Source organism: Notolepis coatsorum (assembly GCF_963971535.1).
Source record: "Notolepis coatsorum genome assembly, chromosome: 7".
In the NCBI taxonomy this organism is placed as follows: Eukaryota; Metazoa; Chordata; class Actinopteri; order Aulopiformes; family Paralepididae; genus Notolepis; species Notolepis coatsorum.
Genome location: NC_140171.1, coordinates 442,437 through 586,615, shown reverse-complemented (window position 1 = coordinate 586,615; position 144,179 = coordinate 442,437). Strand labels below are relative to the sequence as shown.

General features: G+C 43.5%; 3 protein-coding genes across 7 annotated transcripts in view; all 3 read right to left on the bottom strand.

Moving 5' to 3' along the window:
• Positions 1 to 27,722: 27,722 nt before the first annotated feature.
• Positions 27,723 to 48,920, bottom strand: cdc6 (cell division cycle 6 homolog). Of its 4 annotated transcripts, none has more exons than XM_084318151.1 (12): positions 48,837 to 48,920; positions 47,124 to 47,341; positions 43,017 to 43,262; positions 42,717 to 42,916; positions 41,110 to 41,264; positions 38,925 to 39,031; positions 38,069 to 38,208; positions 36,408 to 36,508; positions 33,451 to 33,518; positions 32,162 to 32,346; positions 30,041 to 30,181; positions 27,723 to 27,965 (listed from the first exon to the last, which is right to left on the bottom strand). In XM_084318151.1, exons 2-12 carry the CDS (start codon positions 47,320 to 47,322, stop codon positions 27,876 to 27,878), a joined length of 1,632 nt encoding a protein of 543 aa, XP_084174277.1. In that variant the 5' UTR covers positions 47,323 to 47,341; positions 48,837 to 48,920; the 3' UTR covers positions 27,723 to 27,875. The 4 variants fall into 4 exon arrangements, with proteins under 4 accessions (XP_084174277.1, XP_084174280.1, XP_084174279.1 ...); XM_084318154.1 differs by having other exon boundaries at positions 32,162 to 32,337; XM_084318153.1 differs by having other exon boundaries at positions 47,124 to 47,334; positions 48,837 to 48,894.
• A 5,159-nt stretch (positions 48,921 to 54,079) lies between these two features.
• On the bottom strand, positions 54,080 to 126,377 carry LOC311232422 (WAS/WASL-interacting protein family member 2-like). 2 transcript variants are annotated; one of them, XM_084319212.1, is made up of 8 exons: positions 126,157 to 126,377; positions 91,244 to 91,342; positions 80,598 to 80,730; positions 78,050 to 78,142; positions 76,412 to 77,170; positions 64,976 to 65,218; positions 61,648 to 61,749; positions 54,080 to 60,486 (listed from the first exon to the last, which is right to left on the bottom strand). In XM_084319212.1, exons 2-8 carry the CDS (start codon positions 91,298 to 91,300, stop codon positions 60,443 to 60,445), a joined length of 1,431 nt encoding a protein of 476 aa, XP_084175338.1. In that variant the 5' UTR covers positions 91,301 to 91,342; positions 126,157 to 126,377; the 3' UTR covers positions 54,080 to 60,442. The 2 variants fall into 2 exon arrangements, with proteins under 2 accessions (XP_084175338.1, XP_084175339.1); XM_084319213.1 differs by lacking the exons at positions 80,598 to 80,730; positions 126,157 to 126,377 and having other exon boundaries at positions 91,244 to 91,266.
• A 16,257-nt stretch (positions 126,378 to 142,634) lies between these two features.
• The window catches only part of cUnh6orf120 (chromosome Un C6orf120 homolog), a 13,625-nt gene continuing 12,080 nt past the window's right edge, over positions 142,635 to 144,179 (bottom strand). Inside the window, exon 3 of the mRNA XM_084318145.1 lies at positions 142,635 to 144,179. This exon is cut by the window's right edge and continues 1,719 nt beyond it. The gene's annotated coding sequence lies outside the window, so the exon portion shown is untranslated.

The following is a 144,179-nucleotide window of genomic DNA, read 5'->3' as shown; positions in this document are numbered from 1 at the left end:
CTTCCATCATCGAAAACGAGGGGAAAAGGTCGGCTCGCGACCCTGAAAATGTCGCGTGATTTTAAAAACGCTGTATTAAGTGAGCCTATTATGGGATCCACGCGAGCTTTCTATCGTGGAAACATCTGGGCGTCCCGCAACTTTTACTCATTCACATGTAGCCCCGAAAATGCTTAGAAAAGGAAAGCCGCAAGCGTGGAATAAACTCGCCGAAACGGAAAAGTGTCCCACGGGCGCGCCGTGATTCCGATCCGCGTGAAAATATTCACGGCCATAGAGGAGACCGTGGGACACCTTTTTGCAACCGAATATGTGTCTCGAATTTCCTCCCACGCGGCGCGAAAAATCTGACCAAAAATGAACCAATGCTCCAGCAGTATTAATGACCCTGATGTAAACAAGACAAACGTCTTTCTCTGGTCTGCATCCCCTTGTACAATTGTGTGTATTGAGCCGTACTGTATTGTACCCATTCTGCAATCTGTTAAATAAATAAAAAGAAAGTTTGACTGGCCGCCGAGCCATACTGTAGTGTACATGGTGACTGCTTGACTAAAAAAAAGAAAAAGAAAAAAAAATATTAATAAAAATATTTAATAAATTTTTTTTTAATAGTTTTTTTTTGGCTTCCCCTGTTATTTGACCCACGCGACGCCACTGCATCCAGGCTCGATTGCTTTTCCTGTCTGGGTAGCCCGGATGATGTTTTTTTACATCGAATTCTATACACCGCAATTATGCATCGCATTTTTTACATTGAATTTTAAACACTGAATTTTTATTTCACATAGGTAAATTCGGAGCAAAAAAATTCAGATACATGTTTTCAAAGTAATTATTTTCAATGCTATAAATTCGGTGTCTGATCAAATTCAAATACTTCTGTCACTAATTTGCTTCCATACAAGTCAATATACAATATACAATACAGAGTAAAATGAGTAACAGTGAGGTAGAATGCAGAGGTACAAAACTTGGGGTAGGGTGCAAATGAGGTATGAATGTTGTGCAAATCTCTTTGATAATAGATAAATATAAAGTGTGTTAAAGTGTCTAAAGTGAATAAAGTGAGTGGTAAGGTGAGTGTTTCTTTAAAGTGAGTGTGTGTACATGTGGATGTGTGTGCAGTGAGTGTAGACCAGTGGTTCCCAAAGTCGGGGTTGCGACCCAAAGGTGGGCCACGAGCAGCCACGGGTGGGCCGCGAGATGATTTAAAAAAAAATATATATATATATATTTATTTTTTATTTTTTTTTTATTTTTATTTTTTTATTTTATTTACATTTTTTTGTCAGGCCACTGAACTTAGAAGCAGGCCAGGACAGTGTTTCTAGTTGTATTCTAAAATTCTATTCTATTGTATTCTAAAATGTGACTATATGGTTTTATATTAACTTAATAAATAAACAAAAACGAAAAATCTACTTATTTCAACGAACATTTCAAACTAAATAACAGATTATGCACATAAAACGCTGAAAACAACCGAAGCAACAATAGTATTTTAATGAGGCTATTATTATTATCATTATTATTTTGCAACAAGTTAGCCCTCTCATAAATAGCACATATAAATGAATAACTAACTTGAACTAACTTAATAGGATTGAAGTGATATTTGGCTTAAAAAATCGGTCGCCTGGCAAACAAAAAAAAAAAAAAAGCCAGACGATGTGCATTGGGCCGCGGCTCTCTGACGCCTTATTTTCTGGGTCCTGGCCTGAAAAGTTTGGGAACCTTTAGACGATGGGTTGTAGACGATGGGTTGTTACATAGTGTCATTGTCATTGAGCGTCCTGATGGCCTGGGCCCAGGAGTTCAACACTTTTAATCCCTATCTGATTGGATCAGATTTGGATTTTGGGTAGTTCAAAACCAAAAAACAGGATTAGGATCACTTTGATATCCGATCAGATCAGGAAATCAAATCCAAGCTTTAATCATCTGGATCAAATCTTCAAAACGGGTAGTTCTAAAACCGACAACACAGGATTGGGATCAGTTTGATCCCAAAAAACTGGATTATCTTGATCCCACCAGAGGGGTGGATTTCCAGTGGATTACCAGAGCAAAATGTACTATACAATTTATTTAAAAATATGTTTCAATATAAATAAGATGGCAAAGTTTGTTAACTGAAATAATACAACATTTTAGCCTTCATGACAAATCAATTTAATTTTGGTCACATTAAAAACTTTATTAACAGATTGCAGAATGGGTACAATACAGTACAGCTCAATACACACAATTGTTAAGGGGATGCAGACCAGAGAAAGACTTTCGTCTTGTTTACATCAGGGTCCCCCATTTTCAATTCATCAGGACATACATGACATACAGATAGTCAGTTCTGCTACATCTATACATTTATGACATATCAGATTTGCAAATACAGTACTGTTTGTGATACAGAAGGAGTCAAGAAAAGGGAGTATATACATTTGACGTAGAAACTGTACATTGGAGGAGGTTGGGTGGGGTTGTGTGGGGGGGGTTGGGTACATTGGGATATTGACAACCATACTGGGTAATCTACACTGGAGGTGGTTGGGGGGGGGGCGGGAGAGACACTGTATAAACAAGCAAAACTGTACATTGAGGGGGGGAGAGACACTGTACAAACAAGCAAAATTGTACATTGGACTATTGACAAAACCATACTAGGTAAATGACTGTACATTGGAGGGGGTTGGGTTAGGACATTTACAGGGGCCAGTTTTGAATTGCAGTCTCCCGTAGGTGTCCCTTGAGAGTGTTTTTGAAAGTGGGTAGTGATTCACATTCCTTTACAGCTTTGGGTAGGGCGTTCCACATTGATGTGGCATAATTGCGAAACGTGTTTAGTCCCTAATAAAGTCCCAACACTATACAAATATACAAACTAAAGTACAACCTACATACAATGAAAGTACAATGAAGTACAAAAAGCAAACAATGAGGTAGAAAAATGCAAACTTAAAAAAATAAGCTAAAATTAGGTATGGATGGTAGTGCAAATCTTTTCAATAAATAGATAAAATGTGGTGTAGTCGTGTTAAAAGTCAGTTCGTTTTTACTGCACTGGGAGATGGATTTAGCTAGTTTCAAGACACTGTACTTATCATGAGATAATTTAAAGATATTTCACCTTCAAACAAACTACAGTTCGTATGCGGGAGCAGCTACTGAAGAACCTAACTTGACCTCGCTCTGACCTGACAAGGCTTCCCAGCGGGCATTGCGTTCTGTCACGTTACAGTACCTACAGTCTTTTAAAGAGGACATATGTGTCTTTTAACCTCAACGGCACGGGCCCTCTTGAGAACGATTTGCCCACTGGCGCGATGCGCCACTTTGCCGACCTCTAGCGGCTCGGGTGTGCATATTTATCTTATTTATTTTTATTATTATATATATCGAATTAAAGCCCTATGTGTTGCCTGTTGATTGCCGTTTCAGGCGACAAAATCCGTTCAGCGGTTCTCGAGTTATTTACATGCCGATATGTGAGTACACAGCAGACTTTTCTTTTTTCAAATACTACCCGCAAGGCTCTACCTCCGTCAATCATTTGGCGATCTCGAAAAATTATTGGACAGGGTTGTAACCAATGAGTCTGGCTTTCCAATGATAGCCCACGTGGGAATGAGCGAATCAGGGATCTAGGTGAAAGGTCACGAGCGCAAACAGGAAGAGAAATTTCCACGGAATGCATTGGAGTCAATGAGGAAATCGCTTTCTGTAGCCTTTTTTCTTTTCTCACTTTTTACCAGAATCGCTCCTAATAACTCATTTCTGAACGGATTTTTATGAAATCTGGACATGTACTACACAAGACTTCAGGCTATGGACCCAGTGTGTCTTTTCAGCCTATCCAATTTATTTGGAAATACTACTTCTGGACTACTAACTACTACAGAAAAACGTGAGTAACACGTTTTTCTACAACTCAAGTTCAGACCTATGTTACTCTATTTCATTAGCACTGAAAGTGAATTTTCCTTATTGTATCAGAAATGTCAGAATGTCATCTTTCAAAAGAGACCAGGCTCATGCATGATGTGCTATAAGTATAAAGTATAGGATTTTGGTTTGCAAAAAAAGTATGCAGTCCTCAAATTCAAGTAAAGAAATTACCACTTTTGGGACATATTATGTATATTTTAAATAGGGTTAGGGTTAGGGGTTAGGGTTAAAAGGGTTATATTTTAAAGAGTACATGTGTGTATTTTAAAGAATATTTTAAAAAAATATTAAAAAAAGAATTACACCTACACCTGTTTCATAGACACAGATTAAGCATATCTCTGTCTCTCTCTCTCTCTCTCTCTCTCTCTCTCTCTCTCTATCTCTCTCTCTCTCTCTGTTTGCTGTACTGAGTTAATATGTCATTGTGGTTTGGCTTCCTAGAGATACAGGAGATAGTAACCATGGTGATATACAGTAAGAGAGTCATGGGGGGGGGGGTGAGTACAGGCCTTTTCTATCACAGTTAGAAAGGACATATTATGTCTCTTTTAAAGAGGACATGTGTATATTTTAAAGAGGACATATTATGTATATTTTAACCCTTTCACTGCCACACGGCAGAAGGTTAACCCTTTACTATCACACAACCGACGGTTGTGATGTTCCCAGTCAGAATGCTCTCCACAGCCCCAGAGTAGAAGGACTGGAGTATCTTCCCCGATACTCTGAATGTCCTGAGTTGTCTCAGGTGGTAGAGGCGCTGCTTCGCCTTTTTGAACACAGTGTCTATGTGTGTTGTCCATGTCGGGTCCTCTGAGATGTGGACCCCCAGGTACTTAAAGCTGCTCACCCTGTCCACGGTAGCCCCGTTTATCCTCAGTGGTGTGTGTGTCCCCTGCTGTATTCTCCTAAAATCCACGATCAGCTCCTTGGTTTTACCAATGTTCAGGAGCAGGCTGTTATCCCGGCCGGCACCAGCGTGCCAGGACCTCAACCTCCTCCCAGTAGGCCTTCTCGTCGTTGTTAGAGATCAGCCCCACCACCACTGTGTGGTCCACAAACTTCACTATGGAGTTGGAGCTGAACCTGGCCACACAGTCATGTGTGTACAGTGAATACAGAAGGAGGCGGAGGTACAGGGATTATAGTGGACACCTTGAAGCAGGCAGGGACCACAGACTTGGCCAGGGATAGGTTAAATATAGTGGTGAACACTGGGGCTAGGTTTGGTCATTTACAGGGGCCAGTTTCTAATTGCAGCCACCCGTAGGTGCTCTTTGAAAGCGGTTTTGAAGGAGGGTAGGAATTCACATTATTTTACGGCTGTGGGTAGGGCGTTCCACATTATTGTGGAATAATAAGAGGACATGTGTGTCTTTTAAAGAGGACATATTATATATATTTTAAAGAGGACATAATTATGTATATTTTAAAGGGAACATATTATGTATATTTTAAAAGGGACATATTGTGTATATTTTAAAGTACATATTATTTATATTTCAAAAGTGAACATATGTATCGTATAAAGGGGATATATTATGTATATTTTAACGGTGATATATATCTTTTAAAGAGGACATATTATACATATTTTAAAGGGGACATATAATTGTGTATATTTCATATTATGTCAGTCAGTCAGTCAGTGTACCAAAAAGGAACAGTGTGGTTTGAAAGTAGTTTGTTACATTTCCCAGTATTGATCTACATTTCCCAGTATTGATCTACATTTACCAGTAATAGGCTAATCTCTTAATCTTGTTTCTTTGTAGATACATCCAATCAACAGGATGAAGTTATGTATGCAACCGGTACTGCTACTGGGAGGAGAGACATACAGGTTGGTAATATTCATATTTTTTTAATGAATGAATGAAAACTTTATTTAACAGATTGCAGAATGGGTACAATACAGTACGGCTCAATACACACAATTGTTAAGGGGATGCAGACCAGAGAAAGACGTTTGTCTTGTTTACATCAGGGTCCCCCATTTTCATTTCATATTGACATTTAAGACATACTCAACATGACATTTATGGCATAGGGACATATAGGTATTTAGTACTGATACATTTGTGACATATACGGTATTCAAATATACAGTACTGTTACTCATAGATCCTGACAGAGTATATACATATGATGGGGAGGGAACTGTACATTAGGAGGGGGTGGGTGGGTGGGAGAGAAATATACATATACGGCGGGGAGAGAATATACATGCGGTGGGGAGGAGACTGTCTATTAGGAGGGGGTGGGGGTGGGGGGTTTGGACATTTACGGTGGCCAGTTTCGAATTGCAGCCTCCCGTAGGTGCTCTTTAAGAGCGGTTTTGAATGTGGGTAGGGATTCACATTCCTTTACAGCTTTGGGTAGGGCGTTCCACATTGATGTGGCATAATTGCTAAACGTGTTTAGTCCCTTGTTTGAGCCGAATCTGGGTTTAACATGATTTGTTGAGCTTCCTCTGGTGTTGTGGTCGTGGTATTCACTGACCTTTGGGAAGTATTTTGACATGTACATGGGTACCTTAGTCATATAGTGTATCTTGTAGACCAGGCCCATTGCAAGTTGCTGTACTCTGTCGTCTACTCTAAGCCATCCTAGGTTGTCAAAGTGTGCAGGGGTGAGGTGGGTTCTAGGAGTCAGGTCAAGTAGTAGTCTGACTAGTTTGTTTTGTGATGTTTGTAATCTTGTTTTTAGCGCCTTTGAGGTGCTTTGGTACCATGAGGTGCAAGCATATCGTAGTACCCTTGAATGAGTCTGCCAGAGTCTTCAGGGTATTCTTGTTTACCAGAGAGGAGATCCGGTACAAGAATCTTGTTGGTTGGTTGACTTTTTTTTTATTACATTGGATGCCATTTTGTCACAGGAAAGATTAGCCTCTAGGATGGAACCCAGGTAGGTAATTTCATCTTTCCTTGTGACAATATTGTCACCCACTGTAACTGAGAAGCCGTCGGTCTTGCTGAGTTTGTTATTTGAACCGAAGAGAATGGACTCTGTTTTGCCCATGTGTAATGATAGTTTGTTATCAGCGAGCCATATGCAGATTTTGCCTAGTTCCGAGCTGAGGGTTTTTTCAACCTGTAACTTGTTCTTGTCAGAGACCAGCAGGGCTGAGCCGTCCGCAAACAGGAACAAGTTGCAGTCACAAGCTGACGACATGTCATTTGCATAAATTAGGAACAGTAGCGGTCCTAGTATGCTTCCTTGTGGAACACTGTGAGGGTACCGTTCGTTTACCTCCACCATCTGTTCCCTCCCCTCAAGGTAGGATTGCATCCAGCTCACTGATAGACTATCAAAATCAATTGCTTTTAGCTTGTCAATCAGAATGGAGTGATTGACAGTGTCGAAGGCCTTTTGTAGGTCCAGCATGACCATGCCGCAGTATTTGCCCGCGTCCACCTCTTGTTTGATGTGGTCGTTCAAATAGAGAAGGCATGTGTCAGTGGAGTGGGATGTTCTGAAGCCAGATTGGAATTCGTAGATTAGATTTTTTTCCGCTAGGTACTTTTCGACCTGTTCGTAGACAATTTTTTCCATGACTTTCGAGATGGAGGTGAGAATAAAAACAGGGCGGTAGTTGCCTGGGTCTAATTTGCTGCCCTTTTTGTGCAGAGGGGTCACCCTCGCAATTTTGAAGTCCTTGGGGACGTGTCCCTGTTTTATGGAGAGGTTTATTATGTGTGTGATGACTGGGGTGATGGCGGCTGCTGAGTCTCTGAGGAATTTGGAGGGGATGTTGTCATGGCCAATGGCCTTGTTAGGTTGGAGGGTGCTCAGTTTTTTGAGTACCTCATCTGTTGTTACCATTTCCAGCTTGAAGTCGTCCTTGCGGACCCCTAGGTTTTTGTAGTAAGCTACTATGTGTTCTACCCCATAATGCCCTGAGTGGGAGGGTAGTTTGTTTACCAGTGTTGTGGCTATGTTTGTGAAGAAAATGTTTAAGTAATTGGCTAAATCCAGCTTGTCTGTGATGAGCGTGTTGTCCGTTTTTATGTTTATGTTTGAGAATCTGGTTTTAAGTTTTTTACTGCAGCCTAGTTGATTATTGAGTAATTTCCAAAGTTCACGTGGTTTGTTTTTGTTTTCCTCAGTTTTGTCATTGATGAAATTCTTTTTTGCAGTTTTAATCATGGAGTTTACATCGTTTCTTAGTCTGTTTCTTTCCAGTTTGAGTTCAGTCACGTGGGCTTGGAGTTCACTGCTCGTGCTTTTGGTAAGCTTTGACTGACTTTTACGATGACCGTAATGTTTTTGGGGGCACAACATAGTATATAAACAATGGAATATCTTCCTGATACGACCTTTAACCTTTCCCCCACACACCATATTTTGTCATCCCACACCTTCCCTCCACTTGCTGATTTTACTTTAACCCTCGAGTCAACCTTCAAAGAACCCACTACCTGTCTCCCTAGTGACCGAAACTGCGATCTCAGTAAAACATATCTTTTTCATGTATTGTTCCAATTTTCTTTCATGAATATCATTATTAACTTCAGCCCTCACCTTACATATCGAATATTTATTCATTTTCATTTAAACCATTTCTTAAATTAGGGTTGGGGTTAGGGGTCCAGTTCTGCGACTAGGGTGAAAGGTGTGACACTTAATAGTGATTGTTTAAATTTTTTTTATTGTATAATAATATATATATATATATAATATATTATTGTAATGTGAGTCCAAGATGTGATACTGAGCTACTTTTTTGGCACATACATCAAATCTAGCCAACACTATTCACAAACACACGTGAAAAAAGGGCTTTTTGACCAGAACTGCGACGAGGGTGACTAATAATAATAATAATAATAATGGATTGGATTTATATAGCGCTCTTCATGACACCCCAGTGACCCCAGAGCGCTTCACAGAGTCCATTATTCGTTCTTACACAGTCATACCGGTGGTGGTAAGCTACAATTGCAGCCAGAGCTGCCCTGAGGCAGACTCACGGAAGCGTGGCGAATAATCATCGCCTACGGCCCCTCCGACCACCACCAACATTCATTCACATGCATACACATTCATACGAGGCAAGTAGGTTAAGTGTCTTGCCCAAGGACACAACGGCAGTGGGATGGACATGGGCTTGAGCGGGATTCGAACCACCAACCCTTCGATCATTGGACGACCCGCTCTACCCCTGAGCCACGCCGCCCCACATGGAGGGTTGGGTTTAACGCATGTATTTTGTTCTCCCAGCAGGAAGCGGGCCCACCAGGCTCAGCTGACGGTCACAGTCTGACAAGAGTCTACGCCTGTCTGGAGATCCATCGCATTACTCGGCCACACGAGCGCTGGATTTAATGTAACCATGATTGTATGTGCGCAGTTGCACTGTTCGGCCACACACAACCGGGGTTTTGCTACACTGCAACCGCGGTCTTTGAAAACCGGAGTCCAGGGTGAAGTTTTGCGCACATCCCGGTTGCAGTGGGTGCGTGTGGGCATAGCAACCGAGGTTATTCCCAGTGTTTACAGCAGAGATGTCGCAAATATTTCCCATGCTCACGGCAGACTGTCGCAAACAATAGAAAGTTAGCAACCGAGCACGGGGTTAGAGTGATTAGAGCAGAGCCAGCTACACCAGTGTTTACAGCAGAGCTGTCCCAAGTAGCGTTATATGAAAATGATTGTAACAAACTTTTGTTCGAAACGTATTGTTGAAGAGTGTTGTGATCGACTGATGTCTGTTGTCGCATTCCTGACCCGACCAGAGTAAAACCTGTAGCTGCGGCTAAACTAAACTCATGTGTTGTCAAGTTATTGTGGAACCCAGTCCAGACTGCATCCCCTTAACAATTGTTTGTATTGAGCCGTATTGTATTGTACCCATTCTGCAATGTGTTAAATAACGTTTGCATCCATTCATTATACTAGCGTTAACGTTACCAGATTATTGCGTTAGCATGTAAGCTATATATTATACATAGAGAATGCCATTCACATTAGCATGTAGCTAACAACACCGGAGATATTTTTGTGAGACTAAACTAGCCGCTCTTGGTGGTAAATTGTGTCGCTGTTGGTTTTGTTTCATCAACAAATGAGCGGCAGAACACACAGTGAATGTATCCGTTTGTTTATTGCACTTTTTTTTTTTTAAACTTTGACCAGTCAGCTGGTTCTTTTCGCGTTTATCGTTTTTTTTTTTTTTTTTTTTTTCTGGTCAAGTATGACCGACAGAAACAGGTTGAATGGGCCAATGGGGGTATAGATGGGGGGAAAGACACTCTGAGAAAGTACGGCTTGTCCGGGAGTCGAACTCGCTACCCCAGATCCGTGACGCGCACGGTTGTCCCCAACGCCGAGATAGCGTTCGAGGTACGCGGTGAGCTACTGGAGCTCCCCTGTTTATTGCACTTTTATTGCACTTTCTTTCTTTGCTGAAAAATATATGCTCGATTGGCTAAATGAGGTATTTAAAGATGGTGGCTGTGCTGTTTTTAAGCAGGAAGTGTAGTGAGCGTTCAACCTTTTCTGATTGGTTGAAATGGCCTTCATGTCTGAACAACATCGCCGCCTACTGCTTTGGCATTGTACTACATGTATCGTTGCTGGTTTTCCAGCCGCCGTGAGTACGCGGTTATACACGGTTATTCAACTGTGTGGACAGAGGTTTATTTTTTTCAAAACTTCGGTGTCATTAATACCTGTTTTTTATCCACTTTTTCTCCCATTTTTCTATTTTTCTCCCATCCCAATTTCGTATCATCCAATTCAACCCTCCCCTGTCTCGAACGCTGTTTCATGCCTCCCACAAGCCGGCTGTAATGTGGACGAAGCCATACATTGCACGAGTCCCCTCCGGTACTCGAGGTAGCAGCCGTCGCATCTTTCCACCTGCGCAGCGCGATCTTTCAGCGTCAGGGGTCTGCGCTTTGGAGGGACGCCGCCCCCGTCGCTTCCTGATTCTACTGCGCAGGCGCACCAACCGACCTGTAAGAGTCGCTGTCCACAACGTCAGATCCCCACCCATCAGTTTTCCCTCCCCCTAATACGGCCAATGTGTATTAGTACGGACGACCAGCTAAACTGAAAGCAATGTGGAGCGCTGGGATCGAACCCAGCGTCTCCAGCATTGGAGGTGAGCACCTTGCCCACTGCACCACCTAGCCGCCCCCTGAGTCAAGTGTTTCAAAGACTATTCCAGCTCTGCTTGGACTCAGCAGTGGTTCCTGATCTCTGGAGGAACTCTATCATCATTCCAATTCCAAAGATCAGCAGACCCAAAATCCTCAACGACCTGCGGCCTAATAGCCCTAACATCATTAGTAATGAAAAGTCTGGAGAAAATTGTGAAATCTGAAATTGTTGATGCAATTCTTTCGCTGCCCTAACATGGATAGGGTTGACTGCACCTGTTGTATTTAATGTCCTGTTCATATATTGTATATGTTGTTGTATAATTATGTTTTATACTGTTCCAGAAGGTTCCAGAAGGTAGCCAGGGCACACGCTTGTCGTCGTAGGGAAAATGCACTGGCTGTGTCTTGAATAAATATGACAATAAACCCGAAACTTCAACTTAATTTTCTCCTAAAAAGTTACCAAAAGTTAACTTTTTGGTGGAATACCCCTTTAAGCTTGTCCCACTGAAGTCGCCAACTTTCCACCTACAAACAACTCTCCAACTCCTGCCTCTCTGGACTTCTTCATCATCACACTCCTGTCTGGAATCAAAGGTCTACTGATGCCACCCAGCTAACCCTCTGCCCCCTCCCTCTGTATGTGTCTCTCTATTTCACCCACCCCTCTGTACCTGATGCCACCCAGCTAACCCTCTCCCTCCTCCCTCTGTATGTGTCTCTCTATTTCACCCACCCCTCTGTACCTGATGCCACCCAGCTAACCCTCAAGCACTGAGCTCTCTCTCTGCCCCCTCCCTCTGTACCTGTCTATCTCTATTTCATCCACCCCTCGTCTGTACTGTATGTGTGCGTCTCTGCCCCCCCTCCCTCTGTACATGTCTCTCTCTCCCCCCTCCCTCTGTACATGTCTCTCTCTCTTCCCCTCCCTCTGTACGTGTCTCTCTCTCCCCCCTCCCTCTGTACATGTCTCTCTCTCCCCCCTCCCTCTGTACGTGTCTCTCTCTCCCCCCTCCCTCTGTACATGTCTCTCTCTCCCCCCTCCCTCTGTACATGTCTCTCTCTCCCCCCTCCCTCTGTACATGTCTCTCTCTCCCCCCTCCCTCTGTACATGTCTCTCTCTCCCCCTCCCTCTGTACATGTCTCTCTCTCCCCCCTCCCTCTGTACATGTCTCTCTCTCCCCCCTCCCTCTGTACATGTCTCTCTCTCCCCCCTCCCTCTGTACATGTCTCTCTCTCCCCCCTCCCTCTGTACATGTCTCTCTCTCCCCCCTCCCTCTGTACATGTCTCTCTCTCCCCCCCCTCCCTCTGTACATGTCTCTCTCTCTCCCCCCTCCCTCTGTACATGTCTCTCTCTCCCCCCTCCCTCTGTACATGTCTCTCTCTCCCCCCTCCCTCTGTACATGTCTCTCTCTCCCCTCCCTCTGTACGTGTCTCTCTCTCCCCCCTCCCTCTGTACATGTCTCTCTCTCTCCCCCTCCCTCTGTACATGTCTCTCTCTCTCCCCCCTCCCTCTGTACATGTCTCTCTCTCCCCCCTCCCTCTGTACATGTCTCTCTCTCTCCCCCTCCCTCTGTACATGTCTCTCTCTCTCCCCCCTCCCTCTGTACATGTCTCTCTCTCTCCCCCTCCCTCTGTACATGTCTCTCTCTCTCCCCCCTCCCTCTGTACGTGTCTCTCTCTCCCCCCTCCCTCTGTACATGTCTCTCTCTCTCCCCCCTCCCTCTGTACATGTCTCTCTCTCTCCCCCTCCCTCTGTACATGTCTCTCTCTCTCCCCCTCCCTCTGTACATGTCTCTCTCTCCCCCCTCCCTCTGTACATGTCTCTCTCTCCCCCCTCCCTCTGTACGTCTCTCTCTCTCCCCCCTCCCTCTGTACATGTCTCTCTCTCTCCCCCCTCCCTCTGTACATGTCTCTCTCTCCCCCCTCCCTCTGTACATGTCTCTCTCTCCCCTCCCTCTGTACATGTCTCTCTCTCTCCCCCCTCCCTCTGTACGTCTCTCTCTCTCCCCCCTCCCTCTGTACATGTCTCTCTCTCTCCCCTCCCTCTGTACATGTCTCTCTCTCCCCCCTCCCTCTGTACATGTCTCTCTCTCTCCCCCTCCCTCTGTACATGTCTCTCTCTCTCCCCCCTCCCTCTGTACATGTCTCTCTCTCCCCTCCCTCTGTACATGTCTCTCTCCCCCCTCCCTCTGTACATGTCTCTCTCTCTCCCCCCTCCCTCTGTACATGTCTCTCTCTCTCCCCCCTCCCTCTGTACGTCTCTCTCTCTCCCCCCTCCCTCTGTACATGTCTCTCTCTCTCCCCCCTCCCTCTGTACATGTCTCTCTCTCCCCCCTCCCTCTGTACATGTCTCTCTCTCTCCCCTCCCTCTGTACATGTCTCTCTCTCCCCCCTCCCTCTGTACATGTCTCTCTCTCTCCCCCTCCCTCTGTACATGTCTCTCTCTCTCCCCCTCCCTCTGTACATGTCTCTCTCTCTCCCCCCTCCCTCTGTACGTCTCTCTCTCTCCCCCCTCCCTCTGTACATGTCTCTCTCTCTCCCCCCTCCCTCTGTACATGTCTCTCTCTCTCCCCTCCCTCTGTACATGTCTCTCTCTCTCCCCCCTCCCTCTGTACATGTCTCTCTCTCCCCCCTCCCTCTGTACATGTCTCTCTCTCTCCCCCCTCCCTCTGTACATGTCTCTCTCTCCCCCCTCCCTCTGTACATGTCTCTCTCTCCCCCCTCCCTCTGTACATGTCTCTCTCTCTCCCCCCTCCCTCTGTACATGTCTCTCTCTCCCCTCCCTCTGTACATGTCTCTCTCTCTCCCCCTCCCTCTGTACATGTCTCTCTCTCTCCCCCCTCCCTCTGTACATGTCTCTCTCTCCCCCCTCCCTCTGTACATGTCTCTCTCTCTCCCCCCTCCCTCTGTACATGTCTCTCTCTCTCCCCTCCCTCTGTACATGTCTCTCTCTCTCCCCCTCCCTCTGTACATGTCTCTCTCTCCCCCCTCCCTCTGTACATGTCTCTCTCTCTCCCCCTCCCTCTGTACATGTCTCTCTCTCTCCCCCCTCCCTCTGTACATGTCTCTCTCTCCCCTCCCTCTGTACATGTCTCTCTCTCTCCCCTCCCTCTGTACATGTCTCTCTCCCCCCCCTCCCTCTGTACATGTCTCTCTCTCCCCCCCTCCCTCTGTACATGTCTCTCTCTCTTCCCCTCCCTCTGTACATGTCTCTCTCTCTCCCCCCTCCCTCTGTACATGTCTCTCTCTCTCCCCCTCCCTCTGTACATGTCTCTCTCTCCCCCCTCCCTCTGTACATGTCTCTCTCTCTCCCCCTCCCTCTGTACATGTCTCTCTCTCCCCCCTCCCTCTGTACGTGTCTCTCTCTCTCCCCTCCCTCTGTACATGTCTCTCTCTCCCCCCTCCCTCTGTACATGTCTCTCTCTCTCCCCCCTCCCTCTGTACGTCTCTCTCTCTCCCCCCTCCCTCTGTACATGTCTCTCTCTCCCCCCTCCCTCTGTACGTCTCTCTCTCTCCCCCCTCCCTCTGTACATGTCTCTCTCTCTCCCCCCTCCCTCTGTACATGTCTCTCTCTCTCCCCTCCCTCTGTACATGTCTCTCTCTCCCCCTCCCTCTGTACATGTCTCTCTCTCCCCCTCCCTCTGTACATGTCTCTCTCTCCCCCCTCCCTCTGTACATGTCTCTCTCTCCCCCTCCCTCTGTACATGTCTCTCTCTCTCCCCCCTCCCTCTGTACATGTCTCTCTCTCCCCCTCCCTCTGTACATGTCTCTCTCTCCCCCTCCCTCTGTACATGTCTCTCTCTCTCCCCCCTCCCTCTGTACATGTCTCTCTCTCTCCCCCCTCCCTCTGTACATCTCTCTCTCTCTCCCCTCCCTCTGTACATGTCTCTCTCTCCCCCCTCCCTCTGTACATGTCTCTCTCCCCCCCTCCCTCTGTACATGTCTCTCTCTCCCCCCTCCCTCTGTACATGTCTCTCTCTCTCCCCCCTCCCTCTGTACATGTCTCTCTCTCCCCCCCTCCCTCTGTACATGTCTCTCTCTCCCCCCTCCCTCTGTACATGTCTCTCTCCCCCCTCCCTCTGTACATGTCTCTCTCTCCCCCCTCCCTCTGTACATGTCTCTCTCTCTCCCCCCTCCCTCTGTACATGTCTCTCTCTCCCCCTCCCTCTGTACCTGTCTCTCTCTCCCCCCTCCCTCTGTACATGTCTCTCTCTCCCCCCTCCCTCTGTACATGTCTCTCTCTCTCCCCCCTCCCTCTGTACATGTCTCTCTCTCCCCCTCCCTCTGTACATGTCTCTCTCTCTCCCCCCTCCCTCTGTACATGTCTCTCCCCCCTCCCTCTGTCACGTTTCTCTCTCCCCCCTCCCTCTGTACATGTCTCTCTCTCTCCCCTCCCTCTGTACATGTCTCTCTCTCTCCCCCTCCCTCTGTACATGTCTCTCTCTCTCCCCCTCCTCTGTACATGTCTCTCTCTCCCCTCCCTCTGTACATGTCTCTCTCTCCCCCCTCCCTCTGTACATGTCTCTCTCTCTCCCCTCCCTCTGTACATGTCTCTCTCTCTCCCCTCCCTCTGTACATGTCTCTCTCTCTCTCCCCCTCTGTACATGTCTCTCTCTCCCCCCTCTGTACATGTCTCTCTCTCCCCCCCTCCCTCTGTACGTGTCTCTCTCTCTCTCCCCCTCTGTACATGTCTCTCTCTCCCCCTCTGTACATGTCTCTCTCTCTCCCCTCCCTCTGTACATGTCTCTCTTCCCCCTCCCTCTGTACATGTCTCTCTCCCCCCTCCCTCTGTACATGTCTCTCTCTCTCCCCTCTGTACATGTCTCTCTCTCCCCCTCCCTCTGTACATGTCTCTCTCTCCCCCCTCCCTCTGTACATGTCTCTCTCTCCCCCCTCCCTCTGTACATGTCTCTCTCTCCCCCTCCCTCTGTACATGTCTCTCTCTCTCCCCTCCCTCTGTACATGTCTCTCTCTCTCTCCCCCTCTGTACATGTCTCTTCTCCCCCCTCCCTCTGTACATGTCTCTCTCTCCCCCCTCCCTCTGTACATGTCTCTCTCTCCCCCTCCCTCTGTACATGTCTCTCTCTCCCCCCTCCCTCTGTACATGTCTCTCTCTCCCCCCTCCCTCTGTACATGTCTCTCTCTCCCCCCTCCCTCTGTACATGTCTCTCTCTCTCCCCCCTCCCTCTGTACATGTCTCTCTCTCTCTCCCCTCTGTACATGTCTCTCTCTCCCCCCTCTGTACATGTCTCTCTCTCCCCCTCCCTCTGTACATGTCTCTCTCTCCCCCTCCCTCTGTACGTGTCTCTCTCTCTCTCCCCCTCTGTACATGTCTCTCTCTCCCCCCTCTGTACATGTCTCTCTCTCCCCCTCCCTCTGTACATGTCTCTCTCTCCCCCCTCCCTCTGTACATGTCTCTCTCTCCCCCTCCCTCTGTACATGTCTCTCTCTCCCCTCCCTCTGTACATGTCTCTCTCTCCCCCTCCCTCTGTACATGTCTCTCTCTCCCCTCCCTCTGTACATGTCTCTCTCTCCCCCCTCCCTCTGTACATGTCTCTCTCTCTCCCCCTCCCTCTGTACATGTCTCTCTCTCCCCCTCCCTCTGTACATGTCTCTCTCTCCCCCCTCCCTCTGTACATGTCTCTCTCTCCCCCCTCCCTCTGTACATGCTCTCTCTCTCTCCCCCTCCCTCTGTACATGTCTCTCTCTCCCCCTCCCTCTGTACTTGCTCTCTCTCCCCCCTCCCTCTGTACATGTCTCTCTCTCCCCCTCTGTACATGTCTCTCTCTCCCCCTCCCTCTGTACATGTCTCTCTCTCCCCTCCCTCTGTACATGTCTCTCTCTCCCCCTCCCTCTGTACATGTCTCTCTCTCTCCCCCCTCCCTCTGTACATGTCTCTCTCTCCCCCCTCCCTCTGTACATGTCTCTCTCTCCCCCCTCCCTCTGTACATGTCTCTCTCTCCCCCTCCCTCTGTACATGTCTCTCTCTCCCCCCTCCCTCTGTACATGTCTCTCTCTCCCCCTCCCTCTGTACATGTCTCTCTCTCCCCCCTCCCTCTGTACATGTCTCTCTCCCCCCTCCCTCTGTACATGTCTCTCTCTCCCCCCTCCCTCTGTACATGTCTCTCTCTCCCCTCTCTTGTAGTTCTCTCTCTCTCTCCCCCTCCCTCTGTACATGTCTCTCTCTCTCCCCTCCCTCTGTACATGTCTCTTCTCCCCCTCCTCTGTACATGTCTCTCTCTCCCCCTCCTCTGTACATGTCTCTCTCTCCCCCCTCCCTCTGTACATGTCTCTCTCTCCCCCTCCCTCTGTACATGTCTCTCTCTCCCCCTCCCTCTGTACATGTCTCTCTCTCTCCCCTCCCTCTGTACATGTCTCTCTCTCTCCCCCTCCCTCTGTACATGTCTCTCTCTCTCCCCCTCCCTCTGTACATGTCTCTCTCTCTCCCCTCCCTCTGTACATGTCTCTCTCTCCCCCTCCCTCTGTACATGTCTCTCTCTCCCCCCTCCCTCTGTACATGTCTCTCTCTCTCCCCCTCCCTCTGTACATGTCTCTCTCTCCCCTCCCTCTGTACATGCTCTCTCTCCCCCCTCCCTCTGTACATGCTCTCTCTCTCCCCCTCCCTCTGTACATGTCTCTCTCTCCCCCTCCCTCTGTACATGTCTCTCTCTCCCCCTCCCTCTGTACATGTCTCTCTCTCCCCCTCCCTCTGTACATGTCTCTCTCTCCCCCCTCCCTCTGTACATGTCTCTCTCTCCCCCCTCCCTCTGTACATGTCTCTCTCTCCCCCCCTCCCTCTGTACATGTCTCTCTCTCCCCCTCCCTCTGTACATGTCTCTCTCTCTCCCCCCCTCCCTCTGTACATGTCTCTCTCTCTCCCCCCTCCCTCTGTACATGTCTCTCTCTCCCCCCTCCCTCTGTACATGTCTCTCTCTCCCCCCTCCCTCTGTACATGTCTCTCTCTCCCCCCTCCCTCTGTACATGTCTCTCTCTCTCCCCCTCCCTCTGTACATGTCTCTCTCTCCCTCCCTCTGTACATGTCTCTCTCTCTCCCCTCCCTCTGTACATGTCTCTTCTCTCCCCTCCCTCTGTACATGTCTCTCTCTCCCCTCCTCTGTACATGTCTCTCTCTCCCCCCTCCCTCTGTACATGTCTCTCTCTCCCCCCTCCCTCTGTACATGTCTCTCTCTCCCCCCTCCCTCTGTACATGTCTCTCTCTCCCCCCTCCCTCTGTACATGTCTCTCTCTCTCCCCCCTCCCTCTGTACATGTCTCTCTCTCTCCCCCCTCCCTCTGTACATGTCTCTCTCCCCCCTCCCTCTGTACATGTCTCTCTCTCCCCCCTCCCTCTGTACATGTCTCTCTCTCCCCCCTCCCTCTGTACATGTCTCTCTCTCTCCCCCTCCCTCTGTACATGTCTCTCTCTCCCCCTCCCTCTGTACATGTCTCTCTCTCCCCCCTCCCTCTGTACATGTCTCTCTCTCCCCCTCCCTCTGTACATGTCTCTCTCTCCCCCCTCCCTCTGTACATGTCTCTCTCTCCCCCTCCCTCTGTACATGTCTCTCTCTCTCCCCCCTCCCTCTGTACATGTCTCTCTCTCTCCCCCTCCCTCTGTACATGTCTCTCTCTCCCCCCCTCCCTCTGTACATGTCTCTCTCTCCCCCTCCCTCTGTACATGTCTCTCTCTCCCCCCTCCCTCTGTACATGTCTCTCTCTCTCCCCTCCCTCTGTACATGTCTCTCTCTCTCCCCTCCCTCTGTACATGTCTCTCTCCTCCCCCTCCCTCTGTACATGTCTCTCTCTCCCCCCTCCCTCTGTACATGTCTCTCTCCCCCTCCCTCTGTACATGTCTCTCTCTCTCCCCTCCCTCTGTACATGTCTCTCTCTCCCCCCTCCCTCTGTACATGTCTCTCTCTCCCCCTCCCTCTGTACATGTCTCTCTCTCCCCCCTCCCTCTGTACATGTCTCTCTCTCTCCCCCCTCCCTCTGTACATGTCTCTCTCTCCCCCTCCCTCTGTACATGTCTCTCTCTCCCCCTCCCTCTGTACATGTCTCTCTCTCCCCCCTCCCTCTGTACATGTCTCTCTCTCTCCCCCCTCCCTCTGTACATGTCTCTCTCTCCCCCCTCCCTCTGTACATGTCTCTCTCTCTCCCCCTCCCTCTGTACATGTCTCTCTCTCCCCCTCCCTCTGTACATGTCTCTCTCTCCCCTCCCTCTGTACATGTCTCTCTCTCCCCCCTCCCTCTGTACATGTCTCTCTCTCCCCCTCCCTCTGTACATGTCTCTCTCTCCCCCTCCCTCTGTACATGTCTCTCTCTCCCCCCTCCCCTCTGTACATGTCTCTCTCTCCCCCTCCCTCTGTACATGTCTCTCTCCCCCCTCCCTCTGTACATGTCTCTCTCTCCCCCCTCCCTCTGTACATGTCTCTCTCCCCCTCCCTCTGTACATGTCTCTCTCTCTCCCCCCTCTGTACATGTCTCTCTCTCCCCCCTCCCTCTGTACATGTCTCTCTCTCCCCCCCTCCCTCTGTACATGTCTCTCTCCCCCCTCCCTCTGTACATGTCTCTCTCCCCCTCCCTCTGTACATGTCTCTCTCTCCCCCTCCCTCTGTACATGTCTCTCTCTCCCCCCTCCCTCTGTACATGTCTCTCTCCCCCCTCCCTCTGTACATGTCTCTCTCTCCCCCCTCCCTCTGTACATGTCTCTCTCTCCCCCCTCCCTCTGTACATGTCTCTCTCTCTCCCCCCTCCCTCTGTACATGTCTCTCTCTCCCCCCTCCCTCTGTACATGTCTCTCTCCCCCCTCCCTCTGTACATGTCTCTCTCCTCCCTCCCTCTGTACATGTCTCTCTCTCCCCCCCTCCCTCTGTACATGTCTCTCTCCCCCTCCCTCTGTACATGTCTCTCTCTCCCCCCCTCCCTCTGTACATGTCTCTCTCCCCCCTCCCTCTGTACATGTCTCTCTCTCTCCCCCCTCCCTCTGTACATGTCTCTCTCTCCCCCCCTCCCTCTGTACATGTCTCTCTCTCTCCCCCCTCCCTCTGTACATGTCTCTCTCTCTCTCCCCCTCCCTCTGTACATGTCTCTCTCTCCCCCCTCCCTCTGTACATGTCTCTCTCTCTCCCCCCTCCCTCTGTACATGTCTCTCTCTCCCCCCTCCCTCTGTACATGTCTCTCTCTCTCCCCCCTCCCTCTGTACATGTCTCTCTCTCCCCCTCCCTCTGTACATGTCTCTCTCTCCCCCCTCCCTCTGTACATGTCTCTCTCTCCCCCCCCTCCCTCTGTACATGTCTCTCTCTCCCCTCCCTCTGTACATGTCTCTCTCTCTCCCCCCTCCCTCTGTACATGTCTCTCTCTCTCCCCCCTCCCTCTGTACATGTCTCTCTCTCTCTCCCCCTCCCTCTGTACATGTCTCTCTCTCCCCCCTCCCTCTGTACATGTCTCTCTCTCCCCCCTCCCTCTGTACATGTCTCTCTCTCCCCCCTCCCTCTGTACATGTCTCTCTCTCCCCCCTCCCTCTGTACATGTCTCTCTCCCCCCTCCCTCTGTATGTCTCTCTATTTCATCCACCCCTAGTCTGTACTGTATGTGTGTGTCTCTCTCTCTCTCCCCCCTCCCTCTGTATGTGTCTCTCTCTCTCTCTCTATTTCATCCACCCCTAGTCTGTACTGTATGTGTGTGTCTCTCTCTCTCTCCCCCCTCCCTCTGTATGTGTCTCTCTCTCTCTCTCTATTTCATCCACCCCTCACCTGTACTGCATGTGTGCATCTCTCTCTCCCCGGCCCCTCCCTCTGTACGTCTCTCTCTCTCTCTCTCTCCCCCTCCCTCTGTATGTCTCTCTCTATTTCATCTGTACTGTATGTGTGTGTCTCTCTCTCCCCCCCTCCCTCTGTATGTGTCTGTCTCTATTTTCATCTGTACTGTATGTGTGTGTCTCTCTCTCCCCCCTCCCTCTGTATGTGTCTGTCTCTATTTTCATCTGTACTGTATGTGTGTGTCTCTCTCTCCCCCCCCTCCCTCTGTATGTGTGTCTCTCATCTGTACTGTATGTGTGTGTCTCTCTCTCCCCCCCCTCCCTCTGTATGTGTGTCTCTCATCTGTACTGTATGTGTGTGTCTCTCTCTCCCCCCCCTCCCTCTGTATGTGTGTCTCTCATCTGTACTGTATGTGTGTGTCTCTCTCTCCCCCCCCTCCCTCTGTATGTGTGTCTCTCATCTGTACTGTATGTGTGTGTCTCTCTCTCCCCCCCCTCCCTCTGTATGTGTGTCTCTCATCTGTACTGTATGTGTGTGTCTCTCTCTCCCCCCCCTCCCTCTGTATGTGTGTCTCTCATCTGTACTGTATGTGTGTGTCTCTCTCTCCCCCCCCTCCCTCTGTATGTGTGTCTCTCATCTGTACTGTATGTGTGTGTCTCTCTCTCCCCCCCCTCCCTCTGTATGTGTGTCTCTCATCTGTACTGTATGTGTGTCTCTCTCGCTCCCCCTCCCTCTGTATGTGTCTGTCTCTATTTTCATCTGTACTGTATGTGTGCGTCTCTCTCTTTCCCTCTCTCTGTCACTCTTGTTGAACTGAGTAAGTGTGTGTGTGTCTCTCTCTCCCCCTCTCTCTCTCTCTCTCTCTCTCTCTCTCTCTCTCTCTCTCTCTCTATTTGTACGGTTATGGCCTTTACTACAGTCGTTTTGGACTTTACTACATCGATGGACTTTGTGCTTATGGGCTGTGTGTGTATCCTAGGCCACTGGGACACTTTGTATTGCGCTTCGTTTACTTTTTTGTTTTGGTCTGACGTGTGGGTTTGAGTTGAGTAATACTGTGAATTTCTCCAGGCCTCTCTTGGCCGAGCCTGAGGTGTGGCCAGCAGTGACACTATAGGGATATTAGGCTATTGTCACAGTCAATTATCATTAAGGATGCACCACTATTACGCAGTATAACCAGTGAATAATAACCACCACCACACAAAGAGGATATCCTGTGTGCTGGCTGGGCAGTTGGTTTATGGTGTGTAGCAAGTGTCTTGTACCGTTACTCCACAGCAGACGTCTCGTTTCCTCTGTGCCAACAGCTTTTTACAATAGGCTACCTGCAGGCAGGTGCAAGATAAGATGAAATAAGATTTTCCTTTAGAGTTAAACGCTTGACGCCTTTTGCCATTTTTTTTGTTGTGTTTTGTTTGAAAGAATACCATCGGTTTTACAGTCCTAGATGGTTTGGAAGTCACGGATGGAACCTTTTAGTTTCTTATCAGATCAGTGTGTGGAAAAGGCTTCAGTGTTCTCCCTCCAGATACCATGAAAATGTTAACAAGTTGAATAAAATGTACTTTGTCAATACATAATACATACAGTACATGCATACATACATGTATGTACGACTAAAGACGCACTTCTTCAAACATTATCTGAAATAATGAAAAAAAAAAAAAAAAAACATATATAAAAACTCTAACCCTAACTAACCTTACTGTCATGCACTTGTCCTAATAAACTAACCTACACTGTAGCACTCAACACTTTGATGAACATTGTTGCTCAGCTGATAGAGTTGTGCCCTTCTTGATGACCTGTCGTACAGAACTTGTAAGTCGCTTTGGATAAAAGCGTTTCAGCTAAATGACTAAATGTAAATGTAAACATACATACATACATACATACATTATACATACATACATACATACATACATACATACATACAGAATGCACATGTCGTCAGCTTGTGACTGCAACTTGTTCCTGTTTGCGGACGACTCAGCCCTGCTGGTCTCTGACAAGAACAAGTTACAGGTTGAAAAAACCCTCAGCTCAGAACTAAGCAAAATCTGCATATGGCTCGCTGATAACAAACTATCATTACACATGGGCAAAACAGAGTCCATTCTCTTCGGTTCAAATAACAAACTCAGCAAGACCGACGGCTTCTCAGTTACAGTGGGTGACAATATTGTCACAAGGAAAGAAGATATTACCTACCTGGGTTCCATCCTAGAGGCAAATCTTTCCTGTGACAAAATGGCATCCAATGTAATAAAAAAAGTCAACCAACGAACTCGTTTCTTGTACCGGATCTCCTCACTGGTAAACAAGAATACCCTGAAGACTCTAGTAGGAGCACTCATTCAAGGGTACTACGACTATGCTTGCACCTCATGGTACCAAAGCACCTCAAAGGCGCTAAAAACAAAATTACAAACATCTCAAAACAAACTGGTCAGACTACTGCTTGACCTTACTCCTAGAACCCACCTCACCCCTGCCCACTTTGACAACCTAGGATGGCTTAGAGTAGACGACAGAGTACAGCAACTTGCAATGGGCCTGGTCTACAAGATACACTACACGACCAAGGTACCCATGTACATGACTAAATACTTCCCAAAGGTCAGTGAATACCACGATCACAACACCAGAGGGAGCTCCACAAATCATGTTAAACCCAGATTCGGCTCAAACAAGGGACTAAACACGTTTCGCAATTATGCCACATCAATGTGGAACGCCCTACCCAAAGCTGTAAAGGAATGTGAATCACTACCCACTTTCAAAAACACTCTCAAAAAACACCTAAGGGAGACTGCAACTCGAAACTGGCCCCTGTAAATGTCCGAACACAACCCCCTCCAATGTACAGTAAATTACCAAGTATGGTCTTGTCAATAATCCAATGTACAGTGTTGTTTGTACAGTTGTACAGTGTCCCCCACCCACCCCTCCTACCCACCCACCCCTCCTACCCCCCCCCCCACCCCCCCCCCCACCCACCCAACCACCTCCAATGTACAGTCCCCACCCACCCCTCCTACCCAACCCCCCCCCCCCCCCCACTCCTACCCAACCCCCCCCCCCCCCCCCCCCCCAACCACCTCCAATGTACAGTCCCCCCCCCACCTACCCAATCCAATGTACAGTTTCTACGCCTAATGTATATACTCTTTTCTTTCTGGACTCTTTTTGTATCACAAATACAGTACTGTAATTGCAAATCTGGTATGTCATAAATGTATAGATGTAGCAGTACTGTCTATCTGTATGTCATGTATGTCATATATGTTACGATGAATTGAAAATGGGGGACCCTGATGTAAACAAGACGAAAGTCTTTCTCTGGTCTGCATCCCCTTAACAATTGTATGTATTGAGCTGTACTGCACTGTACCCATTCTGCAATCTGTTAATAAAGTTTTCATTCATTCATTCATTCATTCATTCATTCATTCATTCATTCATTCACATACATACATACATACATACATACATACATACATACATACATACATACATACATACATACATAAACCCCTACAGTGTTTATTTTTATTTTACTGCAGTTGTTTTTCTTACTTTAAATGTAATGTTGGTTTCTGCTTTTATTGTATTGTTAATATTGTTTTTATTTAAAATTGAGCTTTGCCTTATTTTGTTTTTATTACAATTTTGTATGTTACATTTGTATTACTCTCAATTCAAGTTTTTTGTAGGGAATGTGCTCTATAAATAAACGTGATTGATTGAATGACTGATTCATAATGCTTAATTCCAACCTGAAAGTCAATGTTGGTGAAATTCCTCTTTAAAGCAATAATGTGTAATTGTGGCCCCTGCTGGCAGTGAGCGGTACTGCCTCAGTGCTCACAATAAATGGTAAATGGTGCATTTATATAACCGCTTTTATCCAAAGCGCGTTACAATTCGTTCCTCACATTTTACCCATTCACTCACACATTCACACACCGACGGCAGGTTTCTTCCGCTTCGGATGTATATATTTTTTTATTATCTCTTTTTCTTACAAACAAGACATACAAATATACGGTACTGTGTGTCATAAATGTCTTGATGAATTGAAAATGGGGGACCCCGATGTAAACAAGACGAAAGTCTTTCCCTGGTCTGCATCCTCTTAACAATTGTATGTATTGAGCCGTACTGTACCCATTCTGCAATCTGTTAAATAAAGTCTTCAATGAATCAATCAGACCCTGTGACGCAGAAGTGCAGTGTCGATCCAATCAATCAATCAAATTTATTTATATAGCACATTTAGACATGACACTTGTCAACCAAAGTGCTTCACATAGCTAAGAACAAAATCCAGCCTCAGATCCATTAATACTAATTGAAATTCTATGAATGGATCTGCTACAAATATATATTTTTAAATATATGATCAAAATTGTGATTCTGAATTCAAAGAGAACAACCATAGGAAAATATTTTCAAAGCAATTCTGTTGCTAGGGAACAGCTTGAGCCCATGTTTACTTCCTGTCAGCTACTGTACACTCACTGCAACAGGAAATACACTCTGTCCCGTTTAGAATGTTTACGTTTGTTTTGACGTCAACATTCTGTTTTGGCCCCCGTGTGTTTAACTCTTTCACTGACACACTACGTAAGGGATAATGTATAGCTACGAGGTCATTGTCGCAAATAATTGACCGACACGTAGTTTAAAATACCGAGCCGCCTCGGTCAGTACTGAAGGTCAATTATTTTGCGATGATGACAGAGTATTTAAAGCTATACATTATCCCGCTTATTACATGGCTAACTTACTAACAATATACCTAATTCATTTGACAAATCGCAGTTGTTCTGTGGGCCACTGTGGCTCTCTTCAATCTCTGTCAGCCCAAATAAAGTGATTATTATTATCGCGGGCAGCCCGGCAGGTGTGTCTGATTGCACTGAAACAGTGTGTGTCAGTGGGGCTTGATTACTCCAGCTGCGAAAAACAATAATCACCGGTGGTTATCGAAAAATAATTCACCGCTGTCGGGGGGCTATTGACCAATCACAAGCAAGCATTTCGGCGAATGTGAAAACGCCATGTAATAAAGAAGGTTAACCCTTTACTGTCTATCACACTACCGAGGTAGTGTGATAGTAAAGGGTTAACCTTCTGTAGTGTGGCAGTGAAAGGGTTAACCTGCTGTTGTGGGGCAGTGAAAGGGTTAACCGTTTGGTAGTGCTGCAGTGAAAGGGTTAAAATGCAAACACGTGCCTTTGACTCAGAATTGTCTTGTTTTATTAAAAGCTGCACAATAGTATTGACTTTTACACACCACACTGCTTCTACTTACACTGTAGAATGTTTTTCTTTTTAATTTATCCACTGTAAAAAAAGAAAAACTTGTATTGTATAGCAGCTTGTACAGATAGAATATATGTTCTGTATTATGTTTAGTTTATAGTTTATATAGACAGAATATAGGCTGAATATACATGTTTACATATGGTTTAGGATTAGGAGCTGGAAAAAAACAAGCATTTAAAAATGTTTCTGAATGTATACACTTAAAAAGAAAAATAATAATAATCTGAATATTTAGATTAAGATTAAACTGGATTTTGAAGAAGTGCACACATTGACAATAATGACTAGTAATGACTTTACATAAAAGGTAAGACTGCTAGTTTACTATTAGTAGATGTCTTTACATAGAGGTAAGACTGCTAGTTTACTACTAGTAGATGTCTTTACATAGAGGTAAGACTGCTAGTTTACTAGTAGATGACTTTACATAGAGGTAAGACTGCTAGTTTACTAGTAGATGACTTTACATAGAGGTAAGACTGCTAGTTTACTAGTAGATGACTTTACATAGAGGTAAGACTGCTAGTTTACTACTAGTAGATGTCTTTACATAGAGGTAAGACTGCTAGTTTACTAGATGACTTTACATAGAGGTAAGACTGCTAGTTTACTAGATGACTTTACATAGAGGTAAGACCGCTAGTTTACTAGTAGATGACTTTAAATAGAGGTAAGACTGCTAGTTTACTAGTAGATTACTTTACAGAGGTAAGACTGCTAGTTTACTAATAGATGACTTTACATAGAGGTAAGACTGCTAGTTTACTAGAGGATTTATATATACTTATTAACCATTATAGGACTTAATAACCATTATAAAACCAAGTGAAAAACAGCCGATACACAAGACAAAAACATTAAAATGTCTGTACATTCATTTATTACAAAAAACATGGATATTAACAAATTCACAAGTTAAGCGTTTGATACCAAAACCAACGTGAGTCAAATGCTGCCGGCTTCATGCTCTTCACCTGCCCATGTTAATTAAGAACAGAAACGCTAAAAAGGAGTTAAAAAAAAAGGTGAATATTTCCATCGTTTTTGGGGGGGAAAAAAAGATTCTGTACAAACCCCACGCAAGTGGGAATAAGATAATTGTAACAAAATCAAAAAAAATAAAACACAAATAAATAATGTCGTCGTGTTGGGAGGCAGAAACTACTTCCTTTTAGGCGGACCGGCGTTCATTCTAGTCTACAGAAAGACTGACCAGTGTAACTGTTCCACTCGGCGCGGGAGGCTAAATCTTAATCTTAACCCTTTCACTGCCACACTACAGAAGGTTAACGCTTTACCATCACACTACCGGCGGTTATGTGTATTGTCGCAGTGAACGGGTTAACATCATCACTCTCAAGTCTTATTAGCCCAGCCCCCCCCCCCCCGCCCCCCCACACACACACAAGAATTCTTCCATTAGATTTCATGAACGGAGAGAGAGACTGGTACAACTGTTCTCGTGTTGGGATGATAAGACCCATGCGATCAAGTGTGGGACGAGGACGTCCTTCAGCGGTCACCAGGTGAACCCGGTCCTCAGCGCCGGAGCGAGAGGGAACATCGGGACCACGTGGACTAAATCCCGTGCTTATTCAAAGTAAAAACACCCCGCCCCGCCCCACCCCACCCTGGTTCCGACACGGAAGAAGACGCCATGAACCAAGCGAACAGAGTCAAGGGTGAAGATGACGCAGGTGCAGAGGTCAGGGGTCAGCGGTCAGGGAAGGCCCGCCTCCAGGATGCTGCCCAGCAGCGTTCGGTCCCTCAGAGCGTTTTCGACATCCTTCTCCTCGATCTTCAGGAACACCTGGGAGGACAGAAGATAACTAACCATCAACAGTCAGGCTGGGAAATATAAAAGATTATTACAGGTCTGTATGATAAAACATTCATAGCGGCTACGTGGCGTAGTGGGCAAGGCGCTCGCCACGAATGCGGAGACGCTGGGATCGCCTGTTCGAGCCCAGCGCTCCACATTGCTTTCAGTTTAGCTGGTCGTCCGTACTAATACACATTGGCCGTATTAGGGGGTGGGAAACTGGTGGGTGGGGATCGGGCGTTGTGGACAGCGACTCCTACAGGTCGGTTGGTGCGCCTGCGCAGTAGAATCAGGAAGTGTCGGGGGCAGCGTGAGCCTCCCACGCGTTACTCCTCGCCACTGAGAGATCGAGCTGCGCAGGTGAAAAGATGCGACTGCTGTTACCTCAAGTACCGGAGGGGACTTGTGCTATGTATGACTTAGTCCACATTGCAGCCGGCTTGTGGGAGGCAAGAAACAGCGTCCGTGACAGGGGAGGGTTGAATTGGATGATACGAAATTGAGATGGGAGAAAATATAGAAAAATGGGAGAAAAAGTGGATTAAAAAAAAAACCAAAAAAAAACATTCATAGCATGATACAGTAAAAATTACACATCAAACGTCACATATCGGTCAAATTTCCCACCAAATTATTTAAAAAAATAACGGCAAACAACCGACCGAACCAGCCTGCGTTTACAGAACTAGGAGTGCTTTTAAATAAAGCTTCTAGGTGAGAGAGAGAATGTTCTGGAACACTTAAATAAAGTGTCTATTTTACCGAACCCAATCATAAAACATGCCTTTACCCAGCGTCAGAAAACGCTGGGTAAGTATAGAGTATACATATTTCCTTTCAAACGAGACACACTATTGTCTCCATAGCTATAATATAGAATATATATGATGGGTCTGCAAACATCGTGCAAATTGTCAAAAGAAACGCTATCGTGCCAGGGAGTACAGTACACAAATGTAACAGTACTATATACCTGTATGTCATGTATGTCCCCATGTCATGATGTCCTGTATGTTGTGTATGTCATAAATGTCACTATGAATTGAAAATGGGGGACCCTGATGTAAACAAGACAAACGTCTTTCTCTGGTCTGCATCCCCTTTGAATGCCCATCACGAGAATTCTCATTTTATTTTTTTTATTAGCGATCTGAATTCATATTTCATCAACCGAGTCTACCGTTGGTACAGCAGCCCCGCTGTCGTCTCCCTGTCGTCTCCCAGATGGTAATGCACCCTTTTGGATTGGACTCAATGAAAATGCATGAGCAAAAAAAAAAAATCCAGAATCCACATTTTACTTCTTACGCATGTAACCGGAGCCGATCAGCTTCATTCTGGACCCTCAGCACAGCGTGTAATATGTGTTTTACAGTATACGCGTGGGATCAATAAAAGGATTGATTTTTGGAATGGCGATCAGGAATTGGAATAATCCATTTGGATACCATCTGATCTCAGGTAAGGAATCTATTTGACCAGTCTTAGGATAATCATACCCGTTTTCACGGAGATATAAGCTTTTCCCCTATAATGTGATATGGCTGTTTGACTGTAAGAGCGATCAGGAACTGAGAGAATCGATTTTCAGCACGCGGCACGAGCGTGCACACATACACATATACTATCGATAATCTAGCGTTTATTTGAAAACGATTCATAAATAGGCAGAAAAATGACAACGTTCTAGAATATTACAGTACAGGGCGATTATCATGGAATCTTTATTTTTTTCATGAAAACGAGGGCTTTTCAAAATGCTATAAAACGGAAATAAACAGATAAAAAAAACAATCCGCTTCGACAATGTTGACTGGAAATGAGTCATTGATAATGCGACGGGCAGATTAGACACATAGCCATTTTATTAATGCTAACATTGAAGTGGATGGTGGGCATTCAAGCACTAAATGTGCGCCCCCTGCTGGGCACTGAAAGTGTTAACAATTGTGTGTATTGAGCCGTACTGTATTGTACCCCATTCTGCAATCTGTTAAATAAAGTTTTCATTCATTCACACAGCGTGGCAGTCAAAGAGTTAAAGCTAAAGCGTCAGGACGTACCTTGGTGAGACGGGCCTCCTTGGCCTTCTTCAGGGAGAAGATGCCGCGGCTCTCCAGCAGGCCACAGAGGGAGAGGCACTCGCCCTGCCCCACGCCCCCCACCTGCCGCCGGGCACACAGCCGGCTGTACACCTCGTGGAGCTGGAGGAGGAACCAGAGGACCACACAGTGAGCAGCAGACAGGAGTTGATTGGCTGTTTTAAAATAAGTCAGAGTATCTGGCTAAAAACACACTTGAGTAAAAGTCAAAACGTTTCTACTTTTTAAATGTACTCAACCTCTTCCACGCGTGCGGTCCGGTACATTCTCTAGAGACCGTCTGACATAATTATCGTATAATTATCGTATTTCTTTCTTAAACGTATTAAACCATGTCACAACAGCAGTCATAGTGTATATTTTCAGCAATACATTTGTTTACCAATAGGTTAAAGTGATTCTACTGCGCAGGCGCACCAACCGACCTGTAGGAGTCGCTGTCCACAACGCCCGATCCCCACCCATCAGTTTCCCACCCCCTAATACGGCCAATGTGTATTAGTACGGACGACCAGCTAAACTGAAAGCAAATGTGGAGCGCTGGGCTCGAACAGGCGAGCCCAGCGTCTCCAGTATTCGTGGCGAGCGCCTTGCCCACTATGCGATGTAGCCGCCCGTCGTGTATGAATCTTTTTAATTTCTCTTATTTCTCTGGATTGTATACCACAAAACTGAACGTTATTGGCATATATTGGAGCGCAGTTAGTTCGTCTTGTTTTACAGGTTGACAATTCCCTTCTCATACACAACACAGCTGCCTACCTGCTAATACGCTAGCTTCATAGCAACAACGTAACATGCGGTCCGTCCTCCCATATCTCCCGGGGGGAAACAACACCCCCCGCTGCATAACAGTGGTTCCCCTAAGACCATGCAACTAGAGCGACACACACACCCACGGAACCATGTGTTGGGGGATAAGGGTTCCGCACGGGCAATTATGTTTGTTACTTTCCTGTCGGCAAACGAGTTCCTGTTAGCTAGCAAGTAGCAAGTACAATTTAAGTTGATGTTGAATAAACTTTTAGCAAGATTATATTTAGCAAACTACATTTTGTGTCGTCGTTTTTAGTCAACGACATTGCATGAATAATTTCATGATCTCCATTAACGTGACGTCTCGTTGTAGTCAGGGGAAAAGCTTCGTTGACGACCATAATTATGTATGAAAGTGCAACAAACACTGGTATTTATTGGTTTTTAAAGCCCTTATTGGTAAATATTGGAACCTATTCAACTCGATCGAATGACCGGATGGTTCTTATGGTCCCTCAAGTTTGTTCTGATCTAGGGAAGTCAGCCTTTGTCCTTTGATGCCTCTAACAACTCATGGAATGTCCTTCAACGCTCTCTGAAATTGGAGGTTCTCCCTTCCCTTGGTATGTCTAAAGTAGTGCTGTCAATGGATTAAAAAAAACTAACTAATTAATCGCACAATTTTCTGTAATTAATCTAGATTAAAAATAGCATTTTTCTACTTAAGACCGAAGCCTGTAACAGATAAGAGTAAAATCATGGAATTAATGTAAAATCAACACAAAGAAAGTATATTTAGATTCAAATACTATTTTAATAGCTTTCTTTGAATAGTTTCTCTCCTGTGAAATACAAATGTTCAACAAAACCATCAACATCTGCAGCGCTAAAATTGAGGATTTTTCACTCCATAGATTAATCTAGATTAATTTATTTTAATGCTTTAAATCATTTAAATTAATCTCCAAAGTTAAAGCATTCATTTTGACAGCCCTAGCTTAAACGTATGATTTCAGACCATGTGACTACCTGTAACTGTTTTAGCGGATCTTTTTTATTATTATTTTTAAAGTTTTTTATCTTTACTCGTGTTTAATTTTCTGTGAATATTGTTTGTATTATGTACCGTTTACATTTTGTTACAATCGTCGTTTCTGTAAATGAGGGAAACCTCCGAAGCTTACGATTTTAAATAAAAGGTGGAAATGAAATAAAAAATACTTAGTCATCATTTTCGTTAACCTGCTGCTGTGTGGCAGTGAAAGGGTTAACGCTGCGTGTGACATCATCATGCTGCCTGTGACATCATCATCATCATCATCATACCTTGCCCAGAGGCACCTCCTTGCTCTTGCCCTTCCGCGTGACGAGCAGCAGACAGCAGACCAGGAGCTTCTGCTGCAGAGGGAAGCTCTCGCCCCCGCCGGCCCCCGAGGACGCCATGCGGTCCCCGTACACCTCCGAGAGGACGCGCGCCACCTGGGGGACGCTCACGCGAGACACTGGAAACACTGGAGACACGAGAGGGACCAGGTTATTAGGAATAGACTACAATACCCATTACTAATAGACTACAATACCCATTAGGCCTAACAAAAAAAATTGTTTGGTTCCTGCTGGTTGTCAGTTAAGGCCATGGGTAGGTAGGGAATTTATTTAATTTAATTTCTTCCCATGATAGGAATAGGAAATTTTTTTTTATTGATGCCATGTTTAATATCCATATATTGTTGCTTTTATACGGAATGTACATGTACTAAAAGGTTAAAATACAAAGACACTGTACTACAAAAGTACAATGTACAAAAGGTATTATATATATTATATAGCTGTGCAAATGGATGCACTTTTTGACTAAGATTTAATTAAACTTTATAAAAATAAAAAATGTATAATTCTTTTTCTTTTTATAAGCTCATACAATATATTTGGGTCGCACATAAATCAGCAGGGTCGGTCGGCAACCGGAACCAAACCTTTTTTTTGTTAGGCCTTATTACGAATGAATGATTTTTATTTCGGTCTTCTCTTACAAAGCATAGAACATTTATAATAAAAAAATAAAATAAAAAAAAAGGTGTATGCTGAAGCCGAGGCTTATAATGGCCTACCCTTTTTACATTTCATTATTTACACACAAAAAATAAACATAATTCAGTACATCATTTAGCAAAGGTTACAAACGTTTCATAGTTTTATGTACAAAACGTATACACATTTATTTATATTATAGATCAAATAGAATTAGGATAATAATGAGGTTTTATATTTATGAGTCACCTTATATTCAAGTAATTTCTTAAATGTAGCAAACTACACATTTTTACTTTGTCAAAGTTATTCCATAGTTTTGCCCCTTTAACAGATATCGACTTTTTATATTTGTCCTTGCCTTTGCGATATTGAATACACAAGTTCCCCTATATAGTATGGAACCCCCCTCTCCCATAGGCTGGACTCCTATATAGTATGGAACCCCCCTCTCCCATAGGCTGGACTCCTATAGTATGGAACCCCCCTCTCCCATAGGCTGGACTCCTATATAGTATGGAACCCCCCTCTCCCATAGGCCAGACGCCTATGGAACACGTGGCGGAACACGTGGCGGAACACACCTTTAGTTTCTGCCGTGTGATTGGCTGCTTTCTTCCGGTCATCTGATTCCACGATCTCAACAGCCCTCCTGCAGAGGAGGAGTTATGATTCAGTCTCAAGTTCACAACAGTGTGATGTACTTTTATGTGAATGATAATTACATTTATATAGATCATTACAGTTATATAGCGCTTTTCTAGACACTCACAAAAAAAAATAATTGCCTCCATCGTGTAGCACTAGAGATGTCCCATATTATCGGCCGATATTGGCATTCAAATGTAATATCGGAATATATTTTTTTATTTAACCTTTTATTTACCCAGGCAAGCAAGCAAGCAAGAACAAAATCTTATTTTATTTATTGTAAAAAGTATGCATAATGTTGTGTTAATTCCTCAACAAGATATATGTAATGTTAATTACCTGAAATTGTTCTGTTTTTTGGGGGGGGGGGGGGGGACCCTGCATATATCGGTATCGGAAATTAAGATATTGGACAATATCGGTATATCAGTAAAAAAAAGTCAATATCGAACATCCCTATGTAGGACCCAACCTTGGGCTATGCAGGCTCAATGGCTGCCATACACACTGGCACCAGGCACACATCACACCGACTACCATACACTGGCACCAGGCACACATCACACTACACACCGACTACCATACACTGGCACCAGGCACACATCACACTACACACCGACTACCATACACTGGCACCAGGCACACATCACACTACACACCGACTACCATACACTGGCACCAGGCACACATCACACTACACACCGACTACCATACACTGGCACCAGGCACACATCACACTACACACTGACTACCATACACTGGCACCAGGCACACATCACACTACACACTGACTACCATACACTGGCACCAGGCACACATCACACTGACTACACACTGACTACCATACACTGGCACCAGGCACACATCACACTACACACCGACTACCATACACTGGCACCAGGCACACATCACACTACACACCGACTACCATACACTGGCACCAGGCACACATCACACTACACACCGACTACCATACACTGGCACCAGGCACACATCACACTGACTACACACTGACTACCATACACTGGCACCAGGCACACATCACACTACACACCGACTACCATACACTGGCACCAGGCACACATCACACTACACACCGACTACCATACACTGGCACCAGGCACACATCACACTACACACCGACTACCATACACTGGCACCAGGCACACATCACACTACACACCGACTACCATACACTGGCACCAGGCACACATCACACTACACACTGACTACCATACACTGGCACCAGGCACACATCACACTGACTACACACTGACTACCATACACTGGCACCAGGCACACATCACACTACACACCGACTACCATACACTGGCACCAGGCACACATCACACTACACACCGACTACCATACACTGGCACCAGGCACACATCACACTACACACCGACTACCATACACTGGCACCAGGCACACATCACACTGACTACACACTGACTACCATACACTGGCACCAGGCACACATCACACTACACACTGACTACCATACACTGGCACCAGGCACACATCACACTACACACTGACTACCATACACTGGCACCAGGCACACATCACACTACTACACACTGACTACCATACACTGGCACCAGGCACACATCACACTACACACTGACTACCATACACTGGCACCAGGTACACATCACACTACACACTGACTACCATACACTGGCACCAGGCACACATCACACTACACACTGACTACCATACACTGGCACCAGGCACACATCACACTACACACTGACTACCATACACTGGCACCAGGCACACATCACACTACACACCGACTACCATACACTGGCACCAGGCACACATCACACTACACACTGACTACCATACACTGGCACCAGGCACACATCACACTACACACTGACTACCATACACTGGCACACGTCACACTACACACTGACTACCATACACTGGCACCAGACACACATCACACTACACACTGACTACCATACACTGGCACCTGGCACACATCACACTACACACCGACTACCATACACTGGCACCAGGCACACATCACACTACACACTGACTACCATACACTGGCACCAGGCACACTACACACTGACTACCATACACTGGCACCAGGCACACATCACACTACACACTGACTACCATACACTGGCACCAGGCACACATCACACTGACTACCATACACTGGCACCAGGCACACATCACACTACACACTGACTACCATACACTGACACCAGACACACATCACACTACACACTGACTACCATACACTGGCACCAGGCACACATCACACTACACACTGACTACCATACACTGGCACCAGGCACACTACACACTGACTACCATACACTGGCACCAGGCACACATCACACTACACACTGACTACCATACACTGGCACCAGGCACACATCACACTGACTACCATACACTGACACCAGACACACATCACACTACACACTGACTACCATACACTGGCACCAGGCACACATCACACTACACACTGACTACCATACACTGGCACCAGGCACACATCACACTACACACTGACTACCATACACTGGCACCAGGCACACATCACACTACACACTGACTACCATACACTGGCACCAGGCACACATCACACTACACACTGGCTGAACGGCTCAGGAGACGGGGATTGGCATCAGCCAAATAAGGGGGGGGGGGGGGGGGGTGATTAGGTGGCCTTGATGTCAGAGACCTGATTGGGGATTTGGCCAGGTACGTCGGGGGAACCCCCTACTCTTTGCGACAGGCGTCCTGGGTTCTTTAACGACCAAATTCAGTCAGGACCTCGGTTTAGCGTCTCATCCGAAGGACGGCACTCGCAGCTATATATATATATATATAAATCATTTTATTTGGCAGATTTTCTATTTACCTGCAAATATCCAGAGCCTTCCTGGCGTCTCCAGACACGGCCGACACCTTCCTGGCACAGAACTGCACCGCTGCGGCGTCCAGCAGACCATCGCCTGAGGCCTGGAGAGAAGAAGAAGATGACGTGAGTTAAACTGAAGGTCCAGCAGACCATCGCCTGAGGCCTGGAGAGAAGAAGAAGATGACGTGAGTTAAACTGAAGGTCCAGCAGACCATCGCCTGAGGCCTGGAGAGAAGAAGAAGATGACGTGAGTTAAACTGAAGGTCCAGCAGACCATCGCCTGAGGCCTGGAGAGAAGAAGAAGATGACGTGAGTTAAACTGAAGGTCCAGCAGACCATCGCCTGGAGAGAAGACATGAGTTAAACTGAAGGTCCAGCAGACCATCGCCTGGAGAGAAGACATGAGTTAAACTGAAGGTCCAGCAGACCATCGCCTGGAGAGAAGACATGAGTTAAACTGAAGGTCCAGCAGACCATCGCCTGGAGAGAAGACATGAGTTAAACTGAAGGTCCAGCAGACCATCGCCTGGAGAGAAGACATGAGTTAAACTGAAGGTCCAGGAGACCATCGCCTGAGGCCTGGAGAGAAGAAGAAGATGACGTGAGTTAAACTGAAGGTCCAGCAGACCTTCTGTACGATGCAGAATGTATTGATTACATGGTGACGCTGTACCTGTACGATGCAGAATGTATTGATGACATGGTGACTCTGTACGATGCAGAATGTATTGATTACATGGTGACGCTGTACCTGTACGATGCAGAATGTATTGATGACATGGTGACTCTGTACGATGCAGAATGTATTGATTACATGGTGACGCTGTACCTGTACGATGCAGAATGTATTGATGACATGGTGACTCTGTACGATGCAGAATGTATTGATTACATGGTGACGCTGTACCTGTACGATGCAGAATGTATTGATTACATGGTGACGCTGTACGATGCAGAATGTATTGATTACAGTGATCCTGTACGATGCAGAATGTATTGATTACATGGCGACGCTGTACCTGTACGATGCAGAATGTATTGATTACATGGTGACGCTGTACCTGTACGATGCAGAATGTATTGATTACAGTGATCCTGTACGATGCAGAATGTATTGATTACATGGTGACGCTGTACCTGTACGATGCAGAATGTATTGATTACATGGTGACGCTGTACCTGTACGATGCAGAATGTATCGATTACATGGTGACGCTGTACCTGTACGATGCAGAATGTATTGATTACATGGTGACGCTGTACGATGCAGAATGTATTGATTACATGGCGACCCTGTACGATGCAGAATGTATTGATTACACGGTGATCCTGTACGATGCAGAATGTATTGATGACACGGTGACTCTGTACGATGCAGAATGTATTGATTACATGGCGACTCTGTACGATGCAGAATGTATTGATTACATGGTGACCTGTACGATGCAGAATGTATTGATTACATGGCGACTCTGTACAATGCAGAATGTATTGATTACATGGTGACCTGTATGATGCAGAATGTATTGATTACATGGTGACGCTGTACAATGCAGAATGTATTGATTACATGGCGACTTGTACCTGTACGATGCAGAATGTATTGATTACATGGTGACGCTGTACGATGCAGAATGTATTGATTACACGGCGACCTGTACCTGTGCCAGGCGGTCCTGTACGATGGCGCAGAGCTCCTGGCGGCTGTAGGGCGGGAAGTGGAGCAGCTGAGGACGACAGCGAGGCAGAGCCTGGAGCCGGGGGAGGATACGGTCCGTCAGGTCCAGGGCGTTAGCAATACCTACAACACAGAACAGATCAATACCTATAACACAGAACAGATCAATACCTATAACACAGAACAGATCAATACCTATAACACAGAACAGATCAATACCTATAACACAGAACAGATCAATACCTATAAACACAGAACAGATCAATACCTACAACACAGAACGGATCAATACCTACAACTAGAGATGTCAGATATTATCGGCCGATATTGGCATTCAAATTTTATATTGAAAATGATTTTTTTTTACATTTATTTAACCTTTATTTACCCAGGCAAGCAAGTAAAAACTCATTCTTATTTTATTTATGGTCAAAGGTATGCATAATGTTGTGTTGTGTTAATTCCACAACAAGAGATATGTAATGTTAATTACCTGAAATTATTCAGTTTTTGGGGGGGGGGGGGGCCCTGCATATATCGGTATCGGAAATTAAGAGTTGGACAATATCGGTATAAAAGCCAATATCGAACATCCCTACCTACAACACATCAATACCTACAACACATAAATAACAATATCTACACCACCAACCATAATGACGGTTGTTAAGTATTACAGCTGTGTGTCACAGAGGCATCATTCACTGGGTTTGGGAACATCCGCACTAGCTAGCCGACATCTCAGCATCTTTATCACAAAGTCCAGCCACAAGGAAATTAAGGAGACAATGGCGGAAGTGGGCGGGGCATGGGGTGAATAACGAGCAGGGGGCTCCTACCAATGAGACAGAGGCGAGACTTGGTCAGGTAGGGCCACTCGAAGATGGTGTACAGGACGTCCTGAGCCTTGCTGTCCAGCTGGTCCATCTCGTCCAGAACCAGAAGCCTAAACATGGAGAGAGAGAGAAGAGTGAGCACCAGCCGGGCCTCGCTCCCCCATCCGGACACTGCACTCAACCGGCCGACAAGAGTAGTAAACTAGCCAAGTAGGGCTGAGCCCAAACGTTCAAACCTTCGTTCGTTACGCTGGCATTCTAAATCAACATTCGAATTTTTTTTATAAAAAAAAGTTTTATTTTTTTTATGCGTCTATTCATTCTGTTTAAACCAATGGGGTTTTTCTTCACAGTTGCAGATAAAGATTAGGCTACACTAATATTATAGTATTAAAAACTGATGAGTTATATTCATTAAATAAAGTTGATTTAATAAAAAAGAAAGACTCATTTAATCAGATTAATCACTTTATTCAAATTGAGGATATTTATTAAGATTTTTTTTTTTTACCTTTTTTTTTATTAAAAACTTAGGTTTGAACTTTTTCACCTGTTTTATTGCAACACTACTATCACCCCCCCCTTGAATGGCCCTTCTAAGGTTTCTCTCCTCCACATTGCCTGTGGTGCATTTTTATCCTATCATTATGTATTATGTTTGTGAGTTTTTCCTTACCTTCGCGTGGGGTATTGTCTGAGAGTGTTGCATTTATTTTAAATTGTTTGGACTTTATGGTGTTTTTGTTTTGTTCTTGATTTATTGTGATGTTTCTTCTTGACTTGTTTAATTAAAGAAGACGTGTATGGCCCATGGGGACATTAACATGTCGGTAGGGATGTCGGATATTATCGGCCGATATCGGCATTAAAATGTGATAACGAAAAATATCGGTATCGGTTTTCAAAATATATATATATTTTTTTACATTTCTATAACCTTTATTTACCCAGGCAAGCAAGTAAGAACAAATTCTGATTTTATTTATTGTCAAAAGTATGCATAATCTTGTGTTAATTCCACAACAAGAGATATGTAATGTTAATTACCTGAAATTATTCCGTTTTTTGGGGGGGGATCCCGGGGAAACCCTGCATATATCTGCATCGGTTGATATCGGTATCGGAAATTAAGAGTTGGACAATATCGGTATCGGTAAAAAAGCCAATATCGAGCATCCCTAGTTGTCGGGAATTTGTATTTGATTTACTTGTATGGTTGTTACGGACTCTGTCCTTATTTCATTCCTTATTTCATTATGTATGCATGTAATATTATATTGTATGGGTTATTATGTATATATATAATATGTGTTATGTATGTAGGCAGGTTGTAGTGTTTTCTTGTCTCCCTCCTATATAATCTATCTACCTCTCAGGGTCAATCACCATTCCACTCCAACCAACAGAAGAAGCAGCAGCAACCACAGCTGAGGCTCATCAGCCTAATTGGCCTCCACATCCCTTCATATAATCCCTGTGTATGCATTGTTAGCTAGAGCCCGGTCGGTGTATGGTAACTATCTGGTTGTGTTGTAAAAGGGGCTCTCATTTGTTTTGTGTGTAGACTCATATTTGGTTCATAGGCCAGGTAAAGCTCTGTTGGGCTGGTGGTATTGAGAGAGCTAGTTAAAGCTCTGTGGGGCTCATGTCTGTTACATGAGCCACTTACAGCTCTGTTGAGCTACAGATGGTGTGAGAGCTGGTGAACGCTCTGGTTGCCTATAATTTGTATTGTATAGTTGTATCTTGTGTGTTCCTACATATTATACATTTTGTCTGTAACCCATAACCTGTATTGTGTATCCAATTATCACCCTGTTTGTGATAATTGTTTCTTTTCCCATTTCTAACCTTTTGTTTCGCACACAGGGACATTGAGGGCAGAAAGATACCCTGGGGTCTACATCTGCATCACGTAGGAGAACTACTGTTAAAGACACCAGCTTAGAGTGAGCACCACCTCCTGTACTTTGGGGCGTCCGCGCCTGTAAGGGGGGGGGGGGGGCTTTTGTTTCATTTTGATATTATTTGGTGCTCACTGGTAGGTCCTCTTTGCTCTGTGTTGCTGATCTCATTTGTGTAAAAATCTGTCTATGGTGTTTTGTGTCACTGCATCCTCACCCATCCTGTCTGTGGCCTAGTGTTGCGTCTCCCCACGGGGGCACGTAACAATGGTTAAGGTACATACACAGCAGGGCCGGGGCTGGTGAGTAGTTTCTGCAGCTTGGCGTCCGTGTGGCTCCCAGAGGCCCCCAGCTTGGCGGCCAGGAGGGGGAAGATGGCGTGGGAGCTCCTCAGGGTCATGCAGTTAATCACCACGGTCTGCACAGACTTCAGCTCGTCCTGAAGGGGGAGAGACACACCATGTAGCAACAAGTCACAACCAGGGCTGGGTGCCGTTCACATTTCAACCGATACCGGTACCTTTTTTCCCCCTGTACTTTAGTCTCTAAACATGTAATCTACCTACCTCAGGTGTACAAAAGAAATGTCAGCTTATTTATTATATTATTATACTGAGAGGGTTGACCTTCTGTAGTGTGGTAGTGAAAGGGCTAACCCTTTGTCGTGTGGCAGTGAAAGGGTTGGGTAACGTTCTGTATCGTCAGTGAAAGGGTTAACAATTTGGTAGTGTGGTCGTGAAAGGGCTAACCCTTTGTCGTGTGGCAGTGAAAGGGTTAACCGTATGTATTGTCACAGTGAAAGGGTTAACCATTTGGTAGTGTGGTAGTGAAAGGTTAACCTTCTGTAGTGTGGTCGTGAAAGGGTTAACCATTTGGTAGTGAAAGGGTTAACCTTCTGTAGTGTGGTCGTGAAAGGGTTAACCATTTGGTAGTGTGGTAGTGAAAGGGTTAACCTTCTGTAGTGTGGTAGTGAAAGGGTTAACCGTCTGTATTACCACAGTGAAAGGGTTAACCGTCTGTAGTGTGGTAGTGAAAGGGCTAACCTTCTGTATTGTCACGGTGAAAGGGTTAACCATTTGGTAGTGTGGGAGTGAAAAGTGTTAACCTGTATTGTCACAGTGAAAGGGTTAACCATTTGGTAGTGTGTGGTAGTGAAAGGGCTAACTTTCTGTATCGTCAGTGAAAGGGTTAACCATTCTGTATTGTGGCAGTGAAAAGGTTAACCATCTGTATTGTCACGGTGAAAGGGTTAACCTTCTGTAGTGTGGTAGTGAAAGGTTAACCTTTCCTTAACCTATCTAAAGGTACAGTCCAGAACACCCTACTCCTAGGGCTGGGCGATATGACGATATTATATAAATATCGGGTACAGTTCATTAACGATACACTTTTTAAACGTATCGTGGATATCGTGATGTTTTGCCCAAGAGGATTGTGTCGCGTCAATCTGGTCCACATTGAAACTTTTGAACAGCGCCGCCCCACACACACACTACTGCATCCAAGTTACTACTTATGATAACAAAGGCATTCGTTTTGTGGCATTAACGTTATATAGTTACACGTTCAATAACATCAGCGTATTTACATAGCAACGTCCGAGGTCGACCTAGATATAGCAAGCATTAGTCGTTCATATCTCAGCCCGTGCTGACTCAGTTGTGCCCATTCTGCGGTCTGTTAATAAAGTTTTCAATCAGACAGATGTATGGAAAGGCTTTTATTATAACATCCGTTGCAGTAAAATCATTATGCCTCCAGTCGTTTAGTCGTCCTGCGGAGCTAAAAGCTAAACGTCGGCCGCGGGGAGCTACCGCTACCATTGTTGTTGTCATTGAGCTCTCCAATGGCGGAAGTAAATAATGAATACGCGCTTGCCGAGAACACCCACCCTCCTCTCCTGCAGGACACAGTTCAGGCAGGCAGTCTTGCCCGTACCGGGCGCCCCGGAGATGTAGAGGCTGGCGGGACGGCGCTGCAGGACCTGCTCCTCCAGGAAGGAGCCGATGGCCGCCCGCTCCGCCTCGCGGGACAACAGGCGCTCCGGGATGGCCGTGTGGAGGGCCTGCTTCACGCCGTGATACCTGGACTCTGGAGAGATGGAGAGGAGAGGGGGAGGGGGGGGTCAGACTCAACCACCAAAGAGAACAGGGTCGAGGAAGCGCGGTGAAGTGCGTCAAAGAAGTCTTACTTTCAGCAAAGAGTCGAACGGCGGGTGACTTCTTGGGGCTTCCGTCGAGCGCCGCCCCCTGCCGCCCGGCGGGAGAGAGGGGGGGCCGCGCGGGGGAGAGGGGGCCCAGCCCTCTGCGGGCGACGGCGGGGGAGTTCTCGTCGAAGCCCAGCCGGCGGGGGAGGGCGACCAGAGGCGACGGTCTGCTCTGCTTGGGGGGGGAGCCCAGCAGGCCCGCCGCGCCGAGGTTGCAGCCGTTTTCGTCGCCTTGGAGGATAAAACACAGAACACACTTTAGCACAGATCCTGTATCACATGGAAAACTAACCTTAATTAAAAAGGTGCTAGAGAACACTCAGCCACTAGATGTTAAAGGTGCTTTATACAACGGCATGCAAATTTCTCGATTCCGATTGGCTGAAAGTCATTTTACACGTGTTTATTCTTCACAATTCCACGCTTCTGGTCCTAGGATCACAAGATGGCGGACAATAATCTTTAACAAATGGATATTGATAGCGTCAAAACGACTAAATATCAAGCGATTCTGTCAAGGCGAATGTCTTAGTCTCTTACACAATATTGGATTGTGTAATCGATGGGTCATGAATCATTGTGTAACAAAAGAAAAATCGCGGATTGATTGATTGATTAATTTGCATTTTTTTTCAATTTATTTTTCCTTCCCTCTGACTGCAGCGCTGAGCGCTCACTCTCAGGCTATGGTTAGACTAGTGTATTCCTGGCGTTTTTTTATACGTTTTTGACGACGTTTGATGTCCTATCTACACAGAAATGCGTTTTTTGGCGTTTTTTTTTGGATACGGCTGAAACGCAAAATTGTGTTTGCGTTTGGAGATACGCAAAAAAAACGCTTCGACAACAGCGTGTAGTCAGCACGGAGCAGTTGTTGCGAAAACGCCCATGCGCAGTAGATACCATCTGCGTGCCCTTCCGGTGACAACAGTGTGTGACGTTTGGGACAGAGCTCCGTGTCCCAAATAGCTTCAGCTACCATGTGTTGTCAAGTTATTGTTATAAGGACCCCAGTCCAAGCTACAACAGTCTGCATTCCCTTAACAATTGTTTGTATTGAGCCGTATTGTATTGTACCCATATGCAATATGTTAAATAAAGTTTACAACCATTCATTCTGCTAGTATTACTGATTGCATGAGCAGCTGGCTAACGTGAGCTATCAGGATTCAGACCCTGTTAGCTCAGAGTTCCTCTTTCAACTTAACAAGCATTAAACAAAATGGCCCAGTCATCTATTCACCTTTGTTTAATACACACAGCGTTGTCTCTAATGTTATCTAACTACTGATAGCTCGCGATATCATCAGTTTTGGAGCTGGCTAAGTAGCGTGAGCTAACGTTAGCTTCTAGCCACAATGCTATATTGTTATAATGGCATACTCCATTGACGTTAGCATGCAGCTAACAATGCTACCGATCGTTTTTTAGACTAAACTATCCGCTCTTGGTGGTCACTTGTGTTGATGTTAGTTTTGTTTCATCAACAAATGACAGGCAGAACACAGTGAATGTATCCGTTTTGTTTATTGCACTTTTATTAGGCTTTGCTGAAAAATTATTGCTGCATTGAGTAAGATGCAGCAAGATGGTGGCGCGGCATAGGCGCCTGCCTTATTGACATTTTCTTTGCTGGAGCTTCCACCAGGAAGTGTATTGGCACATTCGTTCTGATTGGTTGAAATTGCCTTCATGTTTGCCACCTACTGCCACCTACTGCTTTGGCAGTGTACTACATCAGTGTGCTCGGCTGACAAAAACGGAAAAAAAACGAAAGTGTGACTCGAGGCGCATGACGTCGCGGCGATACGTATAAGAAAACAATACGAAATGATACGAAAGGTGTAACCTCAGCCTCACACTGTCCGACGCTGGCTCTAGTCTCCACCCACCCCCACACACACACTCCTGTCTGAAACAGCGGGGGAAAGTCAGACTGAGAGAGGAGCAGCTGAGTGCTGCGCTGTTTTAAGTGAGCATGGTCTATTGAATTGATTGATTGGTTGATTGCTAATTTTATTACTGTACGCCTGGTTTCCAACTGGTTAAGTTTAGGCTAAAAAAAATAAATAAAAAAATAGGGCGAAGAAAACTTTTTTTCCTATAGGGCAAAGAAAACTTTTTAATTTGTTTTACCTACTTTCTATAGAAGCATCTAAGAATGAAGTTCTATAGAAAGTAGGTCTGCATCCCCTTAACAATTGTGTGTATTGAGCCGTACTGTATTGTACCCATTCTGCATCTGGTAATACAATTTTCAATCAATCATTCCAATAACCACTAACTTCATAATTAAAAACTAAAGAAAAGTTGGATGTGTTAGTTGGTTGGATGTCTTAGTTGAAAGGCAGTTGGATGTGTTAGTTGGTTCGATGTCTTAGTTGAAAGGCAGTTGGATGTGTTAGTTGGATGCCTTAGTTGAAAGGCAGTTGGATGCAATAACACACAGTTGGATGTGTTAGTTGGTTGGATGCACTTCAAGCTGCTTCCACATGGAGGCAACTTGTCTTTTTTGTAGTTGTGGGAACTACTTTTTCTGGCGGATGGTTCTCAATAAATCTTCGATTAATGTGTTTATCGTATAGCAATAAGGTTGGATGAATGTGGCAGTTGTATAAAAGCATTACACCACTTGCAGTCGTGATTTGTGAACAATAAACCATGCCTAGGGGGGTCTAACGACCACCCCTAGGCATGGTTTATTGTTCACAAACCACTCCTGCGCGTGATGTAATGCTTAAATAGAGAACACTCAGCCACTAAATGTTAATTAAGCATTACATCACGCGCAGGAGTGGTTTGTGAACAATAAACCATGCCTAGGGGTGGTCGTTAGACCCCCCTAGGCATGGTTTATTGTTCACAAATCACGACTGCAAGTGGTGTAAAGCTTTTATACAACTGCCAGATTCATCCAACCTTATTTCTATACAATTAACACATAAATCGAAGATTTATTGAAAAAACCATCCGCCAGAAAAAGTAGTTCCCACAACTACAAAAAAGACAAGTTGCCTCCATGTGCAAGCAGCTTGAAGTGCATCCAACCAAACTAACACATCCAACTGTGTATTATTGGAATGATTGAGAGAAGTTGCCTCATGTGGAAGCAGCTTGAAGTGCATCCAACCAACTAACACATCCAACTGTGTATTATATATATTACTGGGTACAATACAGTACGGCTCAATACACACAATTGTTAAGGGAATGCAGACCTACTTTCCATAGAACTTCATTCTTAGATGCTTCTATATAAAGTAGGTAAAACAAATTAAAAAGTTTTCTTTGCCCTATAGGAAAAAAAAGTTTTCTTCGCCCTATTTTTTTATTTATTTCTTTTAGCCTAAACTTAACCAGTTGGAAACCAGGGGTACAGTAATAAAATTAGCAATCAACCAATCAATCAATTCAATAGACCATGCTCACTTAAAACAGCGCTGCTTCTCTCTCAGTCTGACTCCCCCGCTGTTGCAGACAGGAGTGTGTGTGTGTGCGTGTGTCACAGTGTGTGTGTGTGTGTATGTGTGTGTGTATGTGTGTGTGTGTGTTTGTGGGTACGCCAGCGTCGGACAGTGTGAGAGTGAACGCTGCAGTCAGTGGGAAGGAAGTAGAAATTTAAATCAATCAATTAATCAATCAATCAATCCACGATCTTTCTTTTGTTCTAGATTGACTCAAGACCCATCAATTACATCATCCAACATTGTTTAAAGGACTAACACATTCCCCTTGACAGAATCGCTTCATATTTAGTCGTTATGGCGCTATCAACATATCCATTTGTTGTCCGCGATCTTGTTCTCCCGGAGTGAGCCGGGGAGTGATATGTGATTCGGTTGTGGGCGGGTCCTGAGCCCAGGACCGTGGATTGTTGCCAATAAAGACGTGTAAATGGACTGTTTCAGCCAATCAGAATCGAGAAATTTGCATGCCGTTGTATAAAGGTGCTATAGACAACATTCAGCCACTAGATGTTAAAGGTGCTGTAGATAACGTTCATTCATACGCTACATAAAATTATATATATAGCACCTTTAACGATAACAGGTCAAATCACCTACACGCATACGTTTGAGAGGTCAGTCTCACCTGTTCGCTTGCGAGGACTGAGGGGAAGTCTGGGCGTCAGTCTCGGGGAGAGGGGGGAGGGCTTGACGAGGGGGAGAGCTTTGGGAGAGGGGGGTTGCTCCACCGGCAAGGGGGCGCCCTTCGCCCGGGAGTCCGCTCGACATGACCTGCGTCTGGGGAAGGGCAGGGTGGGCTGGAGCTTGGAGCGCGTGCCGGGCATGTTGACTTCCTGCTGCAACCTGAGCACAGAAACACCACGGCTCGTCAGTGATCGAAAACTTTGCAGACCAGAGAAAGACTTTCGTCTCGTTTACATCGGGGTCCCCCCATTTTCAATTCATCAGGACATTTATGACATACAAGACAGATATACAGAACTGTGTGCGGTAAATATCAATCACATCAATGCAAAACTCTTTCGAAGCAGAGGTCCATTTTGAAGGCTGGTTTTAACCCTTTCACTGCCACACTACAGAAGGTTAACCCTTTACTATCACGTGACTAGACTATTAACCTGTGTGATAGTAAAGGGTTAACCTTCTGTAGTGTGGCAGTGAAGGGGTTAAGAGGCAAGGAGACACGTCTCCTAAACAACACCGTGTCTTATAGGGAATGTATCTCATAACAGTACTGTATATTTGCATATCTTGTATGTCACAAATGTAACAGTACTGTATGTCATGATTAGATTAGAAGTTTAGATTTTTATACCTGTATGTTGTGTATGTCATAAATGTCACTATGAATTGAAAATGGGGGACCCTGATGTAAACAAGACGAAAGTCTTTCTCTGGTCTGCATCCCCTTAACAATTGTGTGTATTGAGCTGTACTGTATTGTACCCATTCTGTTCATTAAAGTTTTCAATCAATCAATCGTTTCATTTAGCTGTAATTAACACGACACAGGGATTCAATGTCCCCGGTGACATCGCTGGTGGCCACGTTCAAACTAATTTACTTGAGTCTGAATAGATGTCAAAGTAAATGAATGTGTGCAAAATGGGTTAGCGTTTGGATGTGTGCGAGATTAAGATTGTTGGCGAAGTGCCCCTTTAAATTCGTCAATCAGCCACTATTGTAGATACAATAAGTCATGTTAGTACATAAGAGTGTCTCGTTTCATTTGGAGCCATCCTACTATGGAGCTGTACTGTATTGTACCCATTCTGCAATCTGTTAAATACAGTTTTTCATTCATTCTAGGTAGAAAAACCACAAATTTGCTGCAAAAAAAAAAAAAAGTAAATATCCCATTTGTAGTGTTTGAGTTCTAACTGGTAAAAGCTAAAGAGAGGTGGGTCATCTACTTGATCACTTCTGCAGCTAGTAGTATCAGTACATTAGAATCGACGAGTAGTACATTAGGTGCAAAACAGGGAACAATAACTAACCAACAGTTGTGTCGGTGGCGCCAAGACTGCGATTCACACGATTCATGACGTTTCAACTAAATCAACACAAGTTGCAATGAGAAACCCCTCATCTAGAAATATAGGAGGCATCTTAAACAAAGCTGTAACGTTAAATAAGACAACTATACACGACTTAATGTAGACGACAAGCACATTATTAAACGCTAAGGTGACTGTATTATACTTCCTGTAGTTTACACAGCTGCTTCCAACACCACAGACCCAGCAGCAACACATCGCGGTTAAACCGTCCTCTAGAAGATCGATTCAATGTGTTTGTAAAAACTAGTTAAGTCGTGAAAAATGTTAACAAATCTTACCTTATGTGAAGATAAGAAGAAGAAGACGGGGGCTCTGCTCAGGACGTGGGGACTGCTGTTCTTCTTCCAAACCGCACTAAGAACCAAACTAGCGCCAAATGTTTGTGTGAATCGTCTGAAGCTCCTCCCCCCTGATCAGCTGGCCTTCCCGCCGCCGGAGTGCGATTGGTCCTTTAGACGTCACGTGCCCACTCCCCGCGCTCTCATTGGCGTTGGTGCGTCACTGACGTTACGTCGACGTCGACGTGTCGACAGTGTGTCACGGATACGAGTGGCGGGAGTTTTCAACGCTGCAGTGTTTTTGGCGGAATATAAATTTTCCCGGGAATTTCCATCACCCCGGTCTTTCTTTCGCCAGAGTGAAATTGGTTTTCTATTTTTTTTTTTTTTGGGATGTTAGATATTCTCAGTGGATATTGTTTATCTAACTTCAATAGCTAATGGAATTGATTTATTGATTGAAAACTTTATTAACAGATTGCAGAATGGGTACAATACAGTACAGCTCAATACACACAATTGTTAAGGGGATGCAGACCAGAGAAAGACTTGTATGTGGTCTGATGGTGTTAGGACACTTGTATGTGGTCTTGTTGAATGTCGGCTATTGCGTATTGGCTAGACTAGACATCATAACACATATAGAAAGAAGGACTAAAACGCTGACAAACAGGATCCGTGTATCAAGGAAGCAACCAGGGCCGAACCTAGCACATTTGGCGGTCTAGGCAAGCTTCACACACTGCCTTAGTTACTGGTTTGGTAAACACATCAGCCACCATTTGATCTGTGGGACAGTATCGCAAACATATCTGTCCATTTAGTACTGTAGATCTGACAAAATGGTACTTTATGTCTATGTGTTTGCATCTTTGTCTGCGGACTGGGTTCTTAGCTAATGCAATGGTCTCCCGATTGTCGTGCATACTTGCACACGTCCATGTGTCAGCAGTTGTACCAGGTGTAAACACTCTTGGGTGGTTGCAGCTAATGCCATGTAATAATAGATTAAATTTATATAGCACACTTTAAACTCAGTGAGCTCTCAATGTGCTTCACAGCAGAAGGAAAATAAAATTAAAAATAGAATTAAAACAAGAAAACATTAAAATGAATAAAATAAAATAAACAAAACATGGCCTATTGGAAGGCAGAGCAAAACAAATGGGTTTTAAGTAGGGATGCTCGATATTGGCTTTTTTACCGATACCGATATACAGATATTGTCCAACTCTTAATTTCCGATACCGATATATGCAGGTATCCCCCAAAAAACTGAATAATTTCAGGTAATTAACATTACATATGTCTTGTTGTGGAATTAACATAACATTATGCATACTTTTGACAATAAATAAAATCATAATTTGTTCTTACTTGCTTGCCTGGGTAAATAAAGGTTATAGAAATGTAAAAAGAATATATATATATATATTTTTTTTTTAAACAGATACCGATATTTTCCGATATCACATTTTAATGCCAATATCGGCCGATAATATCGGACATCCCTAGTTTTAAGGCTGGCCTTGAAGGCAGCAATGGAGACTGAGGCCTTGATGGACCCCGGCAGCTGATTCCACAGGCGTGGCCCCAGTGTACTCTGCTTCACATGTGGAAAATGGCACCGTCGGTTGCTTTTTGGTCTTCCATGAGACCAATGGACCAGTCTCATGTAGACTAACACAACAGTACCCTGTTGTGCTGCGTCGGTCTGTGACATCTGCTGCCCAGTCAGCATCACTGAAAGCCTGTAAACTCAAATCAGAATTACACTTCTTTTAACACAACATCTTATCACTGGTGCCCTTTAAGAACCTCAATACATGCTTGACAGTGGCCCAATGTTCCTCAGTTAGTTTGTTAAAATACTGAGACAGTTTACTCACTATGAAACACAGATCTGGCCTAGTACACATAGTAAGATGGATTAGGCTACCGACCACCTCTCTGTACCGGGTGACATCGCTCATTAGTCCTGCCCCTTCAGTGTAATTGAGTGCCCGCTCACAAGGTGTTGATCTGGGTTTACAGTTCTGCATGTCAAACCTCTCTAGCATGTTCTTTACACACTGCTTCTGTGTAGGGATGCTCGATATTGGCTTTTTTACCGATACCGATATTCCGATATTGTCCAACTCTTAATTTCGATACCGATACCGATGTCAACCGATACCGATATATGCAGGGTTTTCCCCCAAAAAAACTGAATAATTTCAGGTAATTAATAATTTCACTGGATGCATTCAAAAGGCTTTCTAAATGTAAGCATTATCTGTGCAAAATATGATAATTAAAAAAGTAAAAATTAACATTACATATCTCTTGTTGTTGAATTAAACCAACATGCATACTTTTGACAATAAATAAAATAAGAATTGGTTCTTACTTGCTTGCCTGGGTAAATAAAGGTTAAATAAATGTTAAAAAAAAAAAAAAAAAAAAAAAAAAAAAAATTTACCGATACCGATATTTTTCGATATCACATTTTACTGCCGATATCGGCCGATAATATCGGTCGGCCGATAATATCGGACATCCCTACTTCTGTGACATTGTCACACATCCATCACACTGTTCAAAGTCGATTCCTAGGAAGTGTGTCAATCTGGGGAGGCCGGGTAGCGCAGCGGACTCTGTCTACCGCCACAGAGCCAGTGGGATCGAATCCGGCTGTGGTGCCTCCGGCTTGGCCGACCGTCCATACTAACACAATTGGAAGTGTTAGCGGGTGGGAAGCCGGCGTGAGTGGGTCCTGGTCGTTGTAAACAGCGACTCCTACAGTTCGGTCGGGGCGCCTGCACAGCGAGGGAAGGATCTGGGAGAGGTAGTGTGACCTTCCACACGTTACACTCCCCCAGTGAGAGTCCGCGCTGCCAGGTGAAAAGAAGTGGTGGGCTGGCTACACGTGTCGGAGGAAGCATGTGATAGTCTCCGCCCTCCCAGACCGACGGTAGGGGGTAGAGTGCACAACGACCAGGAAGGGGATTGGGAATTGGCATAACGACTAACATCGGGAGGGGAGAAAAACGGAAAAAGAAGGGGGGAAAAGATAAAATAAAAATAAAAACAAGTGTGTCATTCTGCCCATATCTTTCACCTGAAATGTCTTTGTGAGCATCTCTTTTACAACAAGTAGGACACTTGTAGGCCTTGTGGTCTGATGGTGTTAGGACACTTGTAGGCCTTGTGGTCTGATGGTGTTAGGACACTTGTAGGCCTTGTGGTCTGATGGTGTAGGACACTTGTAGGCCTTGTGGTCTGATGGTGTAGGACACTTGTAGGCCTTGTGGTCTGATGGTGTTAGGACACTTGTAGGCCTTGTGGTCTGATGGTGTTAGGACACTTGTAGGCCTTGTGGTCTGATGGTGTAGGACACTTGTAGTCCTTGTGGTCTGATGGTGTAGGACACTTGTAGGCCTTGTGGTCTGATGGTGTTAGGACACTTGTAGGCCTTGTGGTCTGATGGTGTTAGGACACTTGTAGGCCTTGTGGTCTGATGGTGTAGGACACTTGTAGGCCTTGTGGTCTGATGGTGTTAGGACACTTGTAGGCCTTGTGGTCTGATGGTGTAGGACACTTGTAGTCCTTGTGGTCTGATGGTGTAGGACACTTGTAGGCCTTGTGGTCTGATGGTGTTAGGACACTTGTAGGCCTTGTGGTCTGATGGTGTAGGACACTTGTAGGCCTTGTGGTCTGATGGTGTTAGGACACTTGTAGGCCTTGTGGTCTGATGGTGTAGGACACTTGTAGGCCTTGTGGTCTGATGGTGTTAGGACACTTGTAGGCCTTGTGGTCTGATGGTGTTAGGACACTTGTAGTCCTTGTGGTCTGATGGTGTTAGGACACTTGTAGGCCTTGTGGTCTGATGGTGTTAGGACACTTGTAGGCCTTGTGGTCTGATGGTGTTAGGACACTTGTAGGCCTTGTGGTCTGATGGTGTTAGGACACTTGTAGGCCTTGTGGTCTGATGTTGTTAGGACACTTGTAGGCCTTGTGGTCTGATGGTGTAGGACACTTGTAGGCCTTGTGGTCTGATGGTGTAGGACACTTGTAGGCCTTGTGGTCTGATGTTGTTAGGACACTTGTAGGCCTTGTGGTCTGATGGTGTAGGACACTTGTAGGCCTTGTGGTCTGATGGTGTAGGACACTTGTAGGCCTTGTGGTCTGATGGTGTTAGGACACTTGTAGTCCTTGTGGTCTGATGGTGTTAGGACACTTGTAGGCCTTGTGGTCTGATGGTGTAGGACACTTGTAGTCCTTGTGGTCTGATGGTGTTAGGACACTTGTAGGCCTTGTGGTCTGATGGTGTTAGGACACTTGTAGGCCTTGTGATCTGATGGTGTTAGGACACTTGTAGGCCTTGTGGTCTGATGGTGTAGGACACTTGTAGTCCTTGTGGTCTGATGGTGTTAGGACACTTGTAGGCCTTGTGGTCTGATGGTGTAGGACACTTGTAGGCCTTGTGGTCTGATGGTGTAGGACACTTGTAGGCCTTGTGGTCTGATGGTGTTAGGACACTTGTAGTCCTTGTGGTCTGATGGTGTTAGGACACTTGTAGGCCTTGTGGTCTGATGGTGTTAGGACACTTGTAGGCCTTGTGGTCTGATGGTGTTAGGACACTTGTAGGCCTTGTGGTCTGATGGTGTTAGGACACTTGTAGTCCTTGTGGTCTGATGGTGTTAGGACACTTGTAGGCCTTGTGGTCTGATGGTGTTAGGACACTTGTAGGCCTTGTGGTCTGATGGTGTTAGGACACTTGTAGGCCTTGTGGTCTGATGGTGTTAGGACACTTGTAGGCCTTGTGGTCTGATGGTGTTAGGACACTTGTAGGCCTTGTGGTCTGATGGTGTTAGGACACTTGTAGGCCTTGTGGTCTGATGGTGTAGGACACTTGTAGGCCTTGTGGTCTGATGGTGTTAGGACACTTGTAGGCCTTGTGGTCTGATGGTGTTAGGACACTTGTAGGCCTTGTGGTCTGATGGTGTAGGACACTTGTAGTCCTTGTGGTCTGATGGTGTTAGGACACTTGTAGGCCTTGTGGTCTGCTGGTCCTGGAACCCGGCTCCCGCGCAGAGCCCCGCCGGTGTGAAAGGCCTAAAGAGAGGAAACTGGTCGCTCTACCTTCTCGTCCGACTCTGGAGAAGACGGTTAAGCAACATTTCGCACAATGTTGACCGTGTTCCTTCAACCGTCTCCGTTAAAAAATAACAACTCTGGGACAACTCTGCCCTTTTCCCCCAAAGGCATATATTTATTTGAAATTATTCCAAGATGATAAAACACGGTTGATTAACATGAAATGACCAACAGGCGGGAACAGGCTTCTCTTCCAAGACAAAGGGTGAGAACATGAGATGAACACGTGAGGTCGCCTGTGTGAGAAGTGGAAGCATTCATCCGTTCAGTGCACACACACACACCTATGGTGGAGCACACACACACCTATGATGCACAAACGCACACCTATGGTGGACAGTCACACACACCTATGGTGGACACACACAGGAAGTGCTACCAAGAGACCCGTCTGTCTGGTCGCCACGAACTGGACCGCTGTTAGAACTCTTTAATCATTTTTCTTCCCTATATTACAAGCTTTTTACAACATAAAAAATAGATCAATAGCTATGATTACCTCATTCCTCATACTTAAATGTAAATATACAATATTTATTGCATTTCAAATATAATTCATTTTTTTTCTTTTTCTCCTCATTACCGTTTTGTTTAAAAAATAATAATAAATGCGCTGGTACCGTTCAGTACTATAATGATACGATTCTGTGTAAGTAAGGCAATGACCAGCAGGAGGCGCAATTTTACTATTGAATTGGGGTCTTTCCTGGATAAAAACCATGCGTTTTGTTCCTCTTCCTCTGGGTTCTCTCTCTCTCTCTCTCTCTCTCTCTCTCTCTCTCTCGATAATGACATCACTATGATGCAACAGTCACGGTTCTGCCCAGGCAGTGTAACCGTGGCAACGGCCCCTGTTTCACCAAGTGACTCTTTGTTTTTCTTTAATAAACATCAGCTAACAATTCATTCATTTATCATTTAGGGACATGCACTTTCTCTCGGGATTAAACCGGTTCCCGATCCGAACCGTTAGGTTTAGGGCCGTTGAGACTCAAGACCGTTAGCTTGGGGCCACTGGGACACGAACGATCTGAGATGGACTCTACGGTCTCTTTGCTTTCGATTTCTTGGCGTCACGACGTGGCTCCCGATAAGGACGCCCTGTGGTACCGACTCGACAGCCGATGCCATTATCAGTGCATTCCTAGTATCGTTAGGTATCATTAGGTACACCTGGGGAGGGGAGGAGCCTGACTGAGCATGGTGGTACATACAGAGAAACAAAAACAAAAAAAGAAATGCTAGATAAAGTCCAATAGACCAACCTCCTTATGCTAGCAGTCCAATAGACCAACCTCCTTATGCTAGCAGTCCAATAGACTAACCTCCTCATGCTAGCAGTCCAATAGACTAACCTCCTTATGCTAGCAGTCCAATAGACCAACCTCTTTATGCTAGCAGTCCAATAGACCAACCTCTTTATGCTAGCAGTCCAATAGACTAACCTCCTTATGCTATACATCCAATAGACTAACCTCCTTATGCTAGCAGTCCAATAGACTAACCTCCTTATGCTAGAAGTCCAATAGACTAACCTCCTTATGCTAGCAGTCCAATAGACTAACCTCCTTATGCTAGCAGTCCAATAGACTAACCTCCTTAGGGCTTGTGTCCATAGCGGATGTTTTTTTTAAGGCGGACCGCTTTGAAAAGCAAAAAAAATAAGCTCAGAGCATTTTCCTGAGTCTCGCGACTGCCACTTCCTCGGTGTTGATTGGTCGGTCGGAAAAGGTTATGATGAGCGCGCTCCTTTCCAAAAGTTGAACTAGTTTAAACTTTATGCGCTGGGAGTGCTCCGCCCAAAGACGCTGCCACGAGAGCGCATAAAACGCGAGGTGCGGCGCTGGGAAAAGGAGCGCGCCTGTAGCATAGAAATGAATGACAGAAAGGAGCTGACAACTCATAAAACGTCCGCTATGGACACAAGCCCTTATGCTATACGTCCAATAGACTAACCTCCTTATGCTAGCAGTCCAATAGACTAACCTCCTTATGCTAGCAGTCCAATAAACTAACCTCCTTATGCTAGCAGTCCAATAGACTAACCTCCTTATGCTATACGTCCAATAGACTAACCTCCTTATGCTATACGTCCAATAGAGTAACCTCCTTATGCTATACGTCCAATAGACTAACCTCCTAAGGCTAGCAGTCCAATAGACTAACCTCCTTAGGCTATACGTCCAATAGACTAACCTCCTTATGCTAGCAGTCCAATAAACTAATCTCCTTATGCTAGCAGTCCAATAGACCAACCTCCTTATGCTAGCAGTCCAATAGACCAACCTCCTTATGCTATACGTCCAATAGACTAACCTCCTAATGCTAGCAGTCCAATAGACTAACCTCCTAATGCTAGCAGTCCAATAGACTAACCTCCTAATGCTAGCAGTCCAATAGACTAACCTCCTTATAGATCTCTGGCACTTAAGTGTTTCCTATTTTTTTGGTTAGTTGCTACCAGTGAGAATCCATACAAATCGTTCCTTGCATAGCGATGCATTGGAAACAAACATGGTTATCTGGTCATCTCTGGCCATACAGTCCTTCCACATGGGCCTCCAGCGGGGGGGGGGGGGGGGGGGTGTAGATTCTGGGTACAAAAACACACTTTGAGATTTCACTGGAAGAAAGATTTTCACAACAGAGATGCTTCCCTTTTTTAGACTCCCGACGAACGCCACGCTGCAAAGGAGCACTTCACCCAAAAAAGAGAAAAAAAACAACGCAGAGTTATTTTGCACATAATCTCAAGGCGCGTCCAAAAAACTCGGAACGGTTTTGCACACATTAATTTCATTCGACAGTTATCGAGAGTAAATTAGTTTGAATATGGCGACCGGTGGTGATGCCATCGGAGACGAAACTGAATCCTTTGTGTTAATTACAGGAGCATAAAATTATATATAAAAAATAAAAAATAGCAATACCTTATATAGGGAACTGCTACCTTCTAATTTCATTGAGCTGTAATTAACACGACACAAGGATTCAGTGTCTCCGATGACATCATCATGACATGGCCAACAATCTCATTTACGCTCATCAACAGTCGAACTAAATTAATGTGTGCAAACCGGTTTAGAGTTTTTGGATGTTTATCGGTGAAATGCCCCTTTAAAAAGGTGCCGAAACACACCACTCAAGCTTGTTAAAGGGGAACCACATTTATATATAAATATATATATATATAAAAAATAAAATAAATTCATAATTGAATAAAAGAAAGTGTCCTCAAAGGAAGACGTGTGGAACATTGCTTGAAGCAGCTTCCTGACGGTTACGGTTTCACAGTGTTTACAAGGGCACGGCCTGCATTTATTCTACAAAACATATTTACTATTCCAAGAAGTATCTTCTGGGCTTAGGTTTGGTTGAGACAGTGCCAAAAAACATGATTATTATTTATTTTCTTAAAGGTGTTAGATAGATAATATCTTTATGTAGAGCACTCATTAAAGAAATACCCCCAGAGAGCTTTTAGGAAGGTGTGGAATAAAAGTATACGGTAATAGGATCATTATTTTTTAGATGTATCCTCTCCCTACTTCCCATTTCCCCGCGTGGAATGCACCCGATTGTGCTCTAGTGCGACACCTAGTGGCTGAATGTTACCTATAGCACCTTTAACTTATGTTGACAAAAGATAGAATAATTGTACAAATTACATGTATAGTAAATATGTTTTGCAAACTCATTGCAGGCTGTGCAAATGTAAACAAAACAACCCCCCCCCCCCCCCCCACCTGCGTAGTGCACCATTAAATATCCTTGGTCCATTGATAAGAATGAGGAAGAATAACTTTGCCTTAGACTCCACCTTGTGGTAGGAAGAGGAACCACATCAGAATGAGGAAGAGTAACTTTGCCTAAGGGCTCCACCTTGTGGTAGAAAGAGGAACCACGTCCAAGTTTAGGAAAAAGCGACCAGCTATGTGAAATTCTCTGAACGCCTGCTTTCTTTGATCAACGACGTCAAGCTACCCCCTTAATTAGACATGGCACTAAAGGGCCACTTCGCCATAAAACAACGTCGACTTATTTTGCACATAATCTCACACACATCCAAAAAAAAAAACTGTACAACAGTTTTGCATTAATTTAGTTAATTGAGAGTAGATTAATTTGAAAAGAGAAGGTAGCCGTTCCCTATAATACAAGGTATTGCTATTACTTCATCCACATCATTTCACGGAGCTACGCGACATGGATCCAATGTCCCCCGATGATGACATCACTGGCGGCCATATTCAAACTCCTTTACTCTGGTTAATCGTCAAACTAAATCAACGTGTGCAAAACGGTTCGAGTTTTCGGATGCGTGTGTGTGTGAGATTATGTGCAAAACAAACCGGCGTTGTTATTTTGGTGAAGTGTCCCTTTAACCCTTTCACTACCACACTACAGAAAGGTTAACCGTCTGTAGTGTGGTAGTGAAAGGGTTAACCGTCTGCAGTGTGGTTGTGAAAGGGTTAACCTTCTGTAGTGTCACAGTGAAGTGTCACAAAGGGTTAACCCTTTCACTGCCGCACTACCAAACGGTTAACCCTTTCACTACTACACTACAGAAGGTTAACCCTTTACTAGCACACTACAGAAAGGTTAACCGTCTGTAGTGTGATAGTGAAAGGGTTAACCGTCTGCAGTGTGGTTGTGAAAGGGTTAACCTTCTGTAGTGTCACAGTGAAGTGTCACAAAAGGGTTAAGGAGTGAACTCTCCATTGCTTTTCTCTGTGGCTTTTGACAAAGTGTTAACGTCCTCGTCCTCCACGAGACGGGCGAGACGTCCATCACGCCGTAGCGGGCGAGAGCGCGAGACGGACAGGAAGACCTCGGAGAGCGTTTTAAAAACCTAACCCGCTCGAGTTTCTCTCTCTCTCATAACTTGGCAAAGCGTTCAAGTAAATTGTGTCGTGGGCGGCTGGGTGGTGCAGCGGTCTAAGCGCTCGTCACCAACGCAAGAGACACCGGTATCGAATCCGGCTGTCAGCGTTGCCTCCGGCTTGGGCCGGCCGTCATACTGGCTCAATTGGCGGGAGGGAAGCCGGTGGGGTGGTATTCTGGTCGTTGTAAACAGCGACTCCTACAGGTCGGTCAGGGCGCCTGCACAGCAAAGAAGGGATATGATGAAGGTAGTGTGAGCCTCCCACTCGTTACACTTCACCAATGAGAGTCCGCGCTGGCAGGTGAAAAGAGGTTGCTGGCTGTCTCCTATGTATCGGAGGAAGCATATGATAGACTTCAGGACTCCCTAGACCGACCAGTGGGGGGCACATGCGAGCAACGGCCAGGAAGGGGAGGGGGGGAATTGGCATAACGACTAAATTGGGATGGGAGGAAAATCAGAGAAAAACAGGAGAAAAAAAGTGGATAAAAAATAATAATAAGTAAATTGTGTCGTGTCAATAATATTCAACCGAAAAAACAAAAGGAAATGAAACAGAAAATGCAAAAAAGGTCAAAATAAAAAGGAACACGCGAAATGTAAAGTTCTAACTCTCCTCCTGGCTCTGTGTCGCTCGTCTCCACCCGCCTTTTGGCACGTCGGGAGAAGGAGGGAATTTAATTCAACGCGCCTTCTCGTCTGGCACTTGTAGAATGGCTATTTAAGACAAAAAGAAATAAACGTATAAAAATAATATTCAAATAAATCACCATCTATAACCCACTACACACTCATGGCAATATTAGTGGTGTAGGCTGATGCGAGGGAATAGAATTTGCCAAAAAATGGAATGGGTATCTCTACTCTTAAAAGTGTTGAAATCTCATCTCTCTCTCTCTCTCTCTCTCTCTCTCCTCCCCCCCCCCCCCCCCCCCCCGACGACTCCAGCAATTAATGCTTACAAACACAAAACCTTTCAAAACGTTATCCGGAAGAGTAAAAAATCATCAAAACATCATCGTCATCGTCATCATCATCATCATGGAATATGCAACAAAAGGTAAAAGATGGAATGCAGAAGTCGGCCCTGCTAATAATAATAATAATAATATCTATAGTGTCGACGACGTCATGCCTCTCCGTTCCCGTAGTAACAAACGAGAGCCGTCGGCCACAAGGACACAGTGGAGCAGGTCAAGAGTCTGGTTCTCTTCGTTCAGAGTGGTTTAGTTCTAGCATGCTAGGACAGGTGGATGTAGTGTCAAAACCAGGCTAGTGCTATGCATTCCTCACATTGCTTCCGGCTGGTGTTTTAGTGTGTGTGTGCGTGAGTGAGTGAGTGAGTGAGAGTGGTGTGTGTGTGTGTGAGTGAGTGTGGTGTGTGTGTGTGTGTGTGTGTGTGTGTGTGTGTGTGTGTGTGTGTGTGTGTGTGTGTGTGTGTGTGTGTGTGTGTGTGTGTGTGTGTGTGTGTGTGTAGGTGTGAGATCGGAGTGCTTTGGTGCCACTCCCCCGACAGTCCATGGATTAGACATTAGAGTTATCAAGTCCTCTCGTTTTTTTTCTTTCCTGAGCGTAGTTCCGTTCACCGGCCCACAGGGGGCGCGGGAGGTGCTCCTCTGATCATGCCTGGAGGGGAGAAGAAGAAACCAGGGTCACGACGGGTCAGTTCTTTGCGTCGCAATGAAAAGAAACAAACACCAGTAGTAAATCATTAGCAGCAGCAGCAGCAGCAGCCAGCTGTTGCTCAACGAACAATAAACACTATGCAACAACCATCAAATGCACTCACAACACGCACATCCACACGCACACACTCACTTTAAACAAACAACACACTGCAGCACCCACTCTCCACACTTTAGAACACCTAGACACACACTTTATATTTATTGGTAAAGGATTTGCACTACAACCCATACCTCAGTACACCCTACTGTAATTGTACCTAAATTGCACCTCATCCCATTTCTGCTTTGCACTATATAGTATTGTATATTAGTATATTGCATAGTATATTGTATATTGTATGATAACTCAGTCACTCTATTCTGCATCGAACATTGTACATATGTATATACTGAACACTGTGTCTACGTACGTGACTTCTTTTTTACTTCTATTTTTACATGCTATACTATTTTATTTTATTACATACTTATCTTTTGTCTAGCACAGTCTCTGGAGCGTAACAGAAAGAAGCATTTTGTATAAAAGTATTCTGTACTTCTGTATGACAACTATTAAAGAAACTTGAAACTGACTGTTGCACAGGTTGATTCCCCGTCTCCTCTCTCTATATCACACCTTTCACTTCAACTGTTCTGCTTCATGTATGTAACATGTATGTACATGTATGTCATTTCATTTGGTTGTTTGTTTGACATTGTGTTTTAACTATTTCCCCAGGGTTCCACCAGGCATTGATCAATGGAATTCAAAGACTTTCAAGTACTTTTCCAAGCCCAATTTGTCATTTTAAAAGGGCATTTAAAGGGATTTGATAGAAAAAGAATCAGATCCAATATTTATGGCGTAAAAACCAATTTCCGACAATTAGTTACACTTTAAATAATTCATTTTGAATTTCTTGATTCAGAATTGTATCATGAATGAACAAAACTTCAATGTGAATGGTTGATTTGAATTTCAAGGACTTTTTAAGCACCTTGTTATCTTATCTTTTGTATGCTCGCTTATGCCTGTATTTTCTTTACTGCTGTGAAGCACTTTGAACCGCAATTTCTGTATGAAAAGTGCTCTAGAAATAAAGTGTATTATTATACGTACCCTTGTTGTTCTTGCTGGGGTACACCTTGCTGAAGGGCCTGTGTTCCTCTGGGGGAGGAAGGTCCTCGACGGGGTGGAAGTTGAACTTTGACTCAAAATCATCTGTGAGAGACGGAGGCAAGACTTTAGAACAGCGTAGGTAGCGTAGGTTCGTCAACAAGGACCATTCCCTTTGTGTACCATTTAACCCATACAAGGTCTCACTTGATTTGATCTTTATTTATCTCGAACAACCATAAACACACAAACTTGAAATAAGAAAAAAACAACAAATAAAATAATTAAATACAAATACAAATAAAATAAAATATATCTTCCTAGACACGGAAGCAATTGTCAACGTAGCTCAAGACAAATGGTTTTGTTCGAGAAGGGACAGAAAGAGGCAAAGCTTATCTGGTCCTGCCCCTTCCTTACAATATCATATTAATATGTAATAAGTTATCTATCAATATCAAAAATAATATACCTATCCCACTACAGCAAAAGATAAATAAATAATAAAAAAAAATACTAGTAGTTCACGTTATTTTCAAGCTCCTCTAACTTATACTTGTCCAAGAATTCCTGTTCCTCATCTAGAGCTGGGGGGTAAACCAGACCGTTTAACCCACAAGGTCCCATATGGCTGCTTTTTTATGGTAAATGGCTGCTTTTTTATATAGCGCTTTTATCCAAAGCGCTTTACAATTTGTTTCTCACATTTTACACATTCACACACCGACGGCGGAGGCAGCCATGCAAGGTGCCAATTAGGGGTTAAGTGTCTTGCTCAAGGACACATCGACATGCTGCCCGGGAATCGAACCGGGAACCTCCGGATTGCCAGACGACTGCTCTACCTCCCGAGCCCCTGTCGCGTCTCATCTAGAGCTGGGAGGTATACCAGATACAGCTTTCAGTGATTCCCACAGAAATTAAATATACTTTGGTGGAACGATTTTTTTTTTTTTAATCCTGCATTCTAGTGAATTTTCATAGTAACACTGCACTTCAGACAACCTACAACTGGTGATGGTGTCTAGGTCTTTAAGTGTTAAACAGCTGAGAGCAGTCACTGCTGTTTTCTGTGGTCTTCTTTCATACACACATCTTACCAAGTGTGTATTATTAACATCCTCACAAACCAACAAAGAACATGATCTATATCAAATTTAAGACAGAAAACTCCACACTGGTATCTGATCGTCAATCACCGGGGAACTTTATTTTAACTATATACAAACTGGTGAATGAAATGAGTATACTTTATGGTTTTTTAAGTTTTCTTTACTCACTGAGCACTCATTGCCACCAATGCAAATGCAAATGAGTGCTCACTGAGTTAAAAAATAAATAAAACAAAAATTATACTTTGGGGGGAGCCATTATACTTTGGGGGCCCCCCACAGTATTAACATGCAGCGGGAATCACTGGCTTTCCATAAAGAATAGTATGGGGGCGCCACTATGACGACATGCCAGCGCCACCAATATTTATTTTTAATATATCTTTTTATATATATATTTTGCAGTGAAAGCTTGGGGCTTAGAAATAAACACATCATTGTCTAATACGTGATTACTCTATTCTATGTTCCACTGTGTGTGTGTGTGTGTGTGTGTGTGTGTGTGTGTTAAACTATTGTGCAAAATTAAACACTATACTTAAATTATTTGGAACTTAACCTTGTGTTTGCTATTTTATTGAAATTATTTTAAGTTGCAGGAAATTACAGCAAATGGCTTCTTTACTGAAGAAAGTGTTTGCCCGTCAGACTGAGGGGCACATGGAACCACTTTGAAAAGGTCAATGACGCCATAGGAGCTTTTGTTTTGGATTATTTTGACAGTCATTGTACCTTTCTCTCTCTGAAGCAGTTCATGTTAAAAAAAAAAAAAAAGTATAAATAATAATTAAAAAAAAGCCTCATTAACAGGCTCATTGAAACATAAACCTTTTCTCCATTCCCTTCCCAAACTCACGCGATACGAGCATTTGGAAGCTGTTTTAGAGGGAGCTCATCCCTTCATGCAGAATACAGTCTGCATGTGCACAGACGGTAATCTAGGAACATTGTAAACTGGCTGGTTTGTGTGTCAGTCCAGCAGGAACCTTGGAGGCTCATTTGAATGGTAGCGTTGGAGAATTTGATTACTAAGTTGTGACTTCACCACCCATGGCCTGCACCACATCTAGATAACTACACACCGTTCATGTATTTAGGTACCAGAGACATGTGGTTAGGGTTCATGTAGTTACTAGAGACTAGGGCTGAGCCCAAACGTTCGAACCTTCGTTCGTTATGTTGGCATTCGAATTCTAAATCAACATTCACATTTTTTATTAAACTTTTTTTTTTAATTAACTTTATTTTTATTTTTATAGGCTATAGGCTATATATATATTTTTTTTATGTGTCTATTCATTCTGTTTAAACCAATGGGGGTTTTCTTCACAGTTGCAGATAATTAGGCTACACTAATATTATAGTATTAAAAAAAACTGAAAGTTGATTTAATAAAAGAAAAAGACTCATTTAATCAGATTAATCACTTTATTCAAATTGAGGATTTAGTTTGAGGATATTTATTTAAAATAATAATAATAAATAATTATTTAGAATACATTTTCTAAACTTGTTTGAATCCCAAAAACAGGCTTTGGGGACAGCCCTAGTGTCAGTACAACAGGAACCTTGGGAGGCTCATCTGAATGGTAGCGTTGGGAGAATTTGATTACTTGTGACTTCACCACATCTAGATAACTACACAACGTTCATGTGGTTACTAACGGAACGTAGGCCAAATGCGTCCACATTTTTATAGGATTCTATCACATTTTCATAACAATAGCACCCTGCGCCGTTTTCATTGAGGTTTCTTACAAATTAACGATGCTTTATCTTGTCCTTTATATGCCGATTATCGTTAGAATCTCAAATTGTACCATATGTCCCCCTTTAGACAACATATGTAACGCTACCAGCGCACTTTTGTTAAGATAATTAGTTGGCCATTCTCGGTCGCAGTAATAGTTTAACGCTGTTCAGATCACGTCGGAGAATATAGACACATCCCAGTGACCTGCGACCTGTGCTAACGCTCTTGGGAAATGCAGTGTTGTAGTTCTCAACATTTTCAGCCTTTAATTTTAAACCAATGCTGCCATCTACTGACAACAAAAAAGTGTTGTCTAATCGTCACCTTGAGAGCTACTTCCGTATACAGCGGCGCCCCAAACCCATTCTAGAGATTACCACTTTTTGCTGGGAGTGGGGCGTGGCCGTATTTGGTCCCAGACAATAAGAGTGGCCGCATTTGGGCACCGTGACGTTAGTTCACTCACCTATGATGGACCTGGAGTTGGAGGAGTGACCGTTGCGGATGGGAGGGGGTGGCGGAGGGGGTCCGGCGGGGGTGCGGGAGGAGGAGGAGGAGGATGAGGATGAGGAAGAAGGAGGAGGAGGGGGCTTGCCCCCCCGGCTGTGAGACTCCGAGGGCGTGGAGCTGTGGACCCGGTAGGGGGGCGGCGGGGGGGGAGGGGCGTCCCGACTGCCGTTTCGAGACCCGGGATTCGGCGCCTGGGGAGCTGTTGGTGACACACACACACACACACACACACAACGAAATAGCAGTATGAAACGTCAATAGAATACTATGAAATAGCAGTATGAAACATCAGAATACTATGAAATAGCAGTATGAAACATCAATAGAATACTATGAAATAGCAGTATGAAACATCAATAGAATACTATGAAATAGCAGTATGAAACGTCAATAGAATACTATGAAATAGCAGTATGAAACGTCAATAGAATACTATGAAATAGCAGTATGAAACATCAATAGAATACTATGAAATAGCAGTATGAAACGTCATCAGAATACTATGAAATAGCAGTATGAAACGTCAATAGAATACTATGAAATAGCAGTATGAAACATCAATAGAATACTATGAAATAGCAGTATGAAACATCAATAGAATACTATGAAATAGCAGTATGAAACATCAATAGAATACTATGAAATAGCAGTATGAAACGTCAATAGAATACTATGAAATAGCAGTATGAAACATCAATAGAATACTATGAAATAGCAGTATGAAACGTCATCAGAATACTATGAAATAGCAGTATGAAACGTCAATAGAATACTATGAAATAGCAGTATGAAACATCAATAGAATACTATAAAATAGCAGTATGAAACATCAATAGAATACTATGAAATAGCAGTATGAAACATCAGAACAATAAGAAATAGCAGTATGAAACGTCAGAAGAATATGAAATAGCAGTATGAAACGTCAGAAGAATATGAAATAGCAGTATGAAACATCAGAAGAATAAGAAATAGCAGTATGAAACATCAGAACAATAAGAAATAGCAGTATGAAACGTCAGAAGAATATGAAATAGCAGTATGAAACGTCAGAAGAATATGAAATAGCAGTATGAAACATCAGAAGAATAAGAAATAGCAGTATGAAACATCAGAACAATAAGAAATAGCAGTATGAAACATCAGAATAATATGAAATAGCTAGGGATGTCCCGATCCCATCACGTGATCGGGGCCGATCACGTGATTTTCCGAAGATCGGGATCGGCAAAAAAATTGGCATTTTTATTTTATTTTTAACTTTTTTTTTTTTTTTCAACAAACATGACCATGTTCACGTCTTAAACTCATACTGAGACCTTAGTTTTGGTTTTAAATTGCATATCATCATTCATTTATTTATTGTCACACAGAGCAGAAGAATTTTGCCAAAACAAACCAATAGTATCCAGCTGCAGAACGGCAGACCAGCCACACTCTCAGACCCAATTTAAAAAAAATATATATATATTTTTTTTAATCCCAATTTCTCACATTACATTTACCCTGAATGTTGATGTTATCCAGGTGAAAAGTTAACTTCATAAATCATTTGATGTATAATTAAATCAAAGGAAATGCGTTTGGGTCTGAGAGTGTGGCTGGTCTGCCGTTCTGCAGCTGGATACTTCATTTACATTTAGTCATTTAGCTGACGCTTTTATCCAAAGCGACTTACAAGTTCTGTACGACAAGCCATCAGGAAGGGCACAACTCTATCAGCTGAGCAACAATGTTCATCAAAGTGTTGAGTGCTACAGTGTAGGTTAGTTTATTAGGACAAGTGCATGACAGTACGGTTAGTTAGGGTTAGATATATATATATATATATATATATATTTTTTTTTTATTCAGATAATGGTTGAAGAAGTGCGTCTTTAGTCGACGGCGAAAGATTGGACGTGATTCGGCTGTCCTAACTGGGGTGGGTAGTTCATTCCACCATTGTGGGGCAAGGACTGAGAATAGGCGACTTCTCTTTGATGACCCTCCCGGATACTATTGGTTTGTTTTGGCAAAGTTCTTCTGCTCTGTGTGACAATAAATAAATGAACGATGATATGCAATTTAAAACCAAAACTAAGGCCTCAGTATGAGTTTAAGACGTGAACATGGTCATGTTTGTTGAATAAAAATTAAAAAAAAGTAAAAAAAAAAAAAAAAAGTTTAAATTTTTATTAATTTTTATTTTATTTTTTTGATCGGATCGGGAAATATCGGTATCGGTAGATACTCAAAATCACATGATCGGGATCGGATCGGGAGAAAAAAAACATGATCGGGACATCCCTAGAAATAGCAGTATGAAACGTCAGAATACTATGAAATAGCAGTATGAAACGTCAGAAGAATATGAAATAGCAGTATGAAACGTCAGAAAAATATGAAATAGCAGTATGAAACGTCAGAAGAATATGAAATAGCAGTATGAAACATCAGAAGAATATGAAATAGCAGTATGAAACATCAGAAGAATATGAAATAGCAGTATGAAACATCAGAATACTATGAAATAGCAGTATGAAACGTCAGAAGAATAAGAAATAGCAGTATGAAACGTCAGAATATGAAATAGCAGTATGAAACGTCAGAAGAATATGAAATAGCAGTATGAAACATCAGAAGAATATGAAATAGCAGTATGAAACATCAGAAGAATATGAAATAGCAGTATGAAACATCAGAATACTATGAAATAGCAGTATGAAACATCAGAAGAATATGAAATAGCAGTATGAAACATCAGAATACTATGAAATAGCAGTATGAAACATCAGAATACTATGAAATAGCAGTATGAAACGTCAGAAGAATATGAAATAGCAGTATGAAACGTTGATGATGCAGATCAACTTGATTAAAAAAGGGGGGGAAAGGAGGTAGATGAAGTAGAACTACTGCCAGGAGAGAGAGGTTGTCGTTCCTAACAACTTGCCCACTATACCAAGACATCAGACCAGAGATGTATATTTCCCACAAATTACAAACACCAGAAGAGACTTTGAAGACATGGCAAATAACTAAAAACTCCCATACCTTCTGGGAGAAATACAACAATGTGCAAACACTGCAGCAAGATTTGTGAGCTGCTGTGACAAGAAAAGGACATCCAATGGAATACAACCACCATAAAGACTGTCAATCACATATATATTCTGTACTGGGCAACTATCGAATAACGGATATTTGGTTGTTATATTATCGTGTATACTATAATATTAATATTATATAAGGGCGGCTACGTGGCGTAGTGGGCAAGGCGCTCACCACGAAATCTGGAGACGCTGGGCTCGCCTGTTCGAGCCCAGCGCTCCACATTTGCTTTCAGTTTAGCTGGTCGTCCGTACTAATACACATTGGCCGTATTAGGGGGTGGGAAACTGATGGGTGGGGATCGGGCGTTGTGGACAGCGACTCCTACAGGTCGGTTGGTGCGCCTGCGCAGTAGAATCAGGAAGTGTCGGGGGCAGCGTGAGCCTCCCACGCGTTACTCCTCGCCACTGAGCGATCGAGCTGCGCAGGTGAAAAGATGCGACTGCTGTTACCTCAAGTACCGGAGGGGACTTGTGCTATGTATGACTTAGTCCACATTGCAGCCGGCTTGTGGGAGGCAAGAAACAGCGTTCGTGACAGGGGAGGGTTGAATTGGATGATACGAAATTGGGATGGGAGAAAATATAGAAAATGGGAAAAAAAGTGGATAAAAAAAAAATATTAATATTATATTATTTGTGTATACTATTCTAATTTTGTGTTGCCAGACATCCTGCTGTGCAGGTACTTTACTGTCTTTTATATTGTGTATTGATTGGAGTCAGTTGTGTTGTGTCAAGTCTGTATGTATGCGTCTGTGGCTGTAGTGGGTGTAAGCCCAAGACAAATTTCCCAGCTGATGGGACAATAAAGTGACTCTTGACTCATGTACTGATCTCTGTTTGATTGTTTTGCTTTGTTTTAACACTGGCTTTGGCAATGTATGTTTCCCATGTCAATAAAGCCCCTTCGAATTTAATTTAATTGAGAGAGAGACAGAGACACAGAGAGACCGACAGAGAGACAGAAAGGAGAGAGACGGATAGAAACAGAGAGATGGAGATATAGAGACAGATAGAGAGAGAGAAACAGAGAGACACACAGAAAGAGGGAGAGAGAGAGAGAGAGAGAGAGAGACAGAGAGAGACAGATGGAGAGAGAGAGAGACAGAGAGAGAGAGAGAGAGACAGAGACAGAGAGAGAGAGACAGACAGAGAGACAGACAAGAAGAGGAATGCTGGAATGCAGAGGAACATGCAGCCTCGTGGTGAAGCCCTTCGCCGTCCAATGACAACACGCTTCTACAGCAAACAAGTGCCTTCCTGTTTCAGGCTCTCACTCTGTGAATCCTAATGTTCACACACACACACACTGTTTCAGGCTCTCACTCTGTGAATCCTAATGTTCACACACACACACACTGTTTCAGGCTCTCACTCTGTGAATCCTAATGTACACACACACACACACACTGTTTCAGGCTCTCACTCTGTGAATCCTAATGTACACACACACACACACACACACTGTTTCAGGCTCTCACTCTGTGAATCCTAATGTACACACACACTGTTTCAGACTCTCACTCTGTGAATCCTAATGTACACACACACACACACACTGTTTCAGACTCTCACTCTGTGAATCCTAATGTACACACACACACACACACACACACACACACACACACACACACACACACACACACACGGCAGATAAGTATGAGCCACCAAAGTATGAGCCACCAAATCCAACCAAATCTAAAACAGGCTGCCTAACTGTTCCCTCTACCTACAGGAACTCACCACTCCACAATCCTCCACCCGTGCCCTCAGATCTGCAGGTAGCCTGCTCCTCCGGGTCCCCAGTACCTGGCTCTGCACCCTGGGGGACCCTCAGATCTGCAGGTAGCCTGCTCCTCCGGGTCCCCAGTACCAGGCTCTGCACCCTGGGGGACCCTCAGATCTGCAGGTAGCCTGCTCCTCCGGGTCCCCAGTACCTGGCTCTGCCCCCTGGGGGACCGAGCCTTCTGCACGGCTGCACCACGCCTGTGGAACAGCCTCCCCATCCAGCTGAGGGCACCACAGAGCCTGGGCGCGTGTATCACTTCCGCAACGGATTTAGTTGGATTTCGGTTTCCGGGTTCGCCTGATTGGCCGCGACGGCCACGTGACACACATCTTCTGAGTGCAGACGCGCTGCTGTTTAATCACTTTTCCCACTTCAATGACAGCGCTGCTGTTTAATGCTCACTTTTCCCACTTCAATGACAGAGCTGCTGTTTAATGCTCACTTTTCCCACTTCAATGACAGAGCTGCTGTTTAATGCTCACTTTTCCCACTTCAATGACAGCGCTGCTGTTTAATGCTCACTTTTCCCACTTCAATGACAGAGCTGCTGTTTAATGCTCACTTTTCCCACTTCAATGACAGAGCTGCTGTTTAATAATATTGTCGCGTTGTGGAAAGCAGGATGAGAGCGTAGATTTCAGTGTGTATCATTTAATCATTTATCATTTAACATTTGAAAGAGAGAGCTGCTGTTTAATAATATTGTCGCGTTGTGGAAAGCAGGATGAGAGAGCGTAGATTTCAGTGTGTATCATTTAATCATTTATCATTTAACATTTGAAAGGCATACATTGTTGTCATACAGAAGTACAGAATACTTTTATCCAAAATGCTTAACAGTCTCTGGAGCGCACCAGTAAGAAGCAAAGAAGCATTTGCACTGCAACTCGTACACCTTACTGTAAATTGTACCTGATCCCATTTCTGCTTTGCACTATAGCGTATTGTATATTAGTACATTGCATAGTATATTGTATGGTAACTCAGTTACTTCTATTCTGCATCGAACATTGTACATACTGAACACTGTGACCTCTATTTTTACTTCTATTTTACATGCTATACTATTTTATTTCATACTTATCTTGTCTAGCACAGTCTCTAACAGTAACAGTAAGAAGAATTTTGGATAAAAGTATTCTGTACTTCTGTATGACAACAATGTATGCCTGTCAAATGTTAAATGATAAATGATTAAATGATACACACTGAAATCTACGCTCTCTCATCCTGCTTTCCACAACGCGACAATATTATTAAACAGCAGCTCTGTCATTGAAGTGCGAAAAGTGAGCATTAAACAGCAGCGCTGTCATTGAAGTGGGAAAAGTGATTAAACAGCAGCGTGTCTGCACTCAGAAGATGACGCGACAATATTGCTCTGATTCGCAGCGGCACCGCTGCCGCGGGGGCGTGCCACGTGTGTCACGTGGCCGTCGCGGCCAATCAGGCGAACCCGGAAACCGAAATCCAACTAAATCCGTTGCGGAAGTGATACACGCAGCCTGGGCCCTCATATATCAACAATTCTTAGAAAGTGTTCCATTTTCATTCTTAACACATTGACTGCCACGCTTCTATCCATCAATGTAGGATCACTGCCACCAGTCTAAGCCTATGGAGATGTTCACCTTCTTTGCAGGGCTATAACTTTTTAAATTATATTGCTAAATTGACATTACTATGGCCCATTCAACATCGATTAGCTATCGTTCAGGATGTGGGAACGTTATACTTTTTCATTCATAGATTCTTCCAAAAATACCTTCTAGAATATAAATATGTTTTTATCGTTTTCTGCAGTAATTCATAGAACGTGAGTTATAGGCCTAAACGCATATATAGATTATCAACTGCCGTTTATTGCCGATACACGCTATATTAAAAATTTCAACTGTACATGATCGTATACGTTATGATGATTCATCATGCGTGGATGGGGGGGTTGTTTATAATTCTGTGATCCGTCAGTAAATGCTTTATGTAGTATGGGTGATATATAGATCCGATCGGTTTGCAGTGAAATTAATAAACAATTGGGATGAAAATAGCGTCAGCATCCTCTTACCGTGCGTCAATGAGACTGGTGGTGAAAGATCCCAGGTATAGGCCGTCGATCGCCTAGGTCCATTTCCGGTTTGTATGTCGCAATAAACGCCGAAATCATATCAATTATTACGTTTATAAAGCGATCCATTATGTACATAGTGTCTGTCGGGAGCCTTGCGACAATGTCTGACGGCCGGATGAATTTAATTGACGCACACCAGCCATATCCTGTTTACCAGTGTAACTTGCCCGACCATCCACCAGGTGGCGGTATTGAGCCGTTGTTGGATTGAGCCGTAGGGTCCAGCTTCAGCGCCGGAGGTGTATATATGAATTATGAATGCCATGGCGAAAAAATTAAAGATGATCTCAATAACGTCGTACAGCGTGGTCTGGCAGAATTAGCATGGCCAGCAAATCGTAAGCCGTTTTTGGCAGCCAATGTGTGAAGCACAGAATTTAGAATGTGTGTACGCACAGAAAAATCGGGATTTATCACACGTGCATACACGGGTCGTACGCACACTCCGTGTTGATAAATACCATTTGTTCTACGCTCGGCGCTCGTGCACGATTTTAAGTATTTGCATATAGAACCGCACATAATTAACCATATATGGTAATGAAACACCCCCATGAAATGTGGAAAAGTGGACTAAGCCGAGCGAAGCGTGTTATGGGAGAAATACGCGACAGGCTGACAGACATGTACACGTACGGTGATGTCGGATATAATATCTATTAACTTAAAGACCATTGCTGCCTGGGCAGCGCAAACACTAATAAAGAACGTTAACCACCGTTTGCCATTGGTGTCATTAATAACCATGCTGGAATATGACTGTCTTTTCTTCGTTTCGTTCGATTAATACCCAGGGATTAAAGTTCTCAGTCAATTTTCTACCTGCATATGATTTGTAGAGGCATACAATCTATTTTGATGTCGGTATTAGGTAGCCTATATAAACAATAATACAAGAGCATATACAAGAACAATGAATCTCACTGCCATGTAGCCTGCCTATATGTGATCAATACAAACTTGAACTTGAATTCCATCATGTCTGTGTGCAGGAGCTCACAAGGCTGTTGTCCCAATGTAAATAAAAACGTGCACTGAAAAGTTACAGTATGTAGTTGGTTGATTATTTGTATGACAGTCAGTAAACCCTTGCAGAAAGTATCCGTTTTATTTAATGAATTGAAAACATGCAGCATCGCCTTCCTCCCGGCAGCAACGACATGTATCAGGCAAATGCGCATCACTGAGTGGAATCCCTTTCTATTCACATAACTGCATTTGTGATTGAGCTTTGACAGCTACATGGGTGGTACAGTAACAGTCTATTGCTCGATCCATCTCCAATATCACGATGGACCGTGCCGGTGGCACTTGAATGTGCACGGGGATGGCATTTGTGCGTTTTGTTCCACGCTCCAATTTCGGTCTTAAATTGCGGTACAAATGAAGGAGGTGTCTCGGGTATAGCGGACTTTAGTTCATATTTTTTATGTTCTCTCTGCAATTAGACTGCCCCTCATTCATTCATTCATTCCTATCTGCCATCTCTGAAAACAGTTCCCCGCGAGCGCAGTCAGTGCACCCCGTATATTCCGATAACCCTATATATAAACCATGCTGCATTCATTCGGAAAGAAAGACCTATTCCAAATGCTATATTTATAGGGTTTGACAATAATTACACTACTGTCGCTATTTTACAATGAACTATAATGAATTACGGGTCATACAGAAGTTGAACACGCCAGTGTTGAAACTAATGCACGGAAGCTTATTTCCGCGTTGCATACTGCAGTCTTCATATTCTACCACCGGGCGCCAGGTACGCACGGTCGGAGCTGTGTGTAAATATACGCACAAAGTCAAGCACACGTTCAAATTGATAAGTCCCACACTTTGCTTCGAAATTATCGTACGCACGGGTTACGCACATATCTGTGCGTACGCACCATTGATAAATGAGGGCCCTGGACTCTTTTAAAGCAGGCCTGGAAACCTATCTATTTCAAAAGACCTTTGATTGCTAGCTTTTTATTTTTTTTCTTGTGCTGTTGTCTTTAAGTTTCTGTTTATAGTATGCTTTTTTATTTAATTTTTTTATCTAATTTTTCTCCCATTTTCTATTTTTCTCCCATCCCAATTTCGTATTGTCCAATTCTACCCTCCCCTGTCTCGAACGCTGTTAGGCCATGCCTCCCACTGGCCGGCTGCAATGTGGACAAAGCCTTGCATCACGTGTCCCCTCCGGTACTCGAGGAGGCAGCCGTCGCATCTTTTCACCTGCACAGCGCGATCTCTCAGTGGCGAGGAGTAGCACGTGGGAGGCTCACGCTGCCCCCGTCACTTCCTGATTCTGCTGCGCAGGCGCACCAACCGACCTGTAGGAGTCACTGTCCACAACGTCCGATCCCCACCCACCAGCTTCCCACCCCTAACACTGCCAATTGTGCTAGTATGAACGACCAGCCAAGCTGGTAGCAATGCCGAGAGCTGGGCTCGAACCCAGCATCTCCTGCGTGAATGTTCACAACTAAATCAATAGGTTTCTTCCTCTCAGGGTCATGAATGTTCACAACAAAATCAATAGGTTTCTTCCTCTCAGGGTCATGAAAGGCAATCATTCAAGTGCACTCATAAGTCTATTTAAGTAACACATTCAAGTGCATGAGTCTATTTAAGTGGACATTTAATAGTTAAAACTACTTTTAAAACCATAACCACACCCCTTGCTCCAATTCTAGAATAGGTCTATATGTATTAGATTAGATTAGATTAAAATGTATTGTCATCGTACAGCACTTTAGTACAGTACAACAAAGATAAGTTGGCATCTAACCAGAGTGCAAAGTGGCAACTTTTTTTTGTTGTAACTTGTGCTGTACAATAAATAAATAAAAACAATACTTTTGAATCTAATACATATAGGGATGTATGCATTGCAACATCATTATGTTATCAACATCAACTTAACCCATTCTTCGCCAGGCATTGTACCCTTCTTATACCATCCTCTGCCAGCTCTATTTGTCTATGGAGATGTTCACCTTCTTTGCAGGGCTATAACTTTTTAAATTGTATTGCTAAATTGACATTACTATGGCCCATTCAACATCAATTATCTATCGTTCAGGATATAGGAACGTTTTACTTTTTCATTCACACATTCATACTAAAAAAGTCTAGAGTATAAATATGTTTATCGTTTTCTGCTGTATTTCATAGAAGGTGAGATATAGCCATTTATGCATATATTAGATCATCAAATGCAGTTTGATAGCGATTGACGCCAGATTAAAAATTTCAACTGTACATGGTCCTAGACATTATGACTTATCATCTGATGTTGACCGGAAAGGGGGGGGGGGGTCGTTTATAATGCAATGACCGACGTTAAATGATTCATGTTGTATGGGTGATATATAGATCAGAGCAGTTTGTATGGTTAATAATAATCAAAAATGCTGAAACTCACCGCAGCTTCCTCTTACCGTTGGGTGATCAGCGTGGAGCAAAAAGATCGCTATTATGGGATGTTGATCGATGTGATCCATTTCCGGGTTGTATAATACTATATACGTCCAAATAATGTTGTTTATTGAGTTATGGCAATGGATCGATTATCCAGTGTGTCAAGATGGAGTCCCGGGAGCGATAGCGAGTGGCGGACGGAATAGGGGGGACACCAAGCACTTCCGGCCCCACTTCCGGTTTGGCAACTCGCCGATCGGCCACCAGGTGGCGGTATTTAAACGCTGGAGAGTTGAGTGGAGATCTACAGCACCAGTCATGACTCCGTGGGTGAAATGTGAATACCATGACGAAAATTTGAAATATTGATCTCGATGACGTCGTAATCCGTCATTGGCAGATTAAGCATGGTGAGGAATGACGTCTTAATCAGTCAATGGCGGAGAATGGGTTAATTAGCTGTTAAATTAGGCATGTATGGACATAATATACTGTAATTGTGTACAGTTAAGTATTCTTTAGTTCATAGTTGTGTACAGTTAAGTATTCTTTAGTTCATATAGTTGTGTACAGTTAAGTATTATTTAGGTATTGTCATAATTGCTGCTCTATTGGATATTGTATTATTGGAGCTTGTCCTTTGTCATGTTTACTTGTAATGTAATATGTTACGATTAGGGATGTCCGATATTATCGGCCTACCGATATTGGCATTAAAATGTAATATCGGAAATGATCGGTATCGGTTTTCAAGCATAATGTTGTGTTAATTCCAGAGATATGTAATGTTAATGACCTGAAATGATTAAGTTTTTTGGGGGGGGGGAAACCCCGCATATATCGGTATCGGAAATGAAGAGTTGGACAATATCGGTATATCGGATATCGGTAAAAATCAAACATCCCTAGTTACGATGTAAGTATTATATTTGTGTGTGTACTAGTCCAGGGTGGTGTTAGCCGTCATACCTGCTCTGCGTCCGGGGGGCTCTCTGGCGGGTGGAGGAGGCCGGCCCACCTGCTGGGGCGACGGGGAGAGCGAGGGGGGTGGAGGCGGGGCGTGGCTCCGCCCGTGCCCGTGGCCACCGCCCCCCGAGGGCGTCTTCTTGTGCAGGGAGTTGTGCCTCTGGGGCAGCTCCGGAGCCCCGTCCCCCGCGTGGCACGGCCCGTTGGACACCCCCCCCGACGGGTGTCTGTAGGGCGGGGGAGGCGGCGGCGCGGACGAGCCCCCAGTGGGAGGTCTGGTGGAGGAGGGCGGCTGCTGCTTCAGGGAAGGAGGCGGGCCGGAGGCGGGCGGGGCGGGGCCTCGGCTGGGCGTCGGCGGGAGGGGCTTCTCTCGGCTGTGGGAGGACGACGAGGGCGGCGCGGGGGCTTTCTGGTTGGGCGTCGGCGGAGCGTTGCCACGGTTACCCCGGTTGAAGGGCGGGGGAGGAGGGGGCGGCGCGGAGGTGCTGTGCTTCATGCCGCCGCCGCCCCCCGCGGAGGAGTGGGAGGAGCCCGTGCTGGGGGGGCGGGAGATGTCCGGCAGCGAGGGCCGGTGGAAGCGCTGGTGCTCCGGAGGCGAGGGCTTGTCCACCGGGGAGGGGGAGGCGGAGCGGCCGGGCGGGGGGCGGGGAGAGGCGGAGCGGCCGGGCGGGGGGCGGGGCGAGGCGGAGCGGCCCGGTGGGGGGCGGGGTGCGGCCGGGCGGGAGGCGGGGGGCCGGAGGGCTGACCTGCCCACTGAGCTGTCTGTCAAGGAACCATAAACACACTGGTTAGATGAGCCGTCTGTCTGTATAGAACCATAAACACACTGGTTAGATGAGCCGTCTGTCTGTATAGAACCATAAACACACTGGTTAGATGAGCCGTCTGTCTGTATAGAACCATAAACGCACTGGTTAGATGAGCTGTCTGTCTGTATAGAACCATAAACACACTGGTTAGATGAGCAGTCTGTCTGTATAGAACCATAAACACACTGGTTAGATGAGCCGTCTGTCTGTATAGAACCATAAACACACTGGTTAGATGAGCCGTCTGTCTGTATAGAACCATAAACACACTGGTTAGATGAGCGGTCTGTCTGTATAGAACCATAAACACACTGGTTAGATGAGCTGTCTGTCTGTATAGAACCATAAACACACTGGTTAGATGAGCCGTCTGTCTGTATAGAACCATAAACACACTGGTTAGATGAGCTGTCTGTCTGTATAGAACCATAAACGCACTGGTTAGATGAGCTGTCTGTCTGTATAGAACCATAAACACACTGGTTAGATGAGCAGTCTGTCTGTATAGAACCATAAACACACTGGTTAGATGAGCAGTCTGTCTGTATAGAACCATAAACACACTGGTTAGATGAGCAGTCTGTCTGTATAGAACCATAAACACACTGGTTAGATGAGCCGTCTGTCTGTATAGAACCATAAACACACTGGTTAGATGAGCTGTCTGTCTGTATAGAACCATAAACACACTGGTTAGATCAGCTGTCTGTCTGTATAGAACCATAAACACACTGGTTAGATGAGCTGTCTGTCTGGGACACTATTACTCGGTAGTACTCGTTTATTTTAGAATTAGAATATAGCTGTAGTATAAGAAGATTGGTGTTTTTACCTCCGACTGGCCGCAATTTTGGCACACCTCCTTGGAAAAGACCCCCCATTGGCCCACCACCACCACCTCCTCCTCCTCCTCCACCTCCACCACCTGGGGAAAAGAAAACACAAAATTTTGTCATACATCTCATCTGTGCTTCTTACCTCCTACGGCTCAGTTGTAGCAGGCTGAATATGTTTCAAATAAACTCAATTCGGTAAGAAACATTTCAATCTCTCCGGTCATAATGTCCTAAAAAATTATTCCCTCTCAAGTTTTATCTGGTTACCAAATAAAGTTAAATTTTTATTTCTGTATGTTGTTTTTGCCACTGGAACAAAAATCTAGCTCAATAAGAAGTTCTGAAATCCCTTGAGGCAGGGGGGGGGGGGGGGGGGGGTGCGAGTGTGAACCAGGAAAACAAACAAGGACTGGGGTAACGTTTGTCGTGTTGGAATACGACTACCAAAGCGTTATCTAAAAGATAAAATCAGTGGTTGGTGCTTGTACGTCTCCAAACATGTTGCCTACTTCACATGACGTTCAGAGACTCTTGACACGGACAGACAGGCTTAAGTTGTGGAGAGAGAGAGCTGCTGCAGTGCAGACAGAGCGGATGTAAAGTAACGTTAATTAGTACTAGGGTTATAACTAGCGTTATGAAAATTTACTCAAAAATTAATTAAAAAAAAATATATATAAATGTTTTATTTAATTTAAATATTTTTGAATCTCATTCATTCCATAAGAACGTAGAATACACATTTACAGACTTTTTTTTTTAATATGGTCCATTTGCATGTTCTTGGTATCTGATTCTAGGGACATCTATGGATCTCAGGGAATGTATTCCCAGTGTCAGAAATACTGTGTGTTACTAGGCTTGAGTAAATTGTAATGAACCAAATGAGAATATCAATAATTTTTTTAATCTTTGACTGAATAACACCATGCTCAAATTGACCAGACCTGAAAAATCTAAGCAAATGAATAAATGAAAGATGATTAAGGACGCCTAAACTCGTCATTCCCCGCCATGCTCATTCTGCCAATGACGCCGTAACACGTCATTGAGATCAATATTTCAAAAATCTGTGATCGAAATCATATTTCTCCCCCGGAGACCTGAGATCTACTGTTGAGCCCCTCTCAACTCTCCAACGGTTCAAGAGCGCCATCTGGTGGCCGATCACCGAAACAGGAAGTGACGCGCCTGAAGTGGTGCTCGCCCATATTTCGTCCGGGCACTCGCTATCGTTAGTGGGACTCCATCTTGATACACGGGACATCGATCGGTTGCAAATAACTCGATAAACAACATGATTTGGACGTATATACTATTATACAACCTGGAAATGGATCGGATATTTCTACATCCCATAATAGGAAAATGTCTGTTCCACGCTCATCGCCCAACGGCGCGAGGAAGCTACGGTGAGTTTCAGCGTTATTTTTTAACGTCTTCGATACTAACTGCTCTGATGATCATATCACCCACACTAGATGAATCATCTAACGTTGTCCACGGAATTATAAACGACCCCCCCCCCATCCGGTCATCATCAGATCATACTTAGTAACTTCTAGAAGTACGTCCAGTTGAAATTTTCTATCTTGCGCAGATTCCTATCAAACTGTATTTCATCATCAATATAATGCATTTGGGGCTATAAATCAAGTTCTGGAGAAAGCTGCAGAAAACGATAAAAACATACTTATACTTTAGACCGTATTTTAGTATGAATATGTGAATGAAAAAGTATAACGTTGCTACACCCTGAACAATAGATATAGGACGTTGAATGGGCCATAGTAATGTTAATTTAGCAATACAATTTAAAAAGTTATAGCCCTGCAAAGAAGGGGAACTTTTCCATGTTAAATAGGGCTGGCAAAGGATGGTAAATTATGAATTTAACCATGGCGATCAAAGTGTTAAACAGAAGGTTTTGTAGATACAGTACTGAATTCTTCCATCCGGACACATGCCATTTGAAATATGATTATAGAATATCGGACCTAAAATGGTTATGCGATTCAAATGCGATTAATTAGATTAATTAATTACAAATCCTGTAATTAATTAGATACATTTTTTAATCGCCTGACAGCACTAATTATTACTATTGATAAAGACACACGCTGAAGTTGTGGCTAACAGAGTTGTGCTAACATGGACCCAAACAGTGCAGACAGAGTGGAGGTAATGTAACAATAATAATCACAAACGGTAACTGTGACTGCAATAAACTCAATAAAAAGCAGATCATCTTTTACCAAAATCTATCCGGGACTTTAAAATCTTTGAAAGCTGACGTCAATCAATCAATCAATCAAACAAAGTTTAGCGAATTCAGGGTTCCCACAGACATTGCAAAATGAAATTCAAGGACTTTCAAGTACTTTCCTAAGCAATATTCTTCATTTTAAAAAGGGCATTTAAAAGGATACACTTCACTTTTAAATGCAGTTTTTTATAGAAAAATATATTTATGGCTTAAAACCAATTAGCGGCAATTAGTTACACACATTCAGAAACCTGTGGATCCTCCTCCGTGTTACTTACTCTCTATGATTGGAGCGCTCCTGTCGCTGACCACGCCCACTTTCTTCAGCCGCGCTCCGCTGCAGATGTCCGTCAGCAGTGCTCCTCTGCCTTTGGCATCATCCTTGTTGAGCTTAGGCTGCACGGTGTTGGCCTGCGGGGGGGGCGGGACCAGACATGAGCGTTACAGGCCTGCCCACAGCCAATCACAACCTGTCGTTTACAGGCCAGCCGGGACTAAAGCCCCCACAGCCAATCACAACCTGTCGTTTAAAGGCCAGCCGGGACTAAGCGCCCCACAGCCAATCACAAGCTGTCGTTTACAGGCCAGCCGGGACTAAAGCCCCACAGCCAATCACAACCTGTCGTTTACAGCCCCCACAGCCAATCACAACGTGTCGTTTATATGACAGAGAAGAACTGGAACACATGCGCCCGATATGGGTTTTTCGGAGACCGATACAGATATTTAGAGAGCAGGGAGGCAGATGGCCGATATAAAAAGATATGGAAATCTCAATATGATTACCCTGGTTAAATAAAGGATAAATATTTAAATAGCGACAAGACAGAACTTTTCATCATCGGCACCAACACCACCCTCACCAGATCCGGACCCATCACACTCACCATCATCAATGACTCCACCGTCACCCCCTCCCCCCTAGTCCGCAACCTCGGTGTCATCCTCGACCCCACCCTCTCATTTGACCCCTATGTCCGCTCCATTGTCAAAACATCATACTTTCACCTCCGCAACATTGCCAAAATCCGCCACTGCCTCTCCCCCCCTGCTGCTGAATCCCTCATACACGCCTTCATCTCCTTCCGCCTTGACTACTGTAACTCCCTCCTCACTGGCATCACCTCCCGCTCCCTCCATAAACTGCAGATGGTCCAAAACTCAGCCGCCCGCCTCCTCACTAACACCCGGTCCCGCGTTCACATCACTCCTGTCCTCCACTCCCTCCACTGGCTCCAGATCAAGGAACGCATTAACTTCAAAACACTACTCCTCACCTTCAAAGCCCTTCATAGCTGCCCCCCCCCTACCTGACTGACCTCCTTCTCCCCTACCGCCCCTCTTCCACTCTTTCCCTCACTGTCCCATCATCCAAACTCAAAAGTTTTGGTGACCGGGCATTCTCACGAGCTGCACCCCGACTCTGGAACTCCCTCCCTCAGACCATCAGAGACTCTCCCTCACTCTCCACCTTCAAATCCAGAATCAAAACCTACCTGTTCTCCCAATCATTCAACCTTCCTTACCCATAACTACCCTCCTCCAACCCACCATTTCCCCCTGCCCCACGTTCTCTCCTCTCCTGCGCCCCCCCCCCACCCCCCCCCCCCACCCCCCCCCCCTTGGTTTTCCCCTACTCTCCTCCCGACTGTCTCCCCTACTCACTCCCGTATTTGTTATCCGTTACTCGTGGTTTTATGTTCCTGTGTATTCTTATCAGAGGTGTGGACTCGAGTCACATGACTTGGACTCGAGTCAGACTCACGAATTTGATGACTTTGGACTTGACCAAAACAAAAAAGACTTGCAACTCGACTTTGACTTTAACCCCAATGACTCGTGACTCCACTTGGACTTGAGCCTTTTGACTTGAGAAGACTTGATACATTCCCCCATGCGATAAAAATTATGTTATTAACACTTTGAGGACCGGCCGACGCCGTCTAATATGTGGCTGGAGGACAAAGCTTTGTAAACAAACCGATGTCCTTTTGAGGAGCTATATCTATACTTTATAGTATTGCTATCTGTCCATTCTCATTGTCACTTGAGTGCATAAACCGTGCCTTCATAATGGCTTAAAGAAAAAAAAATCCAACAGTTGGTTGTCATTTTATAGCGCCGTGAATATAAGGTTTATCGCACTTTTCGTCTCATATATTTTCTGGGAAGCTAGATATGAGGCTAAAGGCTACTAACGTTATATCGAACGGCATTTCTGTTGTATATATTCGAATGAAATAAAACAAAATGCTTATCATCCGGACTATTCCAGAGCATCTATGGATGAAATGGGGGCGGCGGGGGACGCCGATTAGTATTATTGATTAGCAATAGAGTGTCCGTGCAAGTAGCCACATTCACTGATCGATTGCTTGAGTTTTACAACAAGCTCCAATCCGGCTATAATTTAGGTTAATAATGTCTTACCGTCAGCCCATGTGATAGCCGGCAGCATTTCGCCCTTATCGATCGGCATCTGGTAGATTGATATGTCCATTGGCCGATCATAAATCCCATTATTCCAGGCTGAAATCTGCTAATCGAAACGTGAACGGTGCAGGCCCTTCGTTTGGGATCAGGCTAATATGAAACGCCCATAGACTGTAAAAGAAATCTTTTTCCCATTCGCCCTCAATGATACTGCAGTGGAGCGATGGCGCCCCTAAGAGGATCTGGCCGGTATTGCATGTTGCCGAAATCACAGATGCGGGTAGATCTGCAGAGTCGATGGGGGATGTTGATACGGTGATTAATATGGAATAAAACAATAACAACTTGCCACGAGTTAACTCGTGGCTCTGGTCCTCAACGCATGGCACCAAAACCCGAGTTAACTCGTGGTTGGGCGGCAAAGTGTTAAATGTGCCGTGAATTAATTCATTTCCAGCTAATATACACTTCATTCGCGTAGCCGGCTCCAGTGTAACCTGCGGAGATAGTGGGCGTGTTTTATTCTTTCTTTGTTTACTTGAGACTGTCATGGCGGCGCCCAGCGTTACACATGATATTGGATATCCTCATTATTTCTCTTTTGTTGAGCACAAAGAAAATAACGTTTAGTTAAATGTAAATTGTGTCTTGGCTCAAAGAACCCATCTTACGTTACAAACGTTAATAATGACGGATTCAGTGGACAATTATACCAAAGATTGCTTCGTTTGCTTATAAAAACTATGTGGTGGTGGTCAACAAAAAACTAATTGCAGTATGCAAAACGTGCAGCGCGAAAATCGCAGATGGAGAAGCAACAACTTCCAACTACTTCGTTCGACATTTGAAGCTGCACAAATCGGTAAGTAACTTGGCTTGCTATTGATTGATTGATTGCAAACATTATTAACAGATTCCATAATGGGTACAGTACAGTACAGCTCAATACACACAATTGTTAAGGGGATGCAGACCAGAGAAAGCGGGGTGGGGGAAACTGCACAACTGTACAAGCAAAACTGTACATTGGAATATTGACGAAACCATACTTGGTTCTAAGAAAAGGGTCTTGTGTATTCTTGGGTTAGGTCATTTACTGTACATTGGAGGGGGTTGGGTTAGGACATTTACAGGGGCCAGTTTCGAATTGCAGTCTCCCATAGGTGTTCTTTGAGAGTGGTTTTGAAAGTGGGTAGTGATTCACATTCCTTTACAGCTGTGGGTAGGGCATTCCACATTGATGTGGCATAATTGCTAAACGTGTTTAGTCCCTTGTTTGAGCCGAATCTGGGTTTAACATGATTTGTGGAGCTCCCTCTGGTGTTGTGGTCGTGGTATTCACTGACCTTTGGGAAGTATTTTGACATGTACATGGGTATCTTAGTGTATCTTGTAGACCAGGCCCATTGCAAGTTGCTGTACTCTGTCGTCTACTCTAAGCCATCCTAGGTAGTCAAAGTGGGCAGGGGTGAGGTGGGTTCTAGGAGTAAGGTCAAGTAGTAGTCTGACCAGTTTGTTTTGTGATGTTTGTAATCTTGTTTTTAGCGCCTTTGATGTACTTTGGTACCATGAGGTGCAAGCATAGTCGTAGTACCCTTGAATGAGTGCTCCTGCCAGAGTCTTCAGGGTATTCTTGTTTACCAGAGAGGAGATCCGGTACAAGAATCGAGTTCGTTGGTTGACTTTTTTGATTACATTGGATGCCATTTTGTCACAGGAAAGATTTGCTTCTAGGATGGAACCTAGGTATGTAATTTCGTCTTTCCTTGTGACAATATTGTCACCCACTGTAACTGAGAGAGCCATCGACACAGTCAGTGTGGTAACGTTATCATTACATCCTAGATTGATACACAGCTGGCTAGGCAGTTGGTAGTCATATAAAATAAAACAATCAGCAATGTCTCGGTTGATGAATGGCCAGCAGTAGTCTAACAGTACTGCTGCTCCTTAATTTCATTTAATTGATTGACATTTAATTGATTTGACTATTAACAGATTGCATAATGGGTACAATACAGTACGGCTCAATACAAACAATTGAAAAATACTTTTGTCATTGATCCAAGGTAGAGAGAACTCGCACACGAATTAGGCCCTACCTAATTCTAATACCTAATAAACTACCTAATATATACGAAATGCAGAGATGCCTTGTCATTTCAGTACAGATTTTTTATACCCCAAAATGTATAGATATGATTTTTTATACCCCAAAATGTAGACTAGTTAGTTGAACCGAGGTCTGCTATTATGGATCATGTGCCAATGCCATAGACTGTATACACTACAGGGCAGGCAGACCTTAAATAAATTATTGGTCCAAGTGGGAAGACAATATGTTGGTTATTGTTATCCTACCTTTAAAAGAGATATGGTGATCCTTATTCTTTTTTTCCTCTCAATATACTCCTGAACTGGTTTTCTCAAGCAGCTCTTGCCCAAATGTATCTAGTTGTGAGACTAACCCGGATTCTGAATATTATGACATTTATAGAAATTAGATTATGTTTTGCCAACAAGTTGATAATGATTTTTTTTTAGTGAAGCGCATATTATGACTTGTTTAGGACTCGAAACTCAAAGGTTAGGACTTGGGACTTGACTCTGGACTTGAGTACCAAGACTTGAGACTGACTTGAGACTTGCAAAACAATTCTCGAAGTCAACTTCCTGTCTGTTGTTGCTACGCAACTGCAGCGTGGGGGGGAACTGTCCAGCCTGGTACATTGTGTACGCTTCATAAGTGGATAAACGGATCGTTAAAGCGGCAAATTAAGCGGAATTTTCTTCAGTCCTTCACAATGCCAAAGAGCTGCTGTGTTACGCGTTGTACTCAGGGTTAGAAAAAAAAAATAAAAATGAAGGGCTTTTTTTGCCCCCCTTAACACTTTGGGTGCCGGGAAACGCTTAAACACGTCATTCCGGCCATGCTCAAGTTGCCGAAGACGCTTTACAGCGTCTTTAATATAAATATTTCAAAAATCTGGGATCGGATTCATATGTCCCCTCCGCTGGCCTGAGATGCACCAGGAGGACCCACTGAGCTCTCTGGCGGTTCAGGAGCGCCATCTGGTGGGCAATCGGCGCAATCGCTTAACAGGAAGTGCCGTAGAGGTTGTGCTGGACGGCCGTATTACTTCCGGGCACTCGGTACATGTCCCGGGACTCTGGCTCGTCACACTACATAGCGATCGATTGCCAATAACTCGATAAACAACATGATTTGGACGTATATACCATTATACAAGCTGGAGATGGACCGGGTAAATCTACATCCCATAATGATAAAATTTCTACTCTACGATGATCGCCCAACGGCGCGCGGAGACTGGGGTGAGTTTTAGCGTGTAAAGTTACCGTCTTCGATACTAACTGCTATTATCAACATTTGACCCACATTAGATGATTGGTATAACGCTGCCCACGGAATTATAAACGCCCCCTAGCCCATCCGGTCAACATCAGATGACGTGTAGTAACTTCTAGAAGTACGTCTAGTTGGAATTTTTTATATCGCGCTGATTGCCATAAAACTGTATTGCATCATCAATATAATGTATTTGGGGCTATAGATCACGTTCTGGAGAAAGCTGCAGAAAGAGATGAAAACATACTTATACATTAGACCAGTGTTTCCCAACCGGTGGTACGCGTACCACTAGTGGTACGTGGGTGGTCCCCAGGTGGTACGTGAAAAGATTTTGAAAAGTAAAAAAAAAAAAAAATGTTTTTTTTATTTATTTTTTTATTAGAAATTGTACAGGAAAACTGTACCCACATAATGAATAATGCATAATCTGTAATAATGTAACCAAAATTGGGGGCATTCAAATTAAGTAATCATTTGCTGGCTATAATTATATTATTATTGGCGCTGAGTTCAGCTTCCCGCCCGCCGGCGCCGGACTGTCTGTCAGCTGTCAGGTGTTCATTGAAGAAAAACAAAACTCTGAATTATCATCATTGTAGTGGCACGCTGGCTAGCAAAACAACATCCTATCAAGTGAATGCGCTGGTGTTTATTGAGATAAAAATCATTATGGATCAATGGCTGAGTCGAGCTGGTTCATCCAGAAACAATGTAAAGCATATATGTTCGCTTTGCAGTTGGATGAATCGACGGATGTCAGTGGGGAAGCACAACTGATTGCGTTTGTGCGTTACAAAGACACTTTGGAGATGAACGAGCACATTCTGTTTTGCAAGAAACTCACGGGGAGAACTACTGTACTGGACGTTTTTAACGTTATTGACAATTTTTTCTCTCAACACAAGCTGGATTGGAAATACTGCTCTCATGTGTGCACAGACGGCGCCGCGGTGATGACCGGCAGAGTAAATGGATTAATGGCACACGTTAAAAAAGGTAAACCCTGACGTAGAATGAGTCCAGAGTTAAATGATGTTTTGAATGATGCCGTAAAAGTGATCAACTTCATACAGTCCAGGCCTTTGAATCATAGACTGTTTCAGTCACTTTGTGAAGACGGTGGGTCAGAACATAAACAGCTCCTGCTTCACACCGACGTCCGGTGGTTATCCCGAGGGAAGACGTTACAGCGGCTGTTTGAGCTGCGCAATGAAGTGAGGGCATTTCTGTCTGAGTACACACACCCCCTTGTGGCGATGTTCGATGACGCAGACTGGGTAGCCCGGCTGCGTGGGATACCTCTCTGATATTTTCAGCAAACTCAACCAGCTGAATCTCTCTCTTCAAGGTAAAGAGTCAGACACAACTGTTCTTAGCTTGTATGACAGGCTCAAGTGTCACATTAATTGGTAGGTTACTAACCTTTTTTTAGTCTTTAAACAATGGCTATTATAATTTATATGATTAGTTATGATTGAATATATGATTTAAGTGTCACATTAATTGTTGCATTGGGTCACACAGACAAAAATCTCCTCTTCTCTATCTCTCCTCATCACTTCTCTCCTTCTTCCACTCCCAGGTTTCACCTTAGCTACACACACACACACACACACACACACACACACACACACACACACACACACACACACACACACACACACACACACACACACACACACACACACACACACACACACACACACACCCCGTCTGCCACAATATATAGACTATTCATTTATTAATTATACATCCTGGGCATCACCACGATTGATCGCGTAGTAGGTGGTACTTTTGGTTGGCTTGAAATGCTTTGGTGGTACAGTACTCAAAAAAGGTTGGGAACCACTGCATTAGACCATACTTTACTATGAATATGTGAATGAAAAAGTTTAATGTTGCTACACAATGAACAATACATATATGACTTTGAATGGGCCCTAATAATGGCAATGTAGCAATAGAAGTTAAAAAGTTATAGCCCTGCAAAGGAGGGGACTTTCTCTATAGACAAATAGAGCCGGCAACCTACGGTTGATAATGAATTTAACCCATGGCAGCCAAAGTGTTAATTGATTTTCGGGGGCTTTTTTTTGTATTTCGGGGGCACAACATTTTTATAATGAAAATTAACAAAGATTATAAAACATTGTTGACACTTTTTTTTACAGTCTTCGTCCCTATGTTTGATAACGTAATGTTAATGTCTCCATATATAGGGCTCTACGCTAACCTTTTTCCCAAGGAGCACATGTGCTCCTAAATAAAATGTTAATAAATAAAATCTAAATACAAATTTAGGAGCACACAGAAATTTAGGAGCACAGTGACAATTGGTCAAGTAACACACACACACACGATGTGTGACATCATGGCTTGGTTTCATGTTTTGAGGTACCTTCAATTATCTGTAAATAATACATACTCTATCTAAATAGATTAAATATTATTGTCCCTGAGGGCAAGTTGTGTTGTTGTCTTGATATATCTACGAATAACCGGTTGCCTCTGGATCAATGAATCAAGTATATCAATGAATGTCTAATATTGAATAATATTATTAGCTATTTTATTTTTAACATCCCTAATTCCAACAGTCAAGAGGCTTGTTTCAAATTGATACATGAAAAACCCCACACACGCAACGTTTGTGAGTATAGGCTCTGGCCAGATCGATCAATGAAATACGTTGCACGCTCAGCGCTGTGGAATGAAGGAAATGCGCATCGGGATCGGATTTGGATGTTATTCTTTGGAGTTGTGTTACAAATGGAACGGTCTTTCCCCGCCGAACACAAGTTACTTAACGTTACACAGGTCGCGCTATGCAGATGCTTAGCTTGCTAACGTTAAGATAGCAGTGTAATGCTTGATGAAAGCAGAGCGCTCTGTCTGTGTCCGCATCCTCTCAAGTGCCTGTAACACGCAGCGGGCCCCGCCTCCCTCCCTCCTTGGAACAAACATTCCACCCAAAAACTGAATTTCAGTCCAGTTTCAATCTGAACTATTAACAGCGGAGCTGTTTTGTAATCTTCACTCGTCTGTCTCGCACACTGCAAGTAAATGATTTTTCCGGTTCGCACACACACACATATTATTAGGGGCAAATACGAGGGAAATGCTTGCACTGTAGAGCATATATATAATTATATATATAATTAGTAAACTGTCTGGGGCTTTTCTTGCCCCCCTTAACTGATTTTCGAGGGCATTTGGTCAATTTTCGAGGGCATTTTGCCCCAAGCCCCCGTTAATTTCGAACCCTGGTTGTACTAATGACAAAAACAGAAATCCAAATCGCAAGTTTTATACCATCATGGAGGAAAAAGTGGTTGGCGGCTAACTTTAGCTACGTTAACCTAGACAAATAGCTACATGCTGAGCTAACGTTAATTATATCATATCGAACCGATAGGAGCTTATCTTATCTAATCTTATGTGGATGTTTGATCGGGTAGTGGCACACGTGGTACCACCACGTAAGATTAGATAAGATAAGCTCCTATCGGTTCAATATATATGATGTTATTAACGTTAGCTTAGCATGTAGCTACCACTACCACAACACCAGAATCAGGGGGAGCTTATTTGACTCATATCTCGCATTAGAATCACCAGAAAGGCTTTCGAAATAGTGAAATGCCATGTTGGCCTCAATATTTTCTAAACAAATCGTATGCAAATGTTATGAAATGAACAAGAATGTGATAAAACATGTAATAAAAACGGAGCTCAAGGCATGTATTTGATGGTAGAAATCAGTTTGTTACCCTCATACCAAGATGGCGGCGGTCTCGTGACATCAGAGTGTCTTCGAGAATGACTTGGTCCCACCTCTGATTCTTATTGTCCTCCGTTTCCCTGTGGTTCTCTGTTTCTTTGTTTTCTTTGTTTCTTTTTTTGCCTATTGTCAGCGACTTTGGGTCTTTGAAAAGCGCTATACAAAATAAATGAATTATTATTATTAAATAAATTCAATAAATAGGCTGACAGCAAGTCAAGGACCTGGATTCTCACATATTTTTCAAATTGGTCAACTACAAAAGTATTTTATTTGAATTAATTTCCATCATTGTCCATTGAAATAAATATTCAGCATGCAGCTGGACTCTGGAGAAGACGGTAAGCGCATGTCCCATAATGCAGCAATGCTGTGTGTTCTAGAGACCTCTATGCAAGTTAGAATTGAAATGACGATCGAATCCCGACAGGTGGCAGTATCACCTTCCTTTGGAACTGGGCTAGTTTAGTGTGGGGCCACTTTAGCGTGGGTAGTGTCTAGCACTCAACACAGAGAGAGAGAGAGAGAGCGAGCAGCAGTGAGCTATGGCGATCGCGACTTGTGGAAACCATTAGAAGAGGACAAAACTATCACACTTTTCAAGAGATCACACTTATGGATGATAACGTGCGTTTTCACCGGACTACATTGGACTCTGCACTTCTGGTAAATCATAGAAATACTATAGTCGGTAACCTATTCTGTTCCGCGTTATAGTGGGCGCCGGGCCCGGGCGCTCCCGAGGCTTGAGGACTTTACCGGTAATGGCGACCGCTATTGGAACTATCGGAGAACTATGAAGCAGACAAAACGATTGCACTTATGTATTATGATAAGGTGCGTTTTCACCAGACTTATGTTGGATTCTAGTATTTTCAGACAGGCTGTTTGGATGTAACGATAATAACCTGGCTGTTATCTGGATCGTTACCCTGGCGCTGCTGGCCTATAAATATACCTAACGTTATATTTACTGATCCTGGTCTGATCCAAGACACTTGGAGCAAGAGTGGAGTACCTGCTTAGGTCAGGGTCAGGGTCACTGACTGGCTGAGGGTCAGGGTCACTGACCTGGCTGAAGGTTAGGGTCACTGACTGGCTGAGGGTCAGGGTTAGGGTCACTGACTGGCTGAGGGTCAGGGTCACTGACTGGCTGAGGGTCAGGGTTAGGGTCACTGACTGGCTGAGGGTCAGGGTCACTGACCTGGCTGAAGGTTAGGGTCACTGACTGGCTGAGGGTCAGGGTTAGGGTCACTGACTGGCTGAGGGTCAGGGTCACTGACTGGCTGAGGGTCAGGGTTAGGGTCACTGACTGGCTGAGGGTGGGGGTCACTGACCTGGCTGAAGGTGGGGGGAGGCGGGGGTCCCGGGGGAGGAGGGGGGGGGATGGGCATCCTGTCCCTCTATGGACACCTCTCAGCTTGGAGGACACACTCCTGCGAAACAAGAGAGAAGACAAGAGGATTACTTTATTGTCCGTTTACAAGACCATCAAACGTATTCCCGTCTGCCACTCCTAGATCCAGTTCTAGATCCACTCCTAGATCCACTCCTAGATCCAGTTCTAGATCCACTGCTAGATCCTCTCCTACACACGTAGATTTCATCAGAGGTCAGGCCGCAGGTTCACCGTCAGTACAGTGCACGTGTACAGTAGAATAATATTATTGTACATGGCTATCATACAGGTATGTAAACACAGCAATATATACGGGTGGACTATAGGATGAGGCAGGTAGTTATGATTACAGTGCAAGGCAGTTGTAGACGGCGAAAGCAGTAGATAATAGATATGACATCAGATATGTATAAAAAGGACTGTCGATTAAAATATATAATCGTGATTAATCGCATGATTGTCCATAGTTAACTGTGATTAAACATTTGATCTGTTCAAGATGTACCTTTATTTTTCAAACGGGAGTGTACAACATTATGCTTTCTTTCTTTATGCAAATGTTTATTAAATTAAATGAATAACAAAATTACAAATATTGTGCAGAAAAACAGAGGTACTGCATTTAGCATAAAATAAATATGTTGCAAATAATCACACCATGGCAAAAGCCCAATAATAGGCAACAACAGATATTGACCTGCTAAATGTATCACTCCGTAATACGAGTAATCAGACACAATGTAGTGTCCAACTTAACTCTTAGAAAGTTTCACTACAAAACGCTGGATCTCAATGCATCGTAACAAGACACATTAAGCTACATTTTCCTCATCATTTTCATCAAGATCATTCCCTGGACCCCTCACACTTCTAAAACAAATATGTAAAGGGTCACAAAAACATCCCCTGTGGAATGAAAACAGTGTCACAGATCACAGATCACACCGAATGGAGTAAAACTGCAGTTGTCGTCCCTCTCTCAGTAACTTTGACAGCCCTAATAAAAGCTGTTGTATAAAGTGGCAGCACACTGGTGGTGGTGTGTTACTGTAAACATCAGCTGAGGTGATCTACTGTAAACAAGTGATCTACTGTAAACATCAGCTGAGGTGATCTACTGTAAACAAGTGATCTACTGTAAACATCAGCTGAGGTGATCTACTGTAAACAAGTGATCTACTGTAAACATCAGCTGAGGTGATCTACTGTAAACAAGTGATCTACTGTAAACATCAGCTGAGGTGATCTACTGTAAACAAGTGATCTACTGTAAACATCAGCTGAGGTGATCTACTGTAAACAAGTGATCTACTGTAAACATCAGCTGAGGTGATCTACTGTAAACAAGTGATCTACTGTAAACATCAGCTGAGGTGATCTACTGTAAACAAGTGATCTACTGTAAACAACAACAGCTGAGGTGATCTACTGTAAACAAGTGATCTACTGTAAACAACAACAGCTGAGGTGATCTACTGTAAACAAGTGATCTACTGTAAACATCAGTTGAGGTGATCTACTGTAAACAAGTGATCTACTGTAAACAACAACAGCTGAGGTGATCTACTGTAAACAAGTGATCTACTGTAAACAACAACAGCTGAGGTGATCTACTGTAAACAAGTGATCTACTGTAAACAACAACAGCTGCTGAGGTGATCTACTGTAAACAAGTGATCTACTGTAAACAACAGCTGATGTGATCTACTGTAAACAACAGCTGAGGTGATCTACTGTAAACAAGTGATCTACTGTAAACAAGTGATCTACTGTAAACAACAACAGCTGAGGTGATCTACTGTAAAAAAGTTATCTACTGTAAACAACAACAGCTGAGGTGATCTAAAGTAAACAACAACAGCTGAGGCGATCATTAATGTAAATGTAAATCATTAATCTACTCGTTGTGTAATTACTAAGTAATTGCCCCATCTCTTATCTGCACAGCATCTGTGGCAGATAAGAGGTTTCCTCCTCCAGCCAGAGAGGTAATGTTACACCTAGTGATGCACCGATGTGAAAATTGTGGCCGATACCAATAATCGATATTAATATTGCTGTTCTGGCCGATACCGATATTTACCGATGTCGATATCTCTGTATAGAAAAAACTTTTTTATGATAATCAAATAAAGAGCTATTTTCCAAAATGCATATATATATTTTTTTTACTTATTTTCAGAAATGACTGATATTTAGAAACTATTTAAGACCAAAACATGTATATAAAAAAAAGAATTATTAAAAAAAAAATATATATATATTTTTTGTTTAATATCGGCCCTATCTTGATGATATCAGACCGATACCGATGTGTAAAAAAAAAATTACCATATCGGCCGGTATATATCGTGCATCACTAGTTACACCACCTGGATGTCATCCATTAACACATTCAGGGACATTGGGATGCGTCTAATAAATCTCTAGAGCAGGGGTTCCCAAACTTTTCAGGCCAGGGCCCAGAAAATAAGGCGCCAGAGAGCCGCGGCCCAATGCACATAGTCAGGTTTTTTTTTTTTTTTTGCCAGGCGACTGATTTTTTAAGCCAAATATCACTTCAATCCTATTAAGTTAGTTCAAGTTAGTTATTCATTTATATGTGCTATTTATGAGAGGGCTAACTTGTTGCAAAATAATAATGATAATAATAATAGCCTCATTAAAATACTATTGTTGCTTCGGTTGTTTTCAGCGTTTTATGTGCATAATCTGTTATTTAGTTTGAAATGTTCGTTGAAATAAGTAGATTTTTCGTTTTTGTTTATTTATTAAGTTAATATAAAACCATATAGTCACATTTTAGAATACAATATAATAGAATTTTAGAATACAACTAGAAACACTGTCCTGGCCTGCTTCTAAGTTCAGTGGCCTGACAAAAAAAAAAAAAAAAAAAAAATTATTTTTTTTTTATTTTTTTTAAATCATCTCGCGGCCCACCCGTGGCTGTTCGCGGCCCACCTTTGGGTCGCGACCCCGACTTTGGGAACCACTGCTCTAGAGGACCGGCAAATGTAAACAGACGTGGGGCTGTTTGTAGAGCTAAATCTATACTTTATAGTATTGCTATCTGTCCATTCTGGCTAGATAAAGGGCTAATAGCTGCTAACGTTATATCCAATGGCATTTCCGTTATACAGATGCTACAGTTAAAACTCAAACTGCATATGATCGGCACGATCCTCAAGCATGTATGCATGAAAGGGGGACACACGTCGTTTCTTATTATTGATTACCAATAACCGTGTTCGTCTAACTAGCCACATAGGCCGATCGCCTGGATGGTAGGGCTGGGCGATAAAACGATAACGATAACTATCGCGATAAATTATTTCCTCTAAATAAACATGAAACGTGGTCGCAAAGTTTCGATATATCGATTTTCCAAGCTTGGATATGAGCACACGCACTAACAACCAATCAGTGAAGGAGATGGCAGATAGCGGAAGGAGACCCGCGCTGCACCTCTGGGTAGAGAGGTAGGACTCAAGGAGTAAACATGGCTGGCTAGGATAATTAGCTTGCACGGCGCTATTTTATAGTTTACGTGCCGAGTGGGTGTCTGGCGTGAATTCTGAGGCCACGGTTATAGTAGTGTGGGGTATACGTAGAGCCATATGAAATCCGTTTTATTATTTTCCAAATTCCATTTTATTTTTTCCCAAATTCCATTGTTTCCGTTTTAATATTTCAGAATTCTGTATTTTGCCTTTTATGCTCATTTTACCATCAGAAATAGTGTCTAATAAGTGGGAATGAATAAATGTCCACAATTGAATAAGATATAACAGTCCATTTAATGTTTTTAAGTGCTGCAACTCAGAAATACAGTTCAATTTTACACAATATTTTTCAATTAATATTGTGACAAAATAAAAATACATATTTCAAGTGTAAACAATAGATACAGCTAGCTACTACTGACATTATCACAATGACAATGTCAGTAACCTAGCTATATCTATTATATTGTGATGAAATTTAGTAATGCATAATTTAGGCACCTTTAGTTTAGTTTATTTCGTTTATAAAGGACAGTGTATAATGGCAATCGTTTGCATTAAACAAATGGATGGGTGCACTAGATTTAGCAAGAAGCTATCATTTCCATCTATAGTCCTATGTACTGTAACGTTTCATAGCTATTTAAGTTTATTTAGATTATAAAGGGCAGTGTATAATGACAATCGTTTGCATTAAACAAATATGGGTGCACCAGATTTAGCTAGAACTTCTAGAAGCTATCATTTCCATAGATAGTCCTATAACGTTACATAGCTATTTAAGTGTATTTAGTTTATAAAGGGCAGTGTATAATGACAATCGTTTGCATTAAACAAATGGATGGGTGCACTAGATTTAGCTAGACGCTAAACGTCCTAACGTTATAGCTATTTAATCACAATAGTGTCGCAAGTGTTTTTGCGGGTCCAGTCCACGGAACGTTGACAGAATTAGCAAAACACCTTATCACCGGAGGCATAAAAGTCATTAGGATACTGTTCTGCTCTGAATTGAGGGCTTATTGTGGAATTGTTTAGCTTCTTGACGATGTAACACTGAAGCAGCCAGACGCTTGAGCACCGCGGCTGTGTTGTGTGTAACACGCTGTAGAGTCCCCGCCTCCCCGGTCGCGTGTGCACCAAACGTTCCACCCAAAAACAAAATTTCAGTCCAGATTAGGCCAAATTCTGCAATATTCCACGTTTTGCAGTTGATTCCATTTTTATTGGTTAATTCCGTGATTCCGTCCGCGATTCCGTGAACGCGGATTTCATATGGCTCTAGGTATACGGTGGACGTCGTTGCAATGTATTGGGGCGGAACAGAGTATTTTAGGGTCATATTTAGTACTTTGCAAACAAGGCCGGCTAGGATAATTAGCTTGCACGGCGCTATTTTATAGTTCACGTGCCGAGTGGGTGTGTGGCGTGAATTCTGATGCCACGGTTATAGTAGTGTGGGGTATACGGTGGACGTCGTTGCAATGTATTGGGGCGAAACAGAGTATTTTAGGGTCATATTTAGTACTCAGGGATTAAAGCAAAAAAAATCTCCTGACTGAACTTTTTTTCAGGCCAAGTCATATTCTTATTTTAATCTCCACTATTTTTTTTAATAGCGTTAGCGTTTTAAGGGAGCCTACTTGTAGAGCCTACTGTCCTGACTGTGACTATATACCCTACTGTTGTGGTTGTTGTGCCAGGCAGGGAGGCTGTGTGCTGGAGAGCGTGAATGCAAGTCTTGTGGCTAGCTTCTGATTGATGGCGAGCTAGCACCCCTTTCCCATTACTTTGAACCATGAACTAAACGGCTTGTTATCATACAAACAAGGGACTAAACACGTTTAGCAAATTATGCCACAACAACAATGGACAGTCTCCTCCCCACCGTTTGTATATATTTTTTACCACCCACCCACCCCCTCCTAATGTACAGTCTCCTCCTCATCATATGTATATATTTACTGTTAGGATCTCTGGGTAACAGTACTGTATATTTGCTTATCATATATGTGACAAATGTAACAGTACTATACCTGTAAGTCAAGTATGTCCCCATGTCATAAATGTCATGATGTCATGTATGTTATAAATGTCACTATGAATTGAAAATGGGGGACCCTGATTATGTAAACAAGACAAACATCTTTCTCTGGTCTGCATCCCCTTAACAATTGTGTGTATTGCTACTGGATTTACCAGATCCAGAGTGAATGAATGAAAACTTTATTTAATACACAAGACCCTCTTCTTGGGACCAAGTAAGGTTTTGTCGATAATCCAATGTACAGTTACCCCACCCCGCCTACCCAACCACCTCCAATGTACCACCCCACCTACCCAACCTCCTCCAATGTATATACTCTCTTTTTTAGACTATTTTTGTATCACAAACAATACTGTATTTGTAAATCTGGTATGTCATAAATGTATAGATGTAGCAGTATTGTCTATCTGTATGTCATGTGTGTCATATATGTTATGATGAATTGAAAATGGGGGACCCTGATGTAAACAAGACAAAAGTATTTCTCTGGTCTGCATCCCCTTAACAATTGTGTGTATTGAGCCGTACTCTATTGTACCCATTCTGCAATTCTGTTAATAAAATGTTCAATCAATCAATCAATATTTAACAGATTGCAGAATGGGTACAATACAGTATGGCTCAATACACACAATTGTTAAGGGGATGCAGACCAGAGAAAGACGTTTGTCTTGTTTACATCATCAGGGTCCCCCATTTTCAATTCATAGTGACATTTATGGCATAGGGACATACTACAGTCTACAGGTATATAGTACTGTTACATTTGTGACATATACGATATGCAAATATACAGTAATGTTACCCATATATCCTGACAAGAGATTATACATATGATGGGGAGGAGACTGTACATTAGGAGGGGGTGGGTGGGTGGGAGAAAATATACAGTACTGTTACCCATAGATCCTAACAGAGATTATATACATGATATGATGGGGAGGAGACTGTACATTAGGAGGGGGTGGGAGAGAAATATACAGTAGTTACCCATAGATCCTAACAGATTATATACATATGATGGGGAGGAGACCGTACATTAGGAGGGGATGGTAGAAAAAAGATATACGGTGGGGAGAGAATATATGGTGGGGAGGAGACTGTCTACAGATACACCTGTGTGATGTTGCTACGGAGTTAAGCTAATAAACTTATACTCACAACCACAGCAGGGGACTCACGTATTGTACTGTGAAGTAACACGACAATGACAAAAGTGTTGTTTCTGTTTTTGACATAGTTGCGGCACACGGAACAAGTTAACAACTCACCACTACAGCCCCCAGTAGCGCTGCCTAGCCAGTCTCTTCAAACGTCCTCTCCTCTCTAAACTTTCTTTTGTTAGGTGGTGCCGCTCATCCTTTTCATCTGAGAACCCCGCGGTGGGTTCTCTTTTTAGTGGCCGGCTTACTCCTTCCATTTAACCGACGCTATTAAGCTAACGTTAGCTAATCGGTATAGCAGCGAGTGCAAGCAGCGTGGTATAAACAAACAAATAAACAAACAAACAAACTAGGTCAACAAGCAGAGTTGACTTGACGCGCGAGGCTGCAAAAAAGGCGACTCGTTAAACCAAAACACGCAGTTTTTAATTATTTTACATGACTATCTTGTTACCCTGCCATGTGGTGGACAGACTTCTCAGACCTCGCAAATGTGTAACTCGCCCAATAGACTGCAGCTGCAACCGCGGAGCGAGCCTCCGGAGCGAGCAGCGTCCTGTCTCTCGATGACTCTGCTTGGCGCGGCGCGATTTTTTTTCTTCATATTTGGCGCCTCTGATTGGCTCAATTTTGTTTAAATGTGTATGCATCTACAAATCATATTATACCAGGTAGCCAATTCCGTCAGACCGCGAATCAAATGGACGGATCTCCCCAATCAAATTGACGGAAATCCGTCTGGAGACGGAATGCTTTAATGCATGAGTACTTTGTAAACAAGGCTGGCTAGGCTAATTAGCTTACACGGCGCTATTTTATAGTTCACGTGCCGAGTGGGTGTGTGGCGTGAATTCTGATGCCACGGTTATAGTAGTGTGGGGTATACGGTGGACGTCGTTGCAATGTATTGGGTCGAAACAGAGTATTTTAGAGTCATATTTAGTACATTGTCATGGGATACACCGCTTGTCGGCTAACTGCTAACGCGCGCGGACTGACGACGACATCAACTCGAGACATTCGCAGCAGCAAAACAAGTCTATTAATAGCCCGTCCATCGGCGCCGGGCATAAGAAGTTAATTAAACTTGACAGACATTATATCGACGATAATTATCGATATCGAGTTATATGAAAATAATTTTATAATTTTATCGCGATAACGTTTTTGGCCATATCGCCCAGCCCTACTGGATGGCTATCAAAACAATGCCCGATCGGGTTGTACTTTACGTGAAAAAGATCTTACCATGAGCCGGTTGGATCCCCCCGAGCATTTCCCCGTTATCAATCGCCATCTGGTAGATCGATATGTCCATTGGCTGATGATAAATCCCCTTATTGCATAGTGAAATCCGCAATTCAAAACGTATCCCGTGCAACAGACAATAGCTATCGCTTCAGATGAGTAGAAAACTACATTAGAGAACCAAAAAAAAAAAAAGACAACTTCTGCCACAGGGAACACTCTATTATCGTCGCGATAGCGCCCCTAAGAGGATCTGGCCGGTATTGCACTCTCGAATTCAAAGAGTAGGGTACATCTGCAGTGCATCTCGGCGACCTTGAATAGGTTATTAAAATGTAATAAAAGCCAAAACAACATGCCACGGATATATCCGTGCTTCTGTCCACAACGGGTGGAATCGAAACACGGAGATCTCCGTGGTCGGGCGGGATTGTGTTAAAGGGGTTATGCACTGCTATTCCTAGCACTATTTGGGCAACTTTACACAATTCCTGTTAGTCTATTGAAGACATTTGTAATTTTTTATTTCAAAAAAATTCATTGTTTTATATTTCTAATCAAGTACTCGAAACCATCATTTTTCAGCCTCGAGAAATCAGGCTGTTATGGCCTGGCTCCGCCCATAAGCACTTTGAGTGACAGTCAGACCACAGTCTGCACTGGTAGAGGGAGGGAGGGAGGGGGGGGAAGAGAGAGAGAGTTCAGTTCAGTTCAGAGTTTTTATTTGCCACATGGAATAATACAATCATAGTTTCTTCATTAAAAAATCATAAATAGTCATTCCATGGACAAAAGGAGCAGGAAGAAGAATAAATCTTATAGTTACCTGCCCCTTATTCCTAAACTAACATGTATTTTCTTAATGGTCGGCGTATATGTCCTACAATGTCCGGATTCTACATGGTCCGGCAATGTAGACCTTGTAGACTCCACTACAGACCAATTATCAGTGAATGTTCATGCATTTTTAAGAAGGGCTACTTCCACAAAAAAACAAAGAACTCACCAAAACATCTCAGTAGCACCTTATCTAAATGTTCTATTTCATATATGGAGATTCATATTTATTTATGTATTGCATGCATTTCTACATTTTATTTCCTATTTTGTTTATTCATCCCAGTATCTTTCTTTCTTATGTGTGGAATTCTACAAGGCATGTAGGTGTATATGTGTTTGAGGATGATATCCTTCAAACAGGCAATAGTGATGATATAATTTGGGCAGTGCTGAGCTGGGTTACTTTCCTCCAGTGTATTTGTCCCCCGGCCCCACCCAATGGCCCCATGCACACACACACACAAATCGAAGTAAAAAAAATAAAATTGGATTTTTTTTTACTTCGATTTTTTTTTTATGTTCGAAGCTTGTGCCATCGAACGAAGCGTCGAAGCTTCGAAGTATTTAAGACAGCCCTAGTGTTTTTTATATATTTTATAATGCTCATGATTATTGCTGAAGTCTGAGTCATACAATACCCACTGGCTTTCATCTTCAACAGACTAACTTGACTAAAAAGTTTATGAGTTTTAAGAGTTTAAGAGACAGCACTCACTGTATCTCTCTCAAACAAAGCTCCATGTTCTCCAGTAATATCTCCATAATCTGAGTTTGCAATGCATGTGTCGTGTCAGGTACAACAGAACAATTTTGATTGACAGTCGATTCTGCCAATTACGTCACACCGCTAGCACCCACCTCCTGCTGTTCTTACCACCAATCGGCAAGCGCTTAACTATAACTAGCTCCCCGCGGCCCACGAGTAGGCTACCAGCGCTCCGCAGGAGTACTAAATGAGGCATAATGATTTTACTGCAACGAATGTTATAATAAAAGCTTTTCTATACATTTGTCTGATTGAAAACTTTATTAACAGATTGCAGAATGGGTACAATTCAGTACGGGCTCTCTGAGCAAAGTAAGGAAGTGAGAGATATGAATGAGTAATGCTTGCTATGGTCGACTCGGATAAATATGCTGATGTTATTGAACGTGTAACTATATAACGTTAATGCCACAAAACGAATGCCTTTGTTAATCATAAGTAACTTTGATGCAGTAGCATGTGTGTGTGTGGGGGCGGCGTTGTGCAGGTCGCTTGACTGAAACTTTTCAAAGTTTTGAACGTGTGGACCAGTTTGACGGATATTTATCGGCCACTGCCATCTGCAAATTTTAGCTTATCGGCCGATGGCAGTCAACAAGGCACTTATCGGCCGATACCGATACCCGACCGATATATCGGTGCACCCCTAAAGTTAGAGGCTCTTTGCCTCTGGCTGCGTACACGATGCACCTCTCCAAAAGCTCATCGGGACACAGTGCTTCTTAGACGTGAATGGCTGCCAGCAGCTGTCAAACAAACGATAGGCGAACCGATTGGTCAGTTACACGCGGACGGTCTTTGCATCTCAACACCGATGTGGGGGGAAACCCCGCCACCCCGCCTCGGACGTTCCAGTGCAGGGTTCGAAATTAAGGGGGGCTTGGGGCAAAATGCCCTCGAAAATTTACCAAATGCCATCGAAAATCAGTTAAGGGGGGCAAGAAAAGCCCAGGGAACAAACTTAACTTTTTGACTTACCAGCCATTTGGCTGGTAGATTTTAAAAACTACCAGCCGGGCAGATTTTTTACCAGCCAAAAATCAATTAGTATTTATATTGTAACGTTTGGCCACTTTAAATCATTGAACAGAGAGAGAGAGAGGTAGATAGATAGAGAGAGAAGGCAGGCCTGAAAACCTACCTGTTCAAAAAGGCCTTTGACTGTTAGCTTTTTATTTTAATTTGATTGCGCTTTTGTTTTTAAATCGTCTGTTTATACTATGTTTTTAATTAACTGTTCTATTTTTATCTTTTTATTCTGTATTTTATTTTATTTGTTTTACTAATAACTATTTTATTTCTATTTTCTTAACTGTTTTAACCATGTAGTGTAGCACTTTGGGATCCCAGTGAACAAAAAGTGCATTACAAATCCAATCTATTATTATTATTATGTGTGGCTGCCGCTCTGGCGGACATCTGTGCTCTACTGAGTGCACCTTTCTAGTCTAGAGAGAGAGCGCTGATTCCCCGTAGCGAGCAGGGTTGCATTTTGTCAACACAAGTTGGAACCCTGGAGGAAGCGATATAAGGAAACGAATTGCCAATAAATGTGAAGTTATCTTTGAACCTGTTGCAGGGAATATGCCTCCACATATTATCAAATGCGAAATAGTAAAATATCAGAGCACAATCAAAAACGCGATTGCAGGGTTTTCTTGTAGGCTAAAGAACGGTGATGTAAGACCTCATGTGCGTCTCATGTTACAAACTTGAGCTCGTGAGCAGAGCGCATCTCATTTACATTTAAAGGCACACACACACACACAGTTTCAACTCACCTTGCCTTCCTGAGCAGAGCGCACCTCATTTACATTTAAAGACACACACACACACACACAGTTTCAACTCACCACCGCCGCATCATATTGACACAGAGCACAGACGACCCATTACCTGCCGGCCGCGGTAGATGCAGTGTATTTTGTTAGCCGCCAGGTGGCGGGCAGACCTTAAATTCTAATCGCCAAAGAATAAATCTACAAGCCAATGGCGCTGGGCGTGTAACTATTTTGTACCCTGGAAAAGCCCCTGACACGTTGCACAGATGTTTAACCCTTAGTATGCACTATTGCACTAGGGATGGGCATTTTAAAGAAAAATCCAGATCGAGTGATCGCATGCTATACTCGAGTGATCGTGTATTACTCGAAAAGGGGAAAAAATATAAATTTTTATATTTGATTTAAAAAAGATTTACTTATTTTTGTTCATTCACATATATGTTTAAGGAAACCAACAAACAGTTATAATCTTACACATACATGTGAACAAATATGTAAAAAAAAGAAATATGAAAGAGATGTTATATATTTTTTTCCATAAAAATTATTAATAATTTAGATTTTTTTTCTTTCGATTTTTCTCATAGCTACGAGTAACGATTACTCACGCCCATCCCTAGTATGCACACGCACAGTATAATATGCATGTAATAAATAGTTTGTTAATAAACTCTTGTTACTTGAACAATTTTCACTGTGCTCCTACATTTCTTTGTGTGCTTCTAAATTTTTATTTAGATGTTATTTGTTTAAATTTTATTTAGGAGCACATGTGCTCCTTGGGAAAAAGGTTAGCGTAGAGCCCTATATATGGAGACATTAACATTACGTTATAAAACATAGGGACGAAGACTGTAAAAAAAAAATCGACAATGTTTTATAATCTTTATGTTAATTATCATAAAAATTCTGTGCCCCGAAATACAAAAAAAGCCCCCGAAAATCAATTAACACTTTAAGTGCCGAAAACGTGTTTAGGCGTCCTTCCCCGCCATGCTCAAGTTGCAGAGGACGCCGTAACTCGTCTTTGATATCAATATTTCAAAAATCTGTGATCGGAATCATATTTTCCATCCGCAGCCTTCACACACAGTTCTGAGCTCCTCTCAATCCTCTAGCGGTTCAAGAGCGCCATCTGGTGGCCGATCGGCAGAAGCGCCAAACAGGAAGTTATGTGGATGATGTGCTGATCACCCATATTACTTCCGGGCACTCGCTATAGGTCCCGGGACTCCATCTTGATACACTGGACATCGATCGGTTGCAAATAACTCGATAAACAACATGATTTGGACGTATATACTATTATACAATCTGGAAATGGACCGGGTATTTCGACATCCCATAATGGAAAAACTGTCTACCCCACGCTGATCGCGAAACGGCCCGCGGAGACTAGGGTGAGTTTTAGCGTGTAATATTACCGTGTTCGACACTAACTGCTATGATGAACATTTGACCCACATTAGATGAATGGTATAACGCTGCCCACGGAATTATAAACGCCCCCTCACCCATCCGGTCAACATCAGATGACGTGTAGTAACTTCCAGAAGTCCGTCCAGTTGGAATTTTTTATATCGCGCCGATTGCTATCAAACTGTATTTGATCATCAATATAATGCATTTGGGGCTATAAATCACGTTCTGGAGAAAGCTGCAGAAAGAGATGAAAACATACTTATACTTTAGATCATATTTTAGTATGAATATGTGAATGAAAAAGTTTAACGTTCATACACCCTGAACAATACATATAGGACATTGAATGGGCCCTAATAATGGCAATTTAGCAATAGAATTTAAAAAGTTATAGCCCTGCAAAGAAGGGGAACTTCTCCATAGACAAATAGAGCTGGCAAGGGATGGTATATCATGAATTTAGCCTTAGGCAATCAAAGTGTTAAGGGGGGCAAAAAAAGCCCTGGATTTTTCTTTTTTTATTTCTAACCCTGTTCCAGTGTGATGTCATCGTCGCTAACAAGGAGGGTCACGTGCAGGTAGGAACAAAGACTGACGAGAGGGATGTAAGAAGGCGCCATTATTCTCATTCCAGAGACTCGTTACGATGGTTTAAATCTCTCTTACAGAGACATTCTTGGAAGAGGGAACCTGTCGCTGAAGCAGCCACCATGATAGATTAGAGTTCTGTGAACAGAAGGAGGACGATTCTGAACAAGAACCTTATGTTAAAGTGTTTTCAGCAGAATTATAGTACACACTTCTTGTAGAAGTATAGTACACACTTCTTGTAGAATTACAGTACACATTGTAGAATTATAGTACACACTTCTTGTAGAATTATAGTACAGGGTTTCCCATTAATTACCTAGACTGTGGCGGCCCGCATATCTAATTAGTCCCGCCACAGTTGTATAATGAACCAAAAAAAAAAGATTTGTTTAAAAAAAAAAAGAAAAAAAATTGCGATTTTTTTTAATATAAAGTTTGCCAATAGGGATGTATCGGTAGTATTGGCAGTGGTAGTAGTCGTAATAGTAATCCACTATATTTTTTTATTTTCTAAAAAATAAACCAGTTCAACACAGGTAACCACTTTTGCTTCATTTCTTTGATGGCTCAAATGTATGCTCTAGTAGTCCAGTGGCCTCTCCTCGAGACACCCCAGCCGTTCCATGTATTTGTTCAATTCCACCACCAGCACCAGCACACCTTGATTCAACTAATAAAGGGCTAGTTAAGTTGAATCAGGTGTGCTGGTGGTGGAATTTAACAAAAACATTGAACGGCTGGGGTGCTTCGAGGAGAGGATTGGGAAGCACTAGTCTAGTCGATTTTGTGTTTTGAGCACAAAGTTCATCATAGATCTAGCCTCTTTATTTTGCTCTCAACGTGCACCAGATTGATGCATTCAACTTTAAAATGTACAAAAAAAAAAGTTTCGGGGGGGCATGCCCCCGGACCCCCTAGATGGTCGGAGGTTCACCCCCCATAGTCTCTGAAAGTCCTGTGGGAAACACTGTAGTACACACTTCTTGTAGGAGTATAGTACACACTTCTTGTAGGAGTATAGTACACACTAGTAGGGATGGGCGTGAGTAACATGAGAAAAATAAAATAAAAATCGAAATGGTCATTTTTTATGAAAATCAACAGTGGTCAACAGTGTCAGACTGTGGTTGTACTGGGCACTGGTAGGGGTGGACGGTATAAGCGGTATGAATTTGTGCTACGGTATGGATTTTGACTATACCTTCATACCTTGTGAGTGACCGGTAGACTAGAGCAGCTAGTCACAGCAGTAGCAATGATGTTAACGTTACTTAATGATTCACTCAACGTTTGCAGTGGTCGTTGCATAGTGTTTAATTGTACCGAGTTTTGCTCACGGACCTTGTCATATAGTTTGGGCATTTCAATTTGGCTAAGGAGGCTGAGAGGAGACTTGCTTTAGTGCAGCAATGGACTAACGTTAGCCATTTTAAGATAAATTAATATACCGCGATATATACCACTACCATCTATGCTTCAAATTATACCGTGATATAAATTTTAGACCATACCGTCCAGCCCTACTGGGCAGCTCCTAGTGGTCAACAGTGTCAGAATGTGGTTGTACTGGGCAGCTCCTAGTGGTCAACATTGTCAGAATGTGGTTGTACTGGGCAGCTCCTAGTGGTCAACAGTGTCAGACTGTGGTTGTACTGGGCAGCTCCTAGTGGTCAACCGTGTCAGACTGTGGTTGTACTGGACAGCTCCTAGTGGTCAACAGTGTCAGACTGTGGTTGTACTGGGCAGCTCCTAGTGGTCAACAGTATCAGACTGTGGTTGTACTGGGCAGCTCCTAGTGGTCAACAGTATCAGACTGTGGTTGTACTGGGCAGCTCACAGGTGTGAATGTATCTAACTGTGCGATTGTGAAGCAGGACCTTGCTGAGAAAAAGCATCCATGCCCAGCGAACCTACCCTGGACAAACAAAAGATTATAAAGAACCTACCCTGGACAAACAAAAGATTATAAAGAACCTACCCTGGTTAACCTCTTAAGACCGACGGGACCGGTACCGGAGCCAAGCCATAAATCCATGTCTACAGACTGTAAGAATAAAAGTTGTGTTTTTTTCCAAATGTAGCCAAGAGTAAAGACCCTAATCCTGTCAAAACAGCAGTCAGTGTATATTTTCAACAATACGTTTGTTTAACAATAGGTTAAAGTGTTATTAATGAAATATCAGTTTAGGAATTGTATTCATAAGCTAGCGAATTTCGACAGGAAATAAATGCGAGTGGCCATTTTGTTGTAGTCATTATGATGAAGGACACTCGGGTCTTTCAATGAGCATCTGAATTTCGAAAAACGATAATACCCAGCTCAAGCCAGCTACTGTACAGCAAATTACTTGTGGATGAATTTTCTTTATCTCAAATTTTTCAGGATTATCTACTACAAAACTGAACGTTATTGGCATAAATTAGAACGCAGTTAGTTTATCTACCTTTCTGTGAACGTTTAGCAAAAATTCACGTTACAATCCGATTAAAAATGGCGGACCAGTCTCCATAATAAGAAAGTAACTGTATTTACAGTAGATTTCATTCATGGTTCTTGCTGCACGCCTGGTGATACTAAATCCAAATTGAACAATTCGAAACCGGCCCCTGTAAATGTCCTAACCCAACCCCCTCCAATGTACAGTAAATTACCAAGTATGGTTGTCAATATTCCAATGTACAGTTTTGCTTGTACAGTTGTACAGTGTTCCCCACCCACCCCTCCTACCCAACCCCCCCCCCAACCACCTCCAATGTGAATGAAAGTCTCTCTCTGGTCTGCATCCCCTTAACAATTGTCTGTATCGAGCTGTACTGTATTGTACCCATTCTGCAATCTGTTAATAAAGTTTTCAATCAATCAACTCTGCCACTGGAAAGAGTAGATTTGGCCCGATCCATAGATGTGCAACTTGACAAAATCTCTGAGGTCATTTATAGTAGGGATGGGCGCGAGTAATCGATTCCTCGATTCCTCGTAGCTATGAGAAAAAACAAAAAAATCGAAATTATACTTTATGAAAAAAATATATATAATTTTTTTCCCCATATCTTTCCCCATGTATGCAGGGCCGCCGCTAGGGGCGTGCGAGCAGTGCGGTCGCACAGGGCCTCGAGAAGAGAGAAGAGATTACATTTTTTTATAAAAATACAAATAAATAGAATGTTAACAATCACTTTCCATCACAGACCTAAAATCTAGTTTTGCTTACATGCTTATATATTTCACATTAGACACATTTGTAGAATAGTGTTCCGGGCTCTGCGGCTCTGCAGATATACTATTGGTTTCATTCAATGACCCGTTTACTTTTTTGCAAAGCATCGTGGGAGGACTAACACTAGGGGGGGCTGGTTGGCGTCAGTCTGGTAGTCGGTAGAGAGATGTGAAGACCGGTATTATCCACGAGGGGAGGGGGTACAGGTACGGGGTCTATTCGGCGCTATCCACGGGAGCGAGTGGATGTCTTGGCCAAGAGCATCCTACTTTTGAAAACCAAATGTGCAGCATCGGAGCAGAAGAAATAACGCAGCGTGCCGTAAGCTTATCAATACCAAGTATAGTGATTAGGTTATGCCAAGACGAAGAGGACGTTCGGCAGATGGACTGAAGATGAAAGTTGTTGCGTGTTAGAACGTTCAGTCAGGCTAGCCATGTCGGCTAGTAGCTTAGCTAAAGGCAGGGACAGCTAACTAGCGTTAGCTAACCTAGCTAGCTAGTTAGCTTTAGCTACGTAACATTATCGCGTGCCAACGTGTGGTTCAGTCGGGCTAGCCATGTCGGCTAGTAGCTTAGCTAAAGGCAGGGACAGCTAACTAGCGTTATCGAGTGCTAACGTGTGGCAGATAAACTAGGAACAGACTCCCAACGGGGGGGACAATATCATGGGACTGGTGAACTTTGTCATCTCCACAGTCGTCTCCTTCCTCTTGGACCCGATTCTGCGTTAGGGTGAGTTTTTAATGCAATCTATTCTGTTCCCGCCGTGGATCTCTCTCTCTCTCACTCTTGCTCTCTCTCTCGCTCTCTCTCTTGCTCTCTCTCTTGCTCTCTCTTGCGCGCTCTCTCCCACGCTCTCTCTCTCTCTGTCTCTCTCTGTCTCTCTCACTCGGTGTGTTGCATCATGCAAGGGTCTGCTCACACTGTGCTTGTGCAGTTTGTGACGTGTGTACTAAGCTTATAGAGTTCGATTCAAATTAGGGATGCACGATATTGATTTTTTGACACCGATACCGATACCTTTATGCTCCTCAAGCCGATATTTATTGTATTATTAAAAAAAAATTAATGTATATATATTTTTTTTATCAAATTTTTTTTTCAATATGAAACAAAACATATCACAATACAATAATAATAATACATACCAGCCAGGCAGCGCCGTTTGCTCCCGGGACGAATAGCCACGGTAGTTAGCCACAACCAGCCAGACAGAGATGTTAGCTCCCGGGACGAGTAGCCACGGTAGTTAGCCAGCAACCAGCCAGACAGAGATGTTAGCTCCCGGGACGAATAGCCACGTTAGTTAGCCAGCAACCAGCCAGACAGAGATGTTAGCTCCCGGGACGAATAGCCACGTTAGTTAGCCAGCAACCAGCCAGACAGAGATGTTAGCTCCCGGGACGAATAGCCACGTTAGTTAGCCAGCAACCAGCCAGACAGAGATGTTAGCTCCCGGGACGAATAGCCACGTTAGTTAGCCAGCAACCAGCCAGACAAAGATGTTAGCTCCCGGGACGAATAGCCACGTTAGTTAGCCAGCAACCAGCCAGACAGATATGTTAGCTCCCGGGACGAATAGCCACGTTAGTTAGCCAGCAACCAGCCAGACAGAGATGTTAGCTCCCGGGACTAATAGCCACGTTAGTTAGCCAGCAACCAGCCAGACAGAGATGTTAGCTCCCGGGACGAATAGCCACGTTAGTTAGCCAGCAACCAGCCAGACAGAGATGTTAGCTCCCGAGACGAATAGCCACGTTAGTTAGCCAGCAACCAGCCAGACAGAGATGTTAGCTCCCGGGACTAATAGCTACGTTAGTTAGCCAGCAACCAGCCAGACAGCGCCGTTAGTTGTTGCCCTTTTCCATCCTCGTGGAACTTCTGCATTGCATTAGTTACAAATAGCAAGCAAACTTTTTTCATCTGAAACTTTGAAAAAGTCCCACACTACTGACACCATCTTTGTTGTTTACACCCGCGCTGCGGCTAAAAGTTAGTGGCTACGTCACAGCCAAGAAAGGGAGCGCTGGATTTGTGTAAACTAAAACGCCCTCTACCTATACCACACGCCATCAGTCGTACCACAGTACTGGCAAAACGGGAGGAGCCCACAGCAAAAACAAACGCCCTTCATCCCAATTCACCAACACGGCATTTCTTTTTACCAAAACATTTATTCTGTTATCGGAGCTATCAATAACGTTATCGGGTTTATCGGGATGACGTCATAATTGCTGATATCGGCCCGATAATTATCGTGCATCCCTAATTCAAATAAGGCAAAACTGCAAATCTGCATGTCGTGCTTGAAAAATTAACCTGGCTTTAAGCTTGTTTATCAGGTTCCAGGGGTGTTTTATGCATTTTCCCTGTTACTGCCAGGTGTACGACTGTACAGGTGCATTGCCACTAAGCCTCGGGCAGCGCTATTATTTAAGAATACGTTGACTGTATCATATGCCCAGCCTTGGGCAGCGCTATTATTTAAGAATACGACTGTATGCAAAAAAATCAAAAATTATAATTTTTTTTTTAACCTTGCATTTCTCCCAGACGGCACTGCATGTATGTGTAAGATAACTGTTTGTTGGTTTCCTTAAACATATATACGTGAATGAACAAACATTTGTTTAAATTTTTTTTTTAATCTAATATGGCCTGATATTCTATATTCTATAATAATATTTTAATAATATAATATTTTAAATTGCATGTGTCCGGATGGCATAATTCAGTACTGTATCTACAAAATTCATCATTTGCTTAGATTTTTTGTACACGTGATCTCAAGAAGGTGCTGAACGAGCTCAGTGGCAGTTTTTCATGTCTGAAATATCATTATTTATATTCTCCTTTGTTTCATCACAATTTACTGAAGCCTAGTAACAGACACAATATTTCTGACACTGGGAATACATTCCCTTTCCCTGATATCCATAGATGTCCCTAGATACCAAGAACATGCAAATGGATGAATCTTCCATTTACTTAGTTATGTATTTTTAGGTGGATTTTCAGGAAATAGGGCTAGGGTTTAACAGGTTAAATTATAGATTATAAAGATTATAAAGAACCTACCCTGGACCAACAAAGATTATAAAAAAAACCTACTCTGGTTAAATAAAGGTTATAAATAACCTATCCTGGATAAATAAAAGTTATAAAGATTCTAAACTGGGTAAACAAATGTAAAAAAATAAATAAAAATATTATTCAAAAACCAAAGTTTCAAAGGCGAAACTTGTCACAATTGTATTTAATTGAACCCATACCTTAATATCAATGGAGATCTCAAGCCTAACCTAAAATTGACCCGTGTAAAACTGTGGTTCTCAAGGTGGGCTCCAGGAAGATCCCTATTCCTTCATTAGAAGTTAGCACAATGAATATACGAGAATAATTTCACTATTCCTTCATTAGAAGTTAGCACAATGAATATACGAGAATACCACTATTCCTTCATTAGAAGTTAGCACAATGAATATACGAGAATAATTTCACTATTCCTTCATTAGAAGTTAGCACAATGAATATACGAGAATACCACTATTCCTTCATTAGAAGTTAGCACAATGAATATACGAGAATAATTTCACTATTCCTTCATTAGAAGTTAGCACAATGAATATACGAGAATACCACTATTCCTTCATTAGAACTTAGCACAATGAATATACGAGAATCAAATCAAATCAAATTTATTTGTAAGGCCCGACAACACACGTTAATGTCCCCATGGGCCGGACACGTCTTCTTTAAACAAGTCAAGAAGGCTGTCAGGTGGCGTAGCGGAGATTGCGTTCGTCACCAACGCTGGAGACACTAGGTTCACCTGCTCAGCGAGGGTAGGATCTGGAGAGAGGTAGTGCGACCTTCCACACGTTACACTCTCCCAGTGAGAACCTGCGCGGCCAGGCTGGCTGCCGGCTGGCTGCAAATGCGTCAGAGGAAAGCATGCGACAGTCTCCGGCCTCTCGGACCAACAGTAGGGGAAAGTGCGCAACAACCAGGCAGGGGGTTGGGAATTGGCATAACAACTAGGGATGCCCCGATCACGTTTTTTGCCACCGATACCGATCACCGATCGTCGTGAGCCATATCGGCCGATACCGATCGTTTTTGATTAAAAAGAAATTAAAAATTATTTTATATAATTTTTTATAAAATATATATATTATATAATTAGACTTGTACTTGTATTATCTGCGAGACATCGCCACCACGCAACAAGTCAAAATGCTCGCTATCTGCAAACAGCGCCACTGTCTGTGTACTCTAGTAGCCTCCAGCTCCAAAAAGGATTCTCCGGCGCTGCAGCTGGACCCTATTGGTATAACGTTACTACTGTCACATTCAGCAAGCCCTCAGCTCGAATACGCATTGAATCAATGTTATAAGACATTGATATCAGGAGCTATCTGTAGCTACTGCTAGCCGGCTAGATGACGTTAAGACAACTATTTAGTTCAATCGGACATTTCGTTTTGAACTGTGAACTAACGTCAGCTAACGCAAGCTAACGGAGATATCAACATGGACTACTAGACTTGCTGGGGCATTTGTTGATATCCGGAGCTATCAGTAGCTAGCCGGCTAAATACCGTTAGACAATGCCTACTAAAAGTGAATAGTTGACTGGGTAATTTTGTTTAAACAGTAACGATAGCTAGGTAGCTAACGTTAGCTCAGGTCGAATGCACTATAGACTCAGCAGAGGAGCGGCAGTTTGCAGGTCCTGTGCGTCTGAGACAGACAGCGAGTGAGATCTCCACTTGATCAGTTTCCGCGATCGGCGAATATGACTCATTATCGGAATTCACCGCATCGCATATTTATACTGAATATCGGCCGATAACGATCGGTGGCCGATCGATCGGGGCATCCCTAATAACAACTAACAGTGGGATGGGAGAGAAATCGGAAAAAGGAGGGGGAAAAAGATTTTTTTTTTTTTTTAATAAAAAAAACAAGTCAAGAAGAAACATAACAATAAGTCAAGAACAAAACAAGAACACCATAAGGTCCAACAAATTTAAAATAAATGCAAAATAAATGAATGAATGCAAACACTCCCAGACGTACCCCACGCAAAAGGTAATGAACAACTCACTAAAACCAATAGGAAAAAATGCACCACAGGCAGTGTGGAGGAGAGAAACCTTAGAAGGGCCACTATTCCTCCATTAGAAGTTGGCACAATGGGTTAAAGTTAGCACAATGGGTGCACTACGGTGCAACACGGCCGACCCGGGTTCGACTACCGGAACCGGTGATCTTTGTCCAATGTCTTCCCCGGTCTGTCTCCCATTCCTCCTCTCTCTCTCTCTCCCTCTCTCTACCGGACTGCCCGGTAGCAAAAATCAATAAAAGAAATAAGAGTATCAATAATACACCTGAATAGAATAGAATAGAAATACTTTTATTATCCCGTGGGAAATTAGAGAGAGGTCTAGTAAAAAAAAGTATAATTATAATAATATTTGAATAACGCAGTAATTTTTTTTTATCCACTTTTTCTCCTTATTTTTATATTTTTTCTCCCATCCCAATTTCATATCGCCAATTCTCCCCTCCCCTGTCTCGAACGTTGCTAGACTATGCCTCCCACTGGTCGGCTGCAGTGAGGACCAAGCCTTGCATCACATGTCCCCTCCGGTACACGAGGAGGCAGCCGTTGCATCTTTTCACCCGAACAGCGCAATCTCTCAGTGGCGAGGAGTAACGCGTGGGAGGCTCACGCTGCCCCCGATGCTTCCGGATTCTGCTGTACAGGCGCACCAACCGACCTGTAAGAGTCGCTGTCCACAACGTCCAATCCCCACCCACCAGCTTTCCCCACCCCTAACACTGCCAATTGTGTTAGTATGAACGACCAGCCAAGCTGGTAGCAACACCGAGAGCAGAATCAAATACAGAATACTTTATGATGAAATGCTTGTTTCTGTATTTTCCAGGTTTCCGTGACAGACTGGAAATCTAGTCTCTGAATTCCCAGGTTTTTCAAGACGAGCAGGTTACAAACACACTAAACACCACCACACTAAACACCACCACACTAAATACTAAACACCACCACACTAAACACCACCACACTAAACACCACCACACTAAACTAAACACCACCACACTAAACACCACCACACTAAACACCACCACACTAAACTAAACACCACCACACTAAACACCACCACACTAAACACCACCACCACACTAAACACCACCACACTAAACTAAACACCACCACACTAAACTAAATACCACCACACTAAACACAACCACACTAAACACCACCACACTAAACACCACCACACTAAACTAAACACCACCACACTAAACTAAATACCACCACACTAAACACAACCACACTAAACACCACCACACTAAACACAAAACACCACCACCACACTAAACACCACCACACTAAACACCACCACACTAAACACCACCACACTAAACACCACCACACTAAACACAAAACACCACCACACTAAACTAAATACCACCACACTAAACACAACCACACTAAACACCACCACACTAAACACAAAACACCACCACACTAAACACCACCACACTAAACACAACCACACTAAACACCACCACACTAAACACAAAACACCACCACACAAAACACCACCACACTAAACACAAAACACCACCACACAAAACACCACCACACTAAACACAAAACACCACCACACAAAACACCACCACACTAAACACAAAACACCACAACACAAAACACCACCACACTAAACACCACCACACTAAACACTAAACACCACCACACTAAACAGCACCACACTAAACACCACCACCACACTAAACACCACCACACTAAACACAAAACACCACCACACTAAACACCACCACACTAAACACAAAACACAACCACACTAAACACCACCACACTAAACACAAAACACAAACACACTAAACACCACCACACTAAACACTAAACACCACCACACTAAACACCACCACACTAAACACAAAACACCACCACACTAAACACAACCACACTAAACACAACCACACTAAACTAAACACAACCACACTAAACACCATCACACTAAACACCACCACACTAAACACCACCACACTAAACACCACCAAACTAAACACCACCACACTAGGCACCACACTAAACTAAACACCACCACACTAAACACCACCACACTAAACACAACCACACTAAACAGCACCACACTCAACACCACCACACTAAACACCACCACACTAAACACCACCACACTAAACACCACCACACTAAACACAACCACACTAAACACTAAACACCACCACACTAAACACCACCACACTAAACACAACCACACTAAACACAACCACACTAAACACAACCACACTAAACTAAACACAACCACACTAAACACCACCACACTAAACACAACCACACTAAACACTAGGGATGCCCCGATCACGTTTTTTGCCACCGATACCGATCACCGATCGTCCTGAGCCATATCGGCCATATCGGCATATCGGATTCTCCGGCGCTGCACCTGGACCCTATTGGTATAACGTTACTTAACTTTGCTCAGCAAGCCCTCAGCTCGAATACGCATCGAATCAGTGTTATAAGACATTGATATCAGGAGCTATCTGTAGCTACTGCTAGCCAGATATATAACGTTAATACAACGCCTCAGTGAATTATTTAGTTCAATGGGACATTTCGTTTTGAACAGTGAACTAACTTGCGCTAACGCGAGCTAACAGGTATCATACACGTCTCTAATAGACTTGCTGGAGCGTTTGTTGATGTCAGGAGCTATCGGTAGCTGGCCGGCTAGATACCGTTCGGTTAGACCAGTGTTTCTCAAAGTGGGGGGCGCGCCCCCCAGGGGGGGCGCAGAGGCATGACAGGGGGGGCCTTGAGATTTATTTAAAAAAAGAATAAAAATAAAAAATTTGATTCCAGAATCCAAATTCCATCACTAAAGTGCTATCTGTTGCAGCTGCACTGTTCTCCATGAAAATACCATTTCTCAAAATCTGAAAATCATTATTTAATAAAACACAGAAAAGGATCACCAAGTTACTCTGGATAAAAAAAAAACTTTACAGACAACATTGAGACAAAGCTTCCGGACACATCTCCATCCAAACTTTTGGAAGAACTCTTTGAAATCTCATCTGATACCACCTAGAGAGCTAGTTTCAGAGTGTGGTGCTGAGTACCAAGTATCTCATCTCATGGTAGGGCTGGGCGATATGGCCTAAATATGATATCACGATATTTTCTGACCTTTCGGCGATACACGATACGCATCACGATGTTTTTCTTTTTTTCCCCAAACAATTCATTATGAGGCTTACCAAGACAGTATTTGAGTTTGCAAGCTAACATTAAAGACAAAATAAAATACCCATGCATTTAGCATTTTTATATTATATATTAGATTTAGATTATTGGATTATTAGATTATATATTGCATATATTTAGCAATGAGATATTATATGATTTAGATATGAAATATTATGAATTGAAAATGGGGGACCCTGATGTAAACAAGACGAAAGTCTTTCTCTGGTCTGCATCCTCCAGTCCACTGTTGACTGTTGTTGTATTGAACTGTACTGTATTATTTGTACCTATGCTGCAATCTGTTAATAACGTTTATATTCATTCAGTCGGCAAACAGAATCATTTTGATTGACAGTCGCGTCTGCCAATTACGTCACATCGCTTGCACCCGCCCTGCTGTTCTTAGCACCAATCGGCAAGCGCGTATTAATTTTTTACTTCCGCCATTGGAGAGCTCAATGAAAACAACAATGGCAGCGGTAGCTCGCCGCGGCCGACGTTTAGCTTTTAGCTCTGCAGAATGACTAAACGACTGGAGGCATAATGATTTTACTGCAACGGATGTTATAATAAAAGCCTTTCCATACATCTGTCTGATTGAAAACGTTATTAACAGACCGCAGAATGGGCACAACGGAGTCAGCACGGGCTGAGATATGAACGGCTAATGCTTGCTATATCTAGGTCGACCTCTGTCGTTGCTATGTAAATACGCTGATGTTATTGAAAGTGTAACTATATAACGTCAATGCCACAAAACGAATGCCTTTGTTATCATAAGTAGTAACTTTTGATGCAGTAGTGTGTGTGTGGGGCGGCGCTGTTCAAAAGTGTCAACGTGTGGACCAGATTGACGCAACACAAGCCTCTTGGGCAAAACATCACGATATCCACGATACGTTTAAAAAGTGTATCGTTAATGAACTGTACCCGATATTTATATAATATCGTCATATCGCCCAGCCCTATCTCATGGCCCACCAAGTATCTCATGATGCAGCAGTTAAGGTGTTGATACCATTCAGCACCACATACAGTATCTGTGTGAAGCTGGCTTTTCATCCATGACAGCTCTGAAAACAAAATATAGGGCCAATTTGAAAGGTCACGATATTGGTGTTATTTCAATAAATTTAAACATGACCCATTTCATGACTATTTTGTTGGGGGGGGGGGGCCAAATATTTTGGTCCGCCAAAGGGGGGCCTGACAGAAAAAGTTTGAGAAGCACTGGGTTAGACAATGCCTCATCATGTATTAAACTAAAAGTGAATAGTTGACTGGGTCATTTTGTAACGGTAGCTAAGCTAACGTTAGCTCAGGGAGACGCCGTCCTCCCGTGTCCCGTCTCACTAGACTAGACCCGTGTTTACATGCGCGCGGGAGGGGCTGGAGGGATGAGCAGACGCCGCACAGCTCCCGGTGTCTGAGACAGAACTCAGCGACAGCGAGTGAGATCGTTTTGACGATCGGCGAAAATAAAGCATTATCACCGATCACCGATCGCTAGGGATGCCCCGATCGATCGGCCACCGATCGTTATCGGCCGATATTCAGTATAAATATGCGATCGGTGATCGGTGATAATGTTTTATTTTCACCGATCGTCAAACCCGATCTCATTCGCTGTCGCTGAGTTCTGTCTCAGACACCGGTGGTGCGGCGTCTGCTCTTGAGTCCAGCCCCTCCCGCACGAATGTAAACACGGATCTAGTCTAGTGAGACACGGGAGGACGGCGTGTCGGCGTCTCCCTGAGCTAACGTTAGCTTAGCTACTGTTACAAAATGACCCAGTCAACTATTCACTTTTAGTTTAATACATGATGAGGCATTGTCTAACCCAGGGGTTCCCAACCTTTTTTCCCCCAGGGACCCCCAAACATCTCTGATGAAATTCCTGGACCCCCCTCCTAATAAAATACCATAAAATACTTTTTTTTGCCATTTTAATAACAAACTGCTTATACACAGGCATATGCATCATAATTAGACCCACTATGCTTCTTTGACTTGTGCCTTCAATCAACAAATCTCATCTTGACTTGCACCATATGTATTTCAAAATGTTGGCCAATATTCAAATCCTGTATTCATCCTCTCAAATCAGGCCCTAATGGTGAACGGTTTGCATTTATGTTGAATGAAGTAAGAATCCACTGCAGTAAAAATATCCTCACCTCGAGTGGTGGTAGTAAGGTTGACTGACATGAGAATGTCCTGCTTCAGATCCTCATTTTCGATATACTGCACATAAACGATGAGCACAGCCTCGTCTGCGACAGTTGTAGTTTCATCAAGTTGTATGGCAAATGGACCCTTTCTAAGCTTTTCTGACAGCTGCTGCTCGCAATCACTTGACATCTTATCAATTCGGTCTGTCACTACATTGTTCGAGAGTGGTACTGATTTTAGTTTATCCGCCACCTGTGGGCCGCACAGTTTCTAAACCATTTTGATGCAGGCTGGTTTAATGAGCTGCTCGCCAATATTGTGTAGTTTCTTTGCTTTTGCAATTAAAAGCGAACACTCAAAGGAGGCTTCGGTAGCCTTCAGTAAATCACTGCCACCCCTGCTCCACGCTACTCTAACATCAACGGGCTTGTTCGCCTTGAGAGACTGTTCTTTCCTCCGAAAAAAGTCTGGATCCTTCCCAACGGTTTCTGGGTGCTTAGACGCCTGATGTCTCTTCAGCTTGCTGGGCTTCAGGCTCGAGTTTGCCAACTTTTCTCCACAAATCACACACTCAGGTCGTTTGTCTGGTCCCTCAGTGAAGCCCATGGTGATGTAATTTTCGCGATTGCTGTAGGTCCTAACTTTTTTTGCAGATGAGCTGCCGTCATCTCCTTTTCATTTGTCACACATTTTCGCCTCTGGCGGCTGACTGCAGACGAGCCGAGAAAGTTAACTAGCGTGCTAGGCTAGCTACGGAAAGTGATACAGTCAACTGATTCGCGTTTTAGCGTTGTAGTGGAGAGACTATTCATGCTTCTGATGATAAAAATATGCTAATTAAATATTTCTCTGAAAGAAAAAAAAAAAAAAAAGGGGACCTCAAATCATCTGTGGTCTGGCGGACCCCCTGCGCCCCCCCCAGGTTGGGAATCACTGGTCTAACCGAACGGTATCTAGCCGGCCAGCTACCGATAGCTCCTGACATAAACAAACACTCCACAAAGTCTAGTAGAGTGTATGATACCTGTTAGCTCACGTTAGCTAGTTCACTGTTCAAAACGAAATGTCCCATTGAACTAAATAATTCACTGAGGCGTTGTATTAACGTTATATATCCGGCTAGCAGTAGCTACAGATAGCTCCTGATATCAATGTCTTATAACACTGATTCGATGCGTATTCGAGCTGAGGGCTTGTGAATGTGATTTAACGTTATACCAATACTAGGGTCCAGCTGCAGCGCCGGAGAATCCTTGCCGTAGCTTGAGGCTACTCGAGTATAGGTCCAGCTGCAGCTCCGGAGAATCCTGGCTGTAGCTGGAGGCTACTAGAGTACACACAGACAGTGGAGCTTGTTGCGTGGTGGCGATGTCTCGCAGATAATACAAGTACAAGTCTAATTATATAATATATATATTTTATAAAAAATTAAAAATAAATGTATATAAAATAAATTTTAATTTCTTTTAATCAAAAACGATCGGTATCGGATCGGTATCGGCCGATATGGCTCACGACGATCGGTGGCAAAAAACGTGATCGGGGCATCCCTACCGATCGCATATTTATACTGATTATCGGCCGATACCGATCGGTAGGGGTGGACGGTATAAACGGTATAAACGGTATGAATTTGCTCTACGGTATGGATTTTGACTATACCGTGTAACCGGTAGGGCAGCTCTAAAATAGCAATGACGTCATGTAACCACAGCGTGACTATTTCACTCGCATTTGCCCCTAAAAATAGATAGAATTAGTCATAGATAATAGATATGTGCGAACTGGAAAAAGTTATTTAGGAGGCTTCGCGCAGTGGGCGTGCCAGCCCCTACCGCACGCATGTAAACACGGGTCTAGTAGTCTAGTGGGACGGGACACGGGAGGAAGGCGGCGTCTCCCTGAGCTAACGTTAGCTTAGCTACCGTTACAAAATGACCCAGTCAACTATTCACTTTTAGTTTAATACATGATGAGGCATTGTCTAACCGAACGGTATCTAGTCGGCCAGCTACCGATAGCTCCTGACATCAACAAACGCTCCACAAAGTCTAGTAGAGACGTGTATGCTACCTGTTAGCTCACGTTAGCGCAAGTTAGTTCACCGTTCAAAACGAAATGTCCCATTGAACTAAATAATTCACTGAGGCGTTGTATTAACGTTATATATATCCGGCTAGCAGTAGCTACAGATAGCTCCTGATATCAATGTCTTATAACACTGATTCGATGCGTATTCGAGCTGAGGGCTTGCTGAGCACAGTTAAGTAACGTTATGCCAATAGGGTCCAGGTGCAGCGACGGAGAATCCTGGCCGTAGCTCTGCTCGAGGCTACTCGAGTATAGGTCCAGGTGCAGCTCCGGAGAATCCTGGCCGTAGCTGGAGGCTACTAGAGTACACACAGACAGTGGAGCTTGTTGCGTGGTGGCGATGTCTCGCAGATAATACAAGTACAAGTCTAATTATATAATATATATATTTTATAAAAAAAAAATATATATAAAGTTTTTACGATTTTAATCGCTTTTTTCTCTTGAAAACTAGAAACACCAAGGAAATCATAAATAACCTTTGTTTTTATTTGACACAAAAAAGATTCAATTTCCCTATTGGGATTGAAGTGCAAACCTAACTTTCACCAATCTTCACTTAAAAAAAAACATATATATATATATATAAAAGGTTACTCTTGATCAAACAAAGATGAATGTCCCTATTGGGATTAATAGTGCAATAACTTGCTTTTTCACCTAACTTCACTTAAAACAAATAAAAGGTGCCTCTTGATCATCAAACAAGAATGAATTTCCCTATTGGGATTAATAAAGTGCAAATCTAACTTTCACCAAACATTACTTTTTGTAAAATAAAAGGTGACAAAAAAAAAAAAAAAAAAAAAGTTTCGTCCTAAATCATTCATTCGAATGAATCGATCAAAGCGATTAATCGCCCAGCCCTACACCACCACACTAAACACCACCACACTAAAACATGACTTGTCGACAGTGATCGAGGTCACTGGATCTCAACAAACCAGTTGCCTGTCTGGGCCCATTGTTAGTGTGTTGAGCTGCCTTCTCAGTCGCCCCGCCCTCCACCGCCTGCCGCTCAGGTGTTAAAGCAGGTTTTCGACAGGAGGGGGGGAAACGCATGGAATGTCACCCAGCGAGAGACGACGACCTACAAGAAACGGAAGTGTGCACCGCAGGGGGCCTGACGGACAAAAACTGAGAGTGGTTCAGCATCCTCTGCTGAGCACACCGGGCCAGAGCAGTACCACAGGCCCAGTTCTGCTGAGCACACCGGGCCAGAGCAGTACCAGAGGCCCAGTTCTGCTGAGCACACCGGGCCAGAGCAGTACCACACAGGCCCAGTTCTGCTGAGCACACCGGGCCAGAGCAGTACCACACAGGCCCAGTTCTGCTGAGCACACCGGGCCAGAGCAGTACCACAGGCCCAGTTCTGCCGAGCACACCGGGCCAGAGCAGTACCACAGGCCCAGTTCTGCTGAGCACACCGGGCCAGAGCAGTACCACACAGGCCCAGTTCTGCTTAGCACACCGGGCCAGAGCAGTACCACAGGCCCAGTTCTGCTGAGCACACCGGGCCAGAGCAGTACCACAGGCCCAGTTCTGCTGAGCACACCGGGCCAGAGCAGTACCACAGGCCCAGTTCTGCCGAGCACACCGGGCCAGAGCAGTACCACAGGCCCAGTTCTGCTGAGCACACCGGGGCAGAGCAGTACCACAGGCCCAGTTCTGCTGAGCACACCGGGGCAGAGCAGTACCACAGGCCCAGTTCTGCTGAGCACACCGGGCCAGAGCAGTACCACAGGCCCAGTTCTGCTGAGCACACCGGGCCAGAGCAGTACCTCAGTTCATCTTAGTTTATTTTTTATTTTTTTGTATCTACTTTTTCTCCCCGTTTTCTATTTTTCTCCCTTCCCCAATTTCGTATTGTCCAATTCTACCCTCCCCTGTCTCGAACGTTGCTAGACTATGCCTCCCACAAGCCGGCTGCAATGTGGACGAAGCCTTGCATCACGTGTCCCCTCCGGTACACGAGGAGGCAGCCGTCGCATCTTTTCACCTGCACAGCGCGATCTCTCAGCGGCGAGGGTCTGCGTGGGAGGGACACGCCGCCCTCGTCGCTTCCCGATTCTACTGCGCAGGCGCACCAACCGACCTGTAGGAGTCGCTGTCCACAACGTCCGATCCCCACCCACCAGCTTCCCACCCCCTAATACTGCCAATTGTGTTAGTATGAACGACCAGCCAAGCTGGTAGCAACGCCGAGAGCTGGGCTCGAACCCAGCATCAACTGCGTTGGTGGCGAGCGCCTTGCCCACTACACCACCTAGCCGCCCCAGTTCATCTTAGTTTCAATGAGAAACAATTGGCACCACTGACACCAAAAAACAAATAGGCCTAAAATTCTAAGCACCATAATCCTCGTCATGAACTACTGAATGGCAATACTGGTACAAACACACTGGCTGTAGTGGAGGGAGAGAGAGAGAGAGAGGAGTGGAAAGGAGAAACAGACTGGGTCATCCCTGTGTGTGGGTCATCACTAGGGAACTAGGGACGCACCGACCGACCCCACCAACACCGAGTACAGATCTGATCCATTACCTCTAATGAACAGAGCAGACTTAGACAGTCAGTTAACGTGTCAAAATGCAGCACATCAAGTCACTTTGCTTTGATTCCTGGCAGGTTAAGACAAGTTTCTTGGCATCAGCTTTTAGTATCTGGGAAATTCCATTTACCGATATTCTATTTTAGCCTGGTATCGGACCGATATCCAGCTGGTATTGGTGCGTCCCTACTGGGAACCAGAGACAGGGCAGGACACAAGCACATATAACTATTTAAAATACATAGTCCTGCCCATAACCAGGGCACTGGTATTAGAGCTAGAGTTGACCTGTGGGAGCAGCACTGTGTACCTCGTTAGGATCATGGGTTCAACGCCGAGGACACATTCCTGGGTACATGCAAGCGTACTTAGGCCACATCCACACGGAGACGGAACTGATATTTTTCGTTTTACATTTCAAAAAGGTTTTCCGCGTAAACACTAAATCGTCTCAAGAAATGTGCGTCCAAACAAAAACCCACTGGAAATGCTGTAACGCCGCCACAAATGTACAAAATAAACGTCTTTCCTGTTTTAGACTTCGCTCTTTTATTTTGAAACTTCCCGACCAGAAGTGTTATTGTTGTTATCGCTAGCGGAACAACTTGTGTCGTCCGGTTCTGTGCTTTTGAGCTAATAACGCTAGTTATTAGCTAGTTAAGGAGAGGAGAGAAACACCGCGGCTCACATGCGCTGCAAAACACGTTGCTTACAGTGGCGGCGGAGGAAGGCGAGCACAGAAATGTATTGAACATTTTATTAACGGATTGCAGAATGGGTACAATACAGTACGGCTCAATACACACAATTGTTAAGGGGATGCAGACCAGAGAAAGACTTTCGTCTTGTTTACATCAGGGTCCCCCATTTTCAATTCATAGTGACATTTATGACATACATGATGACATACAGATATATATCATGACATTTATGACATACATGACATACAGATATACAGTACTATTGCAAGACTGAAAATGCTGTAACGCTGTCACAAATGTAGAAAATAAACTTCAATAGCTTCAGTGTTTTAGACTTCGCTCTTTTATTTTTAACCCCTCGACCGGAAGTATTATTGTTGTTATCGCTAGCGGAACAACTTGTGTCGTCCGGTTCTGTGTTTTTCAGCTAACGCCAATACAAATGTTGAGATTGTTGGTGAACAAGCGACTAACTGCAGCTATGTTGTATCATGTTTCTTTTTTGTTGGCTGGGTTTGCGCATGCGGATTAAGGGAGAGGTGGGCTATTGCGTCATCGGTTCAGGAAAGATGCGTACTGGCTTGTAAAGACGGAAACGCAAGGCTGGCGTCTTCAGATTTGTTCACTCTGGGGCCAGTTTTCAGAAAATAGCGTATTCAAGCTCCCAGAACGCAGTTCCGTCTGGACGAAACGTGCATACAATAAAATACTTTGGCGGATACATACAAACTCATCTCCGTCTGGACATGGCCTTAAAGAGGTTTCATTCCTGGGCACATGTAAGTGTACTTAACCCTTTCACTGCGACAATACAGAATGTTAACCCTTTCACTGCCACATGACAAAGGGGTTTAAAACCCTTTCACAACAACACTACAGAAGGTTAACCTTTCACTACGGGTTAACCGTCTGTAGTGAAAGGTTAACCTTCTGTAGTGTGGTAGTGAAAGGGTTAAAGAGGTTTGATTTTTGAAAGATCTGTTGTTGTTGTTTTTGATCAAATTTGAAAGATCCGTTTTTAATACCAAGTGGGTACACTTCCCCAAGGGGATCCGATCAATAGAGGAATCTCTCATCTAAAAACATGCCAGAGTGCACGTGCGAAACATATTGCGCGACTCTTTGCGATAAGATCCACGACTCGTTTTTCCTTCCAGGTTGTGACAGGGAGTCGGACAAAAACATAGAAGGAGTGGACATTGATTGATTGATTGAAAAGTTTATTAACAGATTGCAGAATGGGTACAGTACAGTTCAATACATACAATTGTTAAGGGGATGCAGACCAGAGAAAGACTTTGGTCTTGTTTACATCAGGGTCCCCCATTTTCAATTCATCATAAAGATAGGAACATCAGCGTCATGCCCCACCACAGCTCGCTAGCCTGTATGGAGATAGTGATCCGTCTCAAACCGTGTCCCAATATGATATAAATCCTTCACATTCAACATCAACAGTAGCAGTGATCAATAAGGTTGATTCAATCAATCAATGGTTATTGTGGGATTTTTGAACTATGGGTTTTTACTTTTTTAGTTCGTCTACACATTATAGTTGTTTTCCCAGAAGACACTATACTACTACCCTCAAAGTCAAGCTCACTGAAAGGTGTGTAGCCACCAGGCGGGGTGGGGTTCACAAGGAAATAGGTATCCGCCGCTAAAGGCCTGGGTTTAAACTCTCCACTCTACCTTCGCCACACACACTTAACCCCTTCACTACCAAAACGGTTAACCCTTTCCCTGCGACAATACACAGAAGGTTAACCCTTCCCACAGCCACACAACAGCCGGTTAACCCTTTCACTGCCACACTAGTACCAAACCGGTTAACCCTTTCACCGCGACAATACACAGAAGGTTAACCCTTCCCACAGCCACACGACAGCCGGTTAACCCTTTCACTGCCACACGACAGTCGGTTAACCCTTTCACTATCACACAAACACAACCGACGGGGGTTAACCTTCTGTCATGTGGCGCAGTGAAAGGGTTAACGACGTGTACGTTTGTGAAGCAACCAGAGATACCAATGCCACCAGCCAGCTAGTACTGCTAGCTACGGCTTTGTGGCACAAATCAAACTTGTTGAACACAAAAGCCACTTATATAGTAACTATCTTAACACAGTAAAGCAGCCATTTGAGACTGTCAGGGGGGGGTGCAACCTCTGCCATGGAATGTCAGTGTGTGTGTGTGTGTCTGTCTCCTGGCTGGAGTTTGGAACTGTGTGTGTTGCGGGCCCAGATACCAACACACCAAAGTAGTAAAAAAAAAAGCTAGTTCTAGTAACGTTAATAAAGCGTGTGTATGTATATATATCTCTTAGGTAGCAGCTTCACAGAGTCCCGGGTAACGTTATTAATAAGGCTAGCATCACACACGAAACTAAGCTAATTATTATTACCATAACAACTTACCCGGTTTTCGAGGATTGCGAGTCTTGTCCTCGGAAACAACATGAATGGAAAGTGCTGTTGTGGCAACAACTTGCCCTTCTTTTGCCTTTTTTTTTGTTTTTGTTGTTGCGATGCTATATATAAACGTAACGTAAACAGTCGTTGTTGACTAAAGTGTAGGATGTAGAAGCGGAAGACTGTGTGGTGTGTAACGCTAGCTATGATACTACTACTAGCTGCAGCAGGAGTCCTCTCAGTCCTGAGGTTAACGTTACCAGCAGCTACACAGTTAGCTTCCTGCTGGTGACGCGCTGCTGGTGACGCGCTGCTGCTGGTGATGACGCGGCGGCTAACTGAGTCCTGCGAGTAGCACGCACGCGTTCAGGCGGCCTAATGTTTGCTGCCGCGTTCGCGTTTTGCGCTCTGATTGGCCACTGACGTTTCTGGTCGCGCCTATCGTGTGACGGCAAGTTATTTCGCCGGTTAAGCTTAGCATAACATTATTCTGTGTTGTTTACATTATTCTGTGTTGTTGATTGATTGATTGGTTGAAAACTTTATTAACAGATTGCAGAATGGGTACAGTACAGTACAGCTCAATACATACAATTGTTAAGGGGATGCAGACCAGAGAAATACTTTCGTCTTGTTTACATCAGGGTCCCCCATTTTCAATTCAGACATACATGACATACAGATATACAGTACTGCTACATCTATACATTTATGACATACCAGATTTGCAAATACAGTACTGTTTGTGATACGAAAAGTAGGAGGTGGTGGGTGGGCCGAGGGGGTTGGGTAGGCGGGGTGGGGGGTAAGTGACAGTGTACATTGGATTATCGACGAAACCTTACTTGGTTCCAAGAAGAGCGGGTCTCGTGTATTAGTTTAGATTAGATGATTAGATTAGATTTTTATATCTGTATATTGTGTATGTCATAAATGTCATTATGAATTGAAAATGATGTAAACAAGACGAAAGTCTTTCTCTGGTCTGCATCCCCTTAACAATTGTGTGTATTGAGATGTACTGTACTGTACCCATTCTGCAATCTGTTAATTAAAGTTTTCAATCAATCAGGGGATAGCGTTCGGGTTGCGTTAGGTGTCGTGAAGTCAGCACCAACCAGATGCAAGGCAGCAGATTCTGTGACATTATTCAACCTTTCTTTCTCGATGCAAGTGGTTTGAGGAGATTTTCAGGAATCCCAGCATGTCTGCTTATACACCTGCATTATAACTCTGTATGATTGTTTTTAGTATTACTGTGCACGAGCATTACACTAGAGGTTCCAGTAGTGGGCAGCTTGAATTGCCAGGTCCTAGAACCAGCGCTTTGGGGAGATCTTTTATTTTTAGAGCATTAACTCTTTGGAATGGCCTGCCTCGGAACCTCTGCTGCATTTACAGTAGATTCACCTTTAAAAAGAATCTTAACTTGTTTTTAAATTGTTTTTAACACTGTAAAGTAACTTTTTGTTTTTGTTTTACACTAATGTAATTTTAACTATCTTAATTGTTACAGTAGGTTCATTATGCATTGTGTGTACTGACTTTTAATCATTTTGATTTTGCAATAGTGATTGTTTTTGTATGTTTTTTTGTGTGTGGACCCCAGGAAGACTAGCTGGTTGCTATCGCACCAGCTAATGGGGATCCCTAATCAAATAAAATCAAAATCAAATGGCATGTACAATAATGCTGTATATACCGTGTATATATAATCCAATTATAAATATTCCATCCCACTGTATTGTTATTTTTATTCTAATTAGTGTATATACCTTTACAGCCCTGGCCTATTTTATCATTCTATTCTATTTTATTGTGCTTCTATTTTAATTTAGTTTATATTCCATTTTATTTTATTGTACCTTTTTATTTTATTGTACCTTATTTGTCTGTCCGTTAATGTCGCACCAAAACGTGTAATGTGTAAACTATACTTGGCAATAAAGACCTTTCTGATTCTGATACACATACTGATATATGATATATTATATATTTATCCACATCTGTCTGTATATAACTGCATATAATCCTTTTACATATCTTTAGATACTATATCTATATATAGTATAGATAGCCTGTCTGTCCACCATGGGGTATAGAGCCTTCAGCCGCTCTGCCCCTCGCCTCTGGAACTCGCTCCCCCCCCCCCGACATCAGGAACATTGACTCCATTATCACATTTAAAACCCACCTGTTTAGGCAGGCGTATGTCCACCCCACCTACCCCACCCACCCAACCACCTCCAATGTACAGTCCCCCCCCTCACCCCCCCCCCCACCACCTACCCAACCTCCTCCAATGTACAGTTTCTACGTCAAATGTATATACTCTCTTTTCTAGACTCTTTTTGTATCACAAACAGTACTGTATTTGCAAATCTGATATGTCATAAATGTATAGATGTAGCAGTACTGTCTATCTGTATGTCATATATGTTATGATGCATTGAAAATGGGGGACCCTGATGTAAACAAGACGAAAGTCTTTCTCTGGTCTGCATCCCCTTAACAATTGTGTGTATTGAGCCGTACTGTATTGTACCCATTCTGCAATCTGTTAATAAAGTTTTCAATCAATCAAGTCGCTCTCGAACGGCCCGACCAAGTGGTTAAAAAAAGAACTCTGGCAGTTACCAGAGTTTACGAGTTGTGACGTTTTTTCACCGACCCTTCATCTTTTGTGCGGTGAAAACGTTATTGTGAACACAGGAGTATATCATGAGACATCATCATGGTTAGATTAGAATGAAATTAGATTCGATTTAGATTCAAATGTATTGTCATCATACAGCATAAGTACAGTACAACGAAAATCATTTTGACAGCCAACCAGAGTGCAAATGTAATACGTTTGTACATGTGATTAAACTGGGTATACAATATATAAATTAGTACTACTGAGTAATAGTGTTAATCAGATGTATGTACAGTGATACAGGTATAAAGACAGTAGACGGTAGTAGTGCTACTGGCCAGCAGCGTAACTAGTAAGAGTATGTAAGGGATATTTACACAGTGTTTCCCACAGGATTTTCAGAGACTATGGGGGGTGAACCTCCGACCCTCTAGGGGGGTCCGCTGTTTTTTTGTTTTTGTTTGTTGTTGTACATTTTAAAGTTAAATGCATCAATCTGGTGCACTTTGAGAGCAAAATAAAGAGGCTAGATCTATGATGAAATTTGTGCTCAAAACACAAAATCGACTAGACTAGTGCTTCCCAATCCTCTCCTCGAAGCACCCGAGCCGTTCAATGTATTTGTTAAATTCCAACACCAGCACACCTGATTCAACTTAACTAGCCCTTTATTAGTTGAATCAGGTGTGCTGGTGGTGGAATTTAACAAATACATGGAACGGCTGGGGTGTCTCGAGGAGAGGTTTGGGAACCACTGGACTAGTATAGAAGTAATGTCACAGCCTAATGTGAAAATGTATTGGTAGTTAGCTAGCAATGCAAGCTAGTCCCTACCCACATTCAAAACCGCTCTTAAAGAGCACCTACGGGAGGCTGCAATTCAAAACTGGCCACCGTAAATGCCCAAAACCCCCACCACCTCCTAATAGTCCATGGGCCAGAGGCCAAAATTTCACTTGTCGGTGCCACTCAGGGTGAATAAACGTACATATCATTTTTTCAAAGATCTATGTCTGTAGATGATATTTTTGTATGATAGCCCTTCCAGAGTGGTAGCTTTATCATAATTATCAAGTCATGAAGTATACCTACACCCTCAGGAAATTGCATTTCAGATGCTGGTGCATATCCTGTTTAGACTCACGTAGAGGACATCTGTCAATGTTTCACAATATTGTGTTTGGTATCATTTTAAAGGGGACTATGTCATCTTTCATTCAAGCTAAGATTCTGACCAATATAGAGGTCACTGGAGCTCTTTGAACAGTCAACAACACACATTTCTACATGGAATTCAGTACAATTGTTATTTTTAAGATTCAAACACATCTTGATTAAATTTCAGGACAGAAAAAGCAAAACATGCTGAAAAAAACATATATCACATCTATTTTCCCTTTTTACTGAAATGTAGTGCATTGAGTCTCTGGACTCGAGTACTGCAGCACTCTGCTGGGATACTATGACTTTTCTGGGGATGACTGTGCCAGCGCTTTCAAATGAAAGAGACAGGTGAATCCGTTGAATAATCTGCAGAAGAACCCTAGATTCCAGAAGGCTTTTAGTTAGCTTGGCGCATTGTTACTGGTAACAGATGAGCTCCAACAGGAGATGGAGTCCTTCACATGCATTATGGATGGCCATGGTTGGATGAAGTCAGTTGATGCTGTGTGAGCCAAGATGCTGCAGAAAATGATGGGTGCTGATAAAGTCTTGGATGCAAACTCCAAAGTAGACATTGAACGCCTGCCTCCCCCCAAGGTCTGTCTCATCCCACATGTACAGCGAGCCAACTTCATAGTCGCCTGCTACAAAAGAGCAGAACAGCCAATATTCAAGAGGCCCAAAGCCTATGATCAAAGTATGGACTGGGAAAAACAATGGATGAGGAGGTGTTAGAACCTGTCTGGACGGTTGGACCCATCCTCTGTCCTCCTCTTGTTGAGGTACTGGCCTAGAAAGTGGAGTCAGAAGAGCAAGAAGCTCTTGATAAGGAGGCAGATTACGCAAAAAATAACATGGATGAGGAGGATGGAGAGTACGAGTCTGATGAGGAGGAGGAAGAGATGGAGATCGAAGAGATAGACTTTGACAATAGTTTTAGTGATGATGATGATGATGATTAGTAGTTTAGGGTACAAAATACAAATAGAAAAAAATACTTGAATGTTGTGTCAACAAAGAAGATATCCAGTCCATGATATCCAGTGCATATGAAAACATATAGTTTGAACCTTAACAATAAATATTGTTGTCTATTATGCATCGAACATTGTACTTAAGCATTACATCACGCGCAGGAGTGGTTTGTGAACAATAAACCATGCCTAGGGGTGGTCGTTAGACCCCCCTAGGCATGGTTTATTGTTCACAAATCACGACTAGAATGTTTCCATTCTAGACTATAGTGGCTGTTCTGTATAGTTTAATAGGAGCCTAATACTGCTTTTCTAATTTAAGAACAATGACCTGTAAAAATGAAATAGTATAGGCATATTAGACATTTCCTGAATCCTTATGGTCCTGAGAGTGTTGTAGATATTGTATTTTGTGTCTCTGTTGCTCCTAGATGACACAATGCTAAAAGATAGTATATCATTTAGGCAAAAATCGTGTAAAAATGTGTGTTGTTGACTGTTCATAGAGCTCCAGTGACCTCTATAATGGTCAGAAAGATTCACAACTTAGCTTGAATGAAAGATGACATAGTCCCCTTTAAAATGATACCAAACACAATATTGTGAAACATTGACAGATGTCCTCTACGTGAATCTAAACAGGATATGCGCCAGCATCTGAAATGCAATTTCCTGAGGGGGTGGGTATACTTCATGACTTGATAATTATGATAAAGCTACCACTCTGGAACGGCTATCATACAAAAATATAATCTACAGACATAGATCTTTGAAAAAATTATATGTAAGTTTATTCACCCTGAGTGGCACCGATATCTGGTCTGGCCCATGGACTATAATAGACAGTCTCCTCCCCACCGCATGTATATATTCCCTCCCCGCCGTATGTATATTTCTCTCCCACCCACCCACCCCCTCCTAATGTACAGTCCCCTCCCCATCATATGTATATACTCTGTCAGGATCTAGGGGTTACAGTACTGTATATTTGAATACCGTTTATGTCACAAATGTATCAGTACTAAATACCTATATGTCCCTATGCCATAAATGTCATGTATGTTGTGTATGTATAAACTATTTTTATTATTTGTGTTACTGAAAACTGTAAGGGCTCTACGCTAACCTTTTTCCCAAGGAGCACATGTGCTCCTAAATGAAAAAGTTTAGGAGCACACAAAGAAATTTAGGAGCACCCAAAAAAAATTAAGAGCACAGTGAAAATATTTCAAGTAACAGTTTTTTTTTTTTTTTCAAAAATAAATGTATATTTGTACTGTGCGTGCATGTGTGTAAATTAGCTCTTGCTACAACCCTGCATGTTTACATTTTGTATTTTGTACTTGATGTTCATTAACATGTGCTGTCCCTATCAAATAAACTATCAAATCAAACTACTGCTACAAAAGGTTCAGTCACTTAACTTTAGCCCCTTTTATGCATACAATGCTTATGTTTTGGCTGTGTTGCTCTTCTAGAAAAATAATCCTTTCAGGGTTGCCTATTGAAATACTGTACACCTCCAGTACAGAAACATTGTTTGAGTTTGCGTGTCAGGTAGACCATTGATTGACAGTCGAGTCTGCCAATTACATCAAACCGCTTGCACTCCGGCGCTGCAGCTGGACCCATTGCCCACCTCTGCTGTTGATAACGCTAGCCAAGTTATTATACACACAGATACACAGTGGGCTGAGTGGGCCAGTGACTTTGGTGTAGGGGTGTAACAATGCATCGATCCTAAGGGGGAAATTCAACTGCATCGATTTGAAAATGTTAGAATATATTATCGCAATTTTAATGTGTACACGTTATTGTCATGTCCGTTACAGCCAACACACCGACATACGCTACTGCATCAACGTTATGATTAACAAAGCAAGGCATTCGTTTTGTTGCATTAACGTTATATTACTATTGCTATCGATAAATCTAGGTGTTCTAAAATCTATTGCTATTGGTAAGAGAGAGACTATAATAAGTTAGTGTCTCGGAAAACGAGAGCCCTGATCGCAATGGCGGAGTTTCAGGAAGTAAACAAGCCAAATGAGAGCTTCCGATTGGTAATTTGCTTTATTTCCCATGAAACCAGTCACTTCACTCTACTGTGATAGACCACTACACTTCCGCGTTACATTGAAATCGGGGAGGAGATTGCGGGGGAGCATATGAATGAATGTGGACGAGAGCCGTGATGTAAGTGGTTGCCGATACGGCTGTGGGGGTGCTGTTAGGAGTGGGGGGGGGGGGGGGGGGGTTGGGTAGGAGTGAGGGGGGGGGGTTGGGTAGGAGGGGTGGGTGGGGGACACTGTACAACTGTACAAACAACACTGTACATTGGATTATTGACAAGACCATACTTGGTAATTTACTGTACATTGGAGGGGGTTGTGTTCGGACATTTACAGGGGCCAGTTTCGGGTTGCAGTCTCCCTTAGGTGTTTTTTGAGAGTGTTTTTGAAAGTGGGTAGTGATTCACATTCCTTTACAGCTTTGGGTAGGGCGTTCCACATTGATGTGGCATAATTGCGAAACGTGTTTAGTCCCTTGTTTGAGCCGAATCTGGGTTTAACATGATTTGTGGAGCTCCCTCTGGTGTTGTGATCGTGGTATTCACTGACCTTTGGGAAGTATTTTGTCATGTACATGGGTACCTTGGTCGTGTAGTGTATCTTGTAGACCAGGCCCATTGCAAGTTGCTGTACTCTGTCGTCTACTCTAAGCCATCCTAGGTTGTCAAAGTGGGCAGGGGTGAGGTGGGTTCTAGGAGTAAGGTCAAGCAGTAGTCTGACCAGTTTGTTTTGAGATGTTTGTAATTTTGTTTTTAGCGCCTTTGAGGTGCTTTGGTACCATGAGGTGCAAGCATAGTCGTAGTACCCTTGAATGAGTGCTCCTGCTAGAGTCTTCAGGGTATTCTTGTTTACCAGTGAGGAGATCCGGTACAAGAATCGAGTTCGTTGGTTGACTTTTTTTATTACATTGGATGCCATTTTGTCACAGGAAAGATTTGCCTCTAGGATGGAACCCAGGTAGGTAATATCTTCTTTCCTTGTGACAATATTGTCACCCACTGTAACTGAGAAGCCGTCGGTCTTGCTGAGTTTGTTATTTGAACCGAAGAGAATGGACTCTGTTTTGCCCATGTGTAATGATAGTTTGTTATCAGCGAGCCATATGCAGATTTTGCCTAGTTCTGAGCTGAGGGTTTTTTCAACCTGTAACTTGTTCTTGTCAGAGACCAGCAGGGCTGAGTCGTCCGCAAACAGGAACAAGTTGCAGTCACAAGCTGACGACATGTCATTTGCATAAATTAGGAACAGTAGCGGACCTAGTATGCTTCCTTGTGGAACACCACAGTTTACTGTGAGGGGGGGGGATAGGGTACCGTTTACCTCCACCATCTGCTCTCTCCCCTCCAGGTAGGATTGCATCCAGCTCACTGATAGACTATCAAAACCAATTGCTTTTAGCTTGTCAATCAGAATGGTGTGATTGACAGTGTCGAAGGCCTTTTGTAGGTCCAGCATGACCATGCCGCAGTATTTGCCCGCGTCCACCTCTTGTTTGATGTGGTCGTTTAAATAGAGAAGGCATGTGTCAGTGGAGTGGGATGTTCTGAAGCCAGATTGGAATTCGTAATTAGATTTTTTTCCGCAAGGTATTTTTCGACCTGTTCGTATACAATTTTTTCCATGACTTTCGAGATGGAGGTAAGGATAGAAACAGGGCGGTAGTTGCCTGGGTCTAATTTACTGCCTTTTTTGTGCAGAGGGGTCACTCTCGCAATTTTGAAGTCCTTGGGGACGTGTCCCTGTTTTATGGAGAGGTTTATTATGTGTGTGATGACTGGGGTGATGGCGGCTGCTGAGTCTCTGAGGAATTTGGAGGGGATGTTGTCATGGCCAGTGGCCTTGTTGGGTTGGAGGGCGCTCAGTTTTTTGAGTACCTCATCTGTTGTTACCATTTCCAGTTTGAAGTCGTCTTTGTGGACCCCTAGGTTCTTGTAGTATGCTACTATGTGTTCTACCCCATAATGCCCTGAGTGGGAGGGTAGTTTGTTTACCAGTGTTGTGGCTATGTTTGTGAAGAAACTATTTAAGTAATTGGCTACATCCAGCTTTTCTGTGATGAGCGTGTTGTCCGTCTTTATGTTTATGTTTGAGAATCTGGTTTTAAGTTTTTTACTGCAGCCTAGTTGGTTATTGAGTAATTTCCAAAGTTCACACGGTTTGTTTTTGTTTTCCTCGGTTTTGTCATTGATGAATTTTTTCTTTGCTGTTTTGATCATGGAGTTTACATCATTTCTTAGTCTGTTTCTTTCTAGTTCAGTCACGTGGGCTTGGAGTTCACTGCTCGTGCTTATGTTAAGCTTTGACTGACTTTTACGAAACTCAGAGCATTTTTTGTCTCTGGTTTTCATAGCGGTCAGTATTTCAGCGTGCATCCACGGCTCAGCGCGATTTTTTACCCTAGTGGTTCTTAGGGGGGCCATGTTGTTTAGTATCGTTGAAAATTTGGTTTTGAAGCCAAGCCATGTTTCTTCAACCAGTGTACCATTGAGTTCATCTGACCAGTCCAGGCTCTTCAGTTCAAGGTTAAAGGCCTCGCTATGCGGAATAGGTGCTTTAAAATGGGCTTTTTCTGTGCCGATTTAATTCTGAGCGATTAGGAATGGGTCACGCCGTGTTCAGGAGAGCGAGGTGCATAAACGTCTATTCGATCATGTCTCCAGCACCCCCACAGCCGTATCGGCAACCACTTACATCACGGCTCTCGTCCACATTCATTCATTTGACCCCCCCCCGCAATCTCCTCCCTGATTTCAGAATCCCGGAAGTGTTACGGTGGTCGCAATGTGGGACTTGTAGTTTTTTAACGATTCTCAGTGGAAAAATAAAAAGTACGACTTAGGCTGTCATCAGCAGTTCGCACACCGTGCGCGTAATTGGTTTTTGAGGTTCGCAGTTTTCGCACACAATTATTTTTAGGGTCGCACTGTAGAGCCCTTAGCGGAGAGCCTATTGGGATGCTAGATCCTAATGTGAAACACTGTGATTTGCCATACCTTGCTACCTATCTTTTTTATGCCCGCTTATGTCTGTATTTTTTACTGTTGTGAAGCACTTTGAACTGCAACCTCTGTATGAAAAGTGCTATACAAATAAAGTTATTATTATTATTATTATTATTATTATTATTATTATTATTATTATTATTATTATTATTATTATTATTATTATTATTATTATTATTATTATTATTATTATTATTATTATGTCATAAATGTCTATATATGAATTGAAAATGGGGGACCCTGATGTAAACAAGACAAACGTCTTTCTCAGGTCTGCATTCCCTTAACAATTGTGTGTATTGAGCTGTACTGTATTGTACCCATTCTGCAATCTGTTAAATAAAGTTTTCATTCATTAATTTCATTCATTCAGTTAGTTAGCAAGCTGAATGTTGGCTAGTAAGTTTGTACTGCATGTGCTTGCTAACCATCATTATTCATTAATGAATCCAAATTCAAAACAAACTCCCCCAAATGTGGTGACTAACACGGTTTTAGGAAAAGTCAATGAGTGAAATAGTACATATGGGGATCAAACATAGTTCTAGTATTTTAAAAGCAAGGTAAAAATTACCTCAACAATTCTAGTGTAAGCTGATAGCTAGCAAGATTGCACTGCTTACTAACTAACGTTGATACACCCAGGTTTACCACACAGTTAAAACACAGCTACTTGCATAAGAAGTTTCACTGTAGATGTCAAGGCTCCTGTGTTGGCTGGGAAATGCATGTATGCGAGCAACGGTTCTCGGTTATTATTCCGGAAGTCCACCAATCCGAAACTATACTTTTAAAGTCCATATCACCAGGTTGCCTGCATCAATTCCAACATCCAATATACCAGATATGATGCCAAGAGCATGATCTACAACACGGGATCATCCATTTCTATCTACACTAAAAGCTGTTCACATGTAAAAGGGTTTTTATAAACTCATCTTAATTATGTGCTCAATAGTTTCATTTGATTACTATTTTACACATCATCCAATAACATTTTTAAACAACTGTTTAAATTTCCATGTAAGTGTTCACTTTTGCTCAGTTTCCATGACTTTTCCATACCTGGAAAATGAAAAAATAAATTCCATGTTTTCCAGGTACCGTGGGAACCCTGATAACTCTCTCCCATACCCTCAATACCAACCGCTGAAGTGCCCTTGAGCAAGGCACTTAACCCTCAACTGCTCCAGTGGAGTTGCTCAGTGGCCACCGGTGTCAGACTGTGGTTGTACTGGGCAGCTCCCAGGTGTCAGACTGTGGTTGTACTGGGCAGCTCCCAGGTGTCAGACTGTGGTTGTACTGGGCAGCTCCCAGGTGTCAGACTGTGGTTGTACTGGGCAGCTCCCAGGTGTCAGACTGTGGTTGTACTGGGCAGCTCCCAGGTGTCAGACTGTGGTTGTACTGGGCAGCTCCCAGGTGTCAGACTGTGGTTGTACTGGGCAGCTCCCAGGTGTCAGACTGTGGTTGTACTGAGCAGCTCCCAGGTGTCAGACTGTGGTTGTACTGGGCAGCTCCCAGGTGTGAATGGAACTGTGTGAATGTGAAGCAGGGCATTACTGAAAAAGAACATTTGTGCTCAGAGAACCTACCCTGGTAAATAAAGGTAAAAGAAAAAGAGTTTGATATGGCGCTTCTAGGGAAAGTACCTTCTCCTGGTGGCAGGAGTCGACACTGCAGGTGAATAGGGGAGAATATCCTTTCATCCTATCGTTCATTTCCACCACTGTGCACCTCATACACTTCCTGGTGGAAGCTCCAGCAAAAGAAAATAGGCTTGTTCAAGATGGGATAGGCGGACGCAGATCTGCGCAGGTTTTACTACGGCCTCGCCAAGCGCGTTGCATGACGGTTAGACTTAGAATGTTGTCCGATTTGCTCTGAAATTCTGACGAGGCGAGGCGCGGAACTCCCGCGGGAGCGAGCCGCGCGCAGCCATCAGAGCAAGGCTCCACAGTACCTCTCAGCCGGCTGCTGCCGGCTGCTCCCGGCTGGGAAGCGACTTGCTACGGTCGCGCAAAGCGCCTATTGGCTCAGAAAAGTTGTCAGTCACCAGCCATGTGACAGCCAGGGAGCTATGAGACGTTTGATTGATTGAAAACTTTATTATGTTATGCGTTATCAACTTATCATCATATCATCATGATAAACTTCAAGCTTCAAACTTATTGTCACAAGGAAAGACGAAATTACCTACCTGGGTTCCATCCTAGAGGCAAATCTTTCCTGTGACAAAATGGCATCCAATGTAATAAAAAAAGTCAACCAACGAACTAGATTCTTGTACCGGATCTCCTCTCTGGTAAACAAGAATACCCTGAGGACTCTGGCAGGAGCACTCATTCAAGGGTACTATGACTATGCGTGCACCTCATGGTACCAAAGCACCTCAAAGGCGCTTAAAACAAAATTACAAACATCACAAAACAAACTGGTCAGACTACTACTTGACCTGAACCCCAGAACCCACCTCACCCCTGCCCACTTTGCCAACCTAGGATGGCTTAGAGTAGACGACAGAGTACAGCAACTTGCAATGGGCCTGGTCTACAAGATACACTATACGACCGGGGTGCCCATGTACATGTCAAAATACTTCCCAAAGGTCAGTGAATACCACAACCACTACACCAGAGGAAGCTCAACAAATCATGTTAAACCCAGATTCGGCTCAAACAAGGGACTAAACACGTTTCGCAATTATGCCACAACAATGTGGAACGCCCTACCCAAAGCTGTAAAGGAATGTGAATCCCTGCCCACATTCAAAACCGCTCTTAAAGAGCACCTACGGGAGGCTGCAATTCGAAACTGGCCACCGTAAATGCCCAAAACCCCCACCACCTCCTAATAGACAGTCTCCTCCCCACCGCATGTATATATTCCCTCCCCGCCGTATGTATATTCCCCTCCCACCCACCCACCCCCTCCTAATGTACAGTCCCCTCCCCATCATATGTATATACTCTGTCAGGATCTAGGGGTAACAGTACTGTATATTTGAATACCGCCTATGTCACAAATGTATCAGTACTAAATACCTATATGTCCCTATGCCATAAATGTCATGTATGTTATGTATGTCATAAATGTCTATATGAATTGAAAATGGGGGACCCTGATGGAAACAAGACAAACGTCTTTCTCAGGTCTGCATCCCCTTAACAATTGTATGTATTGAGCCGTACTGTATTGTACCCATTCTGCAATCTGTTAAATAAAGTTTTCATTCATTCATTCATTCAGCTGTCAGACACACACGCACACACACATACAGCAGTGTGTTGTGTGTGCGTGCGGCCAGGAGCGCGCAACAAGATGGTATACATTATGGTATATCATGAATAGTATATTCCACTGTAGCAGTATATGGTGTGCTGTACATTTGAATCTGATCTAATTTTGCACACGGCCATTGCATTATAATGAGCTGGACAGGTGTGTAATGTGTGTGTGGTGACGTGAAAGCGTATCTGCCGCGCGAGACTAGGCGAGAGGCTCTCGTGAAATCGGCAGTGTCCGCCCTCTTAACTCCTCCCCCGGCTTCACTCGGCTACTCTCGTCTACTAGTCGAGGCAAACCGAAATCCATCTTGAACAAGCCTAGTGTCAATAAGGCAGGCGCCTATGCCGCGCCACCATCTTGCTTTACTCAATGCAGCAATAATTTTTCAGCAAAGCCTAATAAAAGTGCAATAAACAAAACGGATACATTCACTGTGTGTTCTGCCTGTCATTTGTTGATGAAACAAAACTAACATCAACACAAGTGACCACCAAGAGCGGATAGTTTAGGCTAAAGAACGCTCGGAGTCGGTAGCATTGTTAGCTGCATGCTAACGTCAATGGAGTATGCCATTATAACAATATAGCATTGTGGCTAGAAGCTAACGTTAGCTCACGCTACTTAGCCAGCAACAAAACTGATGATATCGCGAGCTATCAGTAGTTAGATAACATTAGAGACAACGCTGTGTGTATTAAACAAAGGTGAATAGATGACTGGGCCATTTTGTTTAATGCTTGTTAAGTTGAAAGAGGAACTCTGAGCTAACAGGGTCTGAATCCTGATAGCTCACGTTAGCCAGCTGCTCATGCAATCGGTAATGCTAGCAGAATGAATGGATGTAAACTTTATTTAACATATTGCATATGGGTACAATACAATACGGCTCAATACAAACAATTGTTAAGGGAATGCAGACTGTTGTAGCTTGGACTGGGGTCCTTATAACAATAACTTGACAACACATGGTAGCTGAAGCTATTTGGGACACGGAGCTCTGCCCCAAACACACACACTGTACACAGGAAGGGCACGCAGATGGTATCTACTGCGCATGGGCGTTTTCGCAACAACTGCTCCGTGCTGCCTACACGGTTGTCGAAGCGTTTTTTTTGCGTATCTCCAAACGCAAACACAATTTTGCGTTTCAGCCGTATCCACAAAAAAACGCCAAAAAACGCATTTCTGTGTAGATAGGACATCAAACGTCGTCAAAAACGTCTAAAAAAACGCCAGGAATACACTAGTCTAACCATAGCCTCAGTCAGACCGGTAACGCCACTGTGCCCCCCAGTGGTCGTCTCGGGGGGTTTGCAGATTGTGTACGAGCGGTTTGTTTTGGCATCGATGTGACAGTTTGTCCTCCTTCTCGTGTCAACAGGAGAGGAGAACGGTTCTAATTACCTACCGTTTACCCCGTTGCTGGGATTATTAACGGACCTGATGATTTGAAAATGGGGGACCCTGATGTAAACAAGACGAAAGTCTTTCTCTGGTCTGCATCCCCTTAACAATTGTATGTATTGAGCTGTACTGTACTGTACCCATTCTGCAATCTGTTAATAAACTTTTCAATCAATCAAAAACCTCCACACCTTTGATTCTACCAAGACTGGGGCCCAGACGGGACTAAAGTTCTGATGGTACACAGAGATTATATTTTCAGATTAAAAACAAACATCCAGTCACCCTGATTACACTGTATACATCAGAAGCCACAGCAGATGTTTAATTTGAAAGTATAAAAAGAAACATTGTATCCCCTGAAGATCTTTATTAAAAATACACTTTGATTTTGTGTGGAACACCTTTCATGTTCATTTAATCACAATATGAGCCCAAATCAGTATAGAATGTGGCACAGAAAATGATAAATGTATGTACAATGCATTCTCTTAACGGGCTGTTGTGTGGCAGTGAAAGGGTTCTGTGTATGCTTGCAGTGAAAGGGTTAACCGTTTGGTAGTACTGCCACACGATAATGTTGGCATGTTCCTTTAAGGTTAATTCATACTAACAACAGTGCTGACTGCCTCAGACCCACTCCTATCCGAGCTCCTGGGGGGGGGGGGTCATCAAAGAGAAGCAGGCTATTCTTGGTCCTCACTCCACGATGGTGGAACGAACTCCCCACCAGTCAGAACAGCTGAAACCGGGCCAATTTTCCAGGTTTGACTAAAAACACACTTCTTCAAACAATAAAAAGATTAAATACAAACCTTCTACTGTCTTTTTACTACTATACTTATACAGTACTACTACCTATCATGCCGTCTATATACTATGCATATAATGTAACACTCAAGCTTGTTACTACTACCTATCATACACAAGATACACTACGCGACCAAGGTACCCATGTACATGTCAAAATACTTCCCAAAGGTCAGTGAATACCACGATCACAACACCAGAGGGAGCTCCACAAATCATGTAAAACCCAGATTCGGCTCAAACAAGGGACTAAACACGTTTCGCAATTATGCCACATCAATGTGGAACGCCCTACCCAAAGCTGTAAAGGAATGTGAATCACTACCCACTTTCAAAAACTCTCAAAAAACACCTACGTGAGACTGCAATTCGAAACTGGCCCCAACAAATGTCCTAACCTAGTTGTACAGTAAATGACCAAGTAAGGCTTTGTCAATATTCCAATGTACAGTGTAAAATGTGTGTGTCCCCTACCCAACCCCCCCCCCCCCCCACCTCCAATGTACAGCCCTCACCCAACCCACCCAACCCCACCCCACCCAACCAACCTCCTCCAATGTACAGTTTCTACGCCAAATGTATATACACTCCTTTTCTGGACACTTTTGTATCACAAACAGTACTGTATTTGCAAATCTGATATGTCATAAATGTATAGATGTAGCAGTACTGTCTATCTGTATGTCATATATGTTATGATGAATTGAAAATGGGGGACCCTGATGTAAACAAGACGAAAGTATTTCTCTGGTCTGCATCCCCTTAACAATTGTATGTATTGAGCTGTACAGTACCCATTCTGCAATCTGTTAATAAACTTTTCAATCAATAAATCATGCCGTCTATATACTATGCATATAATGTAACACTCAAGCTTGTTACTATTTGATTAACAACACCACTGACCCGTAGCTGCCAGAGATGTACCCCTTGTTCACAATTTCGAAGTCGCTTTGGATAAAGGAGTCAGCTAAAGTGTCCTCCGACATGTCATAATATTTTGAACGTCTCTCTCTTTCCGAGCCCGTGTATGAGAGGGAGAGTCACGTGTTCCTGAAAGGTATCCAGAGACATTAAGTTAGTTAGACATGCAACAGAACAATTTTTTAACACAGCATGGAGACAACTACTTCAGTTTATTTAGAAATCTTTATTAAAAGTCTCTGGGTTGCATTCGCCCAGAAAGTGACTGATCAAAAAGGCACTGCTGAACGTTTCTGCTCATCGGTACACGGACATTGTTAAATGCATAACTCGACTCCAATCCACGGACGTTCAAATCTAGAGCTCGTCCAACAGGCACCGGTGAGCGCCTCATAGAACTGAATCACAAACATCCTTTTCACCAGATAGGGTAGTAATAGCAGCGCTGGCTCATGGCTAGAAGGTATCCACGTTTTGTTGACCTTTCACCTTTAAAGTCATTTATAAACCTAACCCTTACCGTAACCCGTTTATAAACCTACCGTACTTTTCGGACTATAAGCCGCGGCTTTTCCCCCCATTTTTCGACCCTGCGGCTTATATAACTGTGCGGCTTATATGTGACTCGACGTGACCAAACCCGAAAATGTAAAAATCTAAATATTGCTTTTTTGACTGCATTGAAATGTTATTTATCTGTTCCCTTATTTGCTAAACTTAATACAACTTGTAAATGAGTTAATTCTTGTTATTTGTCCGACAGTATTGTGTCCCAATGCTAATTACATATGGTAATTAAACATTAAAACACCTGCAGCTTATAGTCCAGTGCGGCTTATATATGTACACATCATTCAATTTAGCTGCTGCGGCTTATAGTCAGGTGCGGCTTATAGTGCGAAAAGTACGGTAACTCTTACCATGACCCTAACCTCACTGTTTATAAACATAAACCTAACCGTTTATAAAACGAACCCTTACCCGGCTGTTTATAAACCTAACCCAACTGGAGACATCACAGCCCACCTTAAACCTAAAAGAGATGACTTTTTTTTGTGTGTGTAATGATACATTTTCTAAGTTAAAATGCATTTCAGCTAAATGCGTTTTAATTTCTAGCCGTGACCGTAGTGCCGCCTTTACAAATAGTTCTTGTTTTGAGATGTAGTGCCGCTTTCATAAATAGTTCCCGTTTTGAGATGTAGTGCCGCCTTCACAAATAGTTCCCGCTTCGAGACCGTAGTGCCACCTTTTTAAATAGTTCCCGCTTCGAGACCGTAGTGCCACCTTTTTAAATAGTTCCCGCTTCGAGACCGTAGTGCCACCTTTACCGTAGACAGGGTAAGTTAAGAACCAGTGTTTCCCCTAAATATCTATTTGTGGCGGTCAAGCAGGACAGCAGACAGGCCCACCACAAATAGTTAAATGCATGAGTATCAGTACAGTGATGTCAAATTGGTAGTTTCCCCCTCGATTATCAAATAAACACAAGGTACAATTTCAGTGAGTATGTCTTGTCCCAGTTTTACTATGGAGAAATCAGACTGGGGGGGAAAACTCTCTGAAATTGTACTAGTGAGTTCTCTCATTATCGTGACAGTAGGGTGATTTACATTTTCCTTTAAACCTCAGTGACTGGACTTGGGTACTCGGATCTAATTGTCCACCGTACACTATAACATGTCGTTAAAAAGGCACACACCTCTGTGCGTTCAGTAGAAAGATATCCGGCTGCAAGCTAGCCTAGCACAGCACA

What these genes read in the sequence shown, in the direction of transcription:
- LOC311232422 (XM_084319212.1), bottom strand. Translation starts at nt 91,300, where the DNA reads ATGCCCATCCCCCCCCCTCCTCCCCCGGGACCCCCGCCTCCCCCCACC. An exon ending in AAAATTGCGGCCAGTCGGAG is followed by an intron (nt 77,171 to 78,049) that starts GTAAAAACACCA and finishes GTTCCTTGACAG; the next exon opens with ACAGCTCAGTGGGCAGGTCA. An exon ending in CAACTCCAGGTCCATCATAG is followed by an intron (nt 61,750 to 64,975) that starts GTGAGTGAACTA and finishes CGTCTCTCACAG; the next exon opens with ATGATTTTGAGTCAAAGTTC.
- cdc6 (XM_084318151.1), bottom strand. Translation starts at nt 47,322, where the DNA reads ATGCCCGGCACGCGCTCCAAGCTCCAGCCCACCCTGCCCTTCCCCAGA. An exon ending in GTGTCCTGCAGGAGAGGAGG is followed by an intron (nt 41,265 to 42,716) that starts GTGGGTGTTCTC and finishes CTCCCCCTTCAG; the next exon opens with GACGAGCTGAAGTCTGTGCA. An exon ending in TACAGGACCGCCTGGCACAG is followed by an intron (nt 36,509 to 38,068) that starts GTACAGGTCGCC and finishes TCTTCTCTCCAG; the next exon opens with GCCTCAGGCGATGGTCTGCT.